Source organism: Tympanuchus pallidicinctus, unplaced genomic scaffold, assembly GCF_026119805.1.
Source record: "Tympanuchus pallidicinctus isolate F22 unplaced genomic scaffold, pur_lepc_1.0 scaffold35, whole genome shotgun sequence".
Taxonomy (NCBI): domain Eukaryota; kingdom Metazoa; phylum Chordata; class Aves; order Galliformes; family Phasianidae; genus Tympanuchus; species Tympanuchus pallidicinctus.
Window position 1 is genome coordinate 1,861,332 of NW_026294753.1, and position 121,896 is coordinate 1,983,227.

At 58.8% G+C, this 121,896-nt stretch overlaps 10 protein-coding genes and 1 long non-coding RNA gene across 21 annotated transcripts in view; 5 read left to right on the plus strand and 6 right to left on the minus strand.

The window, feature by feature from the left end:
* The window catches only part of KDF1 (keratinocyte differentiation factor 1), a 9,419-nt gene extending 4,770 nt beyond the window's left edge, over positions 1-4,649 (minus strand). Inside the window, exons 1-4 of one of the 3 annotated variants that reach the window (XM_052699216.1) lie at positions 4,396-4,649; positions 2,949-3,281; positions 2,190-2,353; positions 1-451 (exon numbers count right to left, since the gene is read on the minus strand). The exon at positions 1-451 is cut by the window's left edge and continues 656 nt beyond it. In XM_052699216.1, coding sequence (XP_052555176.1) covers positions 1-440 — 440 coding nt within the window. In that variant the 5' untranslated portion in view covers positions 441-451; positions 2,190-2,353; positions 2,949-3,281; positions 4,396-4,649. The other 2 variants (XM_052699215.1, XM_052699217.1) reach the window with 2 other exon arrangements.
* Positions 4,650-5,692: 1,043 nt separating this feature from the next.
* On the plus strand, positions 5,693-6,264 carry TRNP1 (TMF1 regulated nuclear protein 1). Its single transcript, XM_052699253.1, has one exon. It carries the CDS (start codon positions 5,734-5,736, stop codon positions 6,262-6,264), a length of 531 nt encoding a protein of 176 aa, XP_052555213.1. The 5' UTR covers positions 5,693-5,733.
* A 14,202-nt stretch (positions 6,265-20,466) lies between these two features.
* TENT5B (terminal nucleotidyltransferase 5B) lies at positions 20,467-26,483 on the minus strand. The gene is made up of 2 exons (XM_052699218.1): positions 26,083-26,483; positions 20,467-23,527 (listed from the first exon to the last, which is right to left on the minus strand). The coding sequence occupies exons 1-2, from the start codon at positions 26,251-26,253 to the stop codon at positions 22,508-22,510; spliced, it is 1,191 nt and encodes a 396-aa protein (XP_052555178.1). The 5' UTR covers positions 26,254-26,483; the 3' UTR covers positions 20,467-22,507.
* Positions 26,484-32,714: 6,231 nt separating this feature from the next.
* Positions 32,715-51,439, minus strand: SLC9A1 (solute carrier family 9 member A1). The gene is made up of 12 exons (XM_052699180.1): positions 51,037-51,439; positions 39,411-39,871; positions 37,932-38,182; positions 37,306-37,523; positions 36,790-36,992; positions 36,490-36,579; positions 36,049-36,119; positions 35,523-35,696; positions 35,298-35,412; positions 34,835-34,936; positions 34,464-34,533; positions 32,715-33,906 (listed from the first exon to the last, which is right to left on the minus strand). Exons 1-12 carry the CDS (start codon positions 51,353-51,355, stop codon positions 33,584-33,586), a joined length of 2,397 nt encoding a protein of 798 aa, XP_052555140.1. The 5' UTR covers positions 51,356-51,439; the 3' UTR covers positions 32,715-33,583.
* A 2,494-nt stretch (positions 51,440-53,933) lies between these two features.
* LOC128088568 (uncharacterized) lies at positions 53,934-57,093 on the minus strand. Its single transcript, XR_008210291.1, has 2 exons — positions 54,760-57,093; positions 53,934-54,671 (listed from the first exon to the last, which is right to left on the minus strand). It is a non-coding gene; the product is annotated as an uncharacterized LOC128088568 (long non-coding RNA).
* Positions 57,094-57,317: 224 nt separating this feature from the next.
* On the plus strand, positions 57,318-80,070 carry WDTC1 (WD and tetratricopeptide repeats 1). 2 transcript variants are annotated; one of them, XM_052699189.1, is made up of 16 exons: positions 57,318-57,480; positions 62,157-62,304; positions 64,466-64,549; positions 65,397-65,443; positions 66,605-66,716; positions 67,092-67,279; positions 67,645-67,827; positions 68,131-68,225; positions 69,289-69,404; positions 69,822-69,897; positions 71,392-71,488; positions 72,644-72,817; positions 75,446-75,681; positions 76,010-76,178; positions 76,597-76,789; positions 76,942-80,070. In XM_052699189.1, the coding sequence occupies exons 2-16, from the start codon at positions 62,197-62,199 to the stop codon at positions 77,137-77,139; spliced, it is 2,076 nt and encodes a 691-aa protein (XP_052555149.1). In that variant the 5' UTR covers positions 57,318-57,480; positions 62,157-62,196; the 3' UTR covers positions 77,140-80,070. The 2 variants fall into 2 exon arrangements, with proteins under 2 accessions (XP_052555149.1, XP_052555150.1); XM_052699190.1 differs by lacking the exons at positions 57,318-57,480; positions 62,157-62,304 and having other exon boundaries at positions 64,473-64,549; positions 67,079-67,279.
* A 4,676-nt stretch (positions 80,071-84,746) lies between these two features.
* TMEM222 (transmembrane protein 222) lies at positions 84,747-89,202 on the plus strand. The gene is made up of 6 exons (XM_052699251.1): positions 84,747-84,889; positions 86,477-86,561; positions 86,922-86,953; positions 87,114-87,210; positions 87,321-87,451; positions 88,365-89,202. Exons 1-6 carry the CDS (start codon positions 84,774-84,776, stop codon positions 88,450-88,452), a joined length of 549 nt encoding a protein of 182 aa, XP_052555211.1. The 5' UTR covers positions 84,747-84,773; the 3' UTR covers positions 88,453-89,202.
* A 3,073-nt stretch (positions 89,203-92,275) lies between these two features.
* On the plus strand, positions 92,276-102,122 carry SYTL1 (synaptotagmin like 1). 4 transcript variants are annotated; one of them, XM_052699130.1, is made up of 16 exons: positions 92,276-92,365; positions 93,181-93,500; positions 94,917-95,068; positions 96,036-96,181; positions 96,800-96,902; positions 96,985-97,024; positions 97,085-97,178; positions 97,293-97,387; positions 98,102-98,236; positions 98,320-98,486; positions 98,585-98,687; positions 98,782-98,943; positions 100,259-100,337; positions 100,428-100,506; positions 100,606-100,811; positions 101,892-102,122. In XM_052699130.1, the coding sequence occupies exons 3-16, from the start codon at positions 94,941-94,943 to the stop codon at positions 102,035-102,037; spliced, it is 1,683 nt and encodes a 560-aa protein (XP_052555090.1). In that variant the 5' UTR covers positions 92,276-92,365; positions 93,181-93,500; positions 94,917-94,940; the 3' UTR covers positions 102,038-102,122. The 4 variants fall into 4 exon arrangements, with proteins under 4 accessions (XP_052555090.1, XP_052555087.1, XP_052555088.1 ...); XM_052699128.1 differs by having other exon boundaries at positions 92,284-92,365; positions 100,407-100,506; XM_052699131.1 differs by having other exon boundaries at positions 92,286-92,365; positions 98,129-98,236; positions 100,407-100,506.
* Positions 101,996-110,443, minus strand: MAP3K6 (mitogen-activated protein kinase kinase kinase 6). Of its 5 annotated transcripts, XM_052699116.1 has the most exons (28): positions 109,657-110,443; positions 109,028-109,167; positions 108,546-108,569; positions 108,047-108,231; positions 107,787-107,955; positions 107,562-107,668; positions 107,324-107,494; positions 106,942-107,054; positions 106,698-106,857; positions 106,456-106,606; positions 106,279-106,386; positions 106,156-106,205; positions 105,973-106,065; positions 105,711-105,789; positions 105,505-105,638; positions 105,302-105,429; positions 105,088-105,224; positions 104,895-105,000; positions 104,648-104,805; positions 104,383-104,563; positions 104,172-104,307; positions 103,650-103,803; positions 103,391-103,576; positions 103,003-103,108; positions 102,797-102,905; positions 102,481-102,712; positions 102,307-102,383; positions 102,124-102,223 (listed from the first exon to the last, which is right to left on the minus strand). In XM_052699116.1, exons 1-28 carry the CDS (start codon positions 109,910-109,912, stop codon positions 102,136-102,138), a joined length of 3,738 nt encoding a protein of 1,245 aa, XP_052555076.1. In that variant the 5' UTR covers positions 109,913-110,443; the 3' UTR covers positions 102,124-102,135. The 5 variants fall into 5 exon arrangements, with proteins under 5 accessions (XP_052555071.1, XP_052555076.1, XP_052555075.1 ...); XM_052699115.1 differs by having other exon boundaries at positions 105,505-105,789; XM_052699114.1 differs by having other exon boundaries at positions 102,481-102,905; positions 105,505-105,789.
* A 2,559-nt stretch (positions 110,444-113,002) lies between these two features.
* Positions 113,003-116,373, minus strand: CD164L2 (CD164 molecule like 2). Its single transcript, XM_052699159.1, has 5 exons — positions 116,195-116,373; positions 115,251-115,343; positions 115,051-115,128; positions 114,885-114,953; positions 113,003-113,930 (listed from the first exon to the last, which is right to left on the minus strand). Exons 1-5 carry the CDS (start codon positions 116,277-116,279, stop codon positions 113,761-113,763), a joined length of 495 nt encoding a protein of 164 aa, XP_052555119.1. The 5' UTR covers positions 116,280-116,373; the 3' UTR covers positions 113,003-113,760.
* Positions 116,374-117,376: 1,003 nt separating this feature from the next.
* GPR3 (G protein-coupled receptor 3) lies at positions 117,377-119,525 on the plus strand. Its single transcript, XM_052699158.1, is given in 4 exon segments — positions 117,377-117,460; positions 118,481-119,221; positions 119,224-119,343; positions 119,346-119,525. Coding segments are annotated over 3 exon segments (957 nt in total). The 5' UTR covers positions 117,377-117,460; positions 118,481-118,500; the 3' UTR covers positions 119,462-119,525.
* Positions 119,526-121,896: the final 2,371 nt, after the last annotated feature.

Here is a 121,896-nt window from a genome sequence, read left to right on the forward strand (position 1 = left end):
TAATCTCCATTCTTCCCATCGTCGGTGGAGGACTCGGCAGGCCCTGGATAGGGGATGCAGACACTGCAGTCCTGAAAGCAGCCCCCACAGGTCACTATGCAACAGAAAACAGCTTTGTACGTTTTCCAGGCATGAGACAGAGAGGAACAGCAGAAGCTCTGGTTTGCAGGAGCCTCCGCCGTGCCGGAGATGAAGGTAATGGTTTCTGCCTCTCTCCCATTAGAGTCCTTGAGGTCAGCTTTGCGACCTTTCCTGTCCCGCATCTGCTGGGCTCTGGTGCGGCTCTGTTTGATTTCAGGAGTCAAACCACCCAACACCTCCAGCCCGACCTCGGCCTCCTTGGATGGTCGGCTCCTCGGGGGCACGGCCTGCTGGTAGGACTGGTTTTTCTGGCGGTGGCTGTTCAGGTTGTGGGGGGGTCCTGCTTTTCGGCCCAGCATGGCTCAAGCACCTGAAGGACAAGGAGGTTTCAAGTCAAGCCAAGCATCTGCCGCCTTAGCAAGCTGCCAGTAACACGAGAAGGACCCAAATCCAAATTCAGTGAGGCTCCATCTCAAATTCAGTGTAGTCTGAGAACCATTTGGCACTAGGACTCACGCTGTGCACTCACTGCACACACGGGGAGGCCGCTGTGCAGTTCAGAGTCCCCCAGCTACCAAACCACACCGTTTGCTCTCACTCAATGCTCAAACCAGGAAAGAAGTGTTATAGAAGGGCCCCTTTAAGGCACCAAAATCCCCGTAGCCTTCAGAAGAGGTTCACCTCGTGCTGCTACAGAGCTGCTGCCTCCAAGCAATAAATGCACAGGTGGAGCTGGCAGCCAGGCTCCAAAGGCAAAGCATCCTCTTTTCAACAGCTTCCCCTTTGCCTTGCATTCTCTGGGATTACCTGACAGCACTCACCCATTTCAAAACACACTGTGCCTAGGAGGAGATGACAAGTAATCAATTATGCAACTGTCAATTCATGCTCCAAATCATTTGCCACCATTCACATGTAGAGGATTTAGCAACGATGGCATTACTAACACTGATGAATTTTGCCAGTCATGGCCGTGTCACGTCCTGGACTTTGCTGAAAAAGCCAACCTCTGCATCTGGATTGAAGATCCTCTCTCAAATCACATCTCATGGGAGCAAAGCTTCCACAGAGCTGTGCTGCAGGAATCCTAAAGCAAGCTGCTCTCGTTGCCACCACACACCATAGTGAGAGATGCTGGGTCGAGGCTGTCCCTCTGCTTTCATGGCTGCTGCTTTTATTCCAGGCTGTGCTGGGCCCCTCAGTTGCCCTTGCTTTCTGAGCTTCTCACCCAGGACCCCCAAGAGATCCTTCTAAATACTAATTAGGTCAATTAATAAACAGCGAGAGCCCAGCCACAGCTTAAGTGCTTTTGGGCTGTCCCTGCTTTATTCTTTCTATAGGGCAACTCAAGCACAGATACCTGCCCTCGTCAGATCACTGCCTTTTTTTTTTTTAATTAATAAAAGAGAAAGGAAAACAAAAAGCAGCAGTACCATTAGAAAGAAGCACAGGGAAAACACTCCCCTGGCAGTCGTGTCGCATCGCTGCTTTCCAGGAACCTCTTGGCTCCATTAGCTTATAGCAATTTGTAAGCAGCACATGTTTCTGGAGTTCCTTTGCACATTCCTGGACAACGTATTTAATATAAACCCCAATTCCAGTGCCAAACAGGCAGAGCTCTCCAGACAGAGCACGAACAGCGAGTTCCATTGCTTCCACTTCAGAACAGCAGTCCTACTCTGTTCTCAGCTTTGCTGTTTTCAGAACTCAGCTCAGAATTTAGCACTGAACAAAAGCCATCTGAGCTGATCTAATCACTGCTTAATGGGATGCTTCCCTTCATATCCAGCTCCCCCCCGAGATCCAACACCCAGACTGCAGCCATCCCTTACGTAATGACCCACAACATTCTGACATGTCAAAGCATCTTCGGTGCCCAGAAAAGGACAACCCAGGCCCGGTGCAGAGATGACACCTCCACTCACAAACACCTCCCGCCCCAAAGTGCTGCACTCAGCCCCTCTGTCTCACAGCACCCCCCTCTGTGCTGGCAGCACACCGTGCTGAGCACACAGCCTATGGACTCGATGGGTTTCTTTGGCGTAGGGACTGACAGCAGCTTAACGCAGCTGTACATAACTTGAATCCACAGCAGAGCTGATACTTACAGGGCAGCTGGCAGCTTTCCCTCTTCTCACACAGGCGCCTGGTTTGAAAGGAGCCGATCCTCACAGAGGACTCCACCATCTGCCTGGGAGGAGCAGCGTGGGAGCCGTGAGCTGTGCCAGTTAGCCGGGGTCTAAGATCGTCATTGTTCAGCAGAAAGAGGTTCCTTTAAAAAAGGTTTCAACAAAGCAAATAAACGAGGCTGTGAGCATCCTCCAGATGGGGGTTTTGGCCCCGCGGGTTCGCCCACACCCATGCCGGTGGGGGGTGGGAGGGGGGATCAGAGCATCCCGTTAGCAGCAGGACCCCAGCGCCGGGGCTGATACCGACACGGAGGTGCAAACTCGGCTCAGACGGACAGGAGGAACCGCAGCCCCCCCCCAACCACGCACAGCCTGCAGGAGGAGCCCCCCGCCCCACTGACGCCCCCCACCCATCAAGCTGCCGGTGAGGAGCGCAGCCCCGCTGCCCGTAGGACGGCACCGAGACAACGAGGGTTGGGGCTCCCAGCGCTCTCAGAGGATCCTCAGCACCCCGCGATGGGACCGGAGGAGGAGGAAGAGGAGGAGGAAGAGGAGGCCTGGACGCGGCTGCGGGGCCTGGGCGGGGGGTCGGGCCCGGCTGTGGAACGGGGAGAAAGGGGACGAACCCCGGGGCGGGCGGAGCTGGGAGGGCAAAGCAGAGCGGGGCAGGGCAGGAGCCGCCGGCCGCTCCCCTCCTCCCGGTGCCGCTGCGGGGGACGCGCGGGGTCCCGGCGTTACCTGCGAGCAGGGAGCGGCGCCGGCCCCGCCCCACCTGGGCCAGGTGAGCCCACGTGACCCGCCCGACGGAGCGCCGCGAGGGACACGGGAGCGCGAAGCGCGAAGCGCGGTGCGACCCCGACCCGAGCGCAGCGCTGCTCCCGGCTGAGCGCCGACGTTCCTCGCCCCGCGTCCGTGTGCTCAGGGTCTGTGACAGCACTCATCCCCTGAGCCCCTGTCTGTCTCCAGCAACCCTCGTCCCCTGCTGTCCCTGAGGATCCTTGTCCCAGTAGGACCCTGTCGCCGAGGGTCTGTATCTCAAGCAGAGCTCTGGCCGTGCCTTGTCAGGCTGATCTGAAGGGAGCCAACAGAAATAATATCCTGGCCCTGTTCTGATTTTTTTTTTCTTGTGCGGCTAATTTTAGTTCCACTATTTGAGCACTTAAAACACAAAAAAAGTATATAAAATATATAATAAAATTCTAAAAAAAAAGACCTGAAAAACCAACCAACCAAACAAACAAAAAGTAGCAAAAAATAGTTTCTTTCCCAGAAAGTCCCAGAGGTCCCCAAAGGTCTCTGTCTCAAGCAGCCCTCGTCACCTTCTGTCCCCAGAGATCCTTGTTCCCAAAGGTCCTTGTCCCTGAGAGGCTGTATCTCAGACAGAACTCATTCCCCCATCCCCGAGGATCCTTGTCCTTGAAGGTTCCCATCCCCAGAGGCTGTATCTCAGCCCTCGTCCCCTCTCCCTGAGGATCCTTGTCCCCAAAGGTCTCTGCCCCAGGTGTCTCTCTCTCTCTCTCAAGCAGCCCTTTTTTCATGCTGTCCCCAAGGATCCTTGTCCCTGTGGGTCCCTGTCCCCGAGGGTCTGTATCAGACAGCCCTCATCCTGTCCCCAAGGATCCTTGTTCTTGAAGATCCCTGTCCCAAAGGTCCATATCTCAAAGATCCCACATCTCCTGTCCCCAAGGGTCTGTACCTCAAACAGTATTTGTGCCCTCTCCCTGAGGATTCTTGTCCCCAAACGTCTCTGTCTTGAGCAGCCCTCATCCCCTGTTGCCAAGGATGACTGTTCTGAAATCCCCATTCCCAAGTTCCTTGCCCCAAGGATCCTCACCTCAAAGCATCTCTGTCCCAATGGACTGTTGTCCCCAAGGAGTCCTGTCCCAAAGCACCCCTGCCCTCAGAGATCCCCAGCTCTGAGGTCCCTGTCCCCAGGGCTCGGTGCCTCAAACAGTCCTCACACCCAATGCTCACTATCCCCAAGGTCCCTGTCCCTGTAATCCCCATTCCCAAGTTCCTAGCCTCAAAGCATCCCTGTCCCGATGGATCACCATCCCTCAGAGCCCTTCCTCAACGACCCCCCTCCCTGAGGTTCCTGTCTCTCCCCATCCACCTCACTCCCCTTCTCCCCACCCTGTTCAACCCCCTGTGCCACCAGATCCACACAAATCCCTCCATGGCCTACCTCAGCCCCCAGCCCTGCACTGGGGACCCACACTCTCTGTGGTGTCCCTTCATCCCATTTGCTCAGCGAATGACGCTGCCTGTCCCACTTTTCCCAGCCTATACAAGCCTTTGTAAAGAGGGGAAGCAAACAAACAAACAAACAAAAACAAAAAACCCAGCCAGGCAATTATTTTGAGTCCTTCACAGTAAAATCCCAGTATCTGCACTGGCCCTTCCCAGTAACCCATGTCCTAACCAACCCTTCCCAGTAATCCTTCCACATCCCATCCCAACCCACCCTTCCCCAGCATCCCCTCAGTATTCCACCTGACCCTTCCCACTAATCCCCAGTGCCACGGCCAGCACCTTCCCAGAATCTCTCCAGTATCCCAACTGACTCTTCCTAGCATCACCTTGGTATCCCAGCCCTTCCTAATAATCCCCAGTCTCCCACCCAGCCCATTCTTCTCCTCCCAGTACTCCCAGCATCCATTCAGCCCCTCCCATAGCTTCCAGTATCCAATCCAACTCCTCCCACTTCTCCCCAGGATGCCACCCATTCCCTCCCAGTACCCCCAGTATCCCGTTCTTCCCCTCCTACTAATCGCCCAGTATTCCAGCCAGTCCCTCCCACTACTCCCCAGTATCTCATACATCCCCTCCCAGTGTCCCACCCAACTTCTCCCAGTATCCCCAGTATCCCATTCATCCCTTCCCAGTACCCCCAGTACCTCCCCAGTATCCCATCCATACTCTCCCACTATTCCCACTCATCCCTTCCTAGCATCCCATTCAGCCCATCCCAGTATCCCATCCTACTACCCCTCAGTATTCCAGTCATCCCCTTACAGCATCCCATCCAACTGCTCCCAGTACCTTCCAGTATCCCATCAACCTCTCCCAGAACCCCTCGTATCCCAGTATCCCCTCTCAGTACCCCCAGTATCCCATGCAACCCCTCCCAATACCTTCCAGTATCCCACCAACATCTCCAAGTCCCCCCAGTACCCCTTCCCCAGTACCCCCAATATCCATCCAACTCCTCCCATTACTCCCCAGTATCCCATCCAACCCCTCCCAGTACACCCAGTATCCCATCCATCCCTCCCATTACTCCCCAGTATCCCATCCAACCCTCCCAGTATCTTCCAGTATTCCATCCACATCTCCGAGTACCCCCAGTATCCCATCCAACCCCCCCCAGTACCCCCAGCATCCCACCCAGTCCCTCCCATTACTCCCCAGCACCCCTCCCATCCCCGCTGTCGGTGCCGCCCCCCGGTGCCGCTCCATGCAGCATCACCCCGCCCCCCCGCTATACCCGCACCGCCGCTCTCCCTCCGCCCGTCTCCTCCCCATGGCGACATCGGACGCCGCATCCCCGGCTCCGACGGACGAGCAGCGCCCGGAGCGCTCCGGCAGCAGCACCGGCACGGCGGCTGGCGAAGGAGCGGCAGCGACGGCATCGGGACGAGGAACGGCATCGGGAGGAGGAGGAGGAGGAGGAAGCGGCGGCTCGCTGGAGCTGGCGGCGGCGCGGCGGCGCCTGGTGGCTGCGGAGTGCCGGCGGAGAGCCGCGGCGGAGCTGGAGGGCCGCGTGGTTCAGGTGCACTGCGCGCTGCGGCACGCCGAGCTGCGCCTGGCCGCCCGAGCCGAGGCGCTGAGCCGGCTGGGGAGCGGCGTGGCACAGGCGCAGCTGGCGCTGGCAGCGCAGGGGCAGCGTTTGCAGAAGGGGCTCCGCCGCCGCCCTCGCCCCCGACCCGGTGCTTTGCTTGCCGCGGCCCGAGCGCTCCGAAGCTGCGTGCCCTGGGCGACGGGGAGAGCGCGGCGTTCCTCCGTGCACACCCCCAGCAGGAGGCTGCCCGCTGCACCGCGCAGCCCCGCTTAGAAAAGGGGGGGGGTGGGGGGAGCTGTGGGGTGCTGCGGGCTTCGTGAGAACGCTGTGGGTTTGGGGAGCCGGAGGGAGCTGAGGGGGTGTGAAGGGTCGGGGCGTGTGGGTGTGAGAGCTGTCATGGGAACGCTGTGGGATTGGGGGTCCTGCAGGACACAGGGGGACCCAGCGGGGTCTGGGGACTGTGAGGGTGCCTGATGGGCTGGGGTGCTGTGAGCTGGGGGGCTGTTAGGGAGATTCTGTGGGTTTTGGGGTCTGACAAAGCTTGCTCTGGTGGGGGGGCCCTGCGGGGTCAGAGGGAGCCCATGGAGGGAGGAGGAAATCCAGCGGGGTCTGGAGTCCTTAGGGGTGGTTTAATGGGGAGGGGGCTGGGATGCTTGGAGTTCCTTTAGGGGCTCAGTGGGGTTGGGGAGCTCCAGAGTACTTAGCAGGGTCTGGAACCTTGGGGTGCCCTGAAGAATGAGGGTGAAGGGGTCCCTGGGGGACTCTGTGGGGTTTGGAATGCTTGAAGGACACAGCAGGATTTTGGCCCTTGAGTGCATGGTGGGGGGGGAACCCAGCAGGTCTGGGAACCTCTGTGGGGTTGGGGGATCCTGCAGGGCCGAAGGTTTCCCTGGAAGATCACAAGGTCTGGAGGCAACAAAGGGGAACCTGCTGTCGGCACCCCCTGGAAGCAGCAGCCACAATGGGGCTGTGCCCATTCCCCACGTAAGCCTCACATCGGGACATGAGTGCTGACATTGAGCCTGAGTGCAGCCCCATGCAGAACTGAGGGGGCTGGGGGCCACCCCACATCCACCAGCCTCAGGTTGGGCTTCGGACTGTGCATCCTGGGAGGGCAGGGAGCAAAGAGGTCCTTACTGCAGTGCCGACCCTGCGTGGATCCTGCAGGGCTCAGCAGGACGGCTGGGACTCTGGTTGCCATCAGGCAGATAACGCTCAGGACTGGAGGCGTGGGGACACATTGAGCGAGCATCCTTCAGGCACCCCAATGTCACCCTGCGGCAGAGGCCGTCCTTGCAGGCTCCGAGGAGGCTCAGAGTTGAGCTCAGGGCTGAGCAGAAAGCTTCTACAGGACCACTGATCCCCCCTGCACCCCACCAGCCTTGGGACGGAGGGCTGGGGCACAGCAGCACCGTCCCCATCCTGCTGGGATCTCTGCCAGCTGCAGCCCGGCCTCCTGCTTCACCGCACCGCGCTTCTGCCTGCTACAGCTTTCCTCAGAGGCTGCGTGAATCCTGCTGGAAGATCACAGCTCGGCTTTTGTGTTGCTTTTTTTTTTTTTTTTTTTTTAATTTAAAGAACAAAAAACCCCCTGTTTTGGGGGATGGGGGGTGGGGGAGGGTCTCACTGACTCATGAATGTACCTTCCTGTGACACAGCAGGTCTGTTGCGCGCGCTTTGCTCTGCGGGGCGATGCAGAAGTAAACTTTGATATATTCCACTCATTCCCAGCTGTGTCTTGATGTGGTCAGAGCAGGGATGAGCAAACGAGCCCCAGTAACACCCCGCAATCAACCCGTGCTATCAGATGGGTTCCTGTGCTGCTCTGTTTGCACCCCCCCCCTCCCTCCAACCCCCAGATGCTCCCTGCTTTCTGCCCTCCCGTGCTCAGCCCTAATCCTGCACACCCCACAGAGGGGCAGAGGCTGCTGCTGGAGCAGCTTATGGGGCTCAGCCTGGAGAAGGGATGCGTTATCTGTGCCAGGCTTTCAATTAATAATATGAAATGCACAGCTTGGACTTAATTCTCTTGGTTGGATCCCCCCCCCTCTACCCCCCCCCACACACTCTCTGGTGATTATTTCCAAATCAGCTTTTGACCTGATTAGAGCAGGAACGGTGGGGGGAGACCTTAGGAAAAAAGAAAATGATGATAATAATAATAATAATCCACTCCGTTAAACCAGGAAGAATAAAATCGTTCAAAGCCCTTCGGTGCAGCCATTCCTCCCTGTCCCGGCACAATCCCAGCCTCATCGCAGCGTGTTCCTGCGGTGGCTTTGGCTAAATGGTTCCGTTTGTTTCCCTTTGCAGGGCAAACGCCGCACCGCGGGATGCTCGGCTTTGTTTTTTTCCTCCGAATCCCTTCGGGTCGGGCACAGGCAGAGCCGTGGGAAGGGACGCGCGTGGGGCTGCGGGAAGCGCTGCGGAGCGACGACGGCAGAGGGCAGTGCAGCCCCACGGAGCTCGGTGTGGGGCTGGGAGGGGTTTGGGGGGGAGAGATGTGGGGCCGATGGGGGGCCGAGACACGGGGGGGGCGGGGGGGGGGGTTGGGTTGAGGTATGGGGCTGAAAGGAAGAGGAGGTGGGATGTGGTGTCATGGGGTCCCTCGGGGTCCCCACCTGAATTGGTGCCCCTTTTCTCTCAGGACACCCCCATCTCTCTGCCTTCGATCTTGGTCTCCCTTAAAAGCCAATTAGCTCCTATTAGCCCCAGTCATCCAGAGCAGGTGGGAATTGCCCCTTCCATCCCCATTTGGCCCCTCAGAGCACCTGAGCTCAGCCCACAGGATTTTGGGGGTTGTGGGGGACACCACAGTGGGTTCTCAGGCTCTTTTTTCCAGGCCCAGCTGTGGTAGAGCTGGGAATACGGGTGGCACCTCGTGGTGTTCTGAGCTCTTTCTGAACCCGTGAAAAGTTCCATCTCCCACCCCTCCCTTCAGCCCCCCGTTTGGACACACAGAGAAACGTCAGTAAATCCCATTTTGGGGATTTCCCATTGCTGCCCCCAAACCACAGCTGAGGGTCTGAGACCCCCAGACTCGAGGTCACCATGGGATCTGCAGCCACCTCATCCCCTGGGCATTCCCTTCCCTTCCCTTCCCTTCCCTTCCCTTCCCTTCCCTTCCCTTCCCTTCCCTTCCCTTCCCTTCCCTTCCCTTCCCTTCCCTTCCCTTCCCTTCCCTTCCCTTCCCTTCCCTTCCCTTCCCTTCCCTTCCCTTCCCTTCCCTTCCCTTCCCTTCCCTTCCCTTGGCAAAGCTGTTGCTGCCGGAGACCATTTGGGACATCCCTGTTGTCCCCCCTCCCCCTCCATGCCGTCCTTTTGCAGGTTTTCAGGTCTCAGGAACCCATTCCTGCTGCAAGTGGCCCCTGGGCCAATTCCCAGCTGCCTTCCTCCCATGCTCAGAGGCATTTGGCCCCTTGTGTTGTGGGACTGATGGACTCTCAGAGGTTCTTCCTGCTCCACTGGGCAGCAGTGGGACGCATCCATGCTGTGCTTCGCTGGCATTCAGGCAGCTCCCACCCAACTCCCACAGATGCTGGGCAGGGTCCTGTCACCGCCTCCCGTCCCCATCAGATGTGACCCCAATGAGAGGCTGACACCAAGCATCCCAGCACCTGCGCCTTGTGGGAAGTGTCCCCTGCTGGGAGCCCTGGGAAGGGACCTCAAAATAACTCAACCATGTGTGCAGCACGTGGCCTCAAAGGGCAAGGTGCACCGAGGGGCTGCGCCCTGCTCACTGCGCCCATGGGGCTGGAGGAGGTGGGAACGGGTCCCCACGCACCCTATATATGTATATGCTAAAGCCCACAGCTGCTGGGCCCTATGGAGGAGGGCTGTCTTGCACAGCAACCCGACCTGATGGGAGACCTGTAACCTGATCACGCTTCATTAAGGTTTTAAAGAGATTAATTGCCCAAAGCGCTGACTTGCTGGCTGTGGTCACGGCTCCCCTGGGTGCTCCCTTCCCCACTGCAGTGATCTGTCAGGACGTCAGCCCCAAAGCGCAAAGGGAGCAGGGCTCTGGGGCCTGGGCTTTGCCCTGCAGAGGCGGAGGGGAGCGAGGCAGCGCTCCGGGGTTTGGCACATCCCGGTCCCTGTGTGCGGTGTGGGATGGTTGAACCCAAAGATCAGCATCGTAACACCTGGGTTGTCATCACAGCTTTGGGGTTTGAGGAGAAAAGCCCCACATTTTGGCAGATGTGACGCCTGAAGCAGGACTCCAGGGCTCGAGCTGTGCCAGCAGTCCTGCAGCCACCCGGGGGGAACCCAGCCGTGTTGCCGTGCCACCAGCACACACGAGACAGAGGTGAAGGACAGCCCTGCACTCACAGCCCTTATTTTCATCCCGTTTGACACCTGCGAGCTCATCCCCTGCTGCCTCAACGCGAGGAGGGGGTGAGGGATGATGCCAAGAAGGACCCCCTGCACCCCATGGCATCCCGGGCACCGAGACCCGGCTGACACGGCCGTGCTGACGTGGGCACTATATCTGTCAGTGACGGGCAGGAAAGGAATCCATGGGGGAAGCCAAGCTGTGCTCAGCGCTCCCAGCCGCCTCTCCTCTTATGGAGCGGAGCAGGAGGGAGCAGCTCCCGTTATGGAGAAGCCCTGGGGAAGCCCTGGCTCGGATGAGCCTCCCCGCAGGGCCCCATAGGACACGATGGGGACGTCGTGCTGGGGACACCGTCTCCATGGCTGATGGTGCATCCTGGAGAGCAGGAGGAGGAAGAGGCAGAGTGGGGCTGCTGGGCAGTGCTGACTCTCGGTGCTGACCCCCGGTGCTCGGGGATGGGCTGCCAGCTCTGCCCTGCCAAAGGTGACGTGGGCACGAGCAGATGGCAGCAGTGCTGCTGGGTGCCCGGCGTGCCAGGGCTGGTAGCTGTGAATCAGCCCTCACCTTTCCCATGGGTGCAATTCCCACCTCCAGCGTGGCTTCCAAGAAAACCGTGGGCGCGGGTGAGGACTGTGCCATTCCCAGCAATGGTGCCCTTCTTGCTCCCACCCCGGGGGGTTTGGGGTGTCCAGGTGTTGTGCTCCTTGCAGCAAAATGCAAGCTGCCAAACGACGCTCAGGGAGAAGGATATTGAGGCCAATAGGAATAGAGCAAAGAGGAATAGAGGGGTGAAGCCGAGCTGTGCACGTGCAGCAGGAGAAATGGGTGAACGCAGTGGCAGGGAGCAGCTCTGGGCGCAGACATCGGAGGGATCAATGGAGACCTGCGCTGCTTTGTGCCATACAGGGGTGGAGTGGGGTTGGCCAGCTGGCACAGCCATTTCACAGCCAACACGGCCAGCATTGAGGACAGGTGATGAGTGGTGCCCCCTCCTGAGCTCAGCACTGTGCCCTTCACACACACAGATGGGATTTGGGGTGGATTTGGGGCACGGACAGCAGCCGCTGTGGCCTCACTCCTCCCCACGCCGCCCGCCTCGCTGCTGCCCAGCACCGGCCAAGATGCCCCTTTAACATTAAAGCCTCTTTGTGCAAACCCATGGGGCAGAACGAGGTTTGCAAGCAGTTCAGCCCAGCACAGGTCAGGGCATGGCTGAACCCCCCCGGGCAGGGTCCAGCTCCCTGGAGCCACCGCTGTGCAGTGAGGGGGGTTAGTGGACGCCCCTGCTCTTTCCCACGTGTTGTTGTGCTGCTCAAATATTTGCTTTGGAAAGCGCTGCCTTGTCCCGAGCCCCACAGCCAAGGCCGTCCCCAGCTGCTAGCACTGGGCAATGAGGAGAGATCCTGCTCAGATGCAAAACCACACGGTTAAGGAAAACCAGCCCAGGTCCGGCCTCGTGCCCTGGGATGCTCTTTGGGGGTCCAGGACCTTGCTGTGGATGGGATGGGAAGATGCTGGAACATCTGTGCCATTGAAGAGTTCCACAGAATCACAGAATGGCCAGGGTTGGAAGGGACCTCAAGGGTCACGATGCTCCAACCCCCTGCCACACGCAGGGCCACCAACCTCCACATTTCATAGCAGCCCAGGCTGCCCAGGGCCCCATCCAACCTGGCCTTGAACACCTCCAGGGATGGACGGGGCATCACAGCCTCTCTGGGCAGCTGTTCCAGCACCTCACCACTCTCATAGCAAAGAGCTTCCCCCTGACATCCAACCTCAATCTGCCCTCCCTCAACTTCAAACCATTTCCCCTTGTCCTGCTGTTGTCTACCCTTTCAATGAGTTCCCACGGAGAGAACCTTCTGCCTCTTCTTTCTCCTCATCCTCCTCCTCCTCCTATGGTCTTCCTCATCCTCCTCCTTCACCTCCTCCTCACCCTTCACCCCTCAGCCACCACCAAAGAATCCCCAGAGCCAGGAAGCCCTGGGAAAGGGGGCAGATTGGTGTGGTGGGGTCCTGGAGCCCCTCCTGCAGCACCCTGCTTGCTCAGGGCCTTCACACGGCTGCACCCCCTGGGCAGCCCTCCAAAATCCAGAGATCCCTGCAGGAGGGACAGTCCCAGGGAGGGCTGTCCTATGATCCTAGAGGGAAATCCCACCCCTCGGGGCTGCTTTTTCAACTCTCGTCTCTTACAGCACACTCTCAGCTCCCCTTGCAGCATGGGAACGGTCCACCGGTGGGAGGGGGTTGGTTTTGGGGCTGGAGATTTGGGGCAGGGGCTGCAGGGCTGCCGTCAGCCGCAGCTTATTGCGCTCCCCAGCCCTGGCCTCCGCGCTGCCGGCCGCCGGGAGCTGGAACAGCCCTCGGTGTCTGGGACACTGCCCTTTGTTTCAGAGAATAAAGTTAGCGCTGTTACTCAGCCTGTCGCTATTCCAGCAATTCCTGCCTCCACTTTCACTCGGCAGAGGGAAACATTCCTGCCCGCGGCTGCCAGACCTGCCAAGAGAAATACGCCCGGGGAGGGGGGGGGGGGATGGAGGGAGGGAGGAGGAAGGGATGGTGAAGGGATGAAGGAATAGATGGAGGGAGAGATGAAGGGATGGAGGGATGAAGGGAAGGATGGAGGGATGTGTGTGTGGATAGAGAGATGAAGGGATGGATGGAGAGATGGAGGGATGGAGGGATGGAGGGATGGATGGATGGAGAGATGGAGGGATGGATGGAGAGATGGAGGGATGGAGGGATAAAGGGATGGAGGGATGGATGGATGGAGAGATGGAGGGATGGGTGGATGGATGGAGGGATGGATGGAGGGATGGATGGATGGATGGATGGATGGATGGATGGATGGATGGATGGATGGATGGATGGAGAGATGGAGGGATGGAGGGATAAAGGGATGGAGGGATGGATGGATGGAGGGAGAGATGGAGGGATGGAGGGATGGATGGAGGGATGGAGGGATGGATGGATGGATGGATGGATGGATGGATGGATGGATGGATGGATGGATGAATGAATGGGGGGATGGATGGGTTATCTGGGGATGCAACCCCATGGGAATGATTATAGGTTGCAGTTTGGGGTTTGTTTTGTCATTTTGGGTTGTTTTAGTGAGTCCTCATGAAATAAATGTCATAACACTGATTTGCCTCTTGGTTTTGGCTGACTGAAGCTGTCATGTGGGGTGGTGATGTTCCCCTAGCACAGAATTGGGATTCTAACCCACACCTCCTGTGCCTATGTATGAGACGTGCAGTGGGAACTGCTGTCAGTGCTGTGGGACAGGGACCAGGACACTGCAGGGACAGATGGCCATGGCTTTAAGCACACGGAATCATGGACCCACATCCCTGCAGGAGCAGCCTCATATGGGGTGGAGTTTGGGGGGGCAGAGCTGTGGCCACCACTGCAGCATCACCTTCCCAGGTCGGGCTGTGCCCAGTGTTAGCAGATGGATGGGCAGCCCCCTGGGATGGGTTTCAGGCCAGGCTGGTGGGGTTTCCCCACTTCCATGGGATGTGGGTAAGGAGAGCCAGAGGACGTGTGGATGGGGTGAAGCTGTATAACCCAGTGCCACCAACCCCTATGGAAACTTTTCCTGGTGCCAGCACTGCCAGAGCCACCTGGCATGCATTTATCTTTCTCCTCTCCCTCCTGATAGGCAAAGCAAACTGCCTGCCCTGGCACCCGGCGCGCTGCTCCCCTGCTTTTACCCCCATGACCAAAAGGCAGCGGTGCTGATAAACCCACCCTGGGACTGGCTGGGTGCAATGCTCTGGGGGAGGTGCTGCAAAATCCTATATGGGAAGGGGGTGGGAGCTTTTTGGGGATGCGGTGATTCCTCTGTCCCATCCTGGAGGTCTCCCAATGCTTACACATCCAGCTGGACCCTGCTGAATCCATTCAGGGCAGCCCCTCTGCTCCCACCATTGCACCCTCTGCATCGGCTGGGGGGTGATAACCAGAAGAACAGATCCCCTTCCGCAGACACCACCCTAAAAAGCACCAAAAACCTTCCAAAGCAGCCCACATCAACAGCTTTTATCCAACCAAAAGGGCCCGGCTGTGTGGATATGGAGCCGTGGGCACAAACCCCGGGGCACCACAGCTCCATGCAGCCATGGTCAACACGGGAACAAAGGGAGGTGAGCAGCTGGGAACGTCCTTTGCCAGTCCCAGGGACATTAAACAAAGCCCAGAGACCATTGTCCCTTTGTCAGCCCTGCAGGTCAGCGGGGGTTTGATCTGCAGCGCGGGGCGGCGGATGGAACGATCCCTGCTGAGCTTTGGGGCAGTTCTGCTCCCTCCATCTGATGGGCACCGCGAGCCCCCAAATGCTGTGCCTGTTGTTGGGGGCTGAAATGGGGCTGGGTGCACAACCCCCCCTCGTCCAATTAACATCACGGGGTCCCTTGGCCCAGTGCAATGAGCGCAGCGTTGCATTCAGGGTGGCAGGTTGCATTCATGCATGCAGGGTGGCTTGCGCATTCTAGAAATCATCTGCTGAGCCTTATAATTGCAGCATAAAGCAGAGCTGTTTTAACGTGCTATCTCCCTCTCCTAGGCTCTCCTGATAACCCCGGAGTTACGCACATAAATAACGCTGAAAGGCTGTAATCTCCTGCACTGCACCCACAGCCCGTGCTGGGAGAAAGCAGCCGGGACACAAAGGTTGCAGTAATCTTGAAATACTCGAAGAACAGGGCATGGCCAGCTGGATTTATTACCTGCCATCAGATTCTGCTCCAGCCGAGGCCGGTGAGCCCAGAGCAAACACTGCACTGCCATGGCCACTCCTTCCCTGCCCCGTCAGCCCCTTATCGCTGCTGCTTTCCAGGTTTGGGGTTTTCCTGGCACCTTTTGCGAGCAGCGCTTCAGGATTTGCAAAGCTTTCAGGGCATGGAGCAGAACCTGCATCCCTCGCTCCACGGTCCATGTGCTGGTGTGTCCCAAGCCCGGGATGCAGGAGAGGCAGATCACCCTCAGCTTGGGTGCAGAGGGACGTGCTGGAGCACAGGGTGCTGCACACAGCTCCTTATCTCACCTGTCCATTCTGCAGCGCTGCGCACGCTGGCTGGCACGTGGCACCAGCACATGGCACCAGCACATGGCACCAGCACATGGCACTGCCACAGCAGCCTCCTGGAGCCATGTCTGCTGGAGAGGAGCAGATGGGTGTCACAAAGAGCTCCTCGTTACTTCCTTTTTCCAGCCCGTCTCCTGTGATGGGACAATTAGTGTCTTCCCGAGGCTTGACACACGGCGTGGGGACTCCCAGAGCTGCCCAGGCCGGTTTGGGAGGGAGTTGTGTCCCTGCTGTCCCCATGCTGGATCTCTGGACTGTGGTGGGCTGGGGGCATCCCCTGGCCTGGCAGCCTGATGGATGATGGATCAGCCCTGGGCTCAGGGGATGATCGTGGCACATCTGTGCTGACAGAGCTGCTGGGGCTGGCAGGATGAGGCAGGAGGGAAAAGGGCCATGAGTTCTGCACCCCTTCCCAACACCCAGATTTCATGCTGCCACTTGGGCTGTGCCTGGCAGCACCCTGGGCTCCCCATTTTGCCTTGAATTACAGCTATTTAGGCTGATGTCTCAGACGCCTCAGAGGTGACAGCCACGGTTCAGGGCATCCTTTAATGCTCCAGGCTGCTAAATACCCTCCCAATCAATAAGAGAGCAGCTGGAAGTTGTCATCCAGAAATCACACAGCAGAACAGACTCCTTAATCCTTCCCGAAGGCTCCGTGAGGTGGACCTGCACACCTGGGCAGAAACCAAGGGGAGAACACGGGGAGAGACCCCAGTGCGTGTCCTGCAGCAAGGGGAAACCCACAGCAATGGTCTCAGTGCTGTCCTGTCCCATAGCCAAGTGCTCCCTGGAAACAGCCCTGGACAACGCTGCAGGACACGCTGCTCATCGAGCTGGAGTGGCTCCAGGCTGAATCCGGGCTCTGCTCCACGTGGGAGAGACACAAAACATTTGTCTTCTTGTCGCCCCATCCCGCCTCAGCGCTTCCCCACGCTGCAGCCCCCGCGCATCCCCCTGAGAGCATCCTGCTCAGGCACTGCTCCATCCCTGTGCCCCATCCTCTGCACACACACCAGCACACCCACACCACATCCCCAGCACAGCTCCAGCTTCCCCCCACCAGGCAGCTGCCCACGGGGCCTTGCTGACCCCCAAGTGGGGCAGGCACAGAGCGATGGACTTCTTCGAACTGTGGTCTGCTGAAGCTCAGGGCTGTTTGGGGCTGGGGACAGGAGGTGTTGGGGATTTGCAGCGGCTGGGCACGCTGTGGGAGCCCAACACAGTGCCATGTGCAGGCAGATGTGCCACACAGCTGGGAACCACTGGGGATGTGCACTGGGATCCCAGTCCTGCTCCAGGTGCGCTCAGTGCTGGGCTGTGTGATGCTGGAGCACAGCCCCAGGCTGTGAGGGGCAGAGGCTGCACTGTCTCCATCACCATCTCCTCTGCTGCTGCTTTCAGTATCTGGAAGCTCCTGCTGATGGCTCTGTGAAGAAGAAACCCTTGAGCAGCAATCAAACAGAAAGAAAACCCCACAGCCCTGTGTTGCAGCGTTGTGCAACTACAGGCCCTGTGTCCCCCAGCCCCAAGCATCCCTTCTGCCTCAATCAGGGCTTTATTTCAGCTTATCTGATACACACACGTGGGCAATTCCTCTTTCCCAGCTCAGATGCAGATCGCTGGGCCTCAGTGCAGCAGTGAGAAACCCCTCCACAAAAGGGAATGACGCCCTGGATGCTGACATGGACAGGTTGCAGCCGCCCGTCCCGCTGTGGCAGAGGAGGGGCAGGGGAAGAAACTGGCTCGACTCGCTGTGCTGACGATGAAAAAGGGTGGCTGGTTACTAAGTGGCACGTTAACATCACGTCCAGCCTGGAAGGAATGCACCCAGGATTCATTAGGGGAGCTGTCGTTAGGTGAGTCACGCCGCGGCCATGCGGATTTAGGCAGGATGGAGCTGTAATTGTGCAGGAGGGGAAGGGATGCTTGGTGTAATCGTTCTGGGTGCTGCAGGGAGAGGCAGGAGGGCCGTCGGGGTGTGATGCAGCCACCCTTCATTAAAACAGCAGGCTGAAATGTAGGGCACAGCGATGCCGTGGGGAGCGCTGAGTGCTGATGGCGCTGGGAAGGCAGGGTGACACCGCTCCTGTCGGAATAGGGGTTTGGGAGCAGTGAGATAAGCAGGGTAAACATTGCTGTGGTGGCAGCACGGGGGCAGGGATCAGCCAGCCTGGATGGGTGGGCAAAGGTGTCCTCATCAGAGAGATGCCCCATCCATAAAGCGAAGGGAAACGTCACTCCCTGGGCAGGAAGGGGAGGTGGGGATGGCCCGAGGCTCTGCGATGCTGGGAAGGGGATGTGAGCCCTAGAGGTGAGAGGGCACCTTGTGCTTTGTGTGGGCTGTTATCTGCCTCCACGTACATCACCAGGCACAAGTCCTGAACCACGCTCCCACCTAAAGGCCCTCTGCTCTGCTGGGCACCATCCAGCAAACCTTCAGCACCTCCGGAGGATGCACCAGGTTTTCCAAGCACAAAACCCCTTTTACTGCCAGAGTTGGACTCAGGGATCCATATGGGTCCTTTCTAAGTTGGGATATTCTATGGTTCTACTGGGGACGGTGGGTTTGTGAGTGCACATGGGGAGCTGGGCTGGTGTGTGCAGGCAGCTCCACACCACTGATCTCACCTCGATGCGCTCAGGAGAGAAGGGGACACCCTCCATTCCCAACTCTGAGCAGTTTGCCGCGAGCTGAGGTGCTCAGAAACCCCATCTGTGATCCTTCAGCTCCAGGGCTGGCAGGTGAGACAGCAGAGCAGCACGAGCTGCGCGCTGCGCCTTCCTCCCCACTTGTGAGCACTCCCCTGGGCTCAGCCTGCCCGGCCCCAGCCCGTGCCACCCAGCTCAGCGCCGTCCCGGCCCCGCTGCCCTCCTGGTATGCACGTATCAATGAAGCATTTGTCTCGTGCTTGGCACCAGGCGTCAGAGCGCGAGGGTCCGTGCACTGGATCGCCTAAACACAGCTATAAATGGAAAGAGGAGCCGCACAGACAGGCTGTTCTCTCAGCCGGCATGAGCTCAAATAGCACAGTTAACACCCGCGCTGCCCGAGGACACGCAGGAGCTCCAAAATCCTGGAGGTGGCCGAACTGCTGCCTAAACCCAGCTCAAACCCAGCCCAAACCCAGCCTGAGCCTGGCCCTAAGCCAGCCCGAACCCAGCCCAAACTCAACCCAGCCCAAACTCAGCCTGAATCCAATCCATCCCCAGCCCATCCCCAACCCAGCCCACACCCAGCCCCAGCCCAGCCCAAATTCAACCCAAACTCATCCCCAACCCAACCCAAACTCAGCCCAAATCCATCCCCAACCCATCTCCAACCCAACCCAACCCAAACCCAGCCCCAACCCGAACCCAGCCGCCAGCAGGCACAGGGATGGTGCTCAGAGCAGAGCAGATTAAGGACAGCTGAAAGGTGGGAGCAAGATGCTTCTTGCACTCTGGAAACCTGAGACAAATTCCTCCCGTTCCTCCAAGCCCGGGGCTTGGCCAGACCTGCTTCCAGGAAAAGGGCTGAGGCTGTGAGCACTGCGCTGTGCCCAGGGGGCCTGAGCTGCCTGGGAGCAGCACCAGTTGCAGGCCTGGGTTGGCAGCAACTGATGACCCTTAAGGTCCCTTTTAACCCATGCAATTCTATGGTAGTGGGGCCACGAAGCTGCGAGATGAGTGCAGCTTTGGGCGCACAGAGGCACCACCATGCAATGCTCCGTGTGCAGATCTCAGCAAGCTCTCCCTTGTCAGTCACTCAGAGCATCACAGCAGGGGCGCAAAACCAGGAGGAGAACCACGAGCCGTGCAAAGCAGGGAACCCCCAGCAGCCAAACTACTCTGTGCTCCCATCTGTGAGCAGGGAAGTGAAGCAGCACTCAGCCAACCCTGGCTTGGGGGGGGGCACCCAGCACACATCAGCCCAACACCACTCGTTCCATCACCCCCTGCCCAAAGCAAAAAAAGGGAAAAAAAAAAAAAAAGACAGATACAGGCTGCAAGGGGCAAAAAAATAAATAAAGATAGATGTGGTTTTATTGGACAATTAACAAAAGAGAGCTCCGAATGCGGGTTGGTAAACATTTCCTTTCTGCTCACAGCTAGTACTTTCCACTCGCGTCCTTTTGTGCCTCCTGATCCGCCCCAACAATGACAGCCGGTGCTGTCAGGGCTTTTGCTGCCACGCTCAGGGTCACAGCAGCAGCCGACAGACCTGGCAGATATTTTCAGGCCCAGCAGATGCTCAGGGAAGGCAGCACGGTGCCAGCAAGGAGAAATCAGCCCACACAGAGCAGCTCTGCTCCCACCTGAGCGGCTGCTGGGCGCAATCCCTGCTCCAGCCCAGGGCTGATGTCAGAGAGGAGCTCACAGCCCCACAACTGCCAGGGTTTGGAGAAGCAGAGCCAGCAAGTCTGTCCCAAACAAGGACTGGCATGTTGTCAGCACGATTGTTGCGGTGGAACCAGAACTGCCTGTAGCTCTGCAAGGGGAAATGAAACTGCAGCTCCGGCTGGAGGGCAGCCAGGCAACGAGGAGCTCACACCCAGCTCCCAGCCACCACCAGGAACCTGGCTGGGCACAGGGCTTTGCTAGAGAATGAGCCCCCCCGGCTTCCCAGCCCTGCCATCCCACAGGGAAACACCTTGCTGCAGGGTGCTGCCCCAAACACAGCGTTACAGCAGAGGAGCAACGTGGTGCTGGTGACCACGGGCACGGGATGCTACTCATGAGAAGGCAGGAGCAGCAGGGAGGGTCACCCAGCATCAGCCCATGGGAGCCCAGATGGTGACCAAAGAGCAGGACAGCCGTGGGACCACCAGGAACAGGGACCAGCAATGAGCAGGACCCCCATGAGACATCATTACAAACAGAAAGCTCCCAGCTGTGTGCCACCAGGCTTTGGGACAGAGAGCCCAGAGCAGAGGGGGGGACAGAGGGAGAAGCAGGAGCCCACAGCTGCTCCAGACCAGCAATCTGTTCTGGTTCTTTCCAGTAAGGACAGCAGCAGTACCACCACCCTGCCCTGATAGATAAGCAAATAAAAAAACCCAACAGATTTGAATACACTGTATTTATTTTTAAACAGATTCTAAAGAATCTAGTGAATCTATGTCAAGCCCATCGCATGACAAGTGATACAGGTGTAGGAAAAAAAAAACACTTAAAACAAAATCAAGTGCCATTCAAGCTACTGGAATCTTCCCAATGCCCCCTCACAGGAGGCAGCACAGTATCACTGCAAGGTCTAGAAAATTCAGATTCAACCCATTCATAAGAGTCCCACCACACGCACTCCGCAAACCAAAAGTGCAACCTCAACGTAAGTCGAGCTGTCAGCTGTAGGGAAACACATCTGCAATAGGGAGGGGGGAGAAAAAACACCTCAGTTTAGTGCATCTCTGTTTCTGTGGGTAGGGAGTAAGGAGCCTGTAAGAATGAAGAGAAGCATGCTACATGTCGTGGAGCTTGAAATGGGAGATGGTGGTCAGGATCTCGAAGCCAGCCTTGGAACAGCTTTGCACGGAGCAGAGCACCAAGCAGTTTGCAGGCTGCTGGTGAGCTGTGCCTACAAAAGCAAAGCTGCCCTGTGGGAAAGCCACAGTGACACCAGTGCTCCTCCATGGGATTTGCTGGGCAGGAAGCAAAGCTGCACTGATGGGAAGCTTGGTTAGTTGGTATGAAGCGCAAGGAGCCCCCGGTAGCATCCCCACCCTGCATCACCCCTGCCCCCAAAGAAGGCAGCCATCTGGCTAGACACAGTCCAAGTATCTAGACTTTATTTAGCACGTCTGCCCGCCTGGTACAGTCGTCACAGGAACACAAATGAGTTAGTAGAGATACTGAGCCTCAGAGGGAGCACCCAGCTGCCTTCCCACTGCCCCCATCCACGCACAGATGGCCTGAGATGATGCTCGGTGAGAAGGGGCAGCTGAGGGAAAGGCTCTGCACACCCTACAGATGCACCCCGGGGCCCTCAAGACACAATAGGGCTTGTTTGGAAGACAGAATTTCTCCTAACACCAACCACCCCTCACTTGGGACCCCAGGAGCTCAGCTTCTAAGCTAGAGGATGAGTTCCAATGCTTCACACAGCTGGGATCACAGCAGCTGCTTCTGAACAGGACCTGCCCCAAAGTGGAGGAGGATCAGGGTGCTGGGAGAGGGCTGTGCATCCCCCCCACCCCAAGGACACAGCCCCCACCGTGAGATAACAGCCTCCTGAACGCGTTGTGCTTCAAGGACAAGCCTGCTCTTCCCACAGAGCCCCAAACGTGATGCCAAGAAAAGCAGCATTGCCAATTCCCCTAGAAAACACAGCACCTTGCACAGCCTGGGGCTCCCACACCGATCTGCATCATCCTCCATGGACAAATTCACCTTTAGGCACTACAGGATGGGGAACTTCAGTCAACCCACACCTCCCCCCAGCAGCATCCCCCCATTTCAGGCATTTACACGCAGTCAATCCAAGCCAGAACCCCGGTGACACGTCGCTGCAATCCCACTCTCCCTCCAGCAAGGCTACTAGAAATGATCTCACGACCCTCCCCCCCTCCCCCCATACAACAGAAACATTTTCCACGCAGGACATCCCCTCTTCGAGCTCTCGGGATGTCAACCCCTGCAAAAAATATATATCTATGTATCAGGTTTACAGTACAGTTGTGTTTATATTGTTACAGGCACTTAAACAGGATTCTTTGGTCCGTTCACAGGAATTAGCCACTCTGGCTTCTCTCATCAGAAACCACAAGTCTGCACACACCCCATAACACCCCCTGCACTAAAAAAAAAAAAAGAAAAAAAGATTCAGATCCATGTCAGGGCAGTGCAGATCTACCTCACCGGAACTCTACAATCTCCCCTCACACCCCCCCACCCCCCGTTGCCTACAATAAATCTTCCCATCTGAGCTCCTGCAGCGCTGCGCGGCCCATCACAGCCTGCAGGCCTGGCTCTGACCACCCCAGCAGCAACACACGCTGGGGGGAGAGAGTGAAGTTTGCTTTTGTTGCAGTCCTAGGAAGGTCGCCCCCGCTCCTGGCTCCCCAAAATGAGGGAATACCTCGAGGGCGGCCCCCGAAGTTCATCCCAGCTCAGTTACAGGGCAGCCACGTCGGGTAGGATTGGTTGCAGGGCAGGAAGGGCTGCACGTGGGTCACGTAGTAGTTGACGTTGATCTCACTGATGTAAGGGGCCGGCTGGTAATAGCAGGTGACATTTGTGACCGTGGGGAGGATGTTCTGCTCGGCCAGGACCCTCACGGCCAGCGTGGCAATGAGGTTCAGGGTCTGCCTCCGCTCGTGTCCCATGAGGCAGACCGTGCTCTCATTGACCACCCGGTGGAGGGTCATCAGATAGTCATAACGCTTGTCCTCCATGCCCACGAAGTGGCTCTGCAGATAGCACTCCAGCTTCCTCTGCTGCTCGCCGATGTCAGAAAAGTCAATGAAAAACCTGGAGCACATGTAACGCTGCAGAGCCTTCATATCCACCTCGGATTTGGGCTTGAAGCCCCTCACCAGGAGGTTGCAGTACTTCAGGAGCCCCCCGCCTCTGATCTCCTCCGGGTTCCGGGTGGCGATGACTCTGCTCCTCAGGTGCTCCATGGCCTCCTCAAAGTCCCCATACATGCTCTCCCCAGTGACCGTGGGGTGGAAGTTCTCAGCCATGGGGTTCTCCGAGCACTCCCCGAAGAGCAGAAGGGAATCCAGGATGATCTGAAAGGAATCCACGCTGAACTCAAACTGCCTCCTGAGAGAGTCCACGAATTTGAGCTCCACGTTCTTCCCGCTGTTGTTGGACAGGGAGATGAGGCTCCAGCGGTCGGTTTCGTTGCACACCTTCACCAGCTTCTGCACATAGGCTTCCTTCAGGGTCATGGGGGTGATCTTGTCTTTGTTGACCCCTTCGGGGAGGAAGTCGAGGAGGCAATCCATCACCACATCCTTCACCTGCTGGAAGACGTCTTCCGTCTTCAGATCCACCCCGAAGATGAGGTCGAGGTCTTTGTAGCCCAGCCCGCTGTCCTGGTGCAGCACGTGGCTGGCTGCCGAGCCGTTCAGCCTCACGTTGTGCACCACGATCCCCTTCTGCTCCAGGCGACTGCGGACAACCTGAGGGATAAAGAGAGCGGAGGTGAGAAGCGAGCGCCCGTTCCCAGGACAGCGCCGAGATCCGCTCCCCACGCTTATATGGGTCGCTCCAGTGCAAGGATGCAAAATAAAGAGCTAACCCAGCAGAAATAGGTCGCTCTGGGAGACCCACCCCAGCTGATGGCACAGCTCTGGACGCCTCCCCCACTCTTCCTCACGTCAGAGGGTCTCCCAGCACAGCCGTGTGCCCTTCCCTCCCCTCCCCGCCATCCCAGCCGCTCCTGGGCAGCAGGCTCTGCTCCTTGGGGCTGCAGCCCCAGCCGTCCCCAGGTTCCCCCCAAAGGGCTCTGGGGAGGAGCGGCCACCGTCCCTGCTGATCTCATCAGAGCTGCTCACTCATTTCGGCCATCCCCTTTTAACTGTCAAGATTAATTAGAGGCAAATCAAGATGCCAGAAGCACTCAAAAGCCCTGGCCAGGTGTATGCAAGTTCGTGTCCTAACTAGTAAGTGTATCCTAACAATTTCCAGTGTGTCAGAGCTTCGTGCTGAACTTGGCGTGCTATCAAGCACAGGAGGCAGCTTTCATCTGACGGGTGTTACTCCAGCAATGTCAATGCTCAGCCCTGGCACACCCACCCGTACCTGCAGAGCTTTGTTCATTGAGTACGAGGCTGAATCATTTGCCTGATTACTTAACAGGCAGCAGGCTGGAATCACCTTAAGACCATACAATAAACTGCCACGGACACGGCCTGTCATTTAACAGAGCTCACAGATCTCGGGAAGGCAGGATGAGCTGCTGCAGGAAGATGCAAACCTCACCCCCCTCCATCCCTTTCATTTCTCCTTCCTGCAATTACAGAGCCCTGCAAACCTCCGCCTGCTCACCTGGTGCTGGACGTGAGGAGCCAGCTTGGAAGAGCCCAGCGTTGGGGTACAGACAAGCCGTTACCCCAGCAGGGCACCCCATTCTCCCAGGGACACCCACGTGTTGCAGCTCTGTCCTTTGGTTTAGAAGCAGCACCGGGGTGAAGGACCACAGCGAGATAGCGAGCTGCGCTGACCCTGAGCTGCCCTTGCAGAGAGACAGGCTTGGAAAAAATGCTCCTACAACCGTCCTAAAACTTGTTAAACCCCAAGCCCAGGAGGCCGCTCGGTGCCCTGATGCAGCTACAATGCTGGCATTTCCCCATTGCTCTCTGACATTAGGAACTGCTGCTCAGGCTGGAGATGTGCCCGGGCTCAATGCCAGCCCCACGGCAACGGTCACATGCTGGGCAACAGTTAACCAGGGAGCTACTCGCCGTCGGAAGTCCCAAGTCCCCACCAGCATATGAACACATTTGTCCTCTAAAAGAGGAATTTACTCCTAAAATCCAGGAGTGGTTTATCCACGGAGCAGCTGTCAGAGAGCTGAACCCACCATGAGCTCCCTATTGCTGCAGGTGATGGTGGCTGAGCCACGCGCGCTGCCAGCACTGCTGCTCTGTGGGGCTCAGTGCGAGGTGAGAAACAGATCACAGGGAGCCCAAAGCAGAGCTGGGGGAAGGTCTCCTTCCTGTTTTAACTTCCCAGACGCAAGCCAAGGATGGCTGCTCAATCCTACACTGAATCTGTGGGCTACAGAGCTCCAGCCCCATAACCGAGGCCCCGGACTGGGGGCTGACAGCTCTGCTAAGCATTCAGGGGGGAACAACTCCACCCTGACCCCAAAGCCTCAGCGCTGAGCAGACCCCCCCCAAGGACAGGAGGCTCCAGTAGGGGCAGGAATGTGCTTTTCCCCATAGGGGCAGATATTTGGAGGGTTACACGGCTGCTGACCTGCTTCCCAAACCCGCACCTCACCTCCACTGCGGTTGAGTTAATTGGTTCTGACAGGCAGGCAGCCCTACCCCAACCCTACCTGCTGCTCCCCACTGTCAACGAGTGCCTTTCTGGTTACTCCTCGGAATTACTCAGCCCCAAACACTGCGGGAAGGATCTCGAGCAGCATCCCTTTGGGACACAGCTATATTAGGGGTGCTCCGGCACTGCCCCGACCCCATAGCAGCTCCTTGGGCCGCACGCAGCAGCTCAAAAACCCAAAGACATCAGGAAAAGAAGGAAACCAGCACAGAACCACAGCGGGGCAGCCGGGGGGCGGCATCCATCGAGCTCCGAACGCAGCAGCAGCAGCCGCTGTGCTGGGAGAGCCGGCCGGGGTTCGGCTTCGCGAATCTCCTTTGTAATTAGAAGCCAACATGCCCGATTTTACATTTGATGAGTCATTACCGAAGAATGAAGTTGCCTCCCAAATATGAATATGCATCAGCTTATTTGAACTACGCTGTCAGTTTAATATTAAACACGGTTATGACTTTATGGTTAAACCAACAGAACTCTGGAATCGGAACGAGAGCCCCGTGCGGACCGGGGGCAGCGCCACGTGCGGGGCACACAGACGGGGGGGGAGGAGGGGGAACCTCCGGGAGCGCAGTGCGGGGCTCCTCCCACTCCCCCCCCCCCCTCCCCCATCTCCCACCCCCCGGGACCGCGGCAGAAGCCCAAAAGCCCCCCGGCGCCGCCCGGTTCTCACCTGCACGATGGTTCGGGGCTTCACGGACAGCGTCGGGAAGTTGCCTCGGCCGTGGATGGGGACGGTCTCGCCCAAGATCTGGTCCAACCGCTGCACCTGCTCCCATGTCAGCACGCTGAAGCGTTCCCCGGTGCGCTGCTCCGAGCAGCCCGCAGCCTCCGCCGCCAGCATCGCCCCGCCGGCAGCTCCCCCCGGAAGCGATGCGGAAAACAGCCGGAAATACCGGGCTGGGGGGTGGTGGTGGTGATGGGGGGGAAGAAGGGAAGGAAAAAAAAAAAAAACCAAAAAAAAACGAAGCCGGTGCCGAGCGGGGGGAGCTGCGGGCGGAGGCGGACCCCGGGGGGCGCTGCAGGGAACCGTTCCGCGCCGCTGCGCTCCCGCCCGCCGCCGGCTGCGCTCAGCACTGCGCTCGCCCGCGCCCCGCCGCCCCTTTATATAGGAGCCCCGCCGCGCCCCCATTGGCCCGGCCCCGCCGCCAATCGCTGCCGGGTCTCGCAGCCCCTCCTGCGCTCTGATTGGTGAAGAGGGAAGGTCGGGGCTAGACGGAGCGCCAATCGGAACAAGAGGAAAAGGAAAGAGGCGGGGTAAAGAGAGAGGGGGCGGGGCTCTGGCTGCTTGCCCCGCCCTCTGGCACGGCCTGCGGCGTGGAGGGATCCCGGCGGCTTAAAGGGACCGCGCCCGGGAGCGGCGGCTGTGGGGACACCCAGCCGTGACGCCTGGGATCCCTCACTGATGTCCCGCTGGTGGCTCATTCACACCCCACTCGTGTCCCATTGATGCTCTGCTGATATTCCATTGACTTTCCATTGGCATCTGTTGATGTTCCCTTGCTGCTGAATGGATGCCCCTTACACACCCTGTTGGCATTCCACTGATGTCCTCTTGATGTTCCATTCATGTCCCATCGATACCACATTGGTGCTCCATTAACATCCCTTTCATGTCCTACTGGCATCCCATTCATGACCCATTGATACCCAGTTGACACCACGTTGATACCCTACTAGTGTCACCTTGATACCTGCTTGACATCCCACTGATGCCCCATTGATACACCACCCACGGATGCCCAATTGATAACCAAATTGATGCCCCATTGGTTTCCCACCATGGAACCCACAAGGTCAGGTGCTGCTACTGCACCCTGGGAGCCTGAACCCCACTGCGTGTCCCACTGCTGTTTTCTCCTAAGAGATTCCCCAGCCCTGGGGTCTCCCTCAGAGCCCATCTCCACATCAGCACACTGCTCTCCCATTGGACAGTGGAGATCTCCCTGTGGGTATCAAGCTCTGCTGCTGCTGATGCCCGATACATGTGTAAATGGGGCAGCTGCCAGCAGGGCGTCACCAAATCAGGACACAGCCCGTGTGCCACGCGTGTGCCAGAGTGCTGGATGGTTCCTTGGAAAGCCACAAAGCCATTGTGCAAAAGGAGGTGAAGGATAGGGCAGATGTTCAACATGTGGGGCAGCCAGGACTGGGCTCAGAGTGCGCCCCAGAACACCCTGAGGGATGCCCACAGCTGCTGGGGGAAAACATGGGGTTGGGCTGGGTGTGCTGGGTGAACCCTGAGGCAGGAGCACTGCGAGGCCAGCAGGCAGCTGCAGGCTGTGGGGTGCAGGGAGTGAAAGCAGTTTTCCATGGAACTCTGCAAATATTGCTGTTGCAAAACCCCTTTGGTGGCACCGGCAGAAGAGCTTCATCAGGAAGTTTCCTAAGAGGCTGATGGACGAGTCAAAGTGCTTAGGAAATCAGGAGAGCATCCCCTCCCTCCCTTGTTTTCCATGTCCCATCTCCCATATGCAGCGTCCCACCTTCCCTGTCCCAGTTCCCATGTCCCACGTTCCACGTCTCATGCCCCACACCCCACATCCTATTTCCCCTGTGTTGAGCCCCCAGTGCCCGGTGCCTGGGCAGTGGCCGTGCCCTGTGATGCCGTGGGGCGCACTGCAGGGCCCGACAGCACTGAGCTGAGCACCCACTCCTGGACTCCAAACCCTGGCACCGGGGCGCCCTGGCAGAATCCCTTGGCATATGGCTCAGGAGTTGGGCACAGGGGGCTGCAGTGAGCAGCGCCCCGCTGGGGGCTCTTTCCCAGCCCCTGTTGGGTGCTCGCCTGCAGACTGGGTGCAGGGCTGGGGGGCAACCGAGCCAGGCTGGGAGGGAACAGCCCAACCGAGGGGTCAGGAGAGGCCTTGGGGACACCCTGGCTGCATGGGACCGACTGCTGCCCGCCTGCCATTGCGCAGGTGAGCCGCCTCCTTGAGCAAGCAGCAGGGACCCAGCCCTGCTCCAGAGCCACCGACGTCACCAAACGTCACCCCGGGCAGCAGCAGCGCTCCCTCGTGCATGGCAGAAGTCCCCATGCGTGCACTGCCTGCCCCTGGCACCCGGCCCCATGCATGCCTCGGTGTCCCCATGCCACACACCAGCTGTCCCTGCATGCACGGCGCTGTCTCTGCATGCACACGTGCCACCATCCCCATGCAGGTGCCAGCTGTCTCCAGGTGCTCACCTGTTGTCCCTACACAAACAGGCCACCATCCCCACGCTGTCCCCGTGCACATGTCTGTGCCTGCTGTGGATTTAGGAGGTGGGTCCCAGCTGTGTCTGCAACCTCCCTCGGCAAACAGCTCCTGGCTGCCTCCTGCTTGCACCATTTGTGCAGTTGTGGCAGTGCTGGAACCCTGCAGCTCCCAGAGCACTGCTTTGTCCCCAAGGGAGCTGTGAGGATGGGGAAGGTGGAGCTGTGAGGGGAGGACAAGGTGAGGATGAGGAGGATGAGGTGAAAATGGGGTGGAGGTGAGGGTGAGGAGGATGATGTGGTGAGGAAGAAGAGGACAAGGTGAGGATGAGAAGAATGAGATGAGGATGAGGAGGACAAGGTGAGGATAAGGAGGAAGGGGGAGGAGGAGGAAGACAACGTAAGGATGAGAAGGATGAAGTACGGATGAGGACAATGAGATGAGGATGGAAAAGAGGAGGTGAGGACGAGGAGGATGAGGTGAGGATGAGGAGGATGAGGTGGTGTGGAGGAGGTGAGGAGGAGGAGGAGGGGAGGACAAGGAGGATGAGGTGATGAAGATGAGGAGGACAAGGTGAGGATGAGGAGGTGGTGAGTATGAGGAGAAAGAGGTGAGGATGAGGAAGACAAGGTAAGGATGAGGAGGATGAAGTGAGCGTGAGGAGAATGAGGTGAAGATAAGGAGGATGAGGTGAGGATGAGGAGGATGAGGTGGTGAGGATGAAGAGGACAAGGTGAGGATGAGAAGAATGAGATGAGGAGGAGGAGGAGGTGGTGAGGATGAGGAGGAAGAGGAGGTAAGGGTGAGGAGAAGGGAAGGATGAGGAGGATGAAGTGGGAAGGATGAAAAGGACAAGATAAGGATGAGGAGGAGGGGAGGATGAGGAGGAGGAAGACCTTATCCCACCGAGGAGCTGCAGCAGAGCGCAGAGATGCCAGGCAACCCGGATAATGTGGGGCGGTGGGCGCTGCCCGCTTGGGCTGTGGGGGCAGAAGGAAGGGAGGAGGAGGGGTTGGTTGAGTTCAGGCTCATTCATCCCAAAAGCCGAAGGGGGGAGGAGGCGAAGGTCTGGGCAGAGGGTTTTGTGCAGCGGGTGGGGAAACTGAGGCAGGGGATGCGGGCAGCACTGCCAGCACCATCCCACTGCCCCCAGCCCTTGGCTGGGTGACACCTGGGTGCCACCAACTGCAGAGGACGTCCCCACACCAGCCAAAGCGAGGCTGAGTCCATCCCCACTCGGTGCAGGGGTCCCTGCGTGGCTCCGACAGCCCCTTTGGCTTCCGGAAATAACACTGATGGATGATGGCTGTGATGCCACCCCAGGGAGGTGTTGTGAGCCACCGAGGGCCACCTCCGAGGGCCTGAGATGAAAGGCAGTGCAGGAGCACAGGCTGTTATTAGCACGGCTGACACAGAGCTTGGGAATGGCACCGTCACCTCCCCGGGCTGCACACAGCCCTGCAGCCCCAAGCACCCCTGGAGCCACGCCGGGAGCGGTGGCATCGAGCCCCATCCGGTGACAATGATGGTGCCACCACTCTGCCCCCCAACCCCCCGCGGTGACCCCAGATCTGCAGTGGGGGAACCCAAAACCACACGGAGTTCTCCCAGCAGCGCCCACAGCAGCCCGGCCTTCCTGGTGATGTGCTGTGAGTGCTGCCTGAGCGCGGCTCCAGGTGGTGCCATGCACTGCCATCCCATTGCCACCCCAGCACTGTCCCATCGCCGTCCCATCGCCGTCCCATTGCCGTTCCATTGCCATCTCATCGCTGTCCAATCGCCGTCCCACTGCCATCCCACTGCCGTTTCAATGTCATCTCATCCTGCCCCATTGCCACCCCAGCACTGTCCCATCGCTGTCCCATCATGATTCCATTACTGCCCTGCCATCATCTTATCTCCGTCCCACTGCCATCCCCTCACCATCACCATCCTATTACCATCCCACTGCTGCTTCATTGCCATCCCATCCCGTTGCAGCCCGATTTCCATCTCATCCCATCCTGCTGCCATCCCATCGCTGTCCCTTTGCCATTCCACTCCAGCCCCATTGCTGTCCCACTGCCATCCCATCGTCACCCCATTGCTGCCCTACTGCCGTCCCATTGTTGTCCCATTGCTGTCCTATCACTGTCACATTGCTATTCCATTGCTGCCCCATTGCTGCCCCAGTGCTGTCCCACCGCCACCCCATTGCTGTCCCACTGCCACCCCATTGCCATCCAATTGCTGCCCTATTGCCATCACATTTCTGCCCCATTGCCACCCCACTGCCATCTCATTGCTGCCCCACTGCCATCCCACCACTGTCCCGTTGCCATCCCACTCCAGCCCCATTGCTGACCCCCTGCCATCCCATCGTCACCCCGTTGCTTCCCCTTTGCCACCCCACTGCCATCCCATTGCTGCCCTACTGCCATCCCATTGTCATCCCATTGCTATCCCATCACTGTCACATTGCCATTCCATTGCTGCCCCACTGCTGCCCCATTGCTGCCCCACTGCCACCCCATTGCTGCCCCACTGCCACCCCATTGCTGCCCCACTGCTGCCCCATTGCTGTCCTATCTCTGTCCTTGCCTTAGTGCTGGCAGAATGGCTGCACTGGGTGGAGGCACAGGGGACGTGGGAACATGGCATGGCAGTAAGGGTACAGAGGACATGAGGACGCTCCCTGGGCTCCATCCATGGCCTCGTGCACTTTGGCGGTTGCTCAGCAGTGCCAGCCCATCCCTGGAGGGATCATTAGTCCTCCCTCATTAGAAGAAGTTACTCACCCATTAAGACAGACACAAGAATATCCTGGAAATGCCTCCGTTTGGAGACTTGTGGTGTTCGGGTGATGACTGAAGCCGTGAGGGTGGCTGCACGTGATGCTGCCCTGCACGTGGATGCTCTTCTCACCTCCCAGGGCCGTCCCACTCCGTGCTGGGGGTCGGTGCTGCCAGGCTGGGCTGGCACTGCTGGTGTCCCTGAGCACCCACAGCATCCAAAGCTTTGGGATGTGCAGGGGGCCGAACCCATCCTGAGGGCATGGGGGGGGGGAGGGACGGACTTGGAGCTTCAGGTATTTGAAGCAGATGAGCAACGCCAGCCATTAGGAGCTTATGGGATGGCAAACGTGTGAGTCATGGCCTCGTTGAATCAGAGCTTTAATTTGCAGCTCTGGCGACGACGGCTGCTTTGAACAGAGGGGCTCTGCTCCCCGGGGGGCTTCTTCCCTGCGGATGGGAGGGTGCGTGCGCCCTGCAGGCTGTGGGGTTTGGGCTCAGGGCTGGAGCAACCCCAAGAGCTTTGGGGGGTGGAGAAATCGTCCCCGACGTCCATCCAGGTAAAGGGCAATTTGTTGTGAGCTCACCTTTGGCTCACGGCACCCGGGGGGGAGCAGAGGACGCCCCCATGCCTCGCCCTGCACGATGGTCCATGGTGGGATCCCCATTGTTGTGTTGGTGTCCCCATGGCTGTGTTGGTGTCCACGATGTTGTCCATGTTGGTGTCTGTGCAGCCACGGTGGTGTCCCCACGGCCACGCTGGTGTCCCCATGGCAATTCTGGTGTCCCCACAGCTGCACTCGTATCCCCATGGCCATGGTGGCGTCCCTATAGCTGTGTTGGTGTTCCTATGGCTGTACTGGTGGCCCCATAGCTGCGCTGTGTTCCTATGGCCGTGGTGGTGTCCCCATAGCTGGTGTCCCCATGGTCATGCTGGTGTCCCCATAGCCATACCGGTGTCCCCTTGGCAATGCTGCTGTCCCCATAGCCATACTGCTGTCCCCATAACCATGCAGGCTTTCCACCATCGTAGCCTGGAGTTTTCCCCCTCCTGCACGGAGCACAGCTCAGGCAGGGACCAGCCTGACCGGGTGGGTGACACATCCACAGCACAACGCCACACGCTTCCCTTCTCCCAGTTGTTCAAAAAATAAAACAGGAGCAACACTGGCAACACAAATGACAACCCCCCCCCCTCCCCCCCATTGTCACCTCCTGCACCCAGAGCAGGGCAGCAACCTGGGAACAGGTTTGGGATGCGAGCGCCAACAACGCAGCCCTTGAGACACAGGAGGAGCGTGGGTGGCCCGTGCAAAAAAACCCCCCCAAACGACACGACAAATTAACATTAATTTATTAGAATAGTCATGAAAAAAAAAAAAAAAAAAAAAAAAAAAAAAAGAATCTCTTTACACATGTGGCGCTTCTGCTGTTGGTTTTGGTTTTTTCCTTTTCCTTTCTATACAAGAGAATTGTCGCTGCTTCTCTCTCCCTCCTGGAAGCAGGGCACGATGCACGCCGGCGGGGCGGCGCATGGGAAATACAATCTGCCCCGGGGCTGTCTTTGGTTAAGGAGCAGCGCTGCTTCCACCCCCACGTGGGGTCGAAGGAGGGGACATGCATGGGGCTGGGGGCGCTCGGCATCCGGGAGGGACAGAGAGGCCCGGGTTGTGCAGGGCAGAGGGGAGCGGGGAGCCCCGCGTGGCTGTAGGATGTTTATTGAGCAAGACCCGGTGTGAGCGCAGCACTGGGCTGGGTGGCCCTGTGGGGAACGCAGCCGTGGAGGGGGAGATGCAGACCCCGGCCCTCACCTCCGTGCGCTGCACCCCTGGGCTCAGGGGGTGCAGATGCAGCAAGAAAAGGGAGAGGGGAAGCCGGGTGCCCCCAGTTCTGCAGCCACAGCCCAACGCCGCCCCACGGGGTCACTGTGGGTTGGGGTCACCTCCAGCACAGCCCCGTGCTGCCAGTCCTGGAGCCCAGGGAGCGTCCTCAGCCCAGGGCCAGGTGCCCCCCACCCAGGGCTCCGTCCCGCTCCTCAGCCGGTCCACGGCTCGCAGGGCAGAGCTGCCCCCGCAGCTCCCATCCATCCAGGACGGTCCCCCCTTCCCAAACCCGGCGTGTAGTGATAGAGGAACCCGAAAGTGCGGGGGAGCGAAGAAAGAAAACAAAGAGAGAGAAACCAGAGGAAGGAAGCGGCAGCCCCGCATTATTGCCCCTTGGGGATGAAGGGTTCCCCCTCCTCCGGCTCCTGCCGCGGCCCCGGGTCGCTCAGACACCGCAGCATCCTCTGGCTGCTGGGGCTGTCGCTGGTCCCCGGGGTGAAGACGTCGTCGGTGCCAGGGGACGAAGGCTCCTTGGGCCGCATCACCAACCCCTCCTCGTCCTCCTCGGGGGAGGGCGGCAGGCCACCGCAGCCCTTGGGCACCTCGTTGGGCAGCTCCACCGACTCCGGGGACTGCGGGGAGGCCGGGTCGATGGTGATGATGGGGAGGTTCTCCGAGTCCGGCTTGGGTTCGTAGGCCAGTGGGTCTGGGGGGAGCAGAGAGGAGTCAGGTAGAACGCAGCTGTGGGCAAATCGGGTCGGCCTGGGGAGTGCCAGCAGGAAAGGGGGTCCCGGGAACCCCCGGCTAATGCACCGCAGGTCTTTGGGGTCTGCAGCCCCGGGCTCACGCTGACTTCGGAGGCCTTTTTCTGATCTGCGCATCCCGTTTGAAAGGCACCGGCCAGCCCAGCTCTGCTGGCACGGATTGAGAGGGGCGAAGCTGCCCTCTGCTGAGCAAACACTGCTTCGGCAAGCAGCAACGCTGAGCTGCTGCTGCTCGGGTTCCTCTCCTGCCGCCTAGCTGCCGTCCCCAAGGATGCACAGGGCAGAGGAGAGGGGATGCGGGACAGCAGAGGACACAGAACAACAGAAGGGACACAGGATAGCAGAGGGAACATGGGACAGCAGAAGGGACACGGGACAGCACAGGGATACAGGACAGCACAGGGATACAGGACAGCACAACCCCTGAGTGCCCGCACACCCAGCGATGCTCAGCATGACACCAACACCTGCGTGTCCCCCCAGCTCCATCCCACCCTACCTGAGCCGATGCGAGCCCGGGACATGGTGGGAGAATCAATCTTGTTAGCTGGCACTGTCAGGTAGGCATTCTGCAACCAGAACACAGGGAAAGCAGCATGAGGGACTGCCTGCAGCCAAAACGGCCCCGGGGAAGTGGGGAATTGATCCTGAGTCTCAGGGATGAGCAAGAGGCAGCAGTGCGATGCTGAGGGTAAATGTATCCTCCCAGCCACGCTGCAAGGACTCGCTCTGCATCTGCCTCCATGCTGCAATGACCAGAGGGCAGGGACAGCTATGGTGGAACCCCACGCAGGACAGCGGTGCCCTTCCCAGGCTGGAAGCCCCATCCACCTCCATGCCCACCCCGTCCCTCACCAGCATCCCCCTGACCTGGCGATCAGCTTGCCGGATTTTCTGCCTCCTCAGGAGCATTTGGTTCCAGGCTTCCTCGTAGGGGTCGGCCACCAGCGTGTGCCGGTTGTAGGACCGCAGCTGTGAAAACACCCAAGAAAAGGAGATGGTGAAAAATGGGAAGGGAAAGGGAGGTCCTGGCACCGTCACCTTTGGAGACGGGATGAAACAGCTGTCCGTGGGCACAGCACGTCCATTCCCTTGTGGTTCATCCCGTGGGATGTCTCATCTCACCCACCAGGAGAAAGGCTCAGCCAACAAGCCAGCCTCCCCTCAGCACATCCCAGCGTCTCTTGGGGAGGGAACAGAGACTGGGAACACATGGGGCCGAGCTCAGGATGGGCAGAGGGGCACAGCTGGCACAGCTGCAGTTCGAAGGCCACCCCAGGGAAACAAAGGGGGAACGTGGGGTGAGGGCACAGCAGGGGGCACAGCACCTCACCCTCTGCCTGGTTTTCTGCAGGTTGCTGCGGAGGATTTTCCGGATTTCCTCCTCCTTGTCCTTGGACAAGGTTGGGATGACGCGTTCCTCAGGGAGGGTTTTGGGGCTGATGTTCCTGCACGGACAGACAGCACTCAGAGTCACGGTGCCACAGCACACGGCAGGGCTGAAGGGCTGCTCGCCCCGCGGCCACTAACAGGCAGCACAGGGCGGCTGGGAACTCACTGGATGGAGACAGCAGAGATGGTGGAGGGGATCTTGCCCAAGCCCCCACTCTCCACCAGCTCGATTGCCTGCTTCATCTCCATCTTGTGATAGAAAGCGATGAGCTGCGGCTCCTTGGAGCGCTCTCCTGCTATCAGGCACTTCTTCACATACTTCTTGTTGAAGCGATTCAGCCTTCCCGACAACATGGGGAAAGAAGGAGAGGTAATGCATCACGTCTGCCCCCGGCCCAGCACACCCAGCCCCCTGCAGATCATCTCCCCCAGGCGCAGGCTGGGACCCCCTCCGGAGCCAAGCAGACCCCACGGCTCACAGCTATGGGGCACCCTGCAGGAACTCCCCCCCTCTGCACACAGCGTGGCAAAGCGGTGCAGCCCCACGCCTCGCTCACACTCAGCCCAGCACTGTGATTCACTGGGGGGAGCCCACGTGGCTTCCACAGCCTAAGGAAAACCCCAGCCCTGGATTGCCAGCCGGTAACTCAACCCCATCTCACCCACAGGTCCCACCCAACCACCCTCCTCACTTGTCTTTCCAGTGGTGATGCCCGTAGTGACCGCAGATATCCTCGATCCCCGTCAGAAGGTGATCCAGGAACTGCAAGAGAAGGCGCAGGGCACGGGCAGCTGGGGGGCTGCTGCCGCCTCTCCTCCCCATCCCCCACACTGACACGGGGTGACGGCACTCAGCAGGTTGTGACATCGGGGCTGTGGGTCCTGGGGGCCACGGGAGGGCGGGCGGTCCTACGCAGCTCAGGCAGAGAGGGGAGGCGTGGGTCGGAGCGGGCATCGGAAGACACAGAAGGGGAGAGCCCTCGCTCCGTCCCCCCTTACCTTGGGCACCATTTAGGGGCAGCTCCCGCTCCGTGCACCCGCCTGGGCGCAGCGGTGGAAGTGGCAGAAGCAGAGAAAGAAGAGGGCTAAGGCAGCGAAGGGACGCGTGCCAAGGGCCGGGAACGAGGCGTTACCTGCGTGTGGATCTCCTCGTTGATGGAGCGCTTCGTCTCCTGCTTCTTCTTCACGGCCAGCAGATCCACCAGGGGCCGGATGGTCATGCCCTGGGGAGTGGGGCAGAAGGGTCAGACCGTGGGCTGGGAAGCAACCAGCAACCAGCCCAGGGAGTGGGGTTGAGGCTGGGTGGGCTTTAAGGTCACCTCCAACCTCAGCCCTCCCACGATTGAACGATTCTATGAGTGGCAGCTCCTTGCTTTCATCATTTCCACACCCCTGCGAGGCTCTCTGCCCCTCTGGACCCACTTGCCACCGACCTGCACGAAGACAGTGAAGAAGATGACGGTGATGATGGCCGTGAGGAACATGTCCCTCATGTTAAAGTGCTCGTAGTCGAGGAGGTAACAGAGGGAGAAGGCGATGGCTCCCCGCAGGCCCCCGTAGGCAATGATGAACTGATCCTTTGGTGTCAGCTTCACGATTCGGAACTTGTTGATGAACCAGGTGAGGACCAGGACGCCTGGGGAGTGCACAGAAATGGTGAAGGGAGCTCCCAGACCTGAAGAAACCCCTCCAGAGCCCAGAGCAGTGCTGCAGCCTTTAACATGAGGGATACGCTCCTCCTTGGGTGCACGCTCATCCCAACCCCCCGCCCAGCACAAACGTGGCCTCACCCCCATCCTCCCATAAAACCAACCAGAAGCAAAGTCCAATGCCCGCTGGGGAGCAGTGCTACCCAGTCAACTCCAGTCTTGCACTGGGACCCGGTAGCCCTGAGAGGAGCCCACAGCCCAGGAGCAGCCCCAGGGACTGGCAGCACATCAAGAGCTCACCTAAAACCCTCGCGATGAGGCAGAAGAGCAGCGTGCTGATGACGAAGGTCCAGTTCCAGTAGTGCTGGCCAGCCACGGTGGAGACACCCAGGAAGATGAAGATGAGGGTCTCGCTCACGCTGCTCCACATCTTGAGGAAATACTTGATGGTGGTGTGGGACTTGTGGGAGATGTTGGCTTCCACGTAGGGCCGCATGACTACACCAGAGGCGATGAGCCTAGGGGCAAGGTGGGGGCACTCAGCAGCCGTGGGAGCAGCCCCAAGCCATGGCCCTGCAGCACGAGGCTTGTGAGACGCCAGGAATCCAGGGAAGGCAACGTAAGGGTTTTCCTTCCCCCTCGTTGGGCAGCATTGGAAGCAGGCAGCACAAACCCAACGCATTGTGAGCGCTCAGCAGGCCCTGCCTGCCAGCACGTGCCTGGAGGAGCGGGAAACGGGCTGTCAGCGGTTTGGGATCTGTGGGACAGCCCAAATGAGAGCCTCTCCCCTCTGCCTTGGTGCCCAACACAGCCCTGGCCCTCATCAGGCAAGCACTGGCCATGCTGGGAGTGCTACAGAGAGCAAATCCCCCAAAAGTGGGGTCCTGGGATAGGAGGGCACCTCATCCCACCCGCCCCCAACTCACGCCATGATGCCGGAGAGGTGGAAGAGCTCAGCAGAGAGGTAGGCCATGTAGCTGTAGAGGAAGACGAAGAGGGGCTCAATGACGCGGATGTTGGAGGTGAAGCGGGACGTGAAGGCAGCAATCAGCCCATAAATGACGCCCACGAAGACGCCGCCCAGAGACACCACGAAGAAGCTGAGGAAGCCAAGGATGATATCGATAATGGTCACTTGCTCAAAGTTGGCAAACTCCTCAAAAAGGTGGTAGAGGACCTGGGAATGAGAAGGGAGAGGGGGTTTCAACCTGCCCCGCTGGTAAGAGATCCCCTCACCTCAGAGTTCTGCTTAGGGAGCATCCTTAGGAGAGCAGAGCAGGGATGCATGCAGACACCCAAGGGAGCCTGGCCGTGTCACACAGAGCTGCATCCTGTGCTTCAGCCAGCAGAAAAAGCTGGAGGCGCTTTGCCGTCACACAGCTGGACGCACATCCAGGACAGCTCTGTTCTCCACTGCAGTCCCAGCTGCCATCCCTGCAGGGCTCCAGGTAAGGATGACCCAGCAAGAGACCGTTCCCACTTCCAGTGGATAAACCAGGACACCCAACAGCCACGTGGGGAGAAAAGCCAACAGCTGCCCCTGCTCAGCACAGAGCAAAATCTTCACGCTGTTTTGTAGCTGACGGGGCAGCCTTGCAAGGACCTCACCCCCGGGCTGCATCTCTCACTTCTGGATGTGTTCATTGGAGAGATTTTAAAGCAGGAAGGGGAGTCTGGCTTCTGAGCATCCTGCAGGGTACCTGGAGCAGGGTGCCAGGCTCAGCATGCCAGAGCTGGTTCCTGGGGACCGGGCTGGGACAGATGTGAGAGCAGAAGGCAAAAGTATTCCTTAGGGATGGGAGCGCAGCCCAGGGCAAAAAGGGAGAAAAGCTCCTGGGAAAAGCCTGGGACAACACGTTCCTCCTCACCCTCTGCAGCATGCTGAGCGGAGCAGATGGGGCGTGGGAGCAGAGCCAGGAAAAAGCAGCGGGCTGGGAGTGAATGTGGAGGTCAGCACTGCAGGGAGGAGGATGACAGCCATGCCAGCACCTGGACAAAGCCGTCCTTTGGAAACAGCACGGATCCTCTGTGCCCCTCATTGCTTTTGCTGGGTGAGCAGCAGGACCTCAGCATGGGGGCCGGAAAGCAGCATCCCCCATCCCTGTGGGAAGAGGCTGGGAGGCAGCGTGAGCCAGCAAAGCTCCACAATCCTCCCTGAGATGCAGCAGAGCTCTGAGCGCACGCTCCTGGCCTTCCCAACCCGTCAAGTGAAGCGCATCACCTCAAAGCACCTCTGCAGTGTTTTCAGCCGCTATATTTAGCTCTGCACCTGCAGAAGTTCAGCAGCAAGCACAGCAGCGCAGCCCTGCAGCCCTGCAGCGCCCAGCCTGCGCCAGCAGCGTCCCACAGACGGATGGAAGCAGCCCCGGCGCCACCCCAAAGCAAAGCCCAACACCTCCGCTCACCACCGTGACGGCGTCGTTCAGCAGGGACTCCCCAAAGACCAGGATGTGCAGCAGCTCGTTGATGTGGATCTCCTCAAAGACGGCCAGCACGGCCACCGGGTCCACGGCCGAGATGATGCTGCCGAAGAGCAGGTTGGCCAGCAGGCCGATGTGGTTGAGGCCGCTGCCCCCGATCTGGCACACGGCGTACATCAGCCCCCCCAGGAAAAAAGCATTCCAGAGCGTCCCCACCACGGCGAAGATGAGGATGGTGCCCAGGTTCTCCGTGAACTGTCGCAAGGGGAGGAAATAGCCGGCGTCCAAAATGATGGGAGGGAGAAGGAAGAGGAAGAAGATGTCTGATTTGAGGATGGGGGGCTTTTCGCCCACTGCTTTGATGAGCCCGCCGACCAGAAGGCCCACCACGATGAGCAGGCAGCTCTCGGGAACCACTTTGGACACTGAGGACATGACGTGGAAGCCTGGAGAGGAGAGAGCAGAGCACACGTTGGCTATGGGAACGGAGGATGTGGGAAGGAGGCACCGCTCCCAGCCCTCCCTGCCGTCTTTAGAACCTGCTGCTTGCCTCAGTTCCCCTTTCTCCCCCGTGCTCCCAAGCTGTGAAGTGGAAACTGGTAGCTGGGCTGACACACAGCACCACTGCTCGTCCCTGCAGCACAGAGCCCAGGAGGGGGGGCTCACTGGACCCCCAGCCCCGTGCCAGCGCTGGCAGCACGCGCAGTGCTCACACAAGCTGCTGCTGGCTCCAGCTCTTCCCAACAGAGTTATTCTCTCCCAGCACACGCAGGTGCTGCATTTACCTCCCATCAGACCCACGGGGGGCTCGCGCTGCGCCCGATGGCAGTGTCCCATCCCTTAGGATGCCTTGGGGTCACTGCAGCCCCCAGGTCCGTGCAACCCCTTACACCCCATCCCTGCCAGAGGGCTGCAGAGGCAGGGAGGGCTCCCCTGGATCGTCTCCCAGGATTTATAACGATGACTTTGAAGCGAGGCACATTTGTTCCCTGGCAAAGGGATGGGTTTCCCATCAGGCACCGCTGACACCGTGTTCCATCATTCCTTCTGGCCGCGCCATCTGCACGGTGTGGACTCAAACCCTCGGCGGCGACGCGGGCGGCTCTGCACCACCACACTGCCAGCTCGTCCCTCCCTCCTCTGGTGCAGCACAAACATGTCTGGAAAGCAAAACGCCTCCCCCTGTGCCCAGCAGTGAGTCAGCTGCTGGATCCGAGGATGGAGCAGAGCTTCGACTGCTTCTCTGCAGGGACCCTCACAGCCTGGATGGGTCTGGCATGGCCTCAAGGGGCTCTGGTGGTTCTGGAAGGTCTCAGGTGCTGTGATGAGGGGTAAGGAGCCTGCTTTCTGTGCTGGCTTTGTTGCAGCAGCGCTGCCAGAGCAAAGCCTGGGGATGGCAGAGGAGCAGCCCCCCAGAGCAGGTTCCCTATTGCACATCATGCAGGAGAGCATCCTCTGTACCACTGGCAGAGCCCAGCCCCATCCTCCTCACTCCCACCTCACAGATCAGTCAGTGCTGCTCAGGTCTTTTCTTTCTGCAGGAACAGCCCCAGGGCTCTCAGCCCGTCCCCATCAGGAGGTGCTCCGTGATCCCACCATCTCTGCAGGTGCCACACATGTGAGGTGCAGCAGCACTGTGCAGGATAATCCCTTCCCCTAGCACAGCTCATTGCAAATGGCACTCAGGGCACACCTCAGCATAAGCCAGCCCTGGCCACAGTCAGATGGAAAGCTACACAAGCAGCACGAAGCCTGCAGCTCACCGGTGCTCAGTCTCTGAGCACATCCCATCATGAATAAAACACAAATGCTGACAATTAAGCATCTCTCACTTCTTCCCCACGGGCCTCGGGGATCCCATCGAACTGGAACATTCGTGCACTGATGTGAATTTGGTGCTTTAGGTCCCTAAAAATACACTCACTCACACAGGCTGCATGTTAATCATGCCTTTGATTCCGTGGAGGCAGCTCATCTGCTATCAAACATTGTGTGCATCCAGAGCAAGAACGGTTGGGTAAACACCAACCCTGAGAGCAAACAAGGAAATGTGCAAGCTAATGGGTTCAGTCTGACTGCATGGTGAGCATGGGGCTGCAGTGCAGGCTGAGGTTTGGGGCAGGGCAGGGCGGTGGGACCGGCTCTGCAGCCTTCATGTTAGCCAAGGTCAAGTGCAGCTCAAGCTCCAAAGGGGGTGAAATCACATCGTGGAGATTTGGGGCTGTCGTGAGGCATCGCCTGCGCTGCTGAGGAGTTTGCCTTGCGGCTCCTCAGCACTGGGTGTCTTCGTTTTGGTCTCAAAACATTTGCATGGGGCTGCTTCAATCCCAGCACAGCCAGCGCAGGGCAAGAACACAACTCCTGCTCTGCAGAGCTGCTGGTGCAGGGAGCCTTTCCCTTGCTGCTGCTCAGAGGCTGCGGATGCTCAAAGAGGCCGTCAAGCTCAGCCCCGTCACGGTGAGCCTCCGGGGGTCCCCAGGCACAGAGAGGTGATGGCAAACCATGAGCTGCCACAGGTGAGAGCCCCCGGAGGTCCACCCGTGTGCTGGCAATCAGGACCTGTCTGCCCTTTCCCAGGCCCTCAATGCTGATGCGTGCGGGGCCATGTAAACATTTCCTCCCAACCCAACCACCCTGGACAGGCTCCAACCTGCACACTGTTCTGGCCTTCCTCAGCTACAGCTGGGTTACGGCTGGGTGCCGTGTGAGCTACGTGAGCTCCATCCCAGTGCTCCTTCTCTGCCTCCTGACCCCAAACGTGCCATACCTGAGCCGCCTTCTACCCAAGCTGCAGATGGGAAGGACACAGAGGGACAGGATTCGAGGACGGAGGGATGGAACAGGGAGGGATGCAGCTCAAAGAGGAGATCTATTGCCCCATGCTGCTCCCAGCCATTTGGAAATCTCCTGAGGCCACAGGCACTGCGTGCCCTTGGGGTGCTGCCATCCCATCCCATCCATCCAGACTTCTCCCCCTCCCATCGCCCCGGCGCTGCAGTGCAGCTCTCCAGCATGGGACCCAAGGTCAGCTTAGTCATCGCTCTGGCAGCACTTGGTAGATGTAAAGACCTCTCCCAGAGCAGCACGAAATGAACGTTTTAATAACATTTTAATCAAATACTTTCCAAGAGCATTTACGGTGAAAGAAAAAGCAGTGAAGCCTTTATGCACTTCTCTGCTCCAACCCCTGGGGCTGTGCTCGAGTTGGAGCCACAGAACCCCCCAACACCTAAAAATCACCCATGTTTGGAAGGAGCTGAGCCCTCATGTCTGCCCTGCAGGGCTGCCCTTCTGAAGGACACTGCAGAGAGTGCGGGCTGTATGGAGCACATGCGGCTCAGCACCAGCAGGGCCCCTCTGAAAGCCACATGGACCCTTCTGGGTGCCACAGACAGAGCACCAAACAGCACAGCCTCAGCAATGGGGCACTGCTGGGCCTGGGGAATGGAGCTGGATGGGTTCTGCTGGAGGAAAAGAGGGACAGAAGTGGGGCTGGGACAGCTCTCCAGCTGCCCAGGGTGCTGCTCAGCATTCCCTCTCCGGTGACCCCAAAACCTGCACCTCAGAGCAAGAAATGCTGTGCTGCACAGGGCTGCAGTGAGCAGAGGTGGTGGGGGAAAGAGGTTGGGCTGAGCTGTACCTGGCACGGTGTGCTTGTTGCTCTGTACCTTTCAGGTTTGGGCTCACTGGGGCCGTCCCAGAGCTATCAGCACTGTTCTTATCTCCTGCACAGCAGCAGCCTGGGGTCGGTCACCTTCTCACACAGGGCTGGGTGCACAGGGCTGTGCCAGGCAGCCACAGCTCTCCTATCCGAACCGCCCTCCATTCACTTGTTTGCAGCATGAGGGGCAGGGAAGGGGAACAAGGGGTGATTCAGTGCGGGGGGAACAACGGCTGGGCTCCGTTTGAGGGCAATAGGAGTGGGAAATCAGCTCTGGAAAATAATAAGGGCTGTATCTCTGGCAAATAGCAACGGGTCTTAATGGCTATTGACAGCCATGGGACTGGCAGGGCTGGCACCAAGGAGCTGGGGCTGTGCTGGTGCACACGGATGCTGCCCTGCTCCGTGCAGAGCCCCGAGTCACCAAAAGCAGCATCAATTAACTATGTTCCCATTCCCTGGCTTTTCTTCCTAATTAGCAGTGAGAAAATAACGAGGTTCGAGCACAACTCTTTGTCTGATCTGGAGCAAATCGTTGTGGCTCCATCTCCTCCTCTGCCTCGGGCAAAGCTCCTTTCTCTGTGCACAGAGCCCTGCAGCAGTGAGGATGCAGCACTGCAGCGCTGCCAAAACGAACACCGCTGCCCTCGGACCCCAACAGCGCTGCTGCAGTGCTGCAAAACAGGAGGAGGATGCAACGGTCCCTGGCACACCGGAGAGCTGTGAATCATCTGCAGGCAGCGGGCATGTCAGCCTGCCAGGGCTGCTCTGTGCTGACAAACAAGCTGATGCAAAGCACAGAACAGCCATAACGAGGTGCATGGATCCGCGGTTGAGCCTCCCCACGTCCGCAGGCTCTGGAGCCCAGGAGAATTTCCTGCTGGAAAACTCAGGGTGCCCTCATGCCAATTAAAACCTGCTCAACCCGAGCGCTTCCCCTTGGCTAATTAACCAGGATGAGCTGAAATGAAATGCTGTGCCCCACTGCGCTGAGCTGCAAACCACAGCCATGCAGGAGTCCTGCAGCAGGGAGGAACCCAACGCTGCTCCTGCTGCATCACTCAGCATGCTTCCACACGGCTCAGCCCAACCACTGTGCGTGGGATTTGATGCCCGAGCTGCACACAGTGCTCAAAGAAGGCAGCACGGGGCAGAGCTGGCCTCCAGGAGGGGACAGGAGAGTCCCCATCACCCTCCAGCCATGCCCCAGCTGAGCACCACTGCAGCACACAGGCAGTGCAGGGGGAACTGTACCACTGTACAGCCAAAAGCATCCCTGCAGCAAAGCACCAGCGTGGCAACCCGCAGGCAGGAGCCTTGTGAGTCCTTTGGAGAGCAGGGAGAGGCGATGCAGCAAAAGGCTCGTCCCTTGGTTTTATCTCCAAAGCACTCACAAGAAATTAACAGATCAACTGGGAGTCTTTTACAGAGCCGGTATTAATTTCCTCCCGGCTGTAAAGAGGAATGGAGAAACAAAGGGCATTAAATGCTCTTGCCCGTGTCCCCCAGTGAACAGCGTGCGAGCAGCTCCACAGCTCCCAATTTCCAGCCCTACGTTTAGATAACGCTCCTCCAAACCAGCAGAAAAGCCAAGGACACTCTGTAAGGAAAGCAGATTGCAAGGAAGATCTAATGGCTACGAACCACAGAATCACCGAGGTCGGAAGAGACCTCTGAGATCATCCAGCCCAACTGCCCACCTAGCAGCATCTCCCTGCTGACCCACATCCCCCAGTGCAGCTCCTCGAAAGGAGAACCCCACGGAGCCCTGGAGCAGCACCCCACTGCTCCAGAGTTGCCTGCAAGGAGGAAAACATGGGGACCCCAAGCAGCAGGGCTGGGCTGCTGTGCAGAGCTGGAGCGAGGGGCCAAGGAAGGGGTTGGGATGCTGTAAATGCATCACGTGCCAAGCTTGCTGCTGGAAAGCCCCAATAGCTCCAGGAACTGCGAACCTGTTGACCCAATGACCACATTCCTCTCCTGGCACATTCCAGAGCCACTCCTGGGTTGCGGCTGTGATCAGCACGACTGCAGGGTGGCTTTGCAGCAGCTCCACGCAGTGCCTCACACAGCCCTGCTGGGAACCTTTGCATCAGGAAAGTTCCACCAGCAGCACTTGAACTTTTTAAGATGGCTTTCTTAGGAGAAGGGCTCCAAAAACGGCTCCAGCTCCACGGAACAGGGCTGGGAGCTAAGCAGGAATGTTCTTTGCCCACAGTTCTGCCACTGCTGTGATGCACACAGATGGCACAAACCGCTGGGTTGGGAGAGCACAGTGCAGTGCATCACCTCCAAGGTTGGAAAAGAGCCCTCAGGCCCCATCCCAACCATCGCCCCATCTGCACTGTGTTGTATTTGTGGGACAAAGCCAAACCTTCACGAAGGCACCGCATTGCTCCAGGGCAGGAGATGCCTAAAACCACACTGCTGCACGCATTGCAGCCTTGAACAAATGGCTCCTGGAGCCCTCGGAGCCTCAGGAGTGAACTCCAGGGCAGCCCAAGGTGAGCACCACGGGCAAAGCCCTCCATGCCAATTGCCTTCCTCAGGAAGGGCAGATTTCCTCGCAGGAACACGGGCAGGAAAGACAAACAAAAGCCTTTCAGGAAATAACCTGCTGGTGTCCTCTGCGATCGCAGGGAGGATGCGGCCACAATATTGCCCTGATTACTACCGGGCTTCGGCGGCCGAAACAAAGCGATGTAATTTGCAGCACACGACAGCAATGAGCTGGGAGAGTCAGCCTGCATCGGTGCTTCCTGACAGGAGCTCCCCAGGGAAACTGAGGCACGGCACAGCCAGAGGCACAGCGCTCTGCCCTCAGTGCCGGCAGCGCCAGGGCGAGGAGCTGCCTTCCTTCTGAGCTGCCTTCTCCTGCCAACCTGCCCTTCCTTTCCTTCCCACCTGCCCTCCTTCTGAGCTGCCTTCCTTCCTTCTGAGCTGCGTTCCTTTCCTTCCCATCTGCCTTCCTTCCTTCTGAGCTGCCCTCCTTTCTTCCCACCTTCCATCCTTCCTTATGATCTGCCTTTCTTTCCTTCCCACCTGCCCTCCTTCCCTCCTGCCCTGCCCCACACATCCAGCACGCTGTGACTCCTAAGCACTGGAAGAAGCCAGCTGTAAAGGTGCAAAGGGAGCCCAGCCTGCTTCTGCAAAGGTGCCTCCTGCAGGCTCAGCAGAGAGAGGGGATTTGCTTCCCTGCCACCACCTCCCACTACATGGAACTCAGGAGATGCCCCCGGGGCCAATTGCACTGCAACTGTGCAGCCCATGGAGATGCACCCGTCCCCTTCTGATCACAACTACTTTGCACTCTTCGACCTTCTGCTCTGGGATCTCCCCCAGCCGTGTGCTGAGCCTTTGGTCACCGCTGTCCCCACCAAACCCATCCCATGGGGATGGAGCCCTGCAAGCAAAGCAGGAATGGGCAAAGCTGCTCCATTCCCACCGCAGCAGTGATCCAACACGCAGCCACGCGTGTGTGCCACCAAAGGCCTGCATTTCACGTCCTTGCTCCCAAGCAGAAGCACACGTGTGCTCCTCTGCCCCGAGGAAAGAGCAGAACACAAAGTGATGAGGTTTCCACCTCTCTGTTAATACACAGATGCCGGAAAACCAAAGGGAAGTCAGAGGGATGAGTGAGACCTCAGCACAGATGGCAATCACTGCCTCGAGCAGCACGCAGCTCCAACACGTGGCCAAAGAAACTCCTCAACTCTCAGCTCCATTGCTGCACTTTGCAGCCGAGACTGCGGAGCCACAGCAGCCCTGACCAGCAGCAATAGGTGCTGTGTGCGGACGCTCAGAGCTTTGGCAGCGCGTTCCTGATGGATTTCAGCTTTCATTTGAACAAATTAAGCCTTGGGGACCCAAAAGAAAAAAAAGAACTCGAATGCTTACAAGGCAGCTGCAGCAATTCATCATTGCTTTCCTTCACGTTTCCTCTCTCAGCACCCACAGCTCTGCCTGCAGAGCAGCACACAGAAGGATGCTCTGAGAGCAGCGCAGCCCCAGCACCCAGGGCAGCCCCTGAAGCAGTTCCATGCAATGCCTGGCTCTGTCTTGCAGATGAAGAGCTTTCTTCCCCTCAAGTTTTGGGTGGTTTCTTGCTCAGCTTTCAGCAACAGGCAGAGTAAGGAGAATTAACTGCCATGGCTGCTCCTCCTGAGCCAGCAAAGCAGAGGGTGAAGGCAAAGCACAGCATTTGGATCCTTCCCCCATAAGGCAGTGGGAACACAGTGAGTCTGCATTAATCAGGGGCTGTTTCAATTAATTAGCACGACAATTTTACACTTCTGTGGCACCAGCTGCATCAGTGCTTCCAAATCCTTTCCTGTTATTCCCGACAACAGAACAGCCACCAGCTGACACCAAAGGGAACGTGTGCTGTGCTTGGGGGTGATCTCACCCCATATCTGCAGCCTGAAGGAGGTGGGAGTCCCACATCAAAGAGCCCCACGGACTCAGGGCACAGAACTCAGGCCCTGCAGCTCTCCCACCCTGCTGTGCTCACACCATTTCCAGCACGGTGATGCAGGTTTTGGGGAAACACACCTGGCTGCTTCCTCGCTGCCTCCTCCCCAAGCCCTGCAGGTGGCATCGCTGTCCCAGCAGCATCCCCAGGTGCCACCATTTGCACCCCCAGCAAAACCTCACCCCCCCACCCACGTGAAAAACCAGAGGGGGCGGCATTTGGGAAGCGCTCAGGCTTTCTAGCACCCAGCTCTGGCTGTCAGACAGCAGCTGTCAGCCTCTAAAAATGATCCTTTGGCAATGGAAGCAGCGCATCGCGAGGGCACGCAGCCCAACCTGCAGCCCAACCTGCAGCCCTGATCTGCTCCTCCCGGCTCCTATCCCTGGGGAATCCCTCCATCCCACTGCTCCTCAGACAGCAGCAGTGTCCCCACAGCAGCCCCGTGCCGCCCTGCAGTGTGCACCTCTCTGCCCTGCAGGGATGCACTGCCTGCATTGCTTTGCACCACGCTGATACGCAGTATATGCTGATATTTTCCTGCATAGGGACAGTGGTGGCTGCAGGGAGGCACAGGGACCTCAGACACAGGGACAGAACGAGCTCTGCAAAGCTGGGAAGAGACATTGGAGCAATGACTCAGTAATTACTTCAGGCTCCAAGCAGAACCTGAGCGCTGCACTGGGCTCCGAATTCACGTCTCGCACGCAGCAATGAGCAAAAGGATGGCACAGCTCAGGGCCAAGCAGGGACCCCACAGCACTCTGCAGGAAATGACATCCCCAGAAGCCGTTTGCACTGCAAGGCACAGCAGCATGGCTGCTCCCTGAAGTGGGGCTGAGGGGACGTGCAGCTCTGGGATGCAGCAGGGCTGGGATCCAACAGACCTCAGTCCTCATACAGGATGGGAGCAGCACCTCTGTGCTTTGTGGTTCCGAAAGGCAGAGCCTGAGGGGTGCTCTGGAGATGGAGCTGGGCCTGATTCCTCCCCAAGGTTGGCAGCACACAGCTGGGAGCTGAGCAGCATGGCTCTGACCACCAGCCTCAGCCCACGGCACGCCAGCAAAGGGACCGCACTGCAGCCTGCAGGCACACTGCTGGCTCCTTCCTTCCCTTCCCCCTGGCAATGGAAAAATATTCATAACTGAGCCCAAATTGCACTGTGACGGTTCTGGGACAAAGTCTGGCTGCACTGCTCCCAGCAGCTCCAGCTGATGCTGCTCCACCTCCACCAGCACAGCCACAGTCCTGTAGCTGGGGGAGCTGGAACGGCACTGCTGCGTCTGTCCCTCACCCCCCTCTTTCTCCTACACAGCCTTAAAATACCACTGGGTGCTCAGCAGCAGCCTCCCCTTCCGCGTGGGATGAGGGGAAGCAGAAGCAGCACAGGCCTGTGGGACACACGTGGGTCACACATCAGCGCTGTGCCCCCAGGAAGGAAAGGAGCGCCCCCAGCCCGCAGCAAAAAGAAGCACAAACCTCTGGGATGCCCCTGCACTGAGCCCCATTGCCAGCCCAGCTCACGGGGGGGCACACTGCAATGGTTTTGCAGGAAGCTCCTGCAGTGCTGGGGTAGCTGGGAGAGATGGACAACAGGAGGCACCGAGCTGCAATTAAAGCCACGCTGTTAATTCCCAGCCCACCCCGTGTTCATTCCCCAATTTGAGGGAGCTGCTTGCAAATCCCTGCTGGATGTGCAGGCATGCCAAGGGATGGGCTGGGCTCCCTCAGCATCCCCAGGGGAGACGTTGTCCCTACAAGAACCCTTGCAAAGTTGCAAAGCAGCTCCTCCCGGATCTCACCCCTCCATCACAGCCTTGCATAACGCTTTCAATGCAAAAGAACCGGGCTCAAGCTCACAACCAGGAACAACTTCCCAGCTGCACAAAGGCAAAGAGCTCCCCGAGCTGCCGGGCTCCACGCTGCGGCGTCGCTCACAGCCTGCGTGCCGCCCTGCTTTTGGCCCCTCCTTTCTCCTTCAGCTTCCGCACAGACACTCCGGATTTCATCACTCATTCCGTTCCGAGCAGGATGACAGCCAGCGCAGTGCCACAGCCCCCAGCGCTGAGCAGAAGCCGCGTGGTTTGGGGATCTGAAGGCTGCATTTCCTGGTGTTCGGCTCCTCTTTACGCACCTTAAGCCACGAAGGATGGAGCCGCACCTCCTGCTTGGTTGTGCTGCTCTATGCCTTTCCACAAATGCATTGAGCTGCTGGGGCTGGAATGCTTTTCCTTGTAAATAAAGCATGCAGAAAATGGGGTTTGACCGGGCAGTGCCCATGGAGCGGGGTGGGGTACAGCAGGGCAGTTGGGGCATGGCGTGCCCATGGGGGGCTCCTGTGCCCGAGCAGCAGGGTTTGGAGCACTCAGCACCCAAAGCACCGTTCCCATTAAGTCACAGCACTCCACACTGCTGTTAAACCCAATGGGAATTGAGGTGCAAAAACCATGGGGATCCAGAGCTGCTCCCCCCCCTCCTTCACCCTCTCCCAGCCCGGAGAAGATAACAGCGCAGAGAAACCCTTGGAGCTGGGCACTGCTTTCAGCTGGGGCTGCTGCACTGCATCCCGCTCTGGGGTGATTTCCCTACTATCAAAGCTTGGAAAACACTCAGGCAACCACGGCCGCTTTGTGCCCCACAGCCCTGAGCTGTCACCCCCAGCCCCGCTGCGCTGCCAGGTGGTTTTGCTGCAGGCAGGGGTAGGAGGGAAGGGGAGCACGGAGCAGTTGGAAAGGATTTCTGCAAGGTTACAAAAGGCACGGCGTGGTTTGGAAAGGAAACAAAGCACCGAACAAAGCTTCCTCCTCACCGGCGGAGAAAGCAAAACTAAAACGTTGCTCCCCAGTCAGGGTGCAGGGAGACTCTGCTGTTAGATGGCATTGGAACCATCCGTGGGGTTGGGGGGCACTGCGCCCGCTGCCAGGCCTGCGGCAAACACAAGGTCGTGGGGAGAGAAAGGGATGCCCACTGCTGCCATGGGATGGAGGGGGGGTTTGTATGGGGTGTGCGGGGGATCAGCATGGGGATGCACCGGGGGGCTGCCCCGAGAGGACGGGGGTGCAGGTGGGGCGCTTGGGGGTCTCAACGGGGTGGTTGTGGGGCTGCATTGGGGAACCTGGGAAGCTGCATTGGGGTGCTCATGGTTTGTAAGTGGGATGCTCAGGGGGTCGCACGGGGGTTCCAATGGGGTTGCAATTGGGTTCTCAAGGGGTTGCAGTGGGGCACTCGGTCACAATGGGGCGCTCGGAGGGTCACAGTGGGGTTGCAGCTACGGCTCTCAGGCAATCCCGATGGGGTGCTCACAGGGCTGCTATCAATCAGGGGTCTCAGGGGTCACAGCGGGGGGCTCAGGGGGTGCAGCCGAGATGCTGACAGCACCCACTCCATGCACACCCTAAGGGTCCCTCCCGGGGGTCTCCCACCCCGCTGCTCTCCCCACACCACCCCCCATCTCCCCTCCCCTCCCAGCCCCCAGCCCCTACCCATCTTCATCAGGCAGGCCAGCAGGATCCAGAGCGAGATCTCGAAGGGGATGCGGACGTGCGAATAATCGATGCCCAGCACGGGGAAAGCTTTGCGGGGTTTGGAATGCCCATCGCTCGAGTGGTTGTGATGCTGTTTGTTCAGCGGGTGAACCTCCTGGGCCGTGGCGGGGGGGGCGGCGGTGATACCCCCGAGTTCTCCCCACGGTTGCTCCCCGGAAACACGCGTGGCGTTGGCCTGTAAACCTTGGCCGGGAAGCAGCTGGCCCAGCAACAGCAATAGAGCCCAAGGAAGGGCTCGGAGGGCCGCGGCCCCCATGGCGGAGGGAGCCGGGGCCGCCCCGCAGAGACGCCGCGAGGAGATGGGACGGCGGCGGAGCGTCCGTACATCCCGGGGCGGCCGGGGGGGGGGGGGGGGGCCGCGGGGAGGAGGCGGAGGCGGAACGCCGAGCGTCGGGAGGGAACGGGGGGGGGAGCGGTGGGGTGGGGCGGGGGCAGAGCCAGGCGGGGCGGGGTGAAACGGGGGGCATCGGGAACGGGGGGTGAATGGGGGGGCGGCTTTAAAGGGGGGCGATGAAAAGCGGGGTGCGACTGCGTGCGGTGCGGTGGGGATGGGGGTGGAAAGAAGGGTACGGATTTAAGGAGGGGGTACGGGGTGGAAGGATAAAGGGGGGGGCTGGAAAGTAGGGGGTAACTGCAACGGGGTGCGGTGCGATGGGAGGTGAGGGTGGGATGCAAAGCGGGGTGCAATGCAAAGCGGGGCACAACTTTAAGGAGGGGTGCAAGGACGGAGAGGGGGCTGGAAAGCAGCGTGCAGCTGCAAGGGGTGCAGTGCAAATGGGAGGTGAGGAGGTGCAAAGCAGGGTGCAGCTGCACAATGGTGTGCTGTGAAGTGGGGTGCAGCTGCTATACAGCTTTAAGGAGGGGGTTAGGGGTGAAAGGACAAAGGGGGGTGTGCTGGAAAGCAGCGTGCAGCTGCAGAGTGCAGTGGAAACGGGGGGCAAGGGGGGTGATGTGGGGTAGGGTGTGCTGAAATGCAGTGTGCAACTGCAAGGGGTGCAATGGGAATGGGAGGTGAGGGGAGCAATGCAGTGCGGGGTGCAGATGCAAAATGGTGTGAAGTGGGGTGCAGCTGTGAAGTGGGGTGTGCTGAACTGCAGCGTGCAGCTGCAAAGGGTGCAATGGGAGGTGAGGGGTGCAGTGCAAAGTGGGGTATTACTTTAAGGAGGGGGTAAGGGGTGCAAAGACAAATGGGGGTGCTGAAAAGCAGCATGCAACTGCAGTGAGTGCAATGGGAATGGGAGGTGAGGGGGGGATGCAAAGCAGGGTGCAGAGCAAAGCAGGGTACAGCTTTAAGGAGAGGTTAAGGGGCGAAAGGACAAACGGGGGGCTGCTCAAAAGCAGGGTGTAACTGCAAGGGGTGCAGTGGGAAAGAGAGGTGAGGAGCGTGGTGCAAAATGGAGCGCAGTGCAGAGCAGAGTGCAACTGCAAAGCGAGGTGCAGTCTGTAAAGAGGAGAGTGAGGGGTGCAGGAGCACGGCGGGAGGTGCTGAAAAGCAAGGTGCAACTGCAAATGGGGGCTGAGGGTTGCACTGCAAAGCAGGGCTGCACAGGGGTGACATGCAGTGCAAAGCTGGGTGCAGCTGCAGAGGGGTGCAGAGGTGCAGTGAAAGCTGGGGGTGGGGGGCTGCATTTGACCCAGAGCAAAAAGTTATGGTGAAACAGTGCAAGGACAGGGAAGTACAAACGTTTCACTAGAAGCCTGCTCTAATGTTAGAACAACAGAAAAAAGAAGCAAGGATGTTCTCTAGCCTGAGCTATGCGTAATTAGTGATAAGCTCTCCTGGGTGGAGATCTGACATGATAATGAGCAACCACCTGAGGTTAATGAGCTGGCACCGAGCTCGCGCACGCGTGTTGCTGAGGAGTTAAGTAACAGAAAGAGAGGCAGTGGATGATCCCATGCCTGCCTAGGCTGGCACCCAGCTCTGGGCGTGCTCTTGCTTTGAGAACTGTTGCCTGGCACCCAACTCTGCAAAGACCTGAAATAAAAGTTAACCGGTGCACTTCAGCTCGGTCTGCTCGTGGGTTTTAGGGCACTGGGTGTGCAAGCAGCCCTCGCTGTGGGACGTGGAGAGTGCAGCAGCGGGGTGGGGTTCAGCTGAAAGGTGTGCAGAGGAGAGGTGTGCCATGCTGTAAGCATCAGAGGGAAGTGGGGCGCAAGGTGCTGGGGCGCAGAGCAAAGGGGATGTATGTGGAGGCTGTGCTGGGTGCGAGGGCCCAAAGGGCTTGAATGCAAGGTGCAAAAAGAAGGGGGAGAAAGGGGTCTGGGCGCAGGCCCAGTGGGTGCTGCTGCTGGAAGGGTGCAGCAGGGTGTTACAGCACGACACCATGCCCTGCAGCATGGGGCTGCAGACACTGCAGAGAGAGAATGCGTGGCTCTGCAGAGCACTGGGAGAGCGCAGCAGCTGCTCAGAGGGGAACGGGGCAGAGGGGTACGCAAAGCTGCTGCCAGCGGGGACAGGACTGGTGGGCATTGGCTGCTATTCTGGGCCAGCAGGCTGCTGTAACCCCATCTGCGCTTGCTGTGCCCTTCGTCCCAGTCAGCAGCGTAGTCTGAGTCACCAGGAAATCTGAGAAGGTTCTACTAAAAGCCCAGGCGTAGCACGGGGGGTTGCTGAGCCCTGCCAGCCTGATTTCTTGGCTCTGTTGTGCTCTTCCTGAGCGTCACTGCTGTGACTGGAACTCACAGGGCTGGCGGGAGATTTGAGCTGATTTAACAGCAAAACAGGCAACGAGCCTTGTGTGAGAGATGCGCTCCCTGACCCTCGGGGACATTTGGTGTGGGAAACACGCGGGTTGTTGGCATGGCAGCTGAAACTCCAGAGCTTTGGCAGGTTGCTCCTGCTGCTTTACATCAGCGATGTTCCCGTTGATGGCATCAGTTCCCAAACTGCTCGGGGACGGCTGCAGGAAACGCCGACGTTTGTCCTCTGGCAGAGCTGGGCAGGAAGTGTTGCTGGTGGAAATAATCAGCGTGAGCCCTCTGTTAACGGGAATCACCAGCTAGGTGCGTCAATTCCTTTCTTCCAGGTCTCGGCAGTCAAATTAATCTGTTTTACCAATTAAGTGCGAAATCCAGAATGTTCTTCGTTTCGAGAGAGCTTCTTTATATCTGGGTGAGAGGCCTGGCCGAGATGGCAGCCGTTCATCTGGAGCAGGACTGCAGCAGGAGCTCGCGCACAACCGCACGCTTGTTCAGGAGCAAACACTGGCCCTGGTTCTCTTCCACAAACAGGGAAGAGAAGCAAAAACTGGTACAGTGTCGCCTTGAAATAACAGGGTCGGATTCTTCCACCTCCTCACGCCTGGGCTGAGCAGCACTCGTGGTGGGTTGGCACCAACTGTCCGGCACACGGCTGTTATGTGATGCAGCATCAAACTGACTGCTCGCTACTTTGGCTGCACTGTGCAGACAGAGGCCTTTCAATTCTCTGCACACCCCGGGAATGATTGAAATTGGTGCAAATTTGTGACAAAGAGGAAAGATGTTCCTGCTTCTCCCCCATCGGGACGCAGAGACCTGGAGATTCAATCTGTTTTCCAGAGTAAATCGGCCAACGCTGCAGTGCTGTGCTGTTGGCAAACGTCCACATATCCAAATATCCACCAGCCTTGGTGGGGTTTTTTTTCAGCTCGTGTGCTATGGGAGCAGCCCACTTACCTGCAGTTTTATGGCCCGGCTGAGATGCTCTCTGCGAGTTGTGGAACTTGCTTAAGAGAGCATAATGAGGCTTAAGCTGCTTAGCCTGCAAAAGGAGAGCAATGCAGCTGCATGAGAGGGCAGACAGAGCTTTAAAAGTGTCCAATCAAGCAAATTATATAAGTTATAATACACCAGAGCTTGTTGTATCTCAGAGAGCAAAATCACACCCTGTGGATACAGCTGCCTCCATATCTAACATCATAATTGTCTTCCCTGGAAAGACAAACGTCCCTGGAAATGCATTCCCCTCCTTCCTCCAAGCAGCCGTGCAATGGGCCCTGCTTGCTCTGACCCCACCTCCTCCAGGCTATGGAAGCACTCCTTCACAACCCAGCACACCCAACACAGGACCCAGCACATGCCTGCAGTTGTGCTGACACACAAGTCACGCAGAATTCAGTGCTCTTATAGATAGAGCTCTGCTGTTCCGTCGTACCTTTGATCTGAATATTTCCCAGCAGACATTAATCATCAAAAGTAAACATCGCTTATGCTGTGCAGGGAGGTAAAGCCAGGCGGGCGCACAAGAAGAAGGAAAGTGTTTGCTGTAGGTTTTCACAAAGAAACCAGGAAAACAAACCTTGCTGGCTGAAGGCCACACGGGCTACAAAGCAGCTTTTACACATTAATAGTCTATTTCTCCATTAGACCCTTTCTTTCTCATCTGTGTATTTATTTGATGAAGACTAACTCAGCACCACCAGCTCCGTGTTTGCACTTTGTTCCCTCATCCCCTCTTCCAACTCACACGTGGCTGAGCAAAATGGATGAGCATCAGGCTTTCCCTGCCACGTGATTTTCTTTTTCCTCTGATCTGTCAGCAAAGGGAAGTGGGAAATAAAGGATGCATGCCATTACATTTCATTTCAGCTGCTCTATTTGAGCCACTTCCACCTGCAAACAAATCCTGGTCCAGCTCCAGCTGCTCAGATGTCTGCAGCACATCGTGCAGCTTCTCTCTCACAGAGCAAGGCTGCTGTCTGTGAGCCTGCACACGTGTGCTCTGACTCCTTCACTGCGGCATGCGGTGCAAGCTGAACTTTGTCATTATTTTTTAAAGTTTTATATATATATATATAAGCACACTGAACTTTTCTGTGTAAACTGAGAGCAGAATGGGAGCTCTGTATTTATAGCCAGCATTAAGCAGTGCCTCCTATCTGACTTAAACTTCTTTCCCTTCTGTGCTGTAGGCAGAACAAGCGCAGTGCGCAGGCAGTTTTACCCCTTGCTCTCTTCAGGCTGAAAATCCAGCAGCCCTGTGCCATGAGGTCGCTCTCTGAGGTGTTTATGCGGCTCTGGGAGCACAGTGCCTTGTTTACATTCCCCACAGTGCTTCCAGTTCCCTCTGTGGCTGCAGTGAGCTCCTTAGACTGCCGTGCAGGAGCAGCAGCTCCCCTCAGCTCCCTTCCATTTCAGTTATCTCTGTCACCAGCTCCGGAAAAAAAAAAAACCAACAACGAAGCCTCCTCTGCCCCAATTTCCTCTCCACTTCCATGTCAAGGGCATCTGCAGCCTGCCTGGTTTGCGTGGAGCTCCAGGTCCCCGTGAGGATGGCATCTGAGAAAAGAAGATAAAGCCCTGCCGTAGGGTGGTGGAATGGACACCAATCGTTATTTGTTTAATTAAAAGAGTCTGGACAGACGCAAAGGCAACAATTAATTATCTTCTGTAAGAACTCTGACCACAGCTAAAGAAATTAATGGCTTGTGAGATGGAGGCAAATCATTGAGGCTAAGGGTCGATCTGTCGTTCACACGGCGAGGCGTGCAGGGAATTCCTCCATCCTCCCCCTGATGTAAAAGGGCCCTTTTGTGCCATTCACACAACGGGGGAGCAGGGACTCACTTCTGGGGTTACCCACGGGCTGCAAAATCAGATTCTAAACGAAAAGCTTTGCGAACAGAGCTCACGGCGTTGGGCTGCGAAATGAACCCGGCACGCCTGCGATGCTTTGCAGCCCGCCGCCAGGCGCTGCCATTCCATGCAGGTTGAGCTGCAGCCTTTTGCCAACACTGCCACCCCCTGGCTCTTCATACGTATCCACGTTTTTCCCTCCCGGCGCCGCTGCGGGAGCTGCACTCAGCGCTCGCGGCCGGTGGGACGGGCTGGGATTGCAGCAGGGCTTGCGCAGCTCGCACGCCGCCATGCCCTTCCTGCCGGTGGCTCCGCCGTGACTACGACTCCCGGCAGCCCTTGCGCGGCACCCCGCTCCCGCCCCTCCCCTCCCCTCGCCGATTGGCCGATCCCTCCCGAAGCGCTCTCCCCTTTCCCGTTGGCTTGGCGAGCTGTCAATCACGGGGGGCGGTGTCGCTCGGGAGGGTAGTCCGGGGGAAGTATTCCCGAATTCGACTTACGCCGTTTGCGTGGCGCCGCGATCGCTGCCGGTGCCCGGGAGGCGGTGGCGCAGTTAGCGTGGCGCATGCGCGGTACCGCGCGGGGCGAGCGGCTGCGGGGGGTGCTGCTGAGCCCCGGACAGCTGAGGGGGTAAACAGGGCACGGGCCGGGGGGGGCACGGCCGGGGCTGTCCTTCAGGGCCCTCCCCGAGCCCGGAGCGCAGCGCTCGGAACCTGCGGGGCCCGTCGGGCCGCCCCTTAGCGTTCGGCCCCGCTCAGCGGGGGATGGAGCCTCACCACAACTTGCAGCGCCCGCTAGGCCCGCGGCCGGGAGGCCTGACAGGTAACGGCCCGGCCCCGCCCCCCCCCCCCCCGCCTTTATCCGCCCCCCCTCCCCCCCCCCCGCTCCCCTCCTGTCACGGCCCCCCCGTATCGCTCTGTGCTGTCAGCAGCCCCTCCCCCGCCAGGCCCCGCTCCTGCCCTCAGCCCCCGGTTCCTGGCCTGCACCCGTCCCCCACCCGCCCCCCTCTGACCCACAGCCCTGTGCTCCCCCCCCTCCCTCCTAGGAGCATTACGGCGTTGCCCCTCCGCTTCTGCCTTCACCTCTCCCTCCCCGAGGCGGAAAGTTTCTGCTCGCCCGCTGCTCTGCTCCCCGAAGGGCTGCCCTGCCCTTCCTGCTGCCCTGCCCCATCTCTGTAGCGCCGGCAGGAGGGAGGGCGCAGGGCTGCCGTCGATCTGCCCACCCTGCGGTGCAGCTCAAAGTTTGCCTGATGCCGCTCTCCGCTCCTGGTCCGTCGGGTCTCATCTCTTACCTGCGCTGCTCTGCAAGCTGCCCGTCTCCTGTTGGCTCTGTGTGCAGTGCCTGGGGAGCGACCGCTGCTCCCGGCAGCACCTTCAGCTGGAGCAAAACCTTCCTTTTACTCGTTGTCTGCTGCCGCCTCCTCTCCTTCCCCTAGGTTTGTTAATAAATCTGTATGCGTATGTTCTGATTTGACCCATGGCCTCTCGGGAGGTCAAGGTATAAAGGAAGTAAGTTGTGAGTCTAAAGAAGCCCTCTGGGTCGTGGGATTGGGCTCCAAGTGGTGTTTGGATGAGTGAAGTAATTTAGAGATGCTAAAGGGGAGGGTCATAGGGATCTTCCTTTGGGATGAATCACGGATCCGCAAAGCCTCGTCGTGCACAAAGTGCTGCTTTTTTTGATGACCTTGAGCGTGAAGACTGAAAAACTTGGGCTCATCCAAACAGTCAGGAAGCAGATTGCTCCTTAAGCTTGGTGGAGATGCTGTGTCGCTGCTGATTTCGGAAGGGCAGCGGGTCGTGTGGTTTGGATTTGGAAGCGTAAGTTGTCTGTGTCGCTGCGTTGCTGCAGGTGTGAGCGAGGTAGGGCTGTGTGGGGGGCGCTGTGAAACGAAAATGCATTCAAGCAAAAGAACAGACCCCCAAATTCTGGCTGCATTGGGACCGTTCAGTAGTAGAAGAGCTGAATTGTTTGCATTGTGAATGCTGGCACTTCGTTCCTAGACTCTGAGCAAGTGTCTCAGGAAGATGAGAAGAGCTGGGGAAAGTGAGAGAATCTGGTAAAATCTGGTAACCCTCCCCTCCCAGCACCTCTTTGGAAGAGCACTTTTCCAGGAGCTTAAAGGGCTCTGAAGTTGCTGTCAGTGTAAATACAGCCCAGCAGATCTCGGGACCACAGCCTGCAGAAATCTGGGGCTTGTTAATTTTTGACTGCAGATTTTAAAGGCCAAGTGTTGCGAAAGTTTTGGGGTGGGTTTTTTGTTTTGTTTTTCTTTTTGTCCCCTGGAACTTTGCGTGGCCGGAGCAGGAGAGGCAGACGAGTGGACTGCAGCTCAACACAGGTGGGACGAACCTCCTTATGTTTGGGAAAAGGCTGTTGGGTGGACGAGGTGGCAGCTGTACGTGGGGTGTCCCAGTCGAGTTTGGCACAGTGAGGGTGAGGGAAGGCTGCCTCTGGTTTGGGACTGGAGGACCAGAAGAGAGACACAGAGGCGCCCTTGAAAGGTGGTGGTGAAACGTGCTGCAGCAGTCGTGTGATGCAGGAGCAGTAAAGGTTGTGGTGATCTGTGAGGCGCAGGAAGGTGAAGCTGCTTGTGTGATCATCACTGATAGCGACAGCACAGGTTTATCCTCAGTTGTTCCTTGTCGTTGGACCTTGATCCCTTCTGTTCATGAGTCGTGATGGTTGTTTTTAATGATCAAATGCTAGAAAGCTCATGTTGGGGCATCCCACTGTGTTAGATGCACTTGGCCAGTGCCTGGCTTTGGTAAGAGCATGTTTAAAGTCAGTTTTGCGTTGGTTATGTTACTTAAAACTCTGTCTTATTCCACTTTGTCAACCAGAGGGCTGATTTCATCCCTGACTCTGTTGACCTTTACCTTTGAAGAACTAAAGTTGAGATGTGTTGATCTCATGTAGCGACCCGCTGAGCGCTGCTGGGATGCTCCAGAGCACAGCTGTAATCCTGGCTGGGAGAGAGGTCAAACTGCAGAGCGCTGCTGTGCTCTGACAGAGGAGCTGTGCTTCAGGATTGTGGAGCGGGCGCAGTGTTGGAGCTGCTGGAGAGAAGGGAATCTGTCTCAAGGGGCAGAGGGTTTGGGGGTGTGCTGATGCTTCCTCTGCTCGTACAAAGAATAGACAGGCACTGTGCTGATGGTTTTGCTGTAGCCTCTTCAGCAGCAAATGGGCTCCTTGGTGTGGGCTCTGTGTGTGTCTTGCTTTGCTGCGTGCATCCTTCGGGTCACCTGCTGAGCTTTCATGGAGGATATGTTGAATAGAAAGGAGGTGCTTAGAAGCTGGCATGACTAGAGCTAAGAGATCTGCTAAAAGGGCTCCCAGGGCTGTGGAAAGTGTTTGTCACTGGGGAGGTGACTGCCTGCTTTGCTCCTTGGTCTGCTGGGTGTCCGAAGATCCGTAGAAAACTGAGCTGTGCTTTAAGAGGAGGGGCTGCCCAGACTGCCTGCTCTGATTTCGTAGCTCTGAGATGGGTGGAAAGCTTCCAGCGAGGTTGGGACACTGGGATCTACTGGAATATTGTCCCTCCCATCTCTTTATGCTGCGCTTCGTGCTGCTGATGGATCGTTCCCCTGTCTGGAAAGAATTCTCTCGCTGTCATCAGGCCCTGCTCACAGATTCCTGCAGGAGAGCGCTGTGGAAGCGCAGCGTGTGATTGCTGTGTGAGGAGGAGGAGGGGAGCTGAGGTGTGAGACATGGGGCATTGCGTGGCAGGTAGCCCTGCCCTGCGCTGCAGAGGGGCGGCAGGTCGTGCCCTGTTGTGTGTATGCAGAGGAAGCCCTGCACAGGGTTGGTGTGAGGCTGGTTGGTGGGGATCCAGGCTGGGAGGAGGGCGGGCGGAGGCCTGCTGGGGAGATGGCTGGGGGGAACAGGGGTGGGGGGTTGCAGGTAGCGCTCATCCCTGCAGCCTGCCTGGGTGCGGAGCTGCTTTTTGTGTTGGCGGTCCTCTTCTGCTTGCAGAACTTAGCAGGAGAGGCTCTGGAAACCAGGTTACGTTCTGCTGGCAGTGCCCAGCAGCACGGCTTGTTCAGCATGGCTGGGATGGTTGTGGCAAGCTGGCCATGAGAATCTGCTGGGCTGTCCTGGTTTCCCATTTAACCTCTGTGCTGCCCTGCAGACCGTGCTCCTGGTTCTGCCTTGGCTTGGGCTGCATGAGAGAGGGAGCCCTGCTTGTTTGCTGCTGCTTTTGTCCCCTTGTAGACTTGATCTCCACGAACAGGCAGAACAAAACCAATTCTAAGCCTGCATGGCAAGCTTGAGAGCAGGTATCAAAATCTGACAGCTCAGTCATCCCACTACAAGGATCGGTGTGAAATATTGATGAGGAAATGCACTCACAGTGGTGCCTCTTGCTATTAAGCCCGTGAGTGGAGCAACCATTACTTAACACAGGAGTGAATGATGCTGAGGATGCTCAGAACGTGAGGCCTCTTCCTGTGTGTGTGTGCCAGCCTTGCTGCTGCTGCTTCTGGAGTATGAGAAGCGTGGATTAAACACACGTGTGATGGCAGGTTGGACAGACACGTGGCTGCTGGTGGTCGGGGGCAGTTCCAGGCTGTGTGCTGGGTTCCTGGGAGCCCTGGTTCAATGCCCCTCACTCAGCAGGTGCTGGCATTCAGCAGAAGCTCAGCTCGTTGCAGCAGTATGCAATGGGGCTTCATGCAGCCACGAGAGCTGCTCACCAGCCTGCAAACAGCTCTGCTTCTTCCAACGTCGTGTTTGAGAGCTGCCAGTGAGAAGATCTGGCCCATGCTGTGCTCCTGTGCCATTCCTCTGCTGTCTGTGGGTTCAGTGATGCTCCTGCAGGGTCACAGGGCTGTTTGTCACCATGAAATGGTCTCATTTCAGTGAATCAGCATTTCCTTGTTCAAGAGCATTTTTGGCTTGTTCTGCTTGCCAGTGCTCGCTGAAAGGGGGTTCGGAACCCTTGGCTTATGTAGGGCAAAACGGGGTGGGAGCCTTGAATTTCTCCCAGCAACACCATTTAAAAAGATCCCCCTTTTTCTGTTGCTGGTGTGATGGGGTGTTCTGGTGGTTGTGTCACCTGATGATGAGCTGTTAGGGCTTCTGAGGAGCGCTTGTGTTTGATTATTTTAACAGAATAGTTACTGTGATGGAATAGGGCAAATGAGAGAGGGGAGGTTGCCAGAAATGTCAGTGCTTTGTGTGTCTGTGGTGTAATGAGAGGAGTGAAATCGGACAGAAGCGGGAGAGGCTGTGGAGCAGCACTGGTGTGGACACGCAGGGTGGCTTTTCTAGGCTGGAGTTGTGCTTGCAGTCCAGAGAGGGGGCTCCTGAATTGGCTGTTCCTCAGCCCTGTGTTGCTCCTCCCCATCCTTGAGTTTCTCCTACAGCCTGCGTTCAGTTCTTGGCCATTGCTGGCTTGAGGGAGGGCAAGGAAGCGCCTGATGCTGTCTGTTGTTGTATACGAGCGACCTGCTACGTTTGTCTGCCTGTCTTTATTCCCTCCCTCTTTTGTCCTGCAGGTAATTAGATGCCCGTGGTGTGGATCTCTGCTCTGTTGGCATGCTCGGCTGCACAGCGGCTCTTCCAGTAGCTTCTCCTCATCCACCCCACTGCAAGAGGATGGCGAAAGCAAACATAACTCGAGACATCATCCACAGGCAGATCAAGGTGTGTTGAGCTGCCCTCCTCGCGCTGGGTGCAGAGCGCTCAGCACGGCTGCTGGGCTGTGAGGCGCCCGTGTTGCCTTCACCTCTGAAGGGATCTCTGCTACTTGCATATTGCTAAGCTGCATAAGGAGCTTAGCACACAGAACAAACGTACAGGGCCTGTCCTCCTGCTTAATGAGGCGCTGGGGCACAGAATGGCATCACAGGGATACGGTTTTCCTCCCTAGAAGGAACACACCGAGCTGGCTCAACATCAGCAGATCAGTTCCTTTAGAGCAGCACTGAAGACAGAGACCTGGCTACTTGTGTTTGGGCAACACAAAGGACCCTTAGCTAGCTTCCCTCATGGGTTTTTTGCCTGCTTCTTTGTGTTCTTTTTGTGTGATCTTGCCATCAAAGGTATTTTCTGACTGTAGTGAGGCTAATGATCTCTCCATCTCTGTCTCCTTTGCTTGCTGCCTTTCTTTTCCTTTAAAGAAGTGGTGTTTTTGCTTCCTCTGTGTAGGAAAAAACTTCAGCTGTGGTCAGATCAGTCATCTGATGGCTGCATTAGTGAAATATGTCCTAACGTGAAAGGACCAGCTACAGCAGACACAATAGGCAATTATTGCTTAGACTGGGAGGCCTTAAAGCGTTTGCAGCTTTTCTGGTAATCAGCATTCATGAAAATGGACTGCTGGTGACTGGAACGAGGCACCGGGAGCTTGCATCCTTCACTGTGCAGTTTGGTCCCAAACTTTGCACGACAAGTCTGTAATTTAATCCACGTGCAAAGATATATTGTGCTGCCTAACGAGGAGGGGATGGTTCTGTGTTAGCCTGGGACTTCTTCACACCGATGGCTCTGAAGGACTTTGATGTGTGACCTTGGGAAGGTTGCTAAGTCTGACAGTTCCTTGTAGAAGAAGCAATATCCGACTGCACAGAGCTCACAAAGCTCCTGAGGTTGCAGCAGCAAGGCAATTATAACTGCAGCACCTCGCTCTGGACCTGGGAGTGTTTGGGGAATGCTACCCTTAAAAATACGTCTCAGGGTTTGAAGTTTGTCATGGAAATTACTACAAAAGCCCGTGTGAGTTTGTTTCCAGTATCCTTGTGCCTGTCTCCATGTTGGGGCAGTGATGGAGTTCATGATGAACAGTGATCTCAGAGCTGCCACGTATCACACTCGTTCTTCATGTCCACTCTGCAACTGCTGACATGTTCCCAGCACCATGAGTACAAACTGATGTCAGTGTTGTCACCTGTAGATGGAGATGACAAAGGTTCAGGTCGTCTTCACTGACTGCAGGGTGTCACTGGGGGGACTGGGGCTGAGTTGGGTGCTGGCAGAGAGGCTCTCCTCACGTGGCAGGTGTTCCATCCGAAATATGACTTGCCTTCCCTTTTCTCTGCAGTCAGCCTTCTTTCACTGAAGCCATCTGCTAACGCGTCTGTGAACTCTGGGAGATCGCAGGGGAAACAACTGTCCTGCTTTTCTTCACCTTCATTTGCACTGACGCAGTTCTGTGGCAGCTGTTCTCTTCCCGGTAGAGCAGGCCGTGCTGTGGTGCTGCAGCCTGAGCTCCTGCCCCATTTCTGATGAAATCACCGCCTCAGTGCTGTCCTGTGACATTGCCCAGTGCATTTCCCATTGGTGGTGGGAGACTTGTGAGGATGACGTGGAATTGCTGAGGTCACGAGGCCTTGACTCAGGTTGCAAAGCGATGTTTTGTGCTTCAGGACAGATCCTGTGTGCTGCCAGACTTCTCAGCAGCAATAATCCAGTGCTGTGGACTCAGGAGTCCATTGGCTGTGGAATAGTTGCCAAGCGTTTGAGATGGGCAGCCTCTTTATCTTCCATTTCTGGCAGAAAGTGTTCAGCTTTGTCCTGGTGTGGGCACCTTCAGTCCTCATCTTGGCTGCCCGGTAATTAAGTAGCCATCATTTCAAACCACTCCAGGTGCAAGGATCACAAACGACCTGCCTGCTGATGTGAGTGATGTCTTCCTACCACAGGACGTGCCCCAGTGCTACAGCACCCCAACACCTGGCAGGGTCCCAAATTGATTTGTGCTGTTCTTGAATCTTTTCTCATAAATTAAATAATAACAATAATAATAATAATAAAGATGCATGTTTTGCTTGCTGTAATCAACGTAACCCTTCTGTGCTCCGTGCAGGAGCGGGGTGCACTGGGCTTTGAGAGGCACTACCACGTCACCGACCCGTTCATCCGGCGCCTGGGCCTGGAAGCAGAACTGCAGGTAAGTGAGCAGCATTCAGGGAGCAAACAGAGCTGCTTGTTCAATTTACTAGAGAAAGCACAGCTGGAATTCTGTCTTGTATGAGAGAGGGATGCTGACTGCTTAGTGCCCTAAACTGTGTTAAAACCAGGAATAGCTCTGTGAGATCCTGTGTGAGCTTTCTGCATTACCTAACGCATCTGCAAGAGCCTTTAGCTGGTGTGCATCAGCAGAACCCCAGCGGTGGTGTGGAGTGGGCAACTGTCAGCTGCTGGAGATACTCAGCTGTAATGCTGAAGCATAGTGTTGTCTTAAGAATAGGTTTGCAACCTGACACAAATTTTAGGGTTGTCTTGATTTGGGGGAGGAAAGAATTCCTCAATCTCCCTTTTCAACCACAGCTTTGATCTCAAATGCTGCTCAGTGCTCTCTGAGTTTTTCCTGTTGCAGTTGTGAGCTAATTTGGCTGAAGATGTATGATGCAGTCACCCAGCAGCAAGGTGCTTCTAAGAGAGTTATCAGAAATGCATTTTCCTTGCAATCCCAGAGAACCTGTACATGTAATTTGTCAGCCTAGCCAAGGGCTGTGGAAGCCAAGTCACCTTTCTGTGCATACAGCAGGATATCATCAGTGGCCTCTGAAGCTGATCTGCCATTGTATCCAATGCTAGGTTCTTGTGTCTTTTGTTTCATTTTGCCTTTTCTGCTCCAGCTGCTTGTAGCAAGTCTGTCTTTTCCAGAGGTGCTGATCTGCCATGTGGGTGTCCTTTAGCAGGGCTGGAATAGAAAGCTGGGTGTATTGGAAGAAGTTGTGTGTTGTCTTAGAGCAGCTCTGAAGTTTAATTCCGTCTTCCCTTTTCTTGCTCAGGGTCACTCTGGATGTGTCAACTGTTTAGAATGGAACGAAAAAGGAGAGTAAGTATGCAGCTTGTTGTGGGGGATCTGACAGCCCGGGTTCTCCCAAGAGTTGGATGTAGGTCATGTAATCATAAGCATCTGCTTCCCATTGCTGGTAAAGGGGGTGAAGGCTCAGACTCCACGTTTTGCTGTGTAGTAGAGCTCTCACATCAAAGAAGCTGAATTTGGTCACTGTATGTTATTGGAAGAGTCCAGTGAGTCAGGGAGGTGGTTGGACTACAAGGGGGAGATTGGAGGCTGCTTCTCTTCAGTGGTTTTATGGATTGGAATGGATCTTTAGGATTTGCCCAGCTGGTGAGAAGTGACATTTCCCTTCCCCATGCTGTTAAAGGCTGCTGCTGGGAGCAGATACACCAGGAGAGGAGGCCGAGCATTTGCCCCTCTCTGCACTTGTAGAGAACACCAAGCATTTCAGTCAACTGAGTCAAATCTGCATGAGAAAGGACTGGATGGAAGGAAGAGCCTATATTTCCTGACGTGCCTCTTATAAAACCCAAGCCTGCTGTGTGATAGCCTTCAAAATTACTTACCAGTGGCAATTTCATGTACTTGTGAGAGCTCTGGCTCCAAGGAAATACGTATAAAACAGCTGAGGGTGCAGATGTCAGATTCTTTTGCTTCACCAGAGGTAGATGTATAAGGCAAGGATAGAGGTGCTTTGTAATACTGCTGCCACACCCTGTGCTGAAAAAGCAGTCTGTGAGTCACTGAGTGAGCCCTGCCTTGGGACTGCTTGGGCACATCCAAAGTCCTGCACGAATAGCTTGCCTGCAGTTTGGGCGTGCTGCATGCAGGAGCACTTAATGCAGCCAGGCTGATAATGGACACGGAGGTCCTGTGTTTTGTTGCTGACCAAATGCTCCTGCTGTTTCTGCTGTGACATCTGAACCTGTGGTGAGCTGGGTCTGGATGCTAAATGAAGATCAAAACCAGCCTTGCTTTATTTTCAGTGGAATTGCTATTTGGCTGGTTTAGTTTCCTGAGCTGGCTGGTATGTGGGAAGCATAAAGAAAACATAGCTGTGAAAAGAGAGAGGAAAAGGGGTTTCTCTGACCTGAATTAGCTTAATGACTGCCTGTGCTTGAACCAGTCTTAGGAATTGATCACAGCTCAGGACAGGAGAATCTGAGATGCACACTTCTTTTCTCTTTCTTTTAGCTTGTTGGCCTCTGGCTCAGATGACCAGCATACCATTGTATGGGATCCTCTGCACCACAAGAAACTACTTTCTATGCACACAGGACATACTGCAAACATCTTTTCTGTCAAGGTGTGTCATTGTGATAAGGAGGACTGGGTTGGTAAGAGAATGGGCAACCAGGGGAGCAAGAGAGTAGCGCCTTAGAAGCTGCTGGAAGCACTTTAATGCAAGCAATCCATTCCCCTGTCCCCAGTCATTTAATAATTCTAACATGAGGAAAATGGCATCACATCTGTTACCTGTGCTGCTCAGTTTATGCTCTCAGTTCGTGCAGCTCCTGAACTTGGCTCCTCTCTGTACAGTCAGAGGGAATGGTTGTAGCTAATCAGGAACTAAAGATATGTGATGAAGAAACCTTTTTGCGTGCTGCTGTCAGTGGGGGCTCTTGAAAGTGCGTAGCAGCGTGTGTGAATGTGGTGTGAATGTCACAGCTGTCTTCCCCAGTTCTTGCCGCATTCGGGGGATCGGATCCTCATCACGGGAGCTGCAGATTCCAAGGTGCACGTCCATGACCTGACTGTCAAGGAGACCATCCACATGTTTGGAGATCACACCAACAGAGTTAAGCGGATTGCCACGGCTCCCATGTGGCCCAACACCTTCTGGAGCGCAGCAGAAGATGGGCTAATCAGGTACTGAAGTCATTCTGCCCTGAAATGAAACGGATAGCCATCCATTGCAGTATGTACTAGGCATGAATTGAAAGACAGGCAGTCTCAATACTGTGAGCTCCAGCTCATCTCTTCCCTGCAACTGAAAGGAATCGTCTTGAAATGTAGGTGCCTTTGATAAAGATGCTACCCAGCTGATCTGTTTTCCTCCTCTGGAAGTGAGCCCAAGGAAGGAATGGCTGTATCAAATGGAAGGGAGGAAGGCAGATAACAACACCACTGTGGTGATTTGAGTGGCCTTCAGCTTGGTGGAAAGCTACACTCCTCTTCCTGCTGTTGCCGTTCTCTGGTGACATGAGTGGCCTGACCCTCTCCTCCCTTTGCAGGCAGTATGATCTGCGAGAGAACAGCAAGCGTTCAGAAGTCCTGATCGACCTGACAGAGTACTGTGGGCAGCTGGTGGAAGCCAAATGCCTCACGGTCAACCCCCAGGATAACAACTACTTAGCAGTAGGGGCAAGCGGCCCCTTTGTGCGGCTCTATGACATACGGATGATCCACAACCACAGGTAACAGCAGCTGGCCTTTGCGGTCCTTCTTGGCAGACTTGAGCGGTACAGAAATCTGTGCAAGGCTTTGGTGGGGAGGAGGAGGAGCAGTGTTCTGCCACTGGCTGGTCTCACTGTGCTGTTCTACTCAGAAAAGTCACCCGGAGTCTTCTTCATCCAAGTGAGTTCATGGGGTGGTGTGAGGCAGGTCTGGGATTGCACAGGTGTGAGGGCTTCTGCTTATGTATGAACAGGCAGCGTCAGCAGAGCTCAGGCTTCCAGCTTGAGTGCTGTGATGGTAAGAATGGTCTTCTTTCTGGCCAGAAAAAGCATGAAGCAGTGTCCTTCAGCTGGGGTGCACACGTTCTGTGACCGGCAGAAGCCCCTCCCGGACGGCGCAGCGCAGTACTACGTGGCAGGTACTGGGATGTGTGTGCTGGGAGAGACTGATGGGGCTTTAGATTAAGGCCTGACTTCTGCCCATCACATGAGAAACCACTGCTTGGAAGAGTGCTTCTCTAATAGAGGGATGTTCTACAGAATTGTGGCTTATTTTGCTTCTGTGCTGTGAATTCTTGCTTGTGCTACCGGCCTGCCTTCCCTGACTTGGCAGCAATGTGTGTTGGTGAGCTGGCCTTTCTCTTTGTCTAGCATAAATGTCTTCAATGTCTTTTTGTCAGTTTTATTGCAAAGTCAAGGCATGGATAACCTGAGGAGTCTAGACATCCTTCTGGAGCCGGTTCCAGCAAGGGTGCTGTTCAAAATCTTCCTGGCACAGAAGTGGCTTGTCTTCATCCAGCAGCTGAGGAGTCAGGAATGCATTGTCTGGGCAGTGTAGAAGGCATTCTTCTCCAGTGCTCGTTGCTTATGATTGTTTCCCAAAATGTCTGTAGGTGGTGGTTGTTTTTTTATTAATATCTTAGACCAACACATCCAGCAGACCAGTGTTGACAGCCTCGCTTCTGATGAGTCCCACTGGAGGATTTCTTAGGTCCCCTGAATTGGTCATGCAACACATCTGCTGTCTGAAGCAAAAGAACCCTTGTGTGAGCTGAATATTTAGGAGCCTTGGCCTGATTGTGCTGAGAGCTTTATTAAGGAAACCTGATTAGACAGTCAGAAATGGAGGTGTTTGTTTGCAGCTGGTCACAAATCACAGAAGCTGAATCCTTAGTGAATCCATAAAGCCAGGATGTGCTGCGTCCTGCGGCCTTCAGTTAGCAAGCTGGCTGTAATCTGGTCTTCCTTCACATGGAAATAGCCCTGCAGAAATAACACGTGCAGCACATGAAAAGGCAGCTCCATACATCTGAGCGGCTGGGTGAGTGGTGGGAGGATTCAGCAGGCAGTGGCAGGAAGTGGGAGATGGCTTGGTGCGTGTGCTTTGTGCTTTTGCTCTCCTAACAACCTCCTGTAAAAGCACGGGGCTGGTGTTACACAGTTGTGAGTTACTCCAATCCTGTGGACCTCTTCCCTCTGCAGGACACCTTCCAGTGAAGCTTCCAGACTACAACAACAGGCTGAGGGTTCTTGTGGCTACGTATGTCACCTTCAGTCCTGATGGCACCGAGCTCTTAGTCAACATGGGAGGGGAGCAGGTAAGAAGTGGGCAAGAGTTTGGCAGGAAGCTTCACGTACAGTTGTGTCTGTTGGGTCACCACTGACCCAGGCTCTAGTGGGCTGCTTCTTACCTGCCATTATTTATGATCACTGTGTTAATTAAATGGTTAAAATATCTTCTTGGTGTTTGAACTTTTTGAATCGATGGGTTTGGACCTTATGAGGAAGACAAGGCTCCTGTTTCTCAGAGGTGTCCTTTATAAATCCAGTGCTGGAATGCAACAAGACACTGGTACTGCCATTATTTTATGTGCACCTGTCTGCAAACAGGATAGACAACGGGAAATATTACTGACACCAATGTGCAGCCATCCAGCTTTGTTTCATTTCTGTCCTTTGAGTGTATCCTGTGTATCACTGACTTTTTGTTGTCAACTTCTTTCTTCTTTTCTTAGGTCTATTTGTTTGATCTCACATACAAACAGCGGCCATACACTTTCCTCCTCCCAAAGAAATGCCATACTTCAGGGGGTAAGTGTGATGCTGGCATCAATTAAGTGGAAGGCAGAGTGAAACCATGTTCTACACGACTCTCTTCAGGGTGCAGCCCCCATCCGGGCAGGCAGGAAGGAAAGGAAGTAGAGCATAGCTGTTGCTGAGCTATTTCTGCATTGCAGCTCGTACTCTGAGTTCTAAAACTCTTACACATGGTGACAAAATTCTGTGGAAACGTGTGTCTTGAGGGGAGAAATGAGCTGTTGAGAATTGTTTGCATGTGTGAACTAAAGAGAACGCTTAAAGCTGTACCTAAGGGATAAAGCAGACTTTGTAGAGTGATTAAGTCCTAATGCCTTGCCTTTAACTAAGGGGGAAAAACTTTTTATGTAGACAGACATTAAAAACAAAAAGTGGTGCGATGTTTTTATTTTATTTTATATAAAATGTAGAATGCAGCCGTTATCCCTTTAAGCACCCATTAGCAAGGAGACAGAGCAATCTCTTTCCTGGTCTAAGAATCTGGCCTGGCATTAATCTCCCTCCTGCTGGTAAGCTAGTTGATTCAAAAAGCCATTTACTTGACAAATAAGTAAATCCAAGAGCCTTTTTATTGCTGGCCCTGTTTCTTTCAGGGCCTGTTGGTAGGCAGATCCTGCAGGCACCATGCAGTGAATGCCTACTGCTCTGTCCCTGGGGCACAGGACTTATCAGGAGTGTTCCCTGCCCAGCTCTGCTCTCAGAGTTCAGTCTGTGTACTCAGCTCGCCTTGGGCCTTAATCTAGCACTCACATCCTGGTAGCAAAGAGATGCCCTGCCTGCTGTTCTTCTGTCCTGAACGCCTGCAGGTGCTCTGTACTCTGGTATCCAATGAGGTCATGCTTTACATGGCAGGAAGAAGTTTGAACAGGTTTGTAGTGGTACAGTTTGAGCAAACGCTCCACCCTTCTGGGTACAGAAAGTTCAGGTAAGGACTGTGGAAAGGCAGCACCCGTCCTTCATGTGCATGATGTCTGCACACTGAAAGCTCTGAGCTCTACAGCTGAGCAGTTGGACGCTGTCCTGAGTTTCCCAGCCTCTGGAGTGGCTGCAGGAGCACTCCCAGCTGCAGCACAGATTGCAGTGTATAAAACTTGAGTATTTGCTATCGCAGTGGCAAGTGATCTGGATGGCACCCAGAGGATTGCTTCAGCTTGAGGGTGTTCCCTGAGCAGTAGGGTGAGGAAGGAGAGAGAAGTGTCTGGAACTCCCTCGCTGGACTTTCCCAGTAGTTCCATTCATCTTCTTTGCTCTGCTTCTGTTGAGATTCTGTGGTACATATAAGGAGACAACTCAAATCCAAGCACCTGGAAGACAGGGGTGGACTATGGAAGTGTGCAATCATGGAAGTCTGTTTTGTTCTGCCCTGAATGATGCTGTGGCATTGGTTCAGCTGTGTAAAGTAAAACCCAGGATTTCAGGGATTAGTCTGTATAATCTGCATCGATGCACAGCACGTTTGTGTCTTTTGTTTTTTTCCCTAACCTTTAGAAGTGCAGAATGGAAAAACCTCTACCAATGGTGTGTCGAATGGCATCCATCTCCACAGCAATGGCTTCCGCCTGTCAGAAGGAAGAGCACATGTGAGGTGAGGCAATAGATGTACCTGAAGGAAAGCAGGAGGCTTTGGTCACATCCTCGTCCTTTTTGCAGGGTTGGTGCTGCTAAGAAGGTGTGAAGTGCAGCACAGGCTGTGTTGACTTGATTGTCAGGTGGTCTCTGCCTTAGGGCTGTATTTGCTCCTGGGGTACAGGCAATGAACAGGAGTCAAATCAGATGGTGGCATTCTAGGAGAAGCGTGGTCTGTTAGAATTCATCACCTGTTGTGAAGAATTACTGCAGACAAAACTAAAAAATGCCTTTTGGAGCCTTAAAGCAAGGTGTGCTTAGTTGTCCTGAGCAATTTTACTTCCCGGCTGACAGGAACTGTGGTCAGATATATGGGAATCAGGCTGAAAGAGCTTTGCTTCCCTTGGCTGGTTTTTATTTTTTGGCACCAACTTGTTGCATTTGATGCTGAACATTTCCTTGCAATAATGGCAGCGGTGCTTTCACTCTTGCAGTGAGCTAAGAATAGAGGGAGCATTCCTCCTCCTCACCGTTCCTGCTGGTTTTTTTGCCCCATAAGAGCAAAGTGCACTTGGGATGAAGCAGAAGCAGACATAGAGCACATCTTGCTGACTGCTTTTCCTCCAGCAGATGAGATGTGGTTAAAAGTCAAGACACAGTCGCATGATACCATATATGGATCGTCTAGGTTCCACCGGAGTCACTTGGAGTGCTTTCAGCTTGCTTCCTCTAGATGGCCCCTCCACTACAGCACCAGAGATGCTCGCTCTGCTTTGCTGAGCCTGGCCCTTGTGCAGCCCTGCAAACTCGCATGCTTGGTTTCCTTTTGAATTTGCAATCTGTTATACACTGCTGAAGGAAGTTGGGATATGTGTGTGTATATATAAAGCAGTCAAAGCAAAGATGTGTCTGTGGAGTCTGGAGAATGAGACACTTAAGTGCCCACCCTTAAATTTTGGGTGTATTTCTGTATATGAAGAAAAACTGCAAACTCTCAAGTGGTGGCCAAAACGAAGCCTTTTTCCTGAGCTCAGGTTATTCAGGTGCAGGGTCTCTGAAACTTCCAGTTTGAGGTAATGCTTGCTGAGCTAGAACAAAACACTGCAGATGTTTAACCTGGCCAGAGTGTTAACAAGTGAGACTTACCTGCACTGCTTTCCTCCTTTCCCTTCAGTCCCCAGGTGGAGTTGCCTCCATACCTGGAGAGAATCAAGCAGCAAGCCAACGAGGCCTTTGCTTGCCAGCTGTGGACTCAAGCCATCCAGCTGTACAGCAAAGCAGTTCAGAAAGCCCCCAACAATGCCATGCTGTATGGAAACAGAGCTGCTGCCTACATGAAGCGCAAGTGGTGAGTAAGCAGAGCGTGGAATGTCAGAGCTTAGTGTTGCAGGCAGTGCTGCTGTTTGACTTCCAAGTGCCACGAATGCCATGCTGTCTGCTGGAAGCACCAGGCCTCCTTATGCCTTGTGGTTGTTGGAGCCAGCCTGAAGTGCTTTGCTTCTGGCACAGAACAAGGAGATTGTACAGCAGCGTGTGCTGGAGAAATCGTGGCCAGACGCTGTGCAGGTAAGCACACCTGGAAGCAGCTCATCATTTTGCCCCCTGGTATGGTGAGTAACGTTCTGTTCCTTTCCTGTTTGAAAGGAAACCAAAAATCCACTTCTGAGCAGCAGCACTGTGAATGTCTCCCAGGGCGTTGGAGTTTCTTTTGATAGCTCTGTTCTGTGTTAGAGTATGTCTGGGAACTTGCTCTCAACAGATGAGGTAATGGTTACTTTATACTATAATATGTCGTGATATCAGATTGTTGTAGGACTGCCTGGAGTTGCTCTGGTTGCTGCTTGACCCAGGAGTTGGAGGCACCAGTGGTGGTTCCCACGTTACCCCCGCTGACCCGTGTTCCTCTCAGCTGGAAGCAGACCTTCCTGAGGGACGAGGCAAGGTGGTGGTGGTGCCTCAGAGTGTGGGAGAGGTTCTGTCTTAACTGTTGTCAGACACGCTGTTAGCCTCTGCAGTGGGCAGTGTCCTTTCTGACCAATAGCCAGGGCTGCGTCTGCAAGGTACAGCTGAGTTATTTTAATGTCTGTCCCCTTGAGCAGAGTAGGACTGAGCAGTGTGGCTTAAATAACTGGGGTCCTTCGTCTATGTTTGCTTTGTGAGGAGGAAGTCCCTGGTTTGAATTTTCCCATCTTCTTGCCAAGATAAAGAGCAGCCTGCAGTTGTTGTGCCTGTTGGTTACTGGCCGGCTGGTTTGCAGTAGCAGAGATTTGGGATATGCCTCAAAAAGACCTCCATGTTCTTAGGGAGAACAACAGTAGGTTGGAATTCAGGGATGGAAGGCAGAAGCTTGGTGCTGATCTCAGTGAATGATGTTTTTCTTACAGGTGTCTTTTTTCCCAAAGTTTGTTGGCAGATCTGAACCTTTCTGTCAGCTACTGCTTGCTACAGTTTTCAGTAGCAGGATGATGTGAAAATGTATTCACAGAGGGTTTCTGTGGTGTGCAGTGATTAGAATGCAAATAGTGCTGAGCTGATACCTTCTCAGGTGCAGAGATGTGTTTTTCTGCTAGAAGCAGCTACTGGTAAATGGCAGAGGAAGGCTGGGATGTCACTGAGAAGAGAGAAGCAGTTGGAATGGACAACCCCATATCTCTAGGGTGTTCTTCATGTCCAGAGCAGGAATAGCCACAGGCCACCCTGCAGATCATTGCAGGTCTTGCTTTTGTCTCATTCTGAGTAGCAGAGAGATCCAGTAAAGGAAGCTCTGACCTTTCCTTGCTCACCTTCCTTAAGATGCTCTGCATACTCTACAGCACTTCCAAGGCTGTCCTTCAAAAGCTTGTTTGTAAGAGCCAGCTGCATCACTCTCTAGATTGCTTTCAGCAGTTTGTTGGGGTGTCTGTGGCCGTCGTTCAGTCTGAGGGGTTTTGGAGGGTGGTGGAGCAGTGAATGGCCCCAGCAGCTCTGCGAATGCGAGATGCCCATCTCAGGTAAACTCCATTCTGTCTTTATTAGAATAAAACCAGTGTGACGCTGTGCCTTTGGTCTCCTGGCTGCACACGCAGTACTGCAAAGGTAGACACAGACCTCAAGAAGTTTTTTCTGCTCTGCTGCAGGCTTTATGGACGAGGTGCTTCACCTTTGGCACTGTACATGTGAACTGTCGTTGGTGGCCAGTGCCCACCCAGATATCCCAGCCTTTATTAATCTGAATTGAGAACCAGCACGCGAGCCTTGTCGTGTCTCTCCTGCTTCCAGAGCAGCAGCAGAGGTGCCTGGTCCTCCTGCCACCCTGGAATTTTGGGCAATAGGCATGGTCACCACGAACAGCAAATGGGACATAAAATTTTTGTTCCAGTACCAATCTGCTGCCATGCTTATTTCCCACACTTCAAGATTTTTGGGTTTTTGTTGGTTTTTTTTCCCCCATAAAAGTGGAGAAAAGGCTGCTGCTTTAGATACAAACCACCAGGACGTGGTGGTTCTGTGGTTCCTCCCCAAGGGCTGTGAGTGGCTGTGGGCAGGCAAAATAAACGTGTTGCCACGCTGAGCGTCCACAAAGGGGCACGCGTGAGCTGCTGTGCTCCGAGCAGCCCCGCTCACCATGCAGGAGAGACCTTGCCTCTGCTTGGCCAGAGGGCTCGAGCATCCTCCATCTTCAAAGGACTTCCCTAAGTGTGCTGTAGCAGTGAGCTCTGCTCTGCCGGATTTAAAATGGCAGGTCAAGGCTTGCCAGGCTTGCCTGTGTGGTAATTGCAGGGCTGCCTGCGTACGCGTGGAGGTGCCTTCAAGAAGCCGGCCTCGGTCAGACGGTGCCCCTGGGACACAGAAATGCCATTAACATGTGGGCTTGTGCTGTGTCTGCTTGCAGAGTGCTGGGAACAGCAAGCTTGGGAGCGAAGCGAGCGCTGGGAAGCGGCACGGGGGATGTGGCTGTTTTACCTGGCTATCTAATCCACCCTGCCCTTTTCTTCAGGGATGGGGACCATTATGACGCTTTGAGGGACTGCCTGAAGGCCATATCCTTGAATCCGTGCCACCTGAAGGCCCATTTCCGTCTTGCTCGCTGCCTCTTTGAACTCAAGTACGTGGCGGAAGCGCTGGAGTGCCTGGATGACTTTAAAGGGAAGTTCCCAGAACAAGCACACAGCAGCGCCTGCGACGCACTGGACAGAGACATCAACGCAGCCCTCTTCTCCAAAAGTGATAATGGTGAGTGCTGCTGTTCTTCAAGGTGACTGTGAGATCTAGTGAACTCACAAGGGGTTTTCTTCACCTGCCCCTGTGAAGTAAAGCTCCAGGTTTTGAGAGATGCTCACTGTGCACAAAAACTGTTTTTTCCTTGCGTCTGGTCCTGGTTTGCTCTTAAGTGAGAGGACGGTGCGCGGCAGTCTTTTGTATCTGGGAGATAATATGGGAGGAAGCTTGTGCTCTAAGCCCTTCTGCCTGATAAAATTGTCGAGCTGTCCCAGGGTGCTTTCTGTTGTGCAGAATGTGTTCCTCCCCAGGTTGTGATGAGGGAAATCTGTTCTTCTTCCAGCTGAGGACAAGAAAGGGGGTGGCCCCATTCGGCTGAGAGCCACAGGCCGCAAGGATTCCATCTCAGAGGATGAGATGGTGCTGAGGGAGCGCAGCTACGACTACAAATTCCGATACTGTGGCCACTGTAACACTACCACAGACATCAAAGAGGCCAATTTCTTTGGCAGGTACGTTGGCAGAGTGCTATAGGGATGCAGGACAAGCGTAGGAGCAGCAGCAGAATGTTCTCGTCCGTCAGATAAAGCCTCGTGCCAGGCCTGAGCCACTGCTCATAAAGTGGCGCTGGCCCTGGTTTGCGGGGTTGGGAAAGATGACAAGCTCCCATCCTTGTGTGGCTGCACGGATAATGGGTACAGGAGCAGATCCAAAGAGGACTCAGTTGGGCTTTTGTTTCAGAAAAGCCGTTCTAGGATTGAAAACACGAATCCTGGGGAAGGAGGGAACCAACACAGAAAACTTTATCTGGATCCATAGGCACCAGGGTAGCAGCCTAGTGATTATAAAAGCCAGCTGGGATCCTCGTGTCTGCTGGGGACTGGCTTTGGCTCTGAGCCGTGATCTCCAGGTCTGCTCCTTTCGCCCTAGCAATGCACAGTACATTGTCAGTGGGTCGGATGACGGCTCCTTCTTCATCTGGGAGAAAGAAACCACCAACCTCGTCAGAGTGCTGCAGGGAGACGAGTCGATTGTGAATTGTCTCCAGCCTCATCCCAGTTACTGCTTCCTGGCCACCAGCGGCATTGACCCAGTGGTACGGCTGTGGAATCCCCGGCCAGAGGTAAGAGCTGCAGGGAGGGACAGAAGGTGATGTGAGAGGTAACGCAGACCCGATCTTTCCTGCTGGGATCTCCTGGTGGTTGCAGCAGCCCCAGCAGCCCCTCTTTGGTCCTATCTCTGCCTTGCTGAGTTCTCTCCCTTCCTGTCTTGCAGAGCGAAACCCTTAATGGCCGTGTGGTTGTAGACATGGAAGGTGCTTCCCAAGCTAACCAGAGACGAATGAATGCAGACCCTCTGGAGGTGATGTTGCTGAACATGGGGTACCGGATTACAGGACTGACCAGTGGTGGGGCTGGAGGCTCAGATGATGAAGACAGCTCAGAGGGGCAAGTCCAGTGCCGGCCCAGCTAAAACAGAACTGCCTCTCCTTCCTCTAATTGTTTGGCTGAAAGGGAACCTAGTTTCCTTGGTCCTGAACTTTCTCTGATGAATGACTGCACTGTATCGCACTATGCACAGAGTAGGACAAACTGGCAGGGGCAGGAGCAGCCGTCTCCTTAAACCATTACCACCACCTCCTCCTTCTCCCATCACACTGCTGAGCAGCATGGCAGTGCAGTCTGGGGTTTGCCTTTAGTGGAACTTAGTCCCAGCAGGGATCTTTGAGTTGTTCCATAAGCAGTGTAAGCTGGTGACTTCCTCCAGAGCTGCTGTGTGACCTGACACAGAGCAGTGTTGCCTGCATTCATGCATTTGCAGAAGGGATGTTAAATTCCTGAATAAAATGCAAACCTAGAGCAGGGGTTATAGAATGAATTTACTGCAGTGATCTTGGTCTTGCAAGCCTGACTCTGCTCTTATGCTACCAGCCTGTCTAGAGGCCCCTGGTTTAGGGTTGTTGGCCACGAGACACCCGTTTTGTCCCTTAGTGTCTGTCCTCTGGCTTCCATCTCTTACGTGTTGCCATCATACGTGGCTGTGTTGTGTTAAGGACTGGATATTGCCTGTCTTGTCCCTGGGCGTCCGTCTTAGTTGATGAATCAGCGGGGCAGGGTGTGTTTGCCCAGCTCTGATACTTTCTTCTGTGGTCTGTGAACCTGTGGAGAAAGGTGACAGTAATGGGAGCAGGTCAGATCAGAGGCCCAGGACTTGTGCAGCTAAAGCTGCTGAGGAAAGGGGCTGGTAACAGCACGATGGCAGGGCTGCTCTCTATTGCCTGAGGCGTGTGTAGCTGTGTTCACCTGCTGCTCTCTTTGTCACCAGTGTTGGAGCTGAGAACTTTACCACCTCGTACATGTTGCACCCAATGCTCTGAGCTTTTAGACAGCAGCGTTTCTATGCAGTTGGCTGCTCTGTCTTGGCCCAGGTGGGCCTGCTGTGCCTCGCTGCTGTGACAGCTGATGGATTAGTGGTCCTCTCAGGAAAACCTCCTTCCTCTTCCCATTCTCCACACACTGGCTCTGGCTGCGAGGCCAGGAGTACACCTAGAAATGCAGCACTGTACTTCCATTCCTTACCTTCTCATGTAACGTGCAGCTCTGTTTTCCCCTCTTGCAGTTGCCAAACACTAAATATCAAATAGATCTTACACAACCGTGCTACAACCGAATCTGAAGAGGTTGCTTTTTTTCTAGGACTATCAACTAAGACCAAAGAGCCCCTGGAGATCTTAACTGCTCTGCACTGTCTTGTGTCTCTTACTGCTGAAGGTCTGAACATGCTAGCCTTGGTCCCAGGGGTGAGATGTGTGTCTGAGAGTACGTGAGCATGTATGTGTGCTGCATTAGGGCTGTTCTTCCATGTGGTGCAATCCCTGGTCTTCCTGTTCCTGCTGTGGAAGGATGAGAGGCCTCCCTTTCCTCCTCTGGCTGCTTCTGGCTGCCAGGCGTTGATGAGAGAGACTGCACACTGCTGACTGATCAAGGTAACTGGCTTTTCCTCCCTTCCAGAACAGTCTTTATGAGATGAGTGAGCCTTGTGCAGGAGGGAAGGAGGTCACAGTCTCATAGCTGACAGCATCTCTCAAAGGATGCTTGTTGTTCCCTGCAGAGAGATACTCCCCCCTTCCCTCCCCCCCCCACTCTTTCCTTGCAGTCGCAGTGAAGCTGACTGGGATCTGATCTCTACCCTCAGACAGAAATGTCCATCTGCTCTGTCACGTGTGGCTGAAGCAGAGCTTAGCAAGCCCTGGTCCTGTGGAAGTGTGCCCCTTACCACCAGGAAACAACTGGCTGCCCTCGTGCTCTGCTGAGCTGGGATGGCAGATTCCTGTTTCTTGGTTCAGGCGGGCTCACCTCCATCTTCTCTTGCTGAAGCAGAGCTCTCCTGGGACAGATGCTCGCTGCCACTTGGCTGCTGAGGGCACATCTGCTTGTTTCCATGCAGTACCAGTGCAGTAGATGCGACTTGTTTCTCACTTTACCTGTTTGGCTCCGTGCTGGTTCCCCGGCCCAGGTGTGCCCTGGCACTCAGTGCTTTTCAAAACCCAGAGGCAGCAGAAAATTCTTCTCACTGAGTGTCTCTTTGATGTGGTCTGGCCTTTTCTTTCCTGCTTAAGGCTTTCCTGTTAGATGCATCCCCCTCCCCTGATCAAACTTTGTTTTCAGCTTTCGGTAGGCAGTGTCTGCAGACTTGATTTGTAAACAGAGACTGAGAAGGAGAGCTTTGAAAAGAACAGACCTGTCCCTCCCCATTCACCTTTTGCTGTGGCAGCTATTTTTTGTTGTTTTTACCTTGGTGAGACAGTGCAGCTCTTTTTACCTGCCAGTTGCAGTGTGAGAGCTATAAGATTCCCTGCCTCTGCAGTGGATTGCTTTTTCTTAATGGCTGCTTTGATTAAAAAGATAAATAATAATGGGAGAGAAGGGGAGAGAAAAATCTTTCTGCCTCGAGCCCCTTTCCCCCTTGTTGCAGGCAGATCGCCTGCTTTGTCGCTTGTTAATGAGGAATTTGTATTTATTGGTGAAGGAAAAAACATGCTGGGGAAGTAGGGAGAAGATGTTGCTTTATTGACCTCTGCTGTTTACTTCGACCCCCTCCTCGGGAAAGCTTCTTCCTGCTCTTTCTGGTTAACTCTTTCTAGCCTGGGATATACAGGGATGCCTCCTTTATTTTTGTATTCTAGCAATGGACTCTCTGTAAGGAGACTCTAGGATTCTCTTAGTGTTGCAATGACCATTATTTGTAGCCTTTTCGAGTACTAAAGATGATCATCTCGTAAACTTTGCCCCTGCAGTTGTAGAGGTAACACACAAGCCTTACTGCCCTCGTTAGGAGCAGAAAACTTGTTTCTCTGGTCCCTGGAAGAGAAAGGGTTAAGCAATTAAACAGTTCTTTGTTCTAGTTCTTTCTTGGTGTCGTTTTGTTGGGGGGGGGGGGGGGGGTTGGTTCTGGCTTTGTTCCACCTTTCTGCTCTGTGGAGGTGGACGGGGCTGGGCGGAGGGGGGCCTGGTTGTGCTGGATCCTGTTCTGTTCTGGTGGAGGATAAAACTCCCTGCAAACTCATTTGGGGAGGGGGCCGGGGGGCCTGAAATGCGGGTTGGTGCTGTGTGAGCGCTGCTCTGCAGCCAGGTGTGGGGACTTGAGACTGTGGGTGAGAGCCAGCGCTGTGCTGGGAGCAGAGCCTCCCCCCGGTGTGGTTTAGAATGAAAGCTGTGAATGTTGGGCTGAGGGTGAGAGGGGCTGCCTGGAACGTGCTGGGGAAGGAAAAGTGATGCACAGAAAGACTAATGGTGGTGTAATGGAGTTGTTTTGTCAGAATCGTGCCAGGATAGAGGATAAAATTAATAAAATCACAGCATGGTTGGGTTGGGAAGGGACCTCGCGGATCATCCAGTTCCAACCCCCTGCTGCAGGCAGGGCTGCTGGCTGCTGCATCAGGCACCAGGTTGGGCTGCCCTGCGTCCCATCCGTGGCCCTGAGCACCTCGGGATGGGGCGCCCGCAGCTGTGTGCAGCAGTGCTGGTCTCTGGAGCACTTCAGCAATAAGCTGCAAAGCATCTGGCACTCAGCACCTGCTGCAGAGCCTCCCAAATACTTCCCTGCCCTCAGCGTAGTGCTGGGCCTTGAGTTAGAGAGCCGGTCTGCTATTTTCAGAATCCATTTGAACTCTTCTCTCAGACGTTCCTGTTAGACACCTTTCAGCTGAAGGCCTTTTCAGGCCTCTTCATTTCCAATCCTGTCTGATAAAAATTAGGACTTTAAAAGCTGGCTCTGCTCTAACAAAGCAGTGCGCATCCACAGCTGGAATTGGCAATCAGCTAATTAGGTCAGCTCTTGGCCTGAATGGTTGGACAAAGAGGAAGCATGGAAGGGGAAGCCGTGTGGTTGAATTGGGGGTGGAAATGGCAAGAAGGACCTAGAAAATGGGTTTCGTTTGTAACTCGAGCCAGAAGATTGGGCTGGAGGGGGAGCGGAACGGCGGCCGTGTGGATGAGCTCACTGTTGTGTTGTGACTGCTTGCAGTGCCAGGAACAAGTCTGCAAAGGGCTCAAGATGGCTCTCGTCTCTGAGCAAAATGGGAGCAGGATGTCAGAGAACTGCCTGCTGCCATTAAGTCCTCTGCACGCTATGCTCCTTGTGCCTTGTTCGGGCCTTGTTGCTGCAGGAGATGAGGCTGATGGGCAACCCCTCTAGGGAAGGTGAGGAGGAAAGGTGAGGGGTTTTTTTTTGTGATTTCACGGCTGAGAAATCACTGTGACCTGTACTTGGCTCTTAGAGCTCTCCCACCCTGTGTCCCTGAGAAGCTGCTGGTTTTCCCTTTAAACATGAAAGTTGCCCTGTAGACCGGCTGCGTCTGTGAGGGAGGGAGGGAGGAGGAAAATGCAGCTTGCAAGTGACAGGGAGGCAGAAAAGACCTGAAGGTTAAAGCTGAGGGGCGAGATGGCTTAGAGGCATGCTTTTGGGGTGGGTGGCTGAAGCTGCGTGTGTTCTCGTGCTGGTGAGTAGCACCATCATCAATACAGATGAGAGTGACATTTCTGGTTCACGCTGAGCGATTAGAGACTGTCAAATTGCAGCAGGCACAGACCACAGGAGAGGAACAACAAAAACACCGAGCAACCCACCCCAGCATCACCTCCGGGGCGGGGGGAGGACGCCTTGGTGTCCTCCATCAGCCCGTGTCTGGGTGACATTTTAAATAGGCTCCTGCACGCGGTGTCGCCTGCTGCTGCTGCGGTTGTCAATGTCAGAAGGGGGAGGGGATCTCTTCCTTGAGTGGTTTGGTCCTGGCAGTCCCTGCGATGTTTGAGCTGTCACAACAGGGAAGGTTCCCAAGGAAGCTGCTGGCTGAACGAGAGCTGGCTGGGTGCCTGCTTCTCTCAGGCTCAGAGATGAGCCAGGGTAGAAAGGGGAGGTAAGCCAGGGCCGGGCTGCGGCAGTGATGGCGCGCCCTGGGGTTGAGCCCAGGGTGGTGAGGGGTCTGAGCTCCTCCTTCCACGCTCTCAGGGATGCTCTGTGTCTCCAGGGCGCGAGTGTCACGCTGGTGCCTGCAGTAAGCAGGCAAAGATTGCTGTCGTGAGGACATCTTGGGCCCACAGGAGGTAGAGCTGCTTCCTTGCTGACAACAGGAGAGGAGCCACTGGTGGCAAATTGCTGGCAGGAATGGGAGTGAAACCTTTTGTTTCTCATCAAATGAGAGACTGCAGAAACAATGGTGGCAGCGTTCCTGCTCCCTACGTTAATCCACTATTGTAGCTGGGCAAGATAGCTGCAATAAAATGCCTGGCTGTTAATTTTATGCATGGAAAACTTCTTACCTGCTCTACCCCTGCTCCCCCACCCCCCTACAGTTTCTTTTCCAACTGCAGCTATTTTTCCCTGCTGACTTCAGGTGTTTTGTATTCTGCTTAGATCAATAGCAGAACAACAGCAGCAGCTTTCCAGTTGTCACTAGGAAGACCCTGCTGTCAGCTACTGCTCACCCATTTTCTGCCAGTGCAGTGCTGGGGATGGAGAGCCCTTCTGCTAGCCTGATGAGCACAAAGAAAGCTGTGCAGTACAGGAGTGATGTATTGATTTTCTTTCTTTCTTTATTTTTTTTTTTAAGTCCAGCCTGGGGAAAATGCCGTTCTGTGCTCCAGCCTGGATTTGCCCTCCTGCATTTGGTTTGAGAGGCAATAAACCGGGCTGCCTGAGACGGCCCTGCCTGGAGGGAAGGTGTGCGGCGGCACTGTGGGGATACGTGGCGTCCCATGGAGGCTGTCAGTGCTGTCCCTGCTGTGTGGCTTTGCCAAGGGAGCTGGTCCGTGGTGATACGCTGCTTAGCAGCCTGCGGGCCAAACGAGCAGGAAGAGCAAATCCATTGTCTGACCGGAGAGACGTGCCAGGCCGCGTTAGCTGATGTGGATGTTGGGCCCGTTTCATGGCTTTCAGCAATCTCTGGTGCTTACGTGAGCTTGGAGCAGATCAATGCCAATATTTTCCTTTGTAGAACAAAAGGCGTTCAGAGGAACACACAGAACCTCCGTGTGTATCTTCTACCCAAAGTGCCAACACAGGAAGCGTCTTTCAGAAACCAAAGCACGAGGTGTGGCTTTGCTCTCCGCTGTGTCTGTTTCTCCTTTGCTTTCCCTCTTTTGGACCTGGACTGTTCTGTGAATCCCTTCACCTTGAGATTATGAGCCTGGGCTCAGGCCCTTGATCAGCTCTGGTGCAGTGACAGGTCATGCTGAGCCAGTGCTGCACTGCAGCTCGACTTGTGCTGTTCCCTGCAAGCCCTGGGGTGGGTGGCTCTGCTGACGCCTTCCCTGCTGGAAAGGTCTGCCCAAAATGTGGTCTAGACTGGGGACTAATGGTAGATGATCTCCTGAGGGCTTGGTAGAGGTGAGAAAACGTAGATTGCAGTGCACCACTGAGCTAGTTGAGTTGAAGCCTGAGTACGTGTGTGACATTAGTGTGTATGGAGGGCAGGAAGGCCGCCTCTAAAGCAGACTGTTAGCCAGTGCTTTCTGCTGCCGCAGCGGCAGATCCTCAATGCTGTCCCCTGATTGCCTCTCCTGGGGTAGAGGATCCTGAGCTCTTGTGCTTTCACGCTGAAAGCTTCACTCGGCTAAAATGGTGTGAGCACATCAGCGCTGTTCTGTCCCTGGAGTGCTGCTGCTGGGGAGAATGTGCTGACAAACGTGAAAGGCTGGGCTCAGCTCAATTTTTGAGCTAAGTCAGGTGCTGGGAAGCAGAGTGCATGAAGTAGCGATGCGAGAATTACTTGATGAAGGAGAAGGGTTACAAGAAAAAATGGGACTGTTGTGCAAAGGCCGTGACCTCACGATGACTGCTGGGAACGTGGCTCTGCTTGCTGCCAGCGCTGGGCTGTGGGTAACAAAAACCAGCTCCTCTGTGAGCGCTGTGCTCAGCTCCGCAGTGCCTCCACAGAGGAAGCACACGACAACGTGCTGGATGGGGGGGAGGCAGTTTTATTCACACCGTGCTGCCTGAGCTCACAGCTGGGCCTGGGAGCCACGGAACTGCAGCTCAGCACCTCCAGAGGAGGAAATGAGCGGCTTCCACGAGGAGCAGGGGAGGATCTGAAGAGGAGCGGGGGGCCTGGACACGTCCCATCGGCACAGCATCCCATCCCTGCCCTCTCCTTCTGCATCGTGAAGGCGGCAACCCGGAACGAACACCTTCCTTCTCGGCTCCCTCCTGTAGTTTAATTAAACTTCCTAATAAAGCAATTGTTATTTTTTCGTAACCCGCTGCTTCATTTGTAAATGCTGTCACTCCTCGCGTCCTCCTGCTCTCTCCCAGGTACCAGAGGGGACGGCCAAGGGCTGGACGGACAGCGGGAGGGCCGCGAGCCCTGTGGCCGCACACGGTAGGCGTCAGGGGCGATAAAGCGCCGCGGCCATCGCTTCCCGTGCCCGCAAAGCGAAGCCCGGCGCCCTCCTGCCTCCTAACGCCGCCGCTCCCCGAGCCCCGCCCGCCCACGCGGCCTCCGGGCCTCTCCCACTTCCTGGTTACCAGCCGCAACCGGAAGCCGCCGCGGTCTCCAGGAAGTGACGTCATCACCACGACGGCCCGGCTGGGGGGGGCGGGCCCAGGTGATGGCGGAAGCGGAGGCAAAGATGAAGCAGTTCAATGGCGGCGGCGGGGCTGGGCTGGACGCGGAGCGCGGCCGCTTCCCGTACTGCGTGGTGTGGACGCCCATCCCCGTGCTGACGTGAGTGCGGGGCCGGGCGGCAGGAGCGGCAGCGGGAGCAGCGGGCCGGCCCGGGGCTGTCGTTGCGGCAAGGCGTTGTGCGGGGCGGGAGGGCCGGCGGCTCCTGGCGGTCCGGGGCTGACGGCTGCGCTCCGCCGTGCGGCAACGGGGCACGGGAACGGGCGAGGCCGCGCCGTGCGGCTCCGGGCCGCGCCGAGGGCTGCTCCCCGTCCGCCTCGCCCTCCAATGAGGAGCGCTGCTGGGCCGGGCTGCGGGGCGGGAGAAAGACGTGGAGCGGGTCGGGAACGGCGCTTCCAGTGCTGGAGGATTTCACGCCGCTTTCGCCTTCTTGCCCTTTTCCTCTCCCCCCCCCCGCCGGGCGCTCGGAGCTGCGCTGCCCCGCTTTCGGGTCTCCGTGTCTGCCCGTGGGTTCCTTCCCCAGGGAAGCTGTGGCATCTTCCTGTCGGTTTTGTTCCGCAGCGGAAATCCCAGCGTTGTTGTTTGGCAAAATCTCTCTTTAGATTGCATAATTGCTCCAATTGTCTCCCTCTGACATTTCCTGTCATCCTCGGATTGGGAAGCTGGAAAGGTAGGCAGCGCTGAGAGGAGAATGGGAAACAAAAGGGAGGAACTGCGCCTTTGAAGGTGGCAGTGCTGTGACAGCGCTGTGCTCCTCCTGGCTGACAGAACCTGCTCTGTGCAGACCGGGAAATGCCTGCCTGCTTTGTGCTGGGAAAGGCAGAGGAGAGGGAAAAGTGGCACGAGTGCAGAAGGTGGAACATTGCAGATCCTCCGTGCTGTGGGGTGATGTTATCGATGAGAGCTGCGTGCAGTTTATCTCAGCTGTGCTTATCAGCACGTGTGGTTTGTCTCCTCGTTTTGGTCACTTTAGGATCTCTCTTATTGAGCCGTGGTTTGTTCCTGTGTAGCCTTGCTGCGATGCCATCTGAGATGTTACTGGGCACAGCCTTGTGTGGGGAAATGAGTGAGGAATGGGAGAGGTGAGCAGAGCTGGGAAGGCTGCAGCTGTGGGACAGCACGGTGATGTTACACTGTGACCATGGATGGGCTGGGATTCAGACCTGCTGCTCTCTGTGAATAGTGGGGGCGAGGAGAAGCCTTTGAAACAAGGGGAGCATTTAGGGATGAGGGAACAACAAGAAGCTCATCTCCTACCTGCGGTGCCAATGTCTGGTTTGCAGTGAAAGGCTGCAGTGTGGCAGCTGGGCAGGATGACCTTTTTATCCCTCGTTTGTCAAAGCAAAAAGTCCAGGTTTATCCCAGGGCTGCTTCTTCTGGATGCGGCCCTTTTACGTGGGAACACAGAGCTGGTAAAGCACGGAGCCTGAGCGCCCTATGGAAGAGCCAACCCTGGGTCTGCTTGTCAGGGCAGCACGGCTCCAGGTGTCCCCTGTGTGCTCTTCCTCTGTTTGCACACTCCTGCATCTCCACCTGGCACTGGTTCCCCTGCTGTCACCTCCTGGCTGCCTCATGCACCAACCCTGCCTGTCTGCCCCATGCTGTCTGTTGCGTGGCAGCTCCTGGCAGCACAGTGCTGTGCTTTGGGGGCAGACTCTCAGCCTGACGCTTCACCCTTTCCCTCTGTAGGTGGCTCTTCCCCATCATTGGCCATATGGGCATCTGCACGTCGACGGGAGTCATTCGGGACTTTGCGGGGCCGTATTTTGTCTCAGTGAGTACAAGGTGGCTCCTGGTGCTTAAGCCAAAATCTGGGCTTGGTCTGCATCTCAGTGAGCTTTGAGCCACCCCCTGTGTTGTGCACAGCAGTGCTGTTGGATGTCCCTCATCTTTGCCATCCCTCTGTGGGTCGTTGGTGCAGCGCGGGAGGATCAGGCAGACAGAGGCTGGTTTGGTTTGTGGGCAGGAGGAAAGAACCTCGTAGTCTGTGCTCTTTGTGGGAATTTTGGGCCTAAATCCTTTTGCAGTTGTGATGGCATCCTGAGATTGTTGGGGGCTTTCACTTTGTGGGGGTGTTGAGCCACGAATGCAGCACAGCATCGTCCTCATGAGAGCCTTCTCCCTTTCCTTGCAGGAAGACAACATGGCGTTTGGGAAGCCAGTGAAGTAAGTGCTGAAACACCCAAAGGTTGTGATGGCAGCCTGTGCTGTGCTGACATCGCTCGCGTCTCGTCGCCGTTGTGTGGGGTGGAGTTGAGGCTCCTGGGCTTTGTCAGCCTGTTGTGAAGGAGCAGCGAAGGGATCTGATCCGTTCTTGTCTTCCCAGGTACTGGAAGCTGGATCCTGGCAAAGTTTACTCCAGCAGCCCCAACGCGTGGGACACGGCTGTGCACGACGCCTCGGAGGAGTACAAGCACCGAATGGTGCGGCCTGCGAGCGGCTCTGGTTGCTGCCCTCTGCCTGGGGGGCTGGGCAGAGTGTGGAGCAGGGAGCCCCAGGGACGGCGATTCTAACGCTCCTTTCTGTGTTCCAGCACAACCTTTGCTGTGATAACTGCCATTCTCACGTGGCTCTGGCCTTAAACTTGATGAGATACGACAACAGCACCTCCTGGAACATGGTCAAACTCTGCTTCTTCTCGCTCCTCTATGGGAAGTACGTAAGGTGAGCCGAGGAGCAGACAGGACTCAGCAGGCAGCCGAATCCTCTTCTTTTGTTCTTCTGTCCCTTCAGAGCTTCAGCCTTTCCCTTGGGAAAGGAGGAGCATCTCTCCCCCCTCCTTCCAGCACACGGGTGAGAGGTCCTGTGCCATCACTGCCTGCTGCTGCTTCTTAGGGGAAGAACCAGGAGTGTTTGCTGGCTTGCACTGAACGCTGTTCCCAAAATTCTGCCTCTAACAAATAATTCAGGGTGCCAGGAATTTGGGAGATGCGAGCAGATCTTCCCTCGTGTTGTCTTTTGGCTGGGGTAGGTCAGAACAGAAGGTCACAGGATGGCTTGTCTCCAAGGGTCACTGGTTTCTTTTCCCTCTTGAATCTTGTTTGCGTTAGAACTGGTCTGATTTCCAACTTGAGCGGAGAGGGAAATGCTGAGCTTTCCTTGTTATAAAGGATGGGCACTTGGTCTCCATTTCAACTCCTTGGGCCTGGAGGGGAGGTTCTGTGAGAGCTGCCCTGCGCGCCGTTGTTGCACTGCTGCCTTTCTGCTGGGTCCAGCCTGATCTCAGACAGCAGCTCCAGCTGTGCTCCCTGCTGTGCCAGCTGAGTGCACCAACAGCCCCATCAGAGAGACTGGCTGCAGTGGCACTGCACTGAGTGACTGCACAGAGTGACACTGCTGGACTGTGAGTGGCATCAGTGCTGCAGGCAGAGCTCAGCCCCGTGGCTCATGGTACAGTTCTTTGGGGACCCCGTGTCATATCAAGATTTGGACCTGATCCCCATCGATGGAGCAGTGGATAAGGAAAGCATTTGTCTCCCTCCGATTTCTCCATCTGTCGTTGCTTCTTTTTGTCCCTCCTGTATTCCTCTGCTGACTTAAAATCCTCTCCTTTTTCCCTTTTCTTTTTGTCTTGCAGCGTAGGGGGGTTTGTGAAGACCTGGCTTCCCTTTGTCCTCTTCCTGGGTGCCATCCTGACGGTCGTTCTGACGCTTCACCTGCGGTGATAGCAGCTGTGAGCTCCCATCCCGTGGGCACACGAAGGAGGGAACTGCGATGCTTGGCTCAGTGAGGCAGGCACAGCACCGCCCTGGGAAGGCTGCAATCCCACTCCACTGTCACAGCTCATCCTCGTTTCCTGGAGCTGCCTCCTTACCCTCCTGTTTCCGTTCTGTCGCTGCTGTGTCTCAGTGCCGGGCTCCCGAAGCCTCCTGACTTCTCCTTCAATTTGGTCCCTCTGCGATTTGGCGGTTGGGAAAGGAGAGGTGTGGGCACCTTTGCTTTCAGCCCGGGCAGAGCCTCAAGGCAAACCCCGCCTGCTGGCTCAGGAACGCCAGTGGTTTCACCTCCTCCCATCCCCTCTTCCTTCCTCCTGCTGCACTTCATCAGATGCTTCCTTACATTTCCAGCCTCCGAGGAGGGGCTGCGTCCCTCTTGCACGACTCTCCCTTAGCACAAGGTTTGGAGAGGAGGTTTGGGGCTCCTGCTGGGGGTGTGCGTTGCCACAGCACGTGCTGCCAGTCCCCAGCAGTGATAGCAAGGTGTTGGTGGCTCAGCACCCTGAGGAGGATCGCTCTGTGGCAGAGCAGATCCATCTGGTCCTGCTGGTGAGCCCAGAAAAGCAGGAAAGTAGATGGACCGGCTTGGGCACGGCTCGTAGCAGCCTGCACGCTTTCAGCAGCACGTTGCAGAGCTGGGAGTCTGCTGCCAAATCCCTTTTAGCTTCTGCCAGAGAAAATGCAGCTTCCCTGCTTCTCGCGGTGTCTGAGTGTCACTGCGCTTCTCACGAGCTCCATCACTTTCCTTTGAGCCTCCATGCTTTGCATGGCACCGAATCCCTGCCTGCAGAGGTGGCAGCGGGTGGGAGCTGCTGGGCCAGAAGGCCTCGTGTAGGGCTGTGATGGCATCCAGAGCAGCACCTGAGCCCTGAGCTGGAGATGTAAGGGGAGGCAGAGGGCCTGGCAGGCAGGCTGCTCTTCTTGGGCTTTGCAGCAGCAGGCAGGGCACTGGTTTTCCTCTGGGAGCAGGAGGGCTCTCAGCGGTGCCCTTGGGGTAAAAGCGCTGCACAGGACTGGCTTGGGTGTGAGGAATGCTGTTCTCACGTGCTGGGATCTGATGGCCCTCCTGTGCCCCGGCTCAGGCAGTGCTGGGGGCTGGGAGCGCTGGGCCGAGGAGGTTTGGGTCTGGGATCTCTGAGGCGCTGGCCTGCAGGTGCTGCTTTCTGTGGGGCCGGCGGCCAGGCTGCTTTCTGCAGAAGTGTTGCTGGAGGTGATTGCCTTTAGCAGATCCTTCTGATGGCAGAGGGAGGGTTGGCTTTTCCCCACGTGTCTGATCGCCCAGCTCTGCACTCTGCTGCGTGCTGCATTTCAGTCTCATGGCTCTTCTTGTCTGCACGCCACACCTGTGTCACCCTGACGTTGAAGCCCCCTCCAGGTCCCTGCTGGCTCCTTCTGTGCCTCCCCCCTGCTTCCCCCTCTTTGCTCCCCAGCTGCACAGGGTTTCCCCTTGGGCATCTCTGTATTTCCTCCTCTCCCATGCTCCTGTTTCAACGTCTCCTCGCTCCCCTCCCTTCTCCATGCCCCCCAGCTGTCTGTGTCACCTCCTGCTGGCGCTGTGCAGACCTCAGCGCCCACCCCCACGTCCCCCCACCCGGAGGTGTTGCTCTCTGTGCTCTGTCACCTCCTGCCCAGTGCAGAGCGGGCTGCAGGGCCGAGATCTCCATCGGAGAGAACCTGAGGAGGGAAGCGTGGAGCCTTGCTGAGCTGCCCTGCCTGGCTGTGGGCCGATGTGCCCCAGGTGGGTGGGAGAGATGAGTGCCAGCGTGCCCCAATTCTGAAGGGAAGTCTGAGACCCTCCAAGGACGTGCCAGGAGCCGTGGGCTGAAGCCAACCAACCCATCTGATGCAGTAGCAATAACCTAGAGACTCGCAGGGCCGCGTCCCCGTGCGTTAGAGATAAGCTGTACGAGCATTGCCAAAGCTGAGGAGCTGCTGGGGGAGGCTGGGATCCCCGCTCTGGGATCCTTGACAACGTCCAGTGCCATTCCCAGTGCTTTTGTACCAAATCTGAGTTTTGAACAGAGACTTTTCTCCCGCAGCAGCAGCAGAGCCCTGCGGTCTGTTGGGCTGAGATGAAGCAGAGGTCCCACAGAGCTGCCCCAGCCCTCACCGAGCCACCTTTGCCCGTGGAAGGGAAGGGACAGAACGCAGCCTGCAGGCTGGGATGTGGGCACGGTGCTGGACTCGCATTTCCTGCTTTTAGCACATCGCTGGTGTGACATAAAGCCGTGTGAGTGCAGGCAGACCCAGTGCTGTGTCCCCAGGGCTGGGAGGAGACAGAGGGGCGAGCAGACGAGGGCTGTGCATCCCTCACCGTGCCCCATCTCCCTGCCTGCTCTTCGCTGCACCCCCATCCCTCAGCCACAAAGGTTGGCTCTGTCCCTTTCCTTCCAGTTTTCCTCTCCCCCCCCCCCCGCTGCAGAGCTCCGTGGCTTTGCTGCCGCTCTTCGGCAGGGGCCATCCCTCCATCTCCCCTTCCTTTGTTCCCTTGATCTCTGTGGGGCGCTGGATTACTTTGTAAATATTTAAACTCTGCTTCTGTGGTTTCATAATCCTGATGGTAGGGGAAATAAACTTCTGTGGATGTCTCCATGCGCCTCTGTCGCTGCCGAGGTTTTTCTCTTTCAGAAGAGGCCACGCTGTCCCCTGGGCGAGCTCAGCTCCGGCCCGAAGGCACCACGAGGAGCTGCGCCTGCGGAGCGCGGCGTCCTCCATCCCGCGGAGCTGCCCGTGCCGGCGGCAGCAGCCACAGCCCTGCGGTGCAGGGAGGTTTGGGAGCAGCAGGGCTGGCGCTGGGAGCCGATTGCTGCAGAGCAGGAAGGCTTTGCTGCAGTGCAGGCAGAACCAGCTGCCGTGCCAGGGCTTTTGTGCCAGGCCTCCACAAGCTGCGGAGCTGCAGAGCCGCCCCGAGCTGTGAGGATGCGCCTGCAGCTCAGCCCGTTCCTCCCCCAAACCACCCGCCATGGCCCCACGTGGGGGGAGCAGAGTCCCTGCAGGGCCAGAGCAGCAGCTAAAAATGCACTGAGATCCCCCAGCTGGGTGTGCACGGCTCCGTCCCCGCGTGCCCATCCTTCGCGGCCACCTTCAAAGCCTCCGTTTCCTTCCATGCCCCCCCAGCTCTTCCTGGGGGTCCCCAGGGTGTCCAACCCATGAGCTGCCCTGTGCTCCCTGCCTCCGTTTCCCCCTGGGAGCTCTGAGACCTGAACGCTGAATGTGAGGCAGTGGGGTGGCTGTGGGGTTGGGATCTGCTCCCAAAACCCGGCTCAGCTCTGCCCACGAGCTCCCTGCACCCGGTGCAGAAATGAGGCAGAACCTGTTCTGGGTGCCTGCGGGGTGGCTGCCAGCACCCAGTGCCCAGAGCCCGGAATCCTGCACCCAGAGCTCAGAATCTCACCCAGAGCCCAGAATCCAACGCCCAGCACCCACTGGTGATGCTCCTCTGCTGGATGCCCGGCCTGCACTGTCTGTGGTCACTGCAGTGAACAGAGCTCAGCTCCAGCACGGGTTTGAGACCTGGCAAACTCATCGCCCCAGTGCATCCATCCGCTGCAGTGAGGGCTGCTGAGCCCCAGCAGAGTCCTGGCTGTGCTCACTGCATCTCTGCTGTACCCACAGGAAAAGGAGTGAGGCTGGGGGGAGGGAGGTGCTGTGGGGCTGGGGGACACGTGTGCACAGCTCTGAGCACCCCATGGGGAGAGGAAGGGGAGGGCAGCACACAAACAGACACACAGACACACAGACAGACCGCTGCTGAAGTCTCATTTCCTTAGAAACAGCACTAAAAATAAATCCCCTTTTGCTGGTGGGGTTGAGCTCTGCACCCCCCCCCACTCACATCCCAACATGGAAAGTGGGGCACAGGGTGAGGAGAGGGGCTGGGATCCATGGGGGTGGGATCCATGGGATGGGATCCATGGGATGGAATCCATAGGGGTGGGATCCATTGGGTGGGATCCATAGGGGTGGGATCCATGGGATGGGATCCATGGGGTGGGATCCATGGGATGGGATCCATGGGGTGGGATCCATGGGGTGGGATCCATGGGATGGGATCCATGGGGTGGGATCCATGGGGTGGGATCCACGGGGTGGGATCCATGGGATGGGATCCATGGGGGTGGGATGCATGGGGTGAGATCCATGGGGGTGAGATGCATGGGGTGGGATCCATGGGGTGGGATCCATGGGATGGGATCCATGGGGGTGGGATCCATGGGATGGGATCCATGGGGTGGGATCCATGGGGTGGGATCCATAGGGGTGGGATCCATGGGGTGGGATCCATGGGATGGGATCCATGGGGTGGGATGCATGGGGTGGGATCCATGGGGTAGGATCCATGGGGTGGGATCCATAGGGGTGGGATCCATGGGGTAGGATCCATAGGGGTGGGATCCATAGGGGTGGGATCCATGGGATGGAATCCATAGGGGTGGGATCCATGGGGTGGGATCCATGGGATGGGATCCATGGGATGGAATCCATAGGGGTGGGATCCATGGGATGGGATCCATGGGGGTGGGATCCATGGGATGGGATCCATGGGGTGGGATCCATGGGGCTGTGGGTGCATCCATCCATGGCGATCCTTCACCTCCCCCAGGCCCCAAAGTGCCCCACATTTGGGCTGGCACAGTGGGCTGCCACGCTCCAGTCTCCCCATCCCACTCCTCCCAGTCCCCCCCAGTGCAACCCGCAGGTGGGGCTCAGCGGAGGCTCCCCGCTCAACTCTGCTCCTCCGTCGTGTCGGCGATGCCCAACACCTCCGCCTCCACCGCCTCCAACCGCTCTCGGTGAATTCCCCTCCCCGTCCACCTGACGCCTCCCAGTTCAGCCCAGTTCAGCCCAGTCCCGTCCGCTGCGCACCTCTGGCTCCACTCCCAGCTTTGGCACCGCCGGCTGCGGAGGTTCCTGCCCTGCTGGGGTTGACTCAGCCTTAGGGCTGCGGCAGCAGCGGGCACCGCGCGGCCCATGGCCCCCCCGCAGCCCTGGGCGAGGTAAGAACCGACCCAACGGGGAGACGGGGGGGTGAGGGAGGGGGTCTCCTCCTGCTCTGAGGGTGGGGGGCTGCGCTCCGCCCTCCGCTCTGCTCTGAGCTCTGGGCACGCGTCGCCTCCAAGCCCCGAAGTTGCGGGGTGCAGGGGGAAGCAGGGAAATGGGGGGCTGCCCGTCCTTGGGGGTGTTTTGGGTGGGGGGATGTTTGCGCCCGCACCACCCGTCGCCCCACTCGCACAAAAAGGGCTGCGCACCCCCGTCCTGCAGCTCGCTGGGAGCTGCGACTGGTTGGACTGGTTGCACCCGTGGGGGGGTTTGCAGCTTCCACCCCCTCCAAACTTCAGCCCCCTCCCCCCCCCCAGCTGTGTGCCACCCAAAGGATGGGGGGAAACCGCAGGTGTGTGTGGGCTGCCCCTCGGTGACACGGTGATATTTTGGGTGCTGCTGTGCTCCGGGGGGGGGAACGGGACACCCCCATGGGCCAGGTCTGTGTGTAAACAGGATATGGAGCCAGCGTGGGGCAGGGGGGGGTGGGGAGGAGTAGGGCCCCGTCCCATTGCCGGAGCCCTGAGCACCACAGCGCAGCGTGGGGTCACCAGGAGGGACGTGGGGTGGCATTGGGTTGGCAGATGGGGCGATGGGGTGGGGAGGGCTGGGGATGGGGAGGGGGTTCCTCAGTGCCATCGTGGTCCCCACGGTGTGATATCGTTGTCCCCATGGTGTGCCGTCATGGTTCCCGTGCCATCTCGGTCCCGGTATCGTGCCGCTGCAGACCCGTGCTGTGCCACCCTGCTCCTGTGCCACCGTGGCCCCCATGGCGTGCCATTGCAGTCCCCGTGCGGCACCGTGGTCCCCACGCCATCGTGGTCCCTATGGCGGTGGCACTCACACCCACCACTCGCTGTCCCCGCTGTGCACGATTCCTGATCCTCGCACTGCTCGGGGACACCGGGACCCCCCCAGGGCTGGGATGGGGACAAACGTGGGGCCGGGTTGGCAGCCACAGCCCCCCCCCAGGCTCTCGGGCTGAGAGCGCACGGCTGTGCAGTGCTGGCGCTGAGATCCCCGTGGGATTTCTTTGGGGGGGGAGGGGGGTTGGGGGTCTGGGTACCCGAACCCCTTCCTGCGCCCCTCTTTGTCCCTTGGGAGCCCTGCTGGCAGCGGGAGGGGCAGCAACAAACGCCTTTGGCAAACAGTGACCGGGCTGGCACCGCGCCGGGGAGGGAGGGGCACGGGGGGAGGGCGGGGGGGGGGGTCGTGCCACGCTCTGGGGGGGGTCGGTGGGGGGGCCTTGCGCCCAGCTGCCCCCATCTCGCTGCAGAGGGTCGGGATGCCGCACGCTGCCCCCCCTGCTGCGGCCCCACCGCCCCGCTCTCGCCGCGTTGAGCTGTGCTCACCCCCAGCCCCCCCCCCCTCAGCCCCCCCCCGAGCCCGCAGCACCCATGGAGCTGGAGCCGGGACCCGAGGCGCTGCTGGACCTCAGCTTCCTGACCGAGGCGGAGCGCTGCGCCATCGCCGAGGTGCTGCACCGCGATGCTCTGCTGCGCCGCGCAGAGGAGGGGCGAGTGAGGTGGGACCCCCAGGGCCACCCGTGGGCAGCGACAGACGCGGGGTCGGCCCGGGGGGGGTGGGGGTCCCGAACACAGTGGGAGATGGCTGCTGTCCCCAGCCTGGGCCACGTCCCCCAGCCTCGTCTATGTCCCCTCAACCTCGCCTGTATCCCCAGCACGATCCACGTCCCCAGCTTGGTCCCTGTGTCCAAGTCTGATCTGTGTGTCCCCAACCTGATCCGTGTCCCCTGCCTGGTCTATGATGTCCCTTCAACCTCACCTCCCCCGTTCTGATCCATCACTGACTTTTGTCCCCACCTGGTCCACGTCCCAAACTTTATGTCCCAACATGGTCTGTGTCCCTTCACCCTCATCTGTCTGATCTCTGTCCCCAGCCTGATTAATGTCCCCCACCCATGCCATGTCCCAGCCTGGTCTCTGTCCCCTAAACCTCATCCCTTCCCTCCCCCCCTCCAGTCTGATCCATGTCCCCAGCCTGGTCTGTGTCCCCAATCTCATCCACGTTCCTGACCTGATCTGTGACCCCAACATGATCTGTGTCCCCTCAACCTGGTCCATGATGTCTCCTCAACCTCATCCACGTTCCCCCAGTCTATGTTCCCAACCTGCTCTATGTCCCCTCATCTGCGTCCCCTCCCCAGTCTGACCCATGTCCCCAACCTGATCTGTGTCCCATCAACCAGGTCTGTGTCCCCCACTTGATCCACGTTCCCCACCTTGGTCTGTGTCCCCAACCTGACCCGCGTCCCCAGCCTGGTCCTGGTCCACGTCCCCTCAACCTCATCTGTGCCCCCCAATCTCATCTGCGTCCCCCACCCGGACCGTGACCCAACCTGACCCGTGTCCCCATCCCGATCCCTGCCCCCTTCCCTCCGCCGCCATGTGGGGCTGTGATGGACGAGGGGCGGCAGAGCGCGGCTTCCCCAGCGGCACCCAGAGCTGAGCGCCGCTCCCACGGCCCAGCAGCAAACTGCGCCAGTCCGTGTCGGACCCAATGCGCCTGCGGACCCTGACAGGGGAATGGTTCTGCCACGTCCGCGCCCAGCGCCACCCCAACCTGCTGGGATCCGACCTGGTCCGTGTGTCCATCCGGCGCAGGAGGCGGCCGTGGGGTATGGAGGGGGGGGGGGGGAGGGAGGGAATGGGGGATGGATGGATGGAGGGAGGGAGGGAGGGAGGGATGGATGGAGGGAGGGATGGATGGATGGATGGATGGATGGATGGATGGATGGATGGAGGGATGGATGGAGGGATGGAGGGATGGATGGAGGGATGGAGGGATGGATGGAGGGATGGAGGGATGGATGGATGGATGGATGGATGGATGGATGGATGGATGGATGGATGGATGGAGGGATGGAGGGATGGAGGGATGGAGGGATGGAGGGATGGAGGGATGGAGGGATGGATGGATGGATGGATGGATGGATGGATGGATGGATGGATGGATGGAGGGAGGGATGGATGGATGGATGGATGGATGGATGGATGGATGGATGGATGGATGGATGGATGGATGGATGGAGGGATGAATCGAGGGAGGGATGGAGGGATGGGTGGAAGGATGGAATGGGAGATGGACGGATGAGTGTGGAAATGGAGGGATGGAGGCATGGATGGGGGATTGATGGATGGATGGGTGAAGGGACGGATGGATGGTGGGCAAGCAGATGGGTGGATGGGTGGGTGGCTGCACGGTGTCAGCCCGCTGAGGTCCCCGCTGTCCCCAGGAGCAGCAGAGCTGGAGCGCAGGCTCAGCCAGTGTGAGCTGGAGGCCATCAGGGAGAAAGTGCTGGAGGAGAAGGAGGATGAGGAGGCAGTGCGGGAGGAGAGGTGAGGTGAGGGCAGGCAGGGGGCTGCAGCCCAGTGCTGCTCCAGGGCAGCACCAAGATCTGCTGACCGCTTCTCCTCGCAGCCCCAGTGAGGATGGAGCCCTGGCAGCCACAGAGCCTCAGGTGGGTGCTGTGCTGGCACGCAGCGCTGTGCTGCTGGGCTCAGCCCTGTGCCACCCACAGCCCAAAGCCACTGCCCAGGAAGGGACCACGGTGTCACCATCTCTGCAGCAGGGTGATGTCCCAGCAGGGGGACGGGACGGCTGCAGACAGCCAGGTGATGTGGGGCTGCAGGGAAAATCGATGGGGATTCAGGGAAAAAGGGGACTTCCCTCTTCCTATATCCATTCCTTGCTGTGTTGGGACCCCCACCCACATGGTGCCCTCGCAGGTGACAGAACGGATGGGAGCCCCTTTGGCACCTCCAGTGTGGAGGAGGAGGAGGAGGAGCCCAGCCCTGCACACAGCAGTCCTGGTGTTGTACAGGTGGGATGGGGGGCTGTGGGGGGATGTGTGTGGTTGTGTGGGGTTGTGGGGACTGTATGGGGTTGAGTGGGGCTGTATGGGGCTGTGGGGGGCTGAGTGGGGTAGTGTGGGGTTGTGGGGCTTGTATGGGGCTGAGTGGGGCTGAGTAGGTTGGTGTGGGGCAGTGTGAGGCTGTGGGGTCTGGTATGGGTCTGTATGGGGTTAAGTGGGGCTGAGTGGGGTGTTGTGGGGTTGTGTGGTCAGTATTGGGCTGTGTGGGGCTGTGGGGTCTGTATGGGGCAGTGTGGGGCTGAGTGGGATGGAAGTAGGTTTGTGGGGTCTGTATGGGCTTGAATGGGGCTGTAGGGGGGCTGAGTGGAGTGGTGTGGGGTTGTGAGGTCCGTGTGGGGCTGAGTGGGGCTGTGTGGGGCTGAGTGGGGGCTGTATGGGACAGTGTGGGGCTGAGTGGGGCTGTGTGGGGTCCGTATGGGGCTGTATGGGGCAGTTTGGGGTCCGTATGGGGCTGTATGGGGCAGTGTGGGGTCTGTATGGGGCTGTATGGGGCAGTGTGGGGTCTGTGTGGGGCTGTATGGGTCAGTGTGGGGCAGCGTGGGGTCTGTATGGGGCAGTATGGGGCAGTGTGGGGCAGCGTGCCCAAGCTGCTCACGGAGCAGCGTTCCCTGGGGCCCCACACCGTGGCTGCAGCCCTATGGATGCTCCCCCCGCCCGCCCCAGGCCGCCCCCTCTCCTTTTCCCCCGCAGAGCACGGAGCGCCCCCCGGACGGACGGACATCCCCTGCGGACAGCCGCGCTCCTCCGGGCGCCGCGCTCAGCAGCAGCTCCTCCATCTCCAGCCTCAACTCCTCCACGGTGCGTCGCGTTTTGGGTGCGGGTCCGTGCGGTTGCCGGCGCTCCAGACCCCCGTCGCCGATCCCCCCTTCGTCCCCCCGCAGCTGAGCGGCAGCCTGCTGAGCCTCTACAGCGACTGGGAGCTGCGCCGGGTGCCGGTGCGGGGCTGCGTTCAGTTCTCACTGCGTTACGAAGCGGCCGCTCAGGAGCTGCGGGTGCACGTGGTGCGGTGCCGGCATTTGGCCGAGGCCAAGAGGCAGCGCTCCGACCCGTGAGTGGGACACCGGGGGGGGGGGGGGGGGAGGCACCGCGACCCTCTGCGTGCCCCGCGGCCCCCAGCCCCACCAACCGCATCCCCGCCGCCCGCAGGTACATCAAGACCTACCTGCTGCCCGATAAATCCAACCGCAGCAAGCGCAAGACCTCGGTTCGGAAGCGGAGTTTGGACCCCGTCTTTAACGAGACCCTGAAGGTGCGTTTGGGGTCGGGGGGTCCCGCTGTGCCCCCCTCCTCCCCCCCCCCCCAACCCGGTCGCACCGTTTCTTTCCTCCCCCCCCCCCCCGCAGTACAACGTGCGCAAGGCGGAGCTGCGGGGCCGGACGCTGAACGTGTCGGTGTGGCACCACGACGCGTTGGGTCGGAACCTCTTCCTGGGAGAGGTGGAGGTCCGGCTGGGAGAGTGGGACTGGGCCAACACGCAGCCCGAGTGGTTCGACCTGCAGCCCCGCGTGAGTCCCGCGCGCAGCCCCAGAGCCCTGCTCCCTCCCCACCCCACAGCTCCCCATAGCCCCGCCCCCTTCCCACCCCACAGCTCCCCATAGCCCTGCTCCCTCCCCACCCCACAGCTCCCCATAGCCCCGCTCCCTGCCCACCCCACAGCTCCCCATAGCCCCGCCCCCTTCCCACCCCACAGCTCCCCATAGCCCCGCCCCCTTCCCACCCCACAGCTCCCCATAGCCCCGCTCCCTCCCCACCCCACAGCTCCCCATAGCCCTGCCCCCTTCCCACCCCACAGCTCCCCATAGCCCTGCCCCCTTCCCACCCCACAGCTCCCCATAGCCCCGCTCCCTGCCCACCCCACAGCTCCCCATAGCCCCTCCCCCTTCCCACCCCACAGCTCCCCATAGCCCCGCTCCCTCCCCACCCCACAGCTCCCCATAGCCCTGCTCCCTTCCCACCCCACAGCTCCCCATAGGCCCACTCCCTTCCCACCCCATAGCTCCCCATATCTCTTCTCCCTCCCCTGTCCCTCCTCGCCCCATAGCCCTGCCCCCTCCCCACCCCATAACCCCGCTCCCTCCTTGACCCCCTCCACCCTATCGCTCTGCCCCCTCCCCACCCCATACCCCCATGTAATCCTGCTCCCTCCGCACCCCATAGCCCTGCTCCCTGCCCCACACCTCCCATAACTCTGCTCCCTCCCTCATTCTCCCTACCCTGTAACCATGCCCCCTCTGCACCCCATAACTCCCCATAACCCTGCCCCCTCCCCACAGCCCCCAATACCCCTGCCCCAAATCCCCATAACCCCACCCCTTTCCTCAACCTCCCCACCCCATACACCCATATAACCCTGTTCCCTCCCCATCCCACAGCCCCCACACCCCTAAAACCCTGCTCCCTTTCTGACCACCCCCATATCCCCATATAATCCTGCTCCCTGCCCCCCATAGCTCCCCACAACCCTGCCCTCTCCTTGACCCTCCCCACCCCATAGCCCCCCATAACCCCCCTCCCTCCCCACCCATAGCTCTCCATCTCTTCTCCCTCCCCTGACCCTCCTTGCCTCATACCCCTGCCTCCCCTGCACCCCATAGCCCCCCATAGCCCTGTTCTCTCCCCACCCCATAGCCCCCATAGCCCTGCCCCCCACCCCCATAACCCTGCAAACTCCCTGACCCTCCTCATCCCATACCCCCATACAGCCCTGCTCCCTCCCCACCCCATAGCTCCCCATAACCCTGCTCCCTCCCTCATCCTCCCCACCCCACACCCCCGTTCCCTGCCCGCAGCCCCATAACCCCTCTCCCCCTCCCACCGCAGACCCCCATACCCCCAGACAGCCTCCCCAACCGAGGTCACCTCAACCTGGCACTCAAATTCATCCCCGCCGGCTCTGAAGGTGAGTGGGGGCTGTGGGGATGGGGCAGTGCACCCCCAACAGGCCCTGACCCGGATCCCCACCCCACAGATTTGGGGCAACCACCTACAGGTGAGCTGCACATCTGGATTAAGGCAGCACAGGACTTGGTCCCGCTGCATGGCAGCACTGTGGATGCCTTCGTGCAGTGGTGAGGGCTGCGTGGCAGCGCAAGGAGGGCTGGGGGGGCACAGCATGGGGGTTCAGCCCCCTCCCAGCCCCCCCCCCCTCATTGCTGACCCCCTCCTAGCTCTGTGCTGCCTGATGACAGCAAGGCCGGCCGGCAGAAGACGCGGGTGGTGAAACGCAGCCTCAGCCCCATCTTCAACCACACCATGGTGTACGATGGCTTCCAGCCCCACGACCTGGCCCAGGCCTGCGCTGAGTGCACCCTATGGCACAGGGATGCCTTCGCCAAGAGGCAGCTGGGGGGGCTGCGGCTCAGCCTGGGCACGGGTGAGGGGGGATGGAGAGCTGGGGGGTTCTGTGAGGTCCTGAGGGGCGTCTATGGGGAGCTATGGGGGTCTAGGAGGAGTCTGGAGGGGAGATGTTGGGCTCTGTGGGTGTCTGTTAGGGTCCTGGGGGGTTCAATGAGGCCCTGAGGGGTGTTTATGGGGAGTTATGGGGGTCTATGAGGAGTCTGGGGGGGGAGATGTTGGGCTCTGTGGGTGTCTATTAGGGTCCTGGTGGCTCTGTGAGGTCCTGAGGGGGTCTATGAGGAGTCTGAGGGGGAGATATGGGGCTCTGTGGGTGTCTGTTAGGGTCCTGGGGGGTTCTATGAGGCCTTGAAGGTGGTCTATGGGGAGTTATGGGGGTCTATGAGGAGTCTGGGGGGAGATTGGGTGGCTATGGGGGGGTTCTGTGGGGGTTCTGGAGAGGAATATAGGGGGGATATGGAGTTTCAGAGGGGAAATACGGAGAGATTTGGGGCTCTATGGGTGTTTATTTGGGTCCTAGGGGGTTCTATGGGGTCCAGAGGGGGGCCTGTGGAGAGTTATAGGGGCCTGTGGGGTTTCTGGAAGGAAATGTAGGGAGATATGGGACCCTATGGGTCTGTTGGGGTTCTATGTGGTTCTATGGGGTCGTGGGTGGATCTATGGGGAGTTATAGGGGACTATGAGGAGTCTGGGGGGAAATATGGAGAGATATGGGGCTCTGTGGGTGTTTATTTGGGTCCCAGAGGGTTCTATAGGGGCCTGAGGAGGTCTATGGGGAGTTATGGGGGTCTGTGAGGAGTCTGGGGGGGAGATATGGGGCTCTGTGGGTGTCTGTTAGGGTCTATGGGGAGTTCTATGGGGGTTCTGCAGGGGAAATACGGGACTCTATTGGTGTCTGTTGGGATCCTGGGGGGTTCTGTGGGGCCCTGAGGGGATCTGTGGGGAGTTACGGGGCCTCTGGGGGGCGTAAGGGCAGACATGGATCCTCCCGCACCCCCAGCCCCCGACCATTCGGTGGGCACCGGTTCTGTGGGCACCGGGGGGCCTCTGCAGCCCCCTTCGCGGCCCCGTAACCGAGCGGGGTCTCCTCCCCCCGCAGGGAGCAGCTACGGGCTGCCCGTGGGCTGGATGGACTCGACGGCGGAGGAGCGGGCGCTGTGGGGCCGAGTGCTGCGGGATTCCGGGCGCTGGGTGGAAGCGCTGCTACCGCTGCGCACCGACCTGGTGCCGCGCAGCGCACCGTGAGCGCATGGGGATGGGGGGGGGGGGGTCGCGCTGTGCCCCGCGCACACGGGGCGCCTTGGGCCGCAATGAAGCACGGCGCGCTCTCCCCCGGATGCCGTTTATTGCTCCGCCGCTGGCGTCCCTCCGTGCCGCTGATCCTCGCGGTGCCGCACGATGGCTGCCCACAGGCGGTACGCAGAGCCGCGCCTGTTGAGGAGCGGATATGGGGCTGGAGGGGGGGCACGGCCATGTGTCGCCCCGCGTCCCAGCCCCCCGAGCCCGGCGGGCACCTCATCCCGGTGTAGAAGAGGTCGTCGCGGGTGGCGCTGCCCAGCAGGTCCCGCAGGGTGAAGCCGTGCGTCAGGAGCTGCGGGAGGTGGCGGTGAGGTGGCGGTGAGGTGGCGCAGCCCCACGGCATCGGCGGGGTGCAGCCCCGAGGGGCTCCGCGTGGCCGTGGGTCTCACCGCGGCTGTGGCGCTTGGGTCCGTGCCGTGCTGCTGCAGCCACTCCAGGAGCAGCGGATCAGCCCGGGCCCCGCCGCTGCGCCCGGGGCATGAAGCTGCGGTGTCCCCCCCGCTGTGTCCCTGCTCACCGCGGTGCGGGGGGAGGTCGGGCTGTGTGATGTCCACCGAGCAAAGCGCCCGCTGTGCCAACCGCTGCCACTCCTGCTCCTTGTCGGCCAGCTGTCGGAGCAGCCTGGAGGGCAGCAGGGATGGGGGCTGGCATTGGGGGGCACACGGTGCCGCCCCATCCCTGTGCCCCACGGATGCCCGGCCCCACCTGCCCGTCTGTGCGCGGAGGCGGCGGAGCTGTGCCAGCAGCACCGAGCATTGCTGGCTGGCGCTGCTCTCTGTGGGGCCATCGGCCTCGGAGTCCTCCTCCTGCAGCTCTGTGGGGCGCAGGGAGCAAAGCGTGGGGCGCAGCCCATCCCACAGCCATCCCTGGGGGCTCAAGCCGCGTCCCGGCCATCCGCCGGTGTCACCCACCTGTCAGCAGCACGGCCAGAGCTGCCTGCACTGCCTGGCTGATGGCTGAGTCCAGAGCAAACACCCAGTGAGGCCTGATGTGGTGCTGGCGCAGCACCCGCGTCACCTGGGGGGGGGATGGATGGGCTGCAGTGTCACCATGGGCAAGAAACACCGTGCCAGAGCAGCACCGTGTAGGAACAGCACTGTGCCAGAGCAGCACCGTGTAGAACAGCACTGTGCCAGAGCAGCACCGTGCCGGTGGCGCAGTTCTGTAGCATCAACGTGTTCGTGCAACGCCGTGCCAGAATGGCGCTGTGCAACACTGTGCTGGAGCAACAGTGTCAGCATGCCGGAGCAGCGCCTTGCAGGAGCAGCCCCATCCCCACGCCGTATCCCAGGCTCTCACCACAGCCTGGAAGTGGAGCAGCGGTGCCTGCAGTCGCTGCACACCGATCCCATCCTCCCTCAGCCTTGCCTGCAGCTGCAGGAGGTCGCGGCGCAGCCGGGGCTGCTGGGGGCTCTGGATGTAGCTCTGCAGGCAGCTCAGCAGCTGGGCGATGTGCTCCGAGCTCAGCCTTGGTCCCACCGCGCTCTGCACGGGCGAGAAAAGCCCTGAGATGGGCTCCATCCCACCCTCACTGCCTGCCGCCGGCCCCGCACCCCACCTGGCTCTCCTGCAGGGCAGCAGTGATGCCCGGCGCCTCGGCTCTCAGGATGCACAGCAGGGTGGCGCGGTGCTGGATGTCCTTCTGCAGCACGAAGCTGTCCCCGCTCTCCTCGGGTGAGGATGAGCGCAGGGTGAGGTCGGAGCCGGTGCTGCTGTGGGGCAGCGTGGGGCACGGTGGGTCGGGGCTGCCCAGGGCACACGTGGCATCGTGGAGCCCTGCTGATACCCTGGGAAGCCACCCAAGCCATTTCCAACACAGGAGGGGACGAGGGAAGGACTGAAAGTGATGGGAGCCACACCAGCTCAGCCTTCCCAAAAGCACTGGAGCTGTTACGGGGTTATGGGGCTACGGGGGGTGTTGAGCCCCACATCAGTGACCCAGCAGCATTTCGTGGCCCCGCAGTCTGTAACAAGGGACAGCTGTGCCACCAGCGCTGTGCGGGGGCCTCTGAGGGCCACCCAAAAGCGGGAGACCAAAATCCAACCCTTTGGGACCCTGGGATGCCACCACCCCACATACCTGTGACCCGGCGCTGCCTCGCCGTGGCGCTGTGGGAGCGGGGTGCTGCCCGCGGTGCCCCCCACCCCGTCCCCAAAGGCTGGACGTCCCTCAGCGCTGCCAGTCCCCACCGCGTCCCCATCGCGAGGTGAACCGCCTGCCAGGGGGAGGATGGAGGGGGGGGAAGGTCAGAGGGCAGCCGTGCTGGGACCCCCCAGCCCCCCCGGCTCACCTCTCGCTGTGGGCGCCCTCTGGCTGCGGGGACGCCTGGCACCAGCCAGGAACGGGTCCTGCAGCAGCGCGGATGCCGTCGCCCTCACGGCCGGGTCAGCCTCGAAGCAGCGCAGGATGAAAGCCTTGGCCTCGTCCGACATGGAGCCGGGCACCTCCGGGTGTGCCTTGAACATGCCCACCTGCAGGACGGGCTGCACAGGGACGGCCACACGAGGGAAGGCATTTCAGGGACCCCCCCCCCAACCCCCCCAGCTTGTGGGTACCTTGAACATGGCCGCCTGGGGGCTGCCCAGCTCGTAGAAGGGCGGTCTGCCCGTGGCCATCTCGATGACGGTGCAGCCCAACGACCAGATATCTGCCGGCTTCCCGTAGCCCCACGGCCCTCGGTCGATGATTTCGGGGGCCATGTACTGCAGGGTGCCTGGGGGAGGTGGTGGGAGGAGCGAAGCCCCTGTTCGTCACCCAGGTGCCCCATAGCCCCTCTCCCCCCCCCTCCAAGGCTGCCCCTACCCGTGAAGCTGCCAGCACTGGGGCTGATGCCCGCCAGCCGCTTGGAGGTGCCGAAGTCGGAGATCTTCAGCACGCCGCTGTATGTGTTGATGAGGACGTTGTCACCCTGCAACCCCATAACAAAGCCCCGCAGCCTCGAGCTGTGCATCCCCCAAGCGGGGCTGGGCACGGAGGGCAGCCCCCCACCCCCCACCTTGATGTCCCGGTGCACGATGTGGTTGTCGTGGAGGTAACTGAGCCCGTTGAGGATCTGGCGGGTGTAGAAGACGATGGTGGGCTCGTTGTCCTTCAGGGGACCCCACTTGGAGCGCAGCAGGGACGAGAGGCTCCCTGGGGAGGGGGCGGCACCCACATTCACCCTATGGGTCCCCGACTCCCCCCACCCCCAGCCTCGCAGCGCTGCCCACCTCCCGGCACCTCCTCCATGAAGATCTTGATGAAGCCATCCTGGCTGACGGAGCCCAGGTACCGCACGATGTTCCTGTGCCGCAGGCGCTTGTGCAAGGCCAGCTCCTCGTGCAAGGGCTGCGAGCAGCTGCATGGTGGGCAGCAGAGTGATGGGCTGCACAGAGACCCCCACCCCCCCCCACCCCGGCACCGTTGGACCCACCGGCTGTCCCGCTCTGGGATCTCCTTGATGGCGATCCTCACTTGGGTGCCGAGGCAGCGCCCGGCGTAGACGACCCCATAAGTGCCCCTGCCCAGGACCACGCGCTCACCCGACTCGGTGCACTCATAGCTGTACTGCAGGGGGGCACGTGGGGTGGCAGCAGGAACGCCTGGCGCCCCCCCCGCCACCCGCTGTGCTCCCCTCACCTCCAGGATGGGCTGCGTGCTGCCGAGCAGCTCCTCACCGCCCTGCTCCGCCAGGAAGGATTGGACCCGCTCACAGAACCTGTGCGAGGAGAGGGGATGGTGCTGAGTCCCAGTGACACCTCCCACCCCCCCCCCCCCCACCGGCACAAGGGCTGAAGCCCCTTTGGTTTGTCCCCTTTCCTCCCTAGGACGCGATCTGCTGCTCCCACGGGGGGTGTTTGGGGGTCCTCCCCAGAAGCAACGTGGGGTCCCCATTGCTCACCACTGGCAGTGCTGCTGGGAGGGGAAGTACAGCTGGAAGTGCTCAGTGTGAGCCACGTAGAGAAAGCAGCCCCGCTCGTCGCTCTTGCAGATGCTGTGAGGAAAAGAGCCCCCCACCACCCCCCCATGAGCAGTGGGGCTGGGGTGCAGCCCCCAGGGCAGAGGGAATTGGGGACACTCTCACCTGACGCCCCGGATGGCTGCGGGTGGGAACTTCCAGCTCGACACTGCTTTCTGCAGGAAGGAGGAGAAGGGCTGGGTGGGAGACAGCCAGGGGACACCCCCAGGACCCCAGACCCGGCCCTACCTCCTCTGTGGGGCACACGAGGCTGAGCATCACAGCGGGCTCCTCCGCCGCACTGCGCAGCGCCAGCCGTGCCGGCTGCAGCACCTTGCCGTGCTCCAGGACGAGGACCTGCAGCCACCACACGTGGTCACCCCGTGTCCCCCCATCTGTCCCCGGGTCCCCAGGGCTGCTCCCCACTGGGCAGCGCGGCTCAGGCACGAAGGGCTGGCAGGAGGTGAGCAGGAAGCCCAGCCAGAAGTCAGCCAGCTCCTGCCGGGCGGATGGCAGCGCTGGGCTCTGCTGGAAGTGTTTGTAGAGCAGGAACGTCTCCATGAAGGACACCAGGTACCTGCATGGCAGGCATTGCAGGTGGGGACGTCCCACAGTGCATACAGACTGCAGAGGGTGGCTGTGGGTGGCTGTGCACAGCCGGCGCTCACCATCCCGGTGCGTTGAGCTTGTAGAGATTCTCAGAGGCCTGGATGACTTTGCCCAGGTCGTTGGCCAAGATTCCGGCCCCCAGGCAGAAGCCCACGTCCCAGTAGTGCCGCAGCTCCTCCAGGCTGCCCTTACGGCCCTGCAGGCAGCTCAGCTTCACTCCTGGATGTGGGATTGCGACCCATCAGGGCTCAGCCACCGACGGCAGCAGCCCCCTGCGGGGTCCCAGTGCAGGACGGGGCGCACCGATCTGCTGCAGCCGCAGCGAGGTGTCGAAGCGATGGCCGGAGGCGACGAGGAGGACGGCAGCGTTGATGCCCGCGTGGAGGCTGGGCTCCAGCTCGAAGGCTTTGCTGTACCTGAGCAGAAGGCATCATCCCAACGGGGCCACGGGGACAGCATCTCCTGCCTCCCAGGCAAACCCTTCCGTGTGACGTGGGGCTCCCGAGATAGAACGACAGAGCAGTGAGGGTTGGAAAAGACCTCTAAGAGCTTCCACTCACTGTGCAAGGGGAGGGAGAGCCGAGGCCCTGCAGGAGCTGGCTTCTTGGGGGATCTGAATGGGAACCTACGCACACCCCACGGGGTCCCGGCCATGGCTGCATCCCCAGCTCCATCCCAGCCTCACCAGTACAGCGCTCGGTCCCGCGTCTCCGTGTCAGTGAGGCCAGAGCTGATGAACATGTCTTTGTAGATGCGGCCGCAGAGGCAGAGCAGGTCGGGTGCCGCCGTGTCCCGGTGCTGCACGGCAGGCAGCAGCACTGACAGAGCCTTCTCGCGGTCTCCAGCACGGTTCCTCCTGCGTACGGCGCTCAGCAACAGGGCCACGGCCCCCTGCCCTGAGGGGACGCCGGACCACCACTCACCGACTGAGGGCAAAGGCGTAATGGAAGCGAACGTTGGGCTGCTCGGCCACGTCGCAGGTAGGCAGGGAGTGCAGGGCGTCCACCAGAGAGATGATAGAGTCGTAATCCTGCGGGGACGCCTCCAAAGGCTGAGCCAGGGTGAACCTCCCTCGGTTCATCCACGGTTTGGGGGCTGTGGGGCCGACGGGGGCTGACGAGGAGCGGGGATGGCGGCGCGGCGCCCACCTGCGCATCGCGGTAGGACAGCAGCAGGCTGACCACGATGTCCAGGCTGAGCAGCTCCACGCTGTCCAGGCGCTGCTGGATGCTCCTCAGCTCACGGCTCAGCTGCTCGCCCCGGAACAGCTCCCGCACCCGGCGGATGTCACGTCGGAGGCTCTCCCGAAAATACCCGCTGTTGGGGGGCGGAGATGTGGGGCTGAGCGGTGCTATGGCACGTGGCTGCCTGCCCTGCTCTGAGTGCACACAAGGGTGGCTGCTGGTACCAGGAGTTGGTGGGGATGGCCTCCAGCAGCCGGACGAGCCGTGCTGTCAGCGGGGTGCAGGGCTCCGTGCCGCAGCCGGGCTGGGGGAGCTCAGCGGGGCACTGCTCAGCGCTGCTGTCACAGCACAGCACCTCTCCGTGGGCCGTCACTGTGTAGGGGATGAAGGTGTAACTGCCACACAGGTCCTGGATGGGGTGGGGGGAGACAGGGCTGAGTGGCAGCGCCGTCCCTGTTCACCCCCCACCCCCCATAATTCGGGTTTTGGGCCCCACTGCCATCGTTATGCTCCAGAGTGAACGGCCCCGTTGGTTTTCTGGGGTTGCTCCCAAACCATCCTTGTGCTTCCTGGTGCTGCTCTGAGCCACCCCTCCCCGTAACTCAGCATCTGGGGGTGGGGGTCTCGCTCCCCACATGCGCTGCCCACTCCTCCGAAGCTGGGGGAGCTCAACCTCCCCCCCCCCAGCATTATGGCAGCTGTGAGAGCAGCGGAGAACCGTACCGAGTTCTTCTGGCAGATGTCCTCCTGGAGAGGGAGGGAGGGAGGGAGGAGGGACTTAGTGAGGAGTTCTGGCACAAAAGAAATCAGCTGATCTCAGGATCCGGGGTCAAAGTCACCCGGAGATGGCCCCAACCCCAGGCAGGGCCACAGACGGCCCTGCCACCCCCCCCTGTGAAAAAGGGGCTCTGAACGGGTGCCCTTGTGCTCCCTCGTGTCACAGTGACGTTTGGGGACAATTTAGATGCGCTCCCCTCCCGCTGCTCCCATTGGTTTGGTGTTTCCCAGGATAGCAAGCTGAATTTTCCTGGATTCGGGCTCTGGGACACACAGGCATCACCCCCTCCTCATCCCCTTTGGGCACCTGATGGGGGGCAACCATGGGAACCCACGCGAGCTCAGGGTGGGGATGGATGGCGACAGCACTGAGACGCCCACCCCCCCCGAGCCCCCACCCAGGTATTTGCTCACTGGTCCCCGCTCACCTGCAGGGCCTGCAGGGCAGGCAGCACAGAGCGGCAGCAGAGCAGCACGTTGTGGGACATATCGAAACTCTCCCGGACCCCCAGGTGGTAGAAGAGCGAGGGCTGGCAGGCGGCATCACTGAGCTCCACCACGGCCACATCTGCCGGGCAGAACAGCATCACAGAATGGGCAGGGTTGGAAGGGACCTCGAGGATGATGAAGCTCCAACCCCCTGCCACACGCAGGGCCACCAACCTCCACATTTCACAGCAGCCCAGGCTGCCCAGGGCCCCATCCAATCTGGCCTTGAACACCTCCAGGGATGGACGGGGCATCACAGCCTCTCTGGGCAGCTGTTCCAGCACCTCACCGCTCTCATAGCACAGAACTTCCCCCTGACATCCAACCTCAATCTTCCCTCCCTCAATTCAAACCATTTCCCCTTGTCCTGCCGTTATCCCCCTTTCCAAGAGTTGATTCCCCTCCTGTTTTAGGCTCCCTTCAGGTACTGCAGGCTGCACTGAGGTCACCCACAGCCTTCTGTTCTCCATGCTGAACAAGCCCAGCTCCCTCAGCCCGTCCTCAGCAGGACGGCACCAAGCACCGCCCCGAGCGGCAGCCACCGGGCGGGGAGTTTTCTCCTCCTCACCTGCGTTATAGAAGAGATCCAGGGCTGCGGTTTCCCCCAGCGCCAGGCGGCCGAACGGCACGGTGCGCAGCCGGCCCCGCAGCTGGCGGCAGGCGGCCCGCAGGGAGCGCAGCGCCGGGCACGGAGCCGACCGGCAGCTCGGCACGAACACCGCGCTCAGCGCCCGCCTGCACCGCGTCCCGCACACCGGGCGGCACGTCGTGCCCTCCACCGCCAGAGGATCCTGCCAGCAGCTGCCGGCTCCAGGGGCTGCCATGGGATGTGAGGAGTCGGGGTGATGCGGAGCACCGAGATCTGCGCGCAGGGAGAGCGCCGAATCTGCACCGAGAGAAGCCCAAGGGCGCGGTGAGAAAGCGCCGAACCCTGCAATGAGGAAAGGCCGAACCTCGCACCGGGAGAGCCCCAAATCCTGCACCGGGAGAGCTCCAAACCCCGCACCACGGGGCTCTGGATCCTGCTCCAAGAGAACCCCAGAGCCGCGCTGAGAAAGCACCAAACCCAGCAGCGAGAAAGCCTCAACCCCACACCAGGAGAGCCCAAATCCTGCACGGGGAGAACTCGAACCGTGCACCAAGCCCAGCGCTAGGAAGGCTCCAAATCTTTATCAGGAGAAGGCAAAAACTGCGCTGGGAGAACTCCAGCTGTACACCAGGAGAACCCGAACACCGGCACAGCCCCAAATCCCGCACCAGGGCAGCTCCAAGCCCGCACGGGGAGAACTCAAACCCCGCACTCAGAAAGTCCCAAATCCGGCACCAGGAAAAGCCCGCACCGCGCACCCACAGAGCCCCGCTCCCCGCATCAGCGCAGCCCCGCTCCCCGCCCCGCACAGCCGATCCCGCTCCCCGCGCTGCCCCGCTCCCCACTCCGAACCGGCCCCGCTCCGTGCCGGCTCTGCTCTTTGGGTTCGGTTCCCCCCTCCCAGCTCCGCCCCGTCCCGCCCCGGGCACCAGCACCGCTTCCGCCTGTCCCGGTGTGACTCAGCGCGGCCGCGTGGGGACGGGATGGGACCTATGGGATCCGACGGGGTGGGCAGAACCCTATAGGAGCCGATGGATGGGATGGAAGCCTATAGGAGCCGGTGGGATGGGACCCGTGGGACCTGATGGTCCTTTAGGACCCAGCGTGATGGTGTGGGACTGTATAGAATCTGATGGAATAGGATGGAACCCTGCAGGACCTGATGGGACGGGACAGAACCCAGCAGGACCCAATGGGATGGGATGGAAACCTGTAGGACCTGACGGGATGGGATCCCATAGGACTTGATGGGACCAAATGAGACAGGACCTATAGGACCCAGTGGGATGGGATGTGACCTCCTAGGACCCAATGGGTTGGGACAGGACCTGTAAGACCCGACAGGACAGAACCCTACAGGACCTGATGGGGCAGGACCCTATAGAACCCAATGGGATGGGATGGGATCAATTGGACCCAATGGGACAGGACAGAACCCTGTAGGACCTGATGAGATGGGACCCTAAAGGACCCGGTGGGATGGAATGGGACCCTATAGGACCTGATGGGATGGGATAGAACCCTACAGGACCTGGTGGGATGAGGCGGGACCTTATAGGACCAATGGGGCAGGGCCTATAGGATGGAACACTGTAGGACCAGTGGGATGGGATGGGACCCTACAGGACCCAATGGGATAGGCCAGGATCTAGTAGGAACCAGTGGGATGAGATAAAACCCTATTAGACCCAGTGGAATGGGATGAGCCTCTACAGGACCTGATGGGACAAGACAGAACCCTGTAGGATGCAGTGGGACCTGACAGGACGAGATGGAACCTTAAAGGCCCCAGTAGGATGGGACCTATAGGACCTGGTGGGACAGGACATAACCCTATAGAACCTGATGGGATGGAACCCTATAGGACCCAATGGGATGAGACCCCCAGCACCGGGTGCTGCTCCCATCCTGGTGGCACCAGTTGCAAAAGAGGTGCTGAGGAAAGGGGAAGCTGTGGGGCCACACTGAGTTCCTTCCCCCTGAGCTGCTGCTGCTGCACGGCACGCATGGGTGGGGGGAGGAGAAGCTGTGGTTTTCCTGGGGAAGGGGGCGGGCAGTGCCCTGTGTGCCAGCCATGTCCTCATTGCATCCCATTGTGACTCTGTGGTGTCCCCATCACGTCCTCATCAGCACAACCCCATAGAATCCCATAGACGCCACTGCGTCCCCCTCGCATCCCCAAAACGTCCCCTCCGTGTCCCCATGATGTGAGTCTCCATCATGTCCCCATCGTGTCTCCATCCTTTCCCCATCAATGCACCCCCATAGTGTCCCCATCCCCCCCTTCCCACCCCCCCCCCCCGGGGTCAATTAATGGGGAGAGGGGACACGAGGAGGGGGGTAACCACGACACAGACACCAGGCATGGGAGGAAAGTCCTTTATTGGGTCTCTGCCCCCACTGTGCCAGCCCTGGGTTGGGGGGCAAACAGCCCCCATCCTCCTACCCCCACATCTTCCTCCTGGCAAGCATGGTGTGGGGGTGTGGGGTTGGGGCTGGGGGTGGGGGCAAAGCTGGGCTGGATGAGCCCCCCCACGCCATCGAGGAGCATTGGAAACCCCCCAGCAGCATCCCATGCCCTGCTGGGTGACTTGCTGACACACAGCCCAGCCCCCTCCCCTCGCCCCCAGGTGCAGCCCCCCCTTCCCCCCCCCCCGAGCAGAGCCAGCTTTGCATAGTTGTGGTGCAGGTGGGGGGGTCCCACGGCTTTGGGGTGGTCCCAGCATGGGATGGAGACACAGCGGTGGTCTCTTCTCCACCTCCCCGGGAGGGGGGGGGGGGGAGGCGAGGGCAGCATCGCCCGGAGCTCAGATCCTGCAGCAGTGGATGGAGAAAAGCACATAGCAGGAAGGGCCCGGGGGGGGGGGGGGGGGCACAGCACCCACCCTACTGCCCCCACCCGTGGGAGGGGGGGGTCCCACATTCGGGATGAGGGGGGGAATGGGAGCTGTTGCAAGGAAGGGATGGGGGGCACGGGGGCTCTGCAGGCTTATCTCCTCCCCCTCCCCCCCACCTCTATGCCCCCCCCCCCGGGACACGATGGGGCGACACACGGACACCACCCGGCAGAGTTTAATGGGGGCAGCGGGAGCGACAAACCTCACCCCACAGCACACAGCACGCAGCCCCCTCCCCAAAACAGCACACGGGGGGAGGGAGGAGGGACACACGGGGATCTCCATCTCCATCGTGTCCCCCCCCCCGACACACCCAGGAACACAGAGGCACAACAAAAGCACACAGCAAGGTCCCGGCTCTGCTCCTGCAGGGAGGGGGGGGGGATATTGGGGAGAGCGGGGGCTCAGGGCTGGAGGGCTCAGGGATGGGAGGGGACAGCATGCGGGGCTGGGACCCTGCAGGATGCGATGGCACCGGGATGCTGAACAAAAAGGGGACCCCCACACGGCGCACAGGGGGATGGGGAGGGGGATGCACGCTGCTGGGTGCCCTATTAGAGAGCAATTCCTGGGGGGGAAGCCCCCACCCCAGCGAGGGGCTCAATGGGACGGGGGCTGCCCGCCACCTTCTTGGGGACGCAGCAGAAGGGATGGGGATGTGGGGTCACCTCACAGCCCCGGGGACAAACAGCAAACAGCAGAGAACCCCCCCGCCGCGCAAAGCAGGAAGGGGGGAATGAGCCCCTTCCCCAGGGGCAGCCGCGGGGCAGCAGGGCAGCCCCCTCCCCATCCTCTGGCAGCGCTCAGCACCTACTGGTTGTCCTCTCTGGCAGCGTGCAAGGAAAGAGAGAGGGGCACGGCCCCCCCCGCGTTAGAAGCCCCACGGTGGGCACGAGGAGGGGCTGGGAGAGCATCGGACCCCCACGGGGGGGGGGGTCTGGGGGCTGCACGGTCCCTATGGGTTGCGGCAGGACAGCAGCGCACAGACAGACGGACACGAGACGGACACCCGTTTCCTCCACGTGGCAACGAGGGAGGGCGCCCCAGAGCCCCACATCCTCCCCACCCCCATGGGAGGGGACGGACAAACAGCCACGGGAGGACGCAGCGCCCCACGGTGAGACGCAGAGGGACGGTGGGGCTGCCCCATAGCGTCGGTGCGACCCCACAGAGGAGCAAGGAAGCCTTACAGCGTTTGGTAGCTGCTGTCCTTGGACTTGATGAACTTGAGGATGAAGAAGAGGACGGCCTGCACGCTGAGCACCAGCACCATGCCGCCCACAAAGCTGGCCGTGTCGAAGCCCGGAGGCTGGAACTCGGGGCTGCCCGTCAGCGGGGCACGCGTGGTGCTGCTCCCTACGGGACAGAGTGGGGCTACGGGGACGGACCTTAAACCGATCCCCCTCCTGAAGGATGGGGTCCAGCGGGAGAGAAGGGCTCGGCCCCCTCCGCTGCTGGAGCGGCGCGAGGCATCAATAATTCAGAGCCGCAGCTCCGGTTACGGCCGCTTTTAGCCCAGCTCTCCAGTTCCCATTTCCTGGAAGAGGCTCCATCTCCGCTCCCTGCCCCATCCCAGCTCCCCGCCCGCTCTGCTGCCCGCACAGGAGTTGCTGCTGCTCCCCAGGGCCCCCCAGCCCGTCCTACAGTGCTGCAGTGAAGAGCTGTGGGCCTGGGGCAGGGCTGGCACCGTGCGCACAGCAGGGCTCAGAGCTCAGTGATGGGACCCCGAGAGGGTGGCACAGCTCATCCCGGGGACACAGGATGTACAGGGAAGTGGGTGGTCCCATCCCGTGCCATCCCATCCCATCCCATCCCATCCCATCCCATCCCATCCCATCCCATCCCATCCCATCCATCCCATCCCATCCCATCCCATCCCATCCCATCCATCCCATCCCATCCCATCCCCTCCCCTCCCATCTCATCCCATCCATCCCATCCCATCCCACTCCAATTCATCCATCCCATCCCATCCCATCCCATCCCACTCCAATTCATCCATCCCATCCCATCCCATCCCATCCCATCCCATCCCATCCCATCCCATCCCATCCCATCCCATCCCATCCCATCCCATCCATCCCATCCCATCCCATCCCATCCCATCCCATCCCATCCCAACCCATCCATCCCATCCCATCCCATCCCATCCCAACCCATCCATCCCATCCCATCCCATCCCATCCCATCCCATCCCATCCCATCCCATCCCATCCATCCCACCCCATCCCATCCCATCCTACCCCAACCCATCCATCCATCCCATCCCAACCTCTCCCATTTCATGCTATCCCACCCAGCCCCACTCACGTGGGGAACGCGTTGCCGGCTCCTTGCTAGGGGACCGCGGTGGCTCTTTGGTGGGGGATTTCAGTGCCGCTGGAGACAACAGCAGAGGACAGGAGTGAGGAGGGCTGCAGGGGGCACAGCCACGCGTGCTCCCATCCCCATTGAGGCCCCATGGCTGTGGGGTTACCTGGGCACAGGGCACTGCTGTTGTAGAGCACACATGTGTCCCGCACGGCCGCCCCGCTGCGCACGCAGCTCCACATCTCTGCAGTGAAATGGGGCAGGGGGTTCCCATGGGGGTCCCGGGAGACCCAGGCGGGCCTGGAGCCCCACACCCCAAGCTGAAGGATGGATGGCACCGGGAAGGGGGAGGAGTGCAGCGCTCACCCGGTGCCCCACAGCCCCCCCAGAGGCAGCCGGTGCCGTTGGGCGCTGGAGGAGCGGTGGTGCACAGCTCACAGGACAGCAGCTCGCTGCATTCTGCAAAGCAAAGGGAGAAGCGGGGTCAGGGCCGGGTCCGTTCCCCACCTCCGAGTGGGAAGAACCGGTGGCCCCTCCTGGTGGGGAGCAGAGTCCCATCGGGAGGACATCCCTCACCCCAAACCACCCCATGGCGCACAGGGCTCAGCCCACTGCCCGCAGCTGTGGGACGGGGATCTTTTTGGGTGTCGCTGCAGGGTCACCCCATCTGCCCTCGGTGTTCTTCTACCCCCCAGTGCCCCTCTGCCCCCCGGAGCCCCTCTGCCCACCAATGTGAGTCACTGTTCTGCCACCGGCTCTCCCCCCCCTCCCCCCCCACGCACTCATCATTAATTGAAGGCGGTGCCAGCAGTGAGGCCCCGATCCGGGTGCCCCCCCCCATCCCACATCCCAGCGGTGTTTGCACCGTCCCACAACGGGGCCCGGAGCCGTTCTCATGGGGATCAGCAACAACGGGGTCAGCGAAGCCTGGGGGGGGGGGAGGGGGGGAGGCGGGGGCTGATCACCCCATCCCGGGGGCTCGGCGACGCGCCGCTGATCCGGAGCGGTGGGAGGATGGGAGAAGGGCTGTGCATTATTGATGCTGAGCTGCACGCGGGGGGGTCGGGGGGCCGGGCAGAGCCGCTTCGCTCCCCCTGTGGGTTCTCGGGGGGGGCCCCATTGGGTGCCCCCCCTCTCACCCCGCACCTGCAGGTCGCGGCCCAAAGCGCCGCCATCGGGGAGAGGTGGGCGCCGCGCTCTGGGCACGAAGCGGGGGGGGGAGGAGTGGGAAGGCGAGTCCCCAAAGTTTCTTTGACCCGTCCCCTCTTTCAGCCCCCCCCCAACCCCCACCCCGTGGGGTCGCTCCGTACCTGCGCGGGTGGCGGCGGATCCCTGAGCGCACAGCACCGCGCACAGCACCGCGCAGCGCAGCGCTCCGGCGCACGGGGGGGTCATGGCCCGGCCCGACCCGGTTCGTTCCGTTCGGTCCCGCGGCGGCGGCGGCGGAGCTCCCAGGAGAGCTGAACGGAGCGGGGACGTCCGCACCCGCGGGGGGGGGGGGGGGCAGAGAGAGGGGAGGGGAGGGGAGGAGAGGGGGGGCGGCCCCGCCTCGTTCTGCTCCGCCCCCCCCCAGCCCCCTCCTTTGGGCGCGGGCGGCCCGTGGGAAAGAGGCGGCTGCGGCAGCGGGACGGTGCGCGCACGGAGCGCATTGCACACTCGTTGCACACGCATTGCACACTCGTTGCACACGCATTGCACACTCGTTGCACACTCGTTGCACACCCCGCGCGCTGCACGCACCGCTCCGTGCGCTCTGGATACGCTCAATGCCCGTCCTGCGTGAGCTGCGCGCTGCGCGCCGCGTGGGCGCTGCACCTGCGCGCACATTGCGCGTTCTGAGCACTAAGCGCGCTCCCCCTGCCCCCTCCGCACTGCCCCCCCCCCCCCATGCCGTGCACACCCCATAGCGTCCCCCCGGGATCCCGGGACGTGTCCGGAGCCAGCGGGAGGGCGCCGTTGCGATGGGTTCCACCTGGGGGGCTGGCAAAGTCCCCCTCCCCTCGAGGCGGCGCCGTCGGGGAACCTTCAGCACTGCGAAGCGCCCCTCCGGCCCCCCAATCCTGGGGAGGTCCCGAGGGGGGGTCACACACCTCCTCCCCCCCCCGAGGGAGGCCCCCCCACCCGCCCTTTCCGGCACTCCCGGTAATTAATTATTAAGGGCTCATGATGAAGGATTAATTAATTATTCCCCGCTCCCTCCCGGCACCGCAATGACTTTGGCAAAGATGTGGAGAGGGGAAGCCGGGACGGGGGGTCGGGGGTCTGCGGGGGGGGGGGGGGGGGTGCGGGCGTGGGCTGGGTGGGGGGGGAGGGGCGGGGGCTGTTTTTATGAATGGGCCGCTCCCGCCTCGCTGTGATTACGATGCGGCGCGCGCCCGCGCCCGCATCCCGGAGAGCTGATTGGCTCCGCCGTGCTCTGACGTCACGGGGCTGCGGGGGGGGGGGCGGTGATTCACACCTCTCACCCCCCCGTTTCTCTCCCCCCCGCACAACTCGGAGGGGTTCGGTCCCCATCACTCGGCAGCGTCCATGGCTGCGGGGCAGCACCGCACAGCCCGGGACCGGCAGCCCGGCAGGTGAATGCCTGGAACGGGGGGGGGGGGGACGACTGGGATGGACTGGGGCTGGGGGGGTCCCGGGATGGAAGACACTGAGATGGGGGGGTGTTGGGATGGAGGAGAACTGGAAGACACTGGGGTGGGGGAGGCCCAGGGATGGGGGAAATCATTGGGGTGGGGGAGCACTGGGATGTACTGGGATTGGGTTTGGCACTGGGATGGGGTTGGTAATGGGATGGGGGGGGTGCTGGGATAAAGGGCTACTGGGATGCACTGGGATGGGGGACACTGGGAAAGGGGGGTACTGGGATGGGGTTGGCTTTGGGATGGGGGGGTGTTGAGATGAGGGCTGCTGGGATGAGGGAGTATTGGGATGAACTGGGATGGGAAGGCAATGGGAGGGGGGACAGTGGGAAAGGTGTTGGCACTGGGATGGAGGACACTGAGATGGGAGGTGTTGAGATGGGATTGGTGGGATGCACTGGGATGGGAAGGCAGTAGGATGGGGGACAGTGGAAAGGGAGGGCACTGGGATGAGTTTCCCACTGGAATGGGGGGATGCTGAGATGGGGGGGGAGGGGTGCTGGGATGGGGGGGTGACGGGATTAGAAAGTAGTGGGATGCAGTGGGATGGGAAGGCAACGGGAGGGGGGACACTGGGGAAGGTGTTGGCACTGGGATGGGGTTGGCAGTGGGATGAGGGCACTGGGGAAGGGCTGTCAGCCCATTTGGGTAAATTGCCATGGGAAGGGCAGCGGGGGGATACCTAGGGCTGTGCTGCCCACTCAGTGCCCCCTCAGAACCCCAAAGCAGCCCCCCCCCATCTACGGGTGCTGAGGTTGTGGGCTCAGACCCTTGCAGTGGGGCTGCCTCCATAACCTTCCCTCCTTATTTTTGGGGTGGGTTGGGCAGGCGGTGGGGCCGGTGCTGCTCCCAAGGATTTATCCACCACCATTTGCAGCGCTCAGATCCCCAGGTGCTGCGGGTGCCGCCCTACAGGTGGGCGCTGAGGGTCACTTTTGGCTTTGCCCCCCACAGGTGACCCCCACCCCGTCACCATGATGGAGCTGCGGCCCCCCAACGCGAGCACGGCGCAGCACGGCGGTTTTGGGGCGCAGAATGGCAGCGTTCCGTCCTCGGAGTCCACGCTCCAACCTTTGCCCTTGGATCCATGGGACGTCGTGCCGTGCGTCTCCAGCACCATCATCAGCTGCGAGAATGCGGCGGTGCTGGCGCTGCTGGCGGTGCTGGCGCTGCTGGTGGTGACGCCGGCGCTCTGTGCACCCACGTTCCTCCTCGTGGGCAGTTTGGCAGCCGCCGACCTGCTGGTGGGGCTGGGCCTCATCCTGCGCTTCGCTTCCATCCGTCTGGTGCCGTCGGAGGCGCTGGCTTTGGGGACAGCAGGGCTGCTGCTCACCGCCTTCACCGCCAGCGCGTGCTCCCTGCTGGCCATCGCCGCCGAGCGCTTCGCGTCGCTGCAGCACGCGCTCACCTACAGCTCGGGGCGGGCGGGCGGCCGGACCCGGCTCACGTTGCCGCTCGCCTGGGGAGCATCGCTGTGCTGCGGGCCGCTGCCCGCCCTGCGCTGGAACTGCGTGCGGGATCCGTCCTCCTGCGGCTCCATCCGGCCGCTCCGCCGGCCCCACCTCGCCGCCCCCTCCGTCTCCCCCCTGGCCGCCTTCGCCGTGCTGCTGCAGCTCCGCGCGCAGATCAGCCGCGTCGCCCGGCGGCACGCGCAGCACGAGGCCGCGCAGAGGCAGCTCGCAGGGCGGGCGGCGGCACGGCGCGCACAGGGACGGCAGCGCTGGCGCTCACGCTGGGCGCCTCGGCCGCGCTCTGCCTGCGGGGTGGCCGCGGCTCTGCCCACCTCCTGCTGCCGCCCGCTGCTGCCGGCTCCGTCCTCAACCTCTCATCTACGCCTTCCGTAACGGCGAGCTCCGGAAGGTTCTGTGGGCGCTGTGCTGCGGGTGCCGCTCTGCCGCGGTGCCCTTCCGCTCCCGGACGCCCGGCGATGTGTGATCGCCCCCAAGGGACGTGGGGCTGCCGGTGGTGACGTCTGGTTGGCAGCCAGTGATGTGCTGTTGGCACCTGGTGACATCTGGCTGTGCCCAGTGAGGTTACTGTCACCTGATGGCATCTGTCTGTCACCCAGTGACGTCTCATGGTCACCTGGTGGTGGCTGGTTGTCACTGATGATGCCTGGTTGTCACCCACCGATGGCTGATTGTCACCTGGTCACATCTGGTTATCACTGGTTGTCACCCAGTGATGTGCTGTTGTCACCCGATGGCATCTGTTTGTCACCCCATGATGTCCCATTGTCACCTGCTAGAGGCTGATTGTCACCCATTGGTGTGCTGTTGTCACCCGGTGACATCTGGCTGTGCCCCATGAGGTGTTACTGTCACTTGATGGCACCTGTTTGTCACCCAGCGACGTCTCATGGTCACCTGGTGATGGCTGGCCGTCACACAGTGACATCTGGTTGTCACCCATCACCTGGTTGTCGCCCAGCAGCAGCTGCCCCCACTGACGTCTGTCTGCCCCCCACTGACAGCCCTCCCCCCTTTCTTCCACAAAGAAACGTTTTTACCCCAAACAGCCCCAATTTGCACAAGGGAGACTGGGGGGGGGGGGGGGAAGGGGGACTGGGGAGGGACATTCGCTCCCCTCTGCTTATTTGACCTCAAATGGAGGTGAGGGGGAATTGCTGCAGATGCCCCCCGCCCTCCCCATATTAATCTCTTTATTTTGGGGTCCGTTCTTTATTTTTGGGGGCAATTCTGGAGGCGCAGCACTGCCCTCTGCTGCCACTGCCTTCGGGTGCCCACATGAGCCCCCATCCCCCGAGCACCGGAGCTGCCCCACACCTCCACCAAAGCGTTCCTTTGCGCTGGGGGTGCATTTGCACTTTTTCTAGGGGGGGGGGGGAGGGGGTCGCGTTTGAGCTTTGATTGCAGCCGTTTTGCGGTGGTTGGGGGGGAATAAAAGCGATTTGTGATATGAGATGCAGCTGTGTGATGCTGGGGGAGGGGGGGGCAGGTTGGTGTCCCCCCCCTTTGCCCTCAATGCGCGTGGTTGGGAAATGCGACTGCTGCCGACCCCCGGTGACACCGCGGGGGGGGGAGGGGTGATGTAGGGCGGGAGGGGGGGGCAGGGGTCGATTGCATTGAACGCCATGCAAAGCACGGGGGGGGGGAACACACACACACGGCAGTAGCACGGGGAAGGCGGGGTTAATGATCACAGCGCTAATTAGGGCAGCTTGTCCCCTCTGGGTGCTGGGTCCCACGACCCCCCAAACCCCCCCGCCCCCCCCCCTTGGTGCCTCCTGGGGGCACTGGGTCACTTCCAGGCGTCGAAGCACCCGGGGGCACGTGGGGATGTGGAGGAAGGGGAGGAACTTGGGGAGGGGAGGAAGAGGAGGGGAGGAAGAGGAGGGGTCCCTTCTCCTTATGGGGTGATGGGGACACACAGGACATCTGGGTTGGGGGCTCCTTTTGGCCCTATCACAATTAAGGGAACGGAGCAAAGCTTTGGGTGCCCCAGTTCCCCCACTGTCACACGGCTGCTGTCACCTCCCTGAGCACGGGGACACCGGCACAGCACGCAGCTCCACGCTGGGACCCCCCAGCACTGAGACAGACGACAGCCAACGTGATCCTACAGCGAGCTGGGGGGGTTCTGAAAACCAATTCCTGCTGCGGGAGAAAGCAGAGCTCCCCATAAACCCCCCCCCCTCCCCCCGTGCTGCTGGTGGTGGTGGGGAGGTGGAGGGGGGGGGTGGGAAGCTCGGGGCTGCAGGCATTGCTGTGAGCAGGACGGGCAACGCATCGCTCCAGCTGTGAGCACATCTGGCACACAGCCCTCGCTCCCAGCAGGGCCAGGCTGTGCCGTGAGCCCCCCCCCCCCCCCCCCCCCCCCCAGCACCGCTCCCAGGGCTGCGGCTTCTGCTCCCCAGCTCTGCTCGGCACGTGCCCAGCAGCAAGGCCACCGGGTTGGCAGTAACCATGGCGAAGGCAGGGCTGCTCCCCCAGCAATGCGCTAACGAGCACGGCCTCGTCCCGGTGCCAAAAGCAGGGCTCTGCCGACGGGAAGGGGGAGGGAAGGAGGGAGGCCGTGCAGCTCCTAAAGCCCCAACAAAGGTCAGGGATCCGGGAACGGAACTGGAATGCCGTGCAGAGGCTGAGCAGCTGCAATCGTGGGTCTGAGTTCTGCCAAAATAAGCATCCTCTGCCCTGGTGCTGGGGATTCTGCTTCCCTGGAAGCGCAGGCAGCATCCAGGAGCGGAGCTTCACCCATCGGGAGTACAGGAAACGGGGAAAGAAGCGCACAGACAGCAGGAGCTGGGCAGGTTTGCTCAGCACGCAGCATCCCCGGCTCCTGCGGCGCTGCTCCGAGCCCAGGCTGTGCAGCAGGGATGCAGGGCGACCCGCAGGCCGTGCCCTCGGCTG

Bases quoted from the DNA above. Each gene is read 5' to 3' on its own strand.
- TRNP1 (XM_052699253.1), top strand. From the start codon at position 5,734: ATGGCGACATCGGACGCCGCATCCCCGGCTCCGACGGACGAGCAGCGC.
- TENT5B (XM_052699218.1), bottom strand. From the start codon at position 26,253: ATGCTGGCGGCGGAGGCTGCGGGCTGCTCGGAGCAGCGCACCGGGGAA. The intron at 23,528-26,082 runs GTGAGAACCGGG...TTTATCCCTCAG, and splicing joins AGCCCCGAACCATCGTGCAG to GTTGTCCGCAGTCGCCTGGA.
- SLC9A1 (XM_052699180.1), bottom strand. From the start codon at position 51,355: ATGGGGGCCGCGGCCCTCCGAGCCCTTCCTTGGGCTCTATTGCTGTTG. The intron at 37,524-37,931 runs GTGAGTTGGGGG...CCTTGCCCCTAG, and splicing joins CACCTCTCCGGCATCATGGC to GCTCATCGCCTCTGGTGTAG. The intron at 36,580-36,789 runs GTCGGTGGCAAG...CCCACTCCCCAG, and splicing joins TCTTCACTGTCTTCGTGCAG to GGCATGACCATCCGGCCCCT.
- WDTC1 (XM_052699189.1), top strand. From the start codon at position 62,197: ATGCTCGGCTGCACAGCGGCTCTTCCAGTAGCTTCTCCTCATCCACCC. The intron at 69,405-69,821 runs GTAAGAAGTGGG...TTCTTTTCTTAG, and splicing joins TCAACATGGGAGGGGAGCAG to GTCTATTTGTTTGATCTCAC. The intron at 76,179-76,596 runs GTACGTTGGCAG...CTTTCGCCCTAG, and splicing joins GAGGCCAATTTCTTTGGCAG to CAATGCACAGTACATTGTCA.
- TMEM222 (XM_052699251.1), top strand. From the start codon at position 84,774: ATGGCGGAAGCGGAGGCAAAGATGAAGCAGTTCAATGGCGGCGGCGGG. The intron at 84,890-86,476 runs GTGAGTGCGGGG...TTCCCTCTGTAG, and splicing joins ACGCCCATCCCCGTGCTGAC to GTGGCTCTTCCCCATCATTG. The intron at 87,452-88,364 runs GTGAGCCGAGGA...TTTGTCTTGCAG, and splicing joins CTCTATGGGAAGTACGTAAG to CGTAGGGGGGTTTGTGAAGA.
- SYTL1 (XM_052699127.1), top strand. From the start codon at position 94,941: ATGGAGCTGGAGCCGGGACCCGAGGCGCTGCTGGACCTCAGCTTCCTG. The intron at 98,487-98,584 runs GTGAGTGGGACA...CGCCGCCCGCAG, and splicing joins AAGAGGCAGCGCTCCGACCC to GTACATCAAGACCTACCTGC. The intron at 100,338-100,406 runs GTGAGTGGGGGC...CCCACCCCACAG, and splicing joins CATCCCCGCCGGCTCTGAAG to ATTTGGGGCAACCACCTACA.
- MAP3K6 (XM_052699111.1), bottom strand. From the start codon at position 109,912: ATGGCAGCCCCTGGAGCCGGCAGCTGCTGGCAGGATCCTCTGGCGGTG. The intron at 105,790-105,972 runs GTGAGCAATGGG...CTCCTCGCACAG, and splicing joins TCCCAGCAGCACTGCCAGTG to GTTCTGTGAGCGGGTCCAAT. The intron at 102,224-102,306 runs GTGCCCGCCGGG...GCTCCTCAACAG, and splicing joins CTCTTCTACACCGGGATGAG to GCGCGGCTCTGCGTACCGCC.
- CD164L2 (XM_052699159.1), bottom strand. From the start codon at position 116,279: ATGACCCCCCCGTGCGCCGGAGCGCTGCGCTGCGCGGTGCTGTGCGCG. The intron at 115,129-115,250 runs GTGAGCGCTGCA...ATTTCACTGCAG, and splicing joins GGGGGGCTGTGGGGCACCGG to AGATGTGGAGCTGCGTGCGC. The intron at 114,954-115,050 runs GTAACCCCACAG...TGTTGTCTCCAG, and splicing joins CAGCAGTGCCCTGTGCCCAG to CGGCACTGAAATCCCCCACC.